Source organism: Cupressus sempervirens, chromosome 6 (genome assembly GCF_028749045.1).
Source record: "Cupressus sempervirens isolate cs-2001-9-10 chromosome 6, ASM2874904v1, whole genome shotgun sequence".
Taxonomy (NCBI): Eukaryota; Viridiplantae; Streptophyta; class Pinopsida; order Cupressales; family Cupressaceae; genus Cupressus; species Cupressus sempervirens.
The window spans coordinates 700,143,516-700,287,694 of record NC_143123.1 but is presented as its reverse complement, the minus strand read 5'-3'; the positions used below and the strand labels follow the sequence as shown (position 1 = coordinate 700,287,694).

Sequence of the window (144,179 nt, the reverse complement as noted above, 5' to 3'; positions counted from 1 at the left end):
ACAACCATGCCTGAATGGTTGAGAGAGATGTATGGTTACTTTTTTTGCCCTTTTTAGAAGAGGCTAATAAATATTAAATGAAACTATATCTTTTATTTATGTAGAACGATTGAGCTCAAGGATTGTTGGGAGATAGATCCTCCATTTTTAACATTAGTTTTCTTCCACCCACTTAGACACCTTTCATTAAAAACCATATATTGAGGGCATTTGGCAATGGGGCTGTATTTAAAGCTTTTTATGTTGACAAATCAAGAGGGATTTTGTGTGTTATTTGTTATTTTTCACATCAAGCACTAGGTTTTTAATGTGCTGGTATGATTATGCAAGAATGGTCTCTTTATTTCCAATCTTTGAGTTTTAGTGATAGGTTTGTGCCTTTCTAGAATTTAGCTTCCTAACCTAGCATTGAAATAATGAAAACATGAGGTGATTGAGTTTATAACTTATCAAATAGATATCTATTTAAACTGGACTCTTTGTTCTACCATGACACGTAATTTCCAATTAGAGTGTTCTATGTTGGATATGAATTCCCCTATTCTAGAGAAAATCATATTATAATCTAAACTTGGCTTTTGGGATCAGACCATCTTTATTGAATCACATGTAAATGTTTGTCACAATTGCAATTCTCAGGACATACAAATGATATATGCACTTCTGGAGTTTTTGGCCAACCAACTAATCTGCAGTTCCATTTTAATGTTGTTATTAAGTAGATGGAGAAAAGTTCTATTAATTCTACTCTTCCTCCATTTTTACTTATGGATCAAAATATTTCTTTGCTTGTCAAATTGTCTTTAGTTTCTATTTCTTCCCCTATAAAGATTTCTCCAAGAAGTTCATTTAAACTGATCATCGCTACTTGGATTATTAGTTTTGGCTATCATCCATCTTCTATTAAGATCTCTAGTCATAACATGCACTCATTTCTTTATCTAGATTTTGTTTCTTCCTTGTTTTCTAATCTTCATGCAGTTGCATTTTTTAAATCTCTCCCTTGATTTTCTCCCTTGGTTCTTATCACTACTACATTTAACCTCATTTTTCTACCAAAATTTTTGTCCATCAACTAAATAAATTTAGGGTGGTCGAAATGTAAGGCAAAAATTTCTTTTTTTGACATATAAGACCCGTGTTGGTCAAAATTTTGACCAACATAGGGCTTATACATCTGCAAAGCAAAAAAACATTTCTCATTTTATGTCTTTTCGATGCTCGATTTCATTTCGGTTTCCTCTAAATTTTTGCATGTCTTTTGCAGAGGTAGGGTTGGTCTTGAAAGTGAATCTGTACCTTGCTACGGCTACAAGAAGATTAGCGAAGGGATTGTCACCATTTTTTACATGGATAATTTGGTAGTGGTCGAGCTTCTTCTATAAAATATGGGCTCTCATCTTCTTTTCCCTTTCTTGTATCAAAGTCTTTTTTTTTTAAATATTCTCTGTTTTCAAACCCAAATTGGACATAGTGAAAGCACAAAATCATTGTATATTTTCCTTTCATCTTTACATCTGTGGATGTCATACATCTCCTTATAGTAGTTTAGGCTCCATCTTCTCATGACTGCGGCTTCAACTAGGTTTTAATTTGGGTACTGTATAAATTTCTTTACTTTTGTGAATCTGTCTATGTTCATTGTCCTGAATAATGCAGTCTCTTGCAATTTTCCAACCATTCGTAGAACAGATGTTTTGTAATCATGAAACTTCTTGCTTGTCCATAAATGTAGATCCAGAAGTATTCACCATAAAGATCTACTAAACTACTGTTGCAAGGATTATTCAGTTGGTACATAAATTTAGCCTATAATAGTGTAATTATTTTGGAGTGGTTTGTGTTTTGAAAAGTTAAAACTATTTCACTAGTTAGTGTGAAGATGGGAGTATTCTAGATTTGATTGTGTGCTGAATTTTTTTGTATCAATGTTTTGAATCACACAATTGAAACACTGATGTAAAAATGCTTCAGCACACAATCAAATCCAGAATACTGAATCTTAATGCTATTTCACTGGTGATCTATGTTAAAACATTTAGCATTCAACACTAATATAGTAATTTTAATTTATTATATAATTAATTTTATATCATTACCAAATAATATGTTCATATTACATTTTAACATCTTTAGAATGAAAAGAGGGGCAAAGTTTTGCTGGTGTTCCTTTCCTTCAACATTGTATCATTTACTTGTCAAAACATTCAACATTGATCATAGTAATTGTAATTTATTATATAATTAATTTTATATCATTACCAAATAATATGTCTGTATTATGTTTTAACATCTTTAGAATGAAAAGAGGGGAAAAGTTTTGTTGTTGTTCCTTTCTTTCAACATTGTATTTACTTGTTCTTTTTTATTGTGGTCAATTTGTATTCTTTTTTTTTCTGCTACTGTACAGATTTTTGCCAGATGTTTTATCATTGAAAATTAGAATGTTAATCGATATCTTTCTTTTAAAGGGGTTTAACCATGGAGGAAACTCTATAGTTAAGCGCGCTCAGGCTAGACTAGTACTAGGATGGGTGACCTCCCGGGAAGTCTCAGTGCTTCACCCTTGTGAGCATCACCTAGATCCAATGAGTGCTAAGTGTTCCATTTATTCTCATGAGAGATGGATTCACATTGAATCACTACTCATGAAACATGGGTCAATGAGTTTGACTCAAAAATCACACACTTAAATCCTAATAGCAATATCACAATCTCTACTACAGCTGCAAAAAATTGCTGATGAAGATCACAATATTTATTTCTTCCATGCATTTCCCTATGGCTGGAATTTATATTTTTTTCTGTAGATAACTAAATCCTCAACACAAAATAGTTTTTATTTTTATTTTATATATTTGGTTATATGTTCTTCTAATGGATTTAGTACACAGATCTTTGAATATGTGATCTTCTATTAGTCGTGGCTCCATTAAAGATAACAATTTTTCAATAAGATATTTTATGAGTTTTATAGCTGCTTGAACTGACTTGATACAAGACTTCATCTTCCCTTTCATTGGAACAACTTTAGGTAGCCATCGAGCTGGATCTGGGTATTTCTTATTTCACTTATTTTTCCCTTTGCTAGTTGAGGCTCCATTATGATTATTTGCCCTTTGATTATTTGATTAATTGCTCAAAGTATGCTTCCCAAGCTTTACCATTTGCTCTTGTTGAACATATGTTTGATGAGATCTTTCCTTTATTTCAAACAAGATCAATATAAGATCTGAAGCATATTCTTTTGATTGTTTTTTGTGTAGCATCTCCTCTCCAATTTTGTACATATTGCTTCTATTTCTTCTTGAACTAATCGAATTGATAGTCTCAGATGCATTCACATAGCTTTTGTTGCTCTCTTTACAAGCTGAAAATAGATATGACTTTCAATACATGGCACCAACATAATATTCATTACATTTTATAATACCTGAATAGTAATCTTTAAGATATGCACCATATGAAACCTTGTTTCTATTTATTCTCATGCCACGTGATCCCTGTACAATATAACATTGTTTAGAAATGGCCTCAGCTTTTACACACATATTTGCCTTTTCCACCTTGTGATTGCCACATCGATCTAAAATATCATTTTCATTATGATGGCTGAATTGAGAAACCAAGTATCAATAACACCTCCATCATTATTGTCTTTGATCCAAGTAGCTTCTTATTGCTGAAATTTCCATCCCAACCACTACAAGGATCCATTGTTTTCTTATTTGTCTTGGAATCTTTATTAAAATTAGTTGCGTCATTAGACTTGGCTTTAAGGTTCATTGGTATTTTGTCTGCTTCTATGATACAATGTAATGTTAATGTTATGTCTAGTTTTGTAGTACTAGTATTTTGTGTGCCTACACAATTTTGTCCATTACCAACAATGATTTGTGCTAGTCTAGTGCAATTAATCATCTAATTACTTTTATCTTTGTGTTGTCTATATTGAGCCATACAGTCTTGTTGAGGTAGAAAGGGACTTTGCATCTATCAGTAAATGTTATTCAATGCTTTATGTAGCCCCATATTTTTCAAAGGTTGGACTATTGTTTGCTATTTTTAGTGCATAATTGAATTTCAATCTTTTCTTGAGCATGCCAAGCTTCATTTTGGTTGTTTTTTTGACCTCTTGATCTCTATCTCATGTTTGTAGGTAGTTGTCAATTGGTTAAAAGAAGAGCTCAACATCTCTTATAATACGCCAATCAGGTATAATGCATTTTCATTTTTACATGCTATGAAGTTGGTAGACTTTTTTATTAGCCTTATTTCAAGTTGCAGTATTCTGATTCAATTTGCATGCACATTAAATATTTAGAGTATGGAAAGTGGGAACTAATAGATATGGTGTTGTTTTAAGTTGTTAGAAGACTAAATTCTTGGAGTGCCTTTATGTTTTGGTGAGAACCAGAGTTGGCCTAGAGGATTTGATTTTGTTTTGTATGATTTACATTTTCTTAGTTAGCATTAAAAGTGCTAGGTCTTTTTGCAGCTTGACCTTGCATATGAGCATATTTGTTTAAGCTAATTAAATGACTGAATAATAAGGACTAAGGACTTGATGTAGTCACTGTATAATAATCTGATCACTGAATCTTATTTTAGAATCTCCTTCAAATATAATCTTCTAGTCTTACTAACAGATCAGACTCTTTATAATGTGTTATGGAAAGAATCGTTCAAATATCTATGAATGGAACTATTAGTTACTGACTCTTCCTTTGATATTTACTTGTATACTTGTAATGGTAGCAGTTTATACCTGTACTATCCTTGCTCTATATATATTCTAAGAATAAGGGACTATTCACTCATGATTTGATTATAAGAGAATACTTCTAAACCAAAACTCTACTTATACCACGGTATCAATTGATATTCGATGACACTTATTGGGGAAATGTTGGTCTTGATTAATATATTATATCCACTTGTGAATGAATGTCTTGATACTCATACTCAATGTGAGATATTCATCTTTGTTTCTAATACCTTGATAAATAATATGTTACAAGTCTTTCCAATACTATGGGGTAGTTGGTCCTAATGAAACTCTCCCAGTCTTTCAAATATGAATATGGAACAAAATAAATCTTTTATATTCTTTGAAATTTATGTAGAATATGAGAGATAATCCATAGGATGCAATATGAACTATGATTTATTATTATTATTATTGATGCCCTCTTAACCTTCCCTTTTTCCTATAGGATGGGGCTCGGATTTGAAAATAAAGATATAACTTTCATTCATTTCTAGGTGATGTTGAATCTTGGAAAGTTTTGGTTATGGATTTAATTCTTCTTTTCCATTTTCATTCATAAATACCAATTGCTAGCTTTTAATTGGGATGCATTATTAGGACTTAATACATATTTTATGAGTTGTGGTTCATAAAAACCCATACTCATCAGCTTGAATTGTTTGTTTAATACCCAATGCATTGAGGTGATGCTTACAAGTTCAATTCATAACAACCATTTGTCATCAACTTAAATTGTTTGTTTAGTACCCATTGCATTGAGGTGACATTTACAAGGTTGAAGTATTGCAACTTCCTAGAAGGTCTGCTTACTCAATTATGTGATGATCCAAATTTCCTTGATCATAAACTTTTGCCCAAGATTAAGCCTTCTTAGCTTGCCATGCCATTTGCAAAACCTTCAAAAAGTTATGTGCCCTATGAACCATTGATAATAGATCTACTCAATTCCTTCATTAACAACTAGGTGGTATTTTTTGTCATGTCAAATTATGTGATGTTTAATTAGTACCGATCTTGAAACAATTGCAAGAGTAGTGGTTTACAAGAGCTCATCTCTTGTGATTACAAATAGTCCACCTAGCACTCATTGCATCCATGTGATCCTCATTCATTCGAAGCATTTGAGATTTATTTGGTGTTGTTGTTGCAAGACCAATACAAATTTTTTTGCATCTGTAGAAAAGAAAGCATGGAGAGTGTAAAGGAGAAAATATTGTAGGTCTAGGAGCTCAAAATTTTGTTAATAAAAAAATTATGGGTGTCCATTGTTTAAAATTTTATGGAAGGTTCTCCAAGGCTTAACAACCATGTTTGAATGCTTCAAGTGGGCTAGAGTTCGGTAGGATAGACCTGAAGCAGAGGAATTTGTCATGGAGTTGACAGCAATAACATTGGATGTTTTGGATAATCTACACTCCCCATTGGACAGCCAATGACATGTGTGTAATATGTGCAACCCAAAATCATGTTATATGACAAATTTATATATAAATCAGTAAATTGATTAATTAATATAATATTCTTGTAATCCTATAAAGATATATAGGAGGGATGTGAAATATACATCTTCCTATTAGTTTATTCATTATTGTATTTACATATAAATTATTATATATAAATATATATAGGAATATCAAATTATATATTATATTGTATAGCGAACCTAACCAGACTGATTTTGGGATTGTTTCACCATAGAGCAGTTGGATGTTTTGTGGCAAAAACCTAGAAAATATAGTTGCATTTATATAGGATGAAGGTTTATTAAAATTTAAAGAGGGAAATATGTAATGGATATAACAATCCAAGAGATTTGACCAGCTGGAGATGAATACAATAAAGAACTGGGGGATAGTAGATTAGATAATATAATAACATTACAACATAGTGCACATGAATAAGAAAGAAAATTAGGGTTTAGGGTTTAGGGTCCCAAGTATGTTGCTCCTACATTGATAGATCAATCACTAAGCTCTAGAACTCATACACAGTGCAGTTAATTAAAAAAGGCAATGTCTCAATAGCAAACTAGAAAGCATACCTTACCGAAGGGAGATAGTTTTTTTTTTTTTGAATTCTCCTTGTATATTTTGAGGTTTAGTTTGTTGGATAGACATGGGTATTAACAAAAGCACTACAACTCTGCCCTTTTTGGAGTTGCTTTTTCTCAGGCATTGTAGTAGTGAATATCATAGTATCTCTGGTCTTTTCCAAGTTCATCTTTTGTAGGTAGATTTTTCCAATGAACTAGTATTACAAGCCATTATGCAAGAGTAGTGATTTTTGACTTAATAGAAAGGAACTCTATGCCTTTTTACACAAAATCTTCTATTTACATTATCAGTTAAATGTTGTAAGTTTAGTTTTTACTGACACTTACACCTCAAAAACTTATGCTCCATCCTCAACTATGATGAGCAATATCTTGATAGGTGGCCTCACCCTTGATACATGAGACGCTGAACTCCAAGATGTCCTCGACAAACACAACATACTCTGCTATTACCCACCATTGTTCTAATTTGCAAGCTGCATACACAAACTCATATGATAATGGTTGTCGTAGGCTTTTTCTTCATCCTTTTTTGAGAACTTGGGTTTGCTAGGTTTTGGCATGGGACTAACAATTTGTTTGTTGTTTGAAGATGAGCTTCCCTCTTTCTATGATGTTCTAACTGGATTTGAATTTTGCATTACTCTGAAGCTACAATATTATTTTAAATAGTTTGATCATTTTATGTTGGCTCCTTGGTATTTCAATCAACTTCTAAAAAAGATCCACCCTATTTTGTTTTGTCAGACGTCTTAAACTTTTCTGCATTATTCACTGGTTGACGGGATCACAACTCTGATACCACTGTGAATGCCTTAACTAATAACTTGCAAACTATCACTTAGAGGATAATGTTATGTCAATTTACATTGTAAAATGTTATGTACATGTGTAGAGGATAATGTTTTTTAATTTAATAAGGCCATATTGTTGTCTGCATTAATCAATGGAATGCTCTAATTTTAAAGATACCCTTCCTTGTGTTTCTTTCAAAATCTAATTGTATCTTTCTTGCTGGATGCATGTGCCTTCAATGGACAAATACACAGAAACATTGTGTCAACTGTAAACTTGGATTGCAAATTGGATCTCAAGGCTATAGCTCTTCAGGCTAGGAATGTTGAGTACAATCCCAAGGTAAGTGGCTTGGATATTATTTCTATTTTCTGTAAAAGTGTTATCACTTTACTGTTCATGGTCGCTCAGAATTAAATCTCTCTCCATAGAGCAACACACAAGCAAGAGATGCATAACTATAGTAGTATATTGTATGGAGGATTTGAAAATTTAAAAATTACTAGAAAATGCTTGTGGAAGGAAATTGTAATAAAAGCATTTCTATCAACTTTGTGTTCTCTAATAAGGATAAGATTGAAAACTAAGAAAAGATGAGAACTAAAAGAATAAAGAATATTCCTAAAGTCTATCGTAACAACTTAGTTGACCATTATAAATTTATAACTAAAATTGCAATATTATTTTACTAATGGGGATGAGAATGAAAAGTCCCCTTCTCATTGTGCCTAGCTTGTAAAATGATTAGGACATCCCCAACCTGATGCCCTCAGATAGTAATATCTATAAAATCAAAGTTACACATTTCATATATGTAAAAACTGACAGCAACCACCATATTCTGAAAAAAGCTTAGTATTGAAATATAATTATTGTGGGCTTAAAAAATATGCAAGGCCCCTCTTAGACACCAATCCTTAATAAAGAAAGCTATGTGTGGTCCCATTTTCTATAAGAACAATGATGCCCTATCCCAGCAAGACTCCGCGAACTTTGAGAGAATATGGAACTTGTCCCTTGGGAGGTCTCCAAAGTACAACCAAGATGTTGTATTTAGTTCCTCCTCTCACCATTTCAGGTTCCTATTCTTCTTTATGAGCTTTAGCTCTCTGTCTCAGCCTCATCATCATAGGCAGCCTCAATATAATATGGATTTAATAACTAGGTTCCTAGAACTCCTAGATATCTAAGCACAATAGAAATCTAAACACAATAGACTTACTTCTCAATTCAACAGTGAAATTCACATACCCTTTTATTATAGCACAACTCCTAGAAATCTAAGCACAATAGACTTACTTCTCAATTCAACAGTGAAATTCACACACCCTTTTATTATAGCATTAGATTCTACACTTCTTTTTAAAATTAACATTGTCTTGCTTCAAAGGAGGTGTTGAAGAAATGAATTTGTTCCTTGGTTCTAAAGATTCCAAATCTAGGGACTTTTTGACTACATCTAAAATTACACAATTAAATCCTGATATTCATATGAACTATAGATAAGTTAAAAAGTTGAGTCTTAAATTTATCAAGTTAGTTTTAATTAGTAGGTTTTTAACCATGGAAATTTTTAAATTCAAATAGTTGTATGTATCTTTAGAAGGAAGCATAATGATTTTGATGTTACCGAACAACATTAATGGCAACTATAAGGAAAAATTTATGTTCAGTTGGGATTGTGTCAGTTACTTTAGAACTCTTACTATTACATTTTATCGGCAGATCCATACTGTAGATTGGCTTTCTCACACAAGGAAAAGCTTGAATGTAAAACATGGTCAGTGGTGTGTATTCATGATAGTGATAGCAGATGCATTGATGATTATCCTTAGCTATAATTTGAATCCTATAGTTTGAAATCCATCAAGCATCTACAACCCATTTTGCATGTTGATAGCAATTTAACTTTCCTACGTATAGTAATTATTCAAGAAACATCCTTCAAAATCTAATTTATGAAAGTCTAATCTGCTTCACTTAAGCTTTTCCTAAAACTTACATGTAAAAGTTACCCAACCATAGCCTATAGTTCTAATCTTCATTTAGTGTTTTGAAGATGTGTTCTGGAGTTGTAAGCCTATAGTTCCAATTTAAGCCAAGTGGATTTGCATATTTTATTTTTAGTTTTATATTTCACAACACTATCTCTATTCTGTAATGTGCACACCAGGTGCGATCATTCATTTCATCCTTGATCAAATATCTCCTTGAAGCAATCTAATCAGACATGGTGTTGCATGTTATATTTCATAATTGAATTGTGATGGAAGTATGATATTTGGGACTTTGTTAAATGAATTGGTATCCTTTATTTGCCTTTCATAGAGACCCACTGACACCAATGTCATGAATGCCTTCAGTCAGACAATTCATGTTCTTTGTACATGTTTTGACCATCTGGATTAAAACATTTCATAGCAAGCTGATTGCGTAGAGAAGTTGTAGGTGTATCTCATGCACTGATCCAATAGAGTCAAAGCCATTTTTGACATAAAACATTACATATCATGCTTTCCCATATGCATGTCCATCAATCAACATTCCAAGCTCTGTTTTGGGCATTCTATCAAAAAAATTGATATCTTACTAATCCCATTGCACTATGCATTTCAAGTGCCAAGCTTTGTCTTTACTAAGGCCATTGAACGATTAACAATCTCTTTGACGTTTCTTGCATTTTCTTTGTACATCCGTGCACTATCTCCATGATTCCATGTTTGGTCCTTAGCTTCTTTGCAATAACCACATGATCAATGATTGCCAAATAGTGCCAACATACTATGTGGAAAGGCCCTTTCTAGATCATATTTCAATGCAACAATTTATCAAATGGTGGCACTTTGAGGGGAAAATGGTCATCTTCAACCATGTGACTTTGGCTCATTGCTTCAAATTTCTTAGAGGATATAAAAACTTACTGACTGTAAACAACATGTATGTTCTTAAAAGAAAACCCATACTCACTGTAAACAGCAGGTATGGACTTAATGCATATTTCATGAGTTGTGGTTCATAAAAACCCATACTCATCAGTTTGAATTGTTTTTTTAATACCCAATGCATTGAGGTGACTCTTACAATTTGAATTCATAACAACCATTTCTCATCAACTTAAATTGTTTGTTCATTACCCATTGCATTGAGGTGACACTTACAAGGTTGAAGTATTGCAACTTCCTAGAAGGTTTGCCTACTCAATTCTATGACGATCCAACTTTCCTTGACCATAATTTTTTTCCCAAGATTAAGCCTTCTTAGCTTTCCATGCCATTTGCAAAACCTTCAACAAGTTATGTGCCTTATTGCAGAATCGCAGGGTTATTCTATGGGTGATGATGGTGCAGACCATGGGCATATCATGATAATAGTTGAAGGATGGAACACATGGCATAAATCTAAGATATTTATTTGCAAGTACATGAGGACAAAGAGTAGAGGGTACAATCTAGTTGCAGGGTTTGCTGATGGAGTACTTAAAGACTGGAAGAAAAGGAAGAAGACTACCAATCCAAAGGGACTTGGATTGCTTTGATCCTTGGGAGAATGATGCAAGAGCATCAAGGTCAAGGTTGAAGGCATGAGAAGACATTAAGGTCTCAAGATAACCAACATGACCATGTTAGAACATTTGATGTAATAAGACCCTGTGAAGGTCCTTTTTGATATGTTTGTAATCATTAAAGTTCAAGTTGTAAGCCATTCTTGGCATTAAAATGAAAGGACAAGGGTCATTTATGTAATGTAGTAAAATGTCATGGGCAAAGGGAGTCCTAGAATGTACTAGGTTGATAAATGGGTCATTAAATTATCTATCCTTTCATAAAGTGCTTGAAACACGTACAACAATTATTACAACAATGCTTCACCTATAGAACCTATTGTTAGACTCGTAAATACATAAAAGATTTTTTGCCATCTCATCTGGAAAAACTGCAGCCCACATCCAAATTTTGTTTCGTTGCATCCAGATGGTCTTCTAAACTTTGGCCAGTGATAATACTTTTACAAGAAAGAATTTAATTTGATCAACTTAAACTTATTGTATTAGAAGTTCCTAGGAGTCTTGGTTTCTATACCCAAATGAATAGATACCCTTTGCCTACAACATAAATGTACAAGTCAATAGAAAGTGCCCTATATGAACTCAACTTAAAGGTACTAGTCAAAAGAATATATTCCCTCCACATGGCCTGTGACTATCCAACAAACTAAACCTCAACCTCGTATAAAGATTTACTACTGAAACTCATCTAAAGACAACCTTTAAAAAACACAAAATGGCCCCTTGGTAAGGCATGTGTTTAAATTTGTTGTTTGGGCGTTTCCCTTTGCATGAGTTTCCCCTTCATAAGGCATGCATTTTAGTTTTCTCCTTAGATGTTTCCATTTACATTCACCTTAAAAGCATGTGTAGAAAAACTTGTTGCATACAATAGCTTAGTTTGTGCACCTGCAAGTTTAGACAGCTATAAATTGTTGCCACTTCAAGAGTTATAATATACTATTTCTTGGTACCAATAAACAGGTGTTAGTTGAAGGAAACAGTTCCCCTTTTGATTTCAAAAGGACACAAAATATACTCAAGTTGAACAATGTTTGGGCTTTTCAAGGATTTAAATGGCCAGAATCGAAATATAGAAAACTTGCAACAGAAACTAAATGTCACATTTCCTTCAATTCCTCTCTCACAACACAAAGGAATTTCCTAAGCAACATAAAAAGCTTACTACATCCACCATTTAACACATTACATGAATATAATTATTATTCAATATAAATGAGGAAATAAAATCATTCAGGTACCATGAGCCTAATCCCACACAAGTCACAGTTCTAATTAAAATGCTAGTGAAATATATCAAAGCTAAGTGAAACTATTTAACATCTTATAAAGATGTCAACACAATTTTTTAATAATCATTCCAGAAAACACATTTTGAGGGTCACTCGCAAAAGATTTATGCAAGATTGAAAACTATTTTGAAACCCTTGCACCCATAAAGACTTGCAGCCCCAATCAAAAACTTTTAATTTTGTACAAATGTTTTCAATTCTTGATATTGTCAACACTTGGTTGATGGTAGCAATCATGCACCAAATGCTTTTTCTAATATCATTGTTAGCCCTTGCAATGCACAAGAGTGCTACTCATCTAAATATAGTTTTGAACTCCTACCCATCTTTTAAACATCTTGAACCTTCTTTTTCTCTTTGCTTGGTTGAGTATACTTCTTGACTAGATAAGCAACCCTAATTGGCTTGTCATATAATTTCACATTATCTTTTTTCATGGCATTTTCTAGGGATTCATCATTAGCAAAGAATACATGTCCAAAACCACGGCAGCAGCGAAGCCCTATTTTATATGATGCTAAACTTACTGACTCTATTTTACAGTCCTTGAAGAATTGTCTGATATCATCTTCCTTAAAAACTCGAGGAAGGTTACCAATATATGCAATTTTGCATCCACTAATTTTAACTGGTGGACTTTTTTTCTTTGGTCTAACCTTGGACAACTCAATTTTAATGGATATGTCCCCCCTGAATACAAAAGTAGAAACAAATAAAATTTCTTTTGCATTCAATTAGTGAAAAGATTTTAAACTAGATTGAACCAATAATGGTTATACTCAACCCAAAGCAAAATGCTTACAATTTTGTTCCATCAAGGCCCAAAGCTCGTTTAGCAGCATCTTCTACCTAAAATAATGACAGAAGATCAATATCAATTACTGCACCCTTAAGTAACTACAACAGTCAAATTATTACACTATGAATTAAAACACGCCAAAAGATGAATTGTTGCCAGAAGAATGTCAAAAAAGGTTAATTACATTGGATGTGTGCATGCAGCAGCAAATAATTTTATCTATTTGTCCTTTTTAATGGTCTATTTTAGGATTGGAGGGTTGTAGTGGAAAAAATATACCAAAAAAAACTTAACCGTAGATTTGTTAATTTTCCATAAGAACAGTAAAATTAGTTATGGGTTTGTCTAATAGAATTTGGGCAGACCTCTGCAAGAATATGAAAAGGACCATATTTTTGCAAGAACCAGACCAGACTTTGGGATTGTCAGGGAAGAATTTGGTAACATAGTTGTTTTCACATGCTTCTAAATATGCTTTATTGAGTGTCAGATCTTCAAGTCAACTTATAGGAGAAATGAAAGGAATTTTGGGAGGGTGTGTTTGTAGCTAAAAAATGCATAAAATATAAAATGTAGACAATTTTTGAGGTAAATCGTGAAAATTACTACTAAAACAAATGTATATTTGACAACTTAAGTAGTTTATCCATATTTTATAAAATTTTAACATATTATTTTTTAAATTTTGTAATTCCAGAATGTAATTTTAGGAACATTTGTGAAGTTCTAACCAATTGGTGAAAAATAGCCCCCCTAAAATACATAAAGTTATTAGGTGGACTTTTGAAGATGCATTCATATTTATTGGTATTTGCGGAGCTTTTAATATATATGTAGAGTCTCACACATAGTTGTAGAAATTGAAAAGGATATGATACTTGTTCCTTGCCATTCCAAGGATTGTTCTTCCAATGATGATGTTGGGATTGGTGAAAAAAAGAGCAATGGAGAGAATGCGCAGGATATACAGGCTAATTCTAAAGATCTAACTACAACTATAGAAAATATACTAGTGCAATTACAATGCAAACAACTTGTAGCTGAAACAAATAATGAAAATGCTTCAGCATGTACTAATGAGGCGTTAGTGTCTTCTCTAAAGCAACAAATTTTCCAAAATCAACACATATCGAGAGAGCTCAAGAACAATTCAAAACAAGGTAATTTGAATGGGATTTCATAAACTAATTAAGAGTACCTAAACATATAATTCATTAAGTTTTGTTTTTTATTTTGATCAATTTTTCCAAATTCTCTTCTTTCTGCTTTTTACTTACAATTTTGATCTTCTACAAATGTTAGGAGTTCCTGCCATTCTAGTCAAATCAAATGAAGGTGTGGGGTGCTCAATCCATTCTCACTATATTGATATTGATTTGGACCATGGTGATCCTTAGATGTGTACTGCTTATGCCACAGAAATTTATGATAACTTACACATTATAGAGGTTTGCTTTGTTCACAGTGATCTTTTATTCTTGGTCCAAAAAATTTATATTGTTCAATTGAGCTGATTTGTTTCTATGCACTTTTCTAATGCTTATTAGTATAATTCTCACTATTGTTAGATGTATTATGCTTTTAACAACTTCAGCTTATTGTTGTAAATTTTTTGTTATAGGCATATAATTGTAGATCCTTGGATGGATCTACAATGTTCTATAGAGGAAGTTGTGAATTGCTTTGTTTTTATGTGGTGTGCTAGATATAGATTTAGTTGATAAATATCTTCACTAAAAATTGCATATTTTTGTTGATGTTCTAAGCTTAAATGAAGTAATATAGGTACTTGAAGCAAAAAAGTTATCGATTTTCATGTGTCAAGCTAGACTGAATTTATGACATTTTCTTGAAGCTTCTTTTGATTAATACTTACAGTCATCAATTACTTTTTTAGCTAAAACGACGAGCATTACCTTGTTACATTGAAACAATTCAATAGGAGATCAATGTAAATATGAGAAGCATGCTTGTTGATTGGCTTGTTGAGGTTTATTGCTTATTGCATTTCTTCATGCTATCTATATATTTATTTTTCCCTATTGTAGTTGTGCAATTAATTTTATATAATCAATTCAAAATTAGATTGTTGTATTGGTGAAACTTCATGGCTCGGATCCTGAGATCACTAACAGCATGGTGAATTCGTGGAATAATGGTAAGGTTAAGGTGAACGGGGTCTACTTTCAAATTACTAAGGATGTGGTTGCTGAAGTCATGGGGATTCCGATGGAGGGGCATAAATTCTTCAGAGACAAGATGTCTTCTAATGCAATCAAGGATTTTGTGAAAAACACTGAAGAGCTGAACAAGCTGGGCAAGAAAGAGACGTTTTTTCTAACGGATACTATAAAGAAGCTCTGGAGGTATGTTCTCTACGCTGTCATTGAATATATAACCCTAGACCCCAGGTTTGATAGGGTTAGGACTCACCATTTTGTGATTTTGAATCATTTTTGCCATGGTAGTAAGATCTCCTTCCCGTATTATCTTTTTAACTCGATGAACAAGGCCATTTCTAGTTTTAAAAAGAAAGCTACCGTCAACCTGGCACTGCATGAGGGTCTTCTGCTTCTGATTCATGAGCATTTCCATGCTCAAACCATTAGCAAAAACCCTATCCAGGGGGCGGATGTTGACAAGAGCAGCTCTAGTTTTTCCTCAGATTCTGACGATGTCGAGAGCATCAGCTCTGATGAGTTTTTTGAGCATTCAGGTAAGAAGACTAAAAGCCATAAGAAGGATTACCCCTCTATCAAATTACCCAGCAGAAAGAGCCCTAGAGGTCATACCCCAGCTAAAACTAGCTCTGCTGAGGTGGAGGAGGAAATGGATACTGATGATTCTGACAAGGTTTCGAAGGAGGAGCTGGATGAGGAGAAACTGAGAAAAAGATAGAAGAGGGAGGGAGAGAGCATGGAGCGCTCCAGTAGTCAGGGAAAGGATTCTCTGCCCATTCCCCTCTCCCCTATACATCCTCAGCCTCCTTTGGAGGAAAATGACAACTCTGGACAGATTGAGGGGGAAGTGCAAGTTAATAATAGAAGGAAGGCTTGGAAGAACTTCAATGTGAGAATGGCCACTATGGGAATCTACAGAGAGGCGATGAACCCCCAACTCCTGGTGGACGACCTCGAGAAGCCTAGACTCAATGAGCTAATTGACCCAGCTATGGTGGCTATTTCTGATAATGCAAGAGAAACGGGCATGAATCTGTTGAACAATGCCCGCAATAGCATGATCGACAACTTCAGATCAATTAAATGGCTTTTCCATGAGCTTGAGGATGTCAGAGATAGGGTTTCCCAAATGGAAAAAATCAAGAGCAAGACAAGTGCAGAAAGCCAAGGCGATCAGAACAGCTGGGAGACTCTGATGGAGAGGAGAGTAAAAAATATTGAGAACTACAATCACAACCTGGCAAGTCGAATGATCTCCCTCCTCGCTTCTATCAACGACAACATCCTCTCTCTCTTGGAAAATCTCAAAGACAGGAACCAGATGGAGGAAGATGATAAACAGAACAGAGACAAAGATAGGCTGGATGTGGATAAAGCCAAGGACAGCACTATGGAGCAGGATTTGATGAACGCCCAGGATCATAAGGCAGAAGAGCAACAAGAGTGCACCGAAGCTGCCCAGACCATGCTCGAGATGGAGAAGTAGTCTGCTAGGTTGGGTCTTTGTCCTTTGGTTTTTGTTTCTCCTGGCTTTGGCTTTTTGTCTGGTCTCTGTTTTTCTGGTTGGTTCTTTGGCCTTTTTAGTGGGTAGTTGTTTCGGGCTGGGCCTTTGGGCTTATTTTCAGCCGTAAGGCTTATGTTTTGGCTGGGCGTTTTTTCGCTTATTTTCAGCCTTTCTTGTTGTTAAACTTATGGGTTTCAGGACCCCTTAAAACATGTTTACCTTATCAAAAATAGGTTGCTGAGGAGTACAAGCTTGTGCTAGATACACTTTACTTAACTGTGTCCTATATTGATCAGTTTCTCTTTGCAAATATTGTGAATCGACAAAAGCTTCAGCTTCTTGGGGTTACTTGCAAGCTTGTTGCCTCATGTGTACTTCTTGTCTACTGTAACATTTTCTTTTCTTTGGTATACAGGTATAATACTTATTTCTTAGATCAACTTGTCATGCTTTCTTTGCCATGTATTATAACAAAAATTGATCTGGTTTTTATCATTTACAAGGGACCAGTAGACCAACACATTATCATGTGCTTTGGGATGAGAACAAATTTACAGCTGATGGGTTGCAATCATTAACAAACAATCTTTGTTACACGTATATCCTCTTTCATTAATTCTCTTGATTCTTTTTGTTATGCATAATGCATATCTTCTAGTGTAAATCCCCTTTCATTTAACTCTCTTGATTCATTTTTTTATGCACAGTGCATATCTATTAGTAATATTTATATAGGAGCATTGTAATTCATAATTATCCTAAAATGCTAATTGATTTTAGATTATTCATGCATCATGCATATAAGAACATCAACTATAGTGGAAATTTTCACGTATCGAATCTCATATTCTAATTTTATATTTAATTTGTAATTTTTTTGTACATCAATTTGGGATTTAATTGTCTACTGCTCTTGTATTGGTGTGTTTACAAATATGCAAGGTGCACACGTTCTGTATCTATAGGTATGGATCTGAAGTCTTCAAATAGTTTTTATGTTCATATATTTTTTTTTGCTTCTTTTGTGCAGTGCCTCTTGCATATTCTACCCATTTGGCTGCCTTCCATGCTCATTTTTATATGGAGCCTAATACATCAGATAGTGGTTCATTGTCTAGTGGCCTTCCTGGTTTATAATGTCACTACTTTCTCTTGTTTGATAGGTTAAAATATACAATAAATTTCCTCAAATATATCTAACTGAAAAAGAAGCTCAAGAGTGCTTAAAAACATGCCCAGAAAGAAGAGGAGGGTATCCTTAACAAGGTGGAGGTAGGGGTGGATATGGTGGTGGTGGCCAAGGTGGAGGCCCTCCCTAGCAAGACATAGTGAATAATTACTTCATTTAATTTCCTAAACCTAGATTATTTCCTTTACCATTTTATGCATAAAGATATCCTAAATTCCTAATCCAAAATGATTCAGTTCTTCAAGCATATTTGAGAAAATTGATTTTTACAATTTTAGGGGGAATGTTACGAGCTCTAGAATTCTTATATTTCAGTTGTTATCTCAAGATATTATGATATTACCAACATTTTGTGACTTAACTTTTTTGCACAATGTTCAGGCATCTTTGAGAACTTTTAAAAATTGATGCAGCTGATTATATGCTTTCTATTTGTGGAAATGATGCATTGCAGGAACTCTCCTCCCTAGGAAAGAGTGGCAGTGTTTCCTATTTTTATTTAGTTTTATTTTCCAAGTTTCCTTTTTAGTTTGATTTTGAGCCGGTGACACTTGAGACTGAAATGCCTACAAATGCTTCATGTAGTGTCTAGTCTCAAGCCTTGATCACTAGATTGACACAATTTCCAGATGATCATATGAAATGAAATGGGTGTGTGAGTAGAAAGAAACTAGAAAGACATTGTGTATAGATGAAGGTATGAAATGGATGGTTTTGGAGCACTCAGCACAGACACTCAACATTCAGTACATATCATCATTCGAGATCAAATGGGTGTAGGGGATTATATGCATAGTGAATAATAAAGGAGGGAATTGAACCCTCCCTGAGGCTCACAGTTGTTGAGGTCCACTTCAGCAATGGCCCTTCCTGTGAAATTTTCATCTAAAACCTTTATAATGAGATAATGTGTTATGAGCTCTTCATCAGTGGGATGGAACGTGAATCCAAGAGCTAGTTGTGCATCACCCATATAGTGAATAATAAAGGAGGGAATTGAACCCTTCCTGAGGCTCACAGTTGTTGAGGTCCACTTCAGCAATGGCCCTTCCTGTGAAATTGTCATCTAAAACCTTTCTAATGAGATAATGTGTTATGAGCTCTTCATCATTGGGATGGAACATGAATCCAGGAGGTAGTTGTGCATCACCTAGATCAGGATTTGTGCAACAGCTACGAAATTTGCGTTCAGTATAATATAGAAAAAAGATATACAAATTAGAACTAACCCCAATGAAAGAGAGGAATAAATTATATTAGTAACTAATACTACTCCTATACCTCCTAATAGAAGACTTAGTGTTAGAGGAGCCAACAAAAGAATATCAGATATAGATTCAAGTCGATTCATTATGTGTACAATAACTTTGAATATTATTTCTGCCCATTCACTAAATAAAAAGTGAGCCAATTTACCTATATGCTATACTGTATTTGTAATTTCATTTGATATGGGCACTGATTAATTAATCTATAGCTCAATAATTGATTTCGATCAATCATACATCTGACATTATTAATGGGATGTCAATAGAATTATTTATTCCTGATTTGTCAAAAATTAGAAATATTTTGTTTATTAAATATTCTTTAATCGGAGCTCAATCTGAATAATCGTAGAAATTATTTAATCATAAAATTTGTCCATAGTTTCTTTAGACATATTAAGTTAATATGCTTAGTTCAGAATTGTTTGAATTGTTAAATCTTCAACAACGGATATTGGTAAACATCCTAAAGCAATGTGGTCATAATTTAATTCATGGCGATCATAGGTCGAAAGTTCATATTCTTCAGTCATCGCTAGACAATTGGTGGGGCAATATTTGACACAATTTCCACAAAAGATACAAATTCCAAAATCAATACTATAATTTTCCAATCGTTTTTTCCCCATATCTATTTCAACTTTCCAATCCACAACAAGTAGATTGATCGGGCATACATAGACGCATACTATACAAGCAATACATTTATCAAATTCAAAGTGGATCCTCCCACGAAATCATTCTGATGGGATCCATTTTTCATAGGGATATTGAATAGTAATAGGTAAACGATTGATGTGATATAAGGTAACCATAAAACCTTGCCCAATGTATCTCGCAGCCTGTATTGCTTGTTCACTATAATTCATAAACCCAGTTACCATGGAGAACATGTGTAAAATCTCCTCGAATAATCATAGAAATTTCTTTCTCTTCGTAGATTTGATCTATCAAATTTGGATATATTGCAAAATTGATAAGACCCTCTTCACAAAGAAAAGAGAGTTAGTTATAATAAAATAAGTTGGAAAGAGGTTGTTAGTAAAAAATTACCCAAAGCAATAGGTAAAAGAAATTTCCACCCAAGATCCAATAATTGGTCCATTCTTATCCTAGGCAAGGTCCATCTTGCCATGATAGAAATAAATAAGAACAGATAGGCTTTAGCTAATATAATTAGGATCCTAATTGTTATATTAACAACCCCGCTAATTCCAGAAATAGAATCTCATTCAAAATGTTCCAGAATGGGTATGAATGGAATTGATAAGTTCCACCCGCCCAAGTAAAGAACTGCTACAAAGAATGAAGAAGCTAATAGATTTAGATAAGAAGCAACGTAAAATAAACCAAATTTGATACCTGAATATTCAGTTTGATAACCCACTACCAATTCTTCTTCCACTTCTGGTAAATTAAAGGGCAATCTTTCACATTCTGCCAGAGATGAGATGAAAAAAGCTAAAAACCCTATAGGTTGACGCCACAAATTCCATCTTTAAAAACCATATCTACACTTTGCTTCAACTATATCAATTGTACTTGAACTATTTGATAATTATAGTCAACAAAAACATCATTGTTTTCATCTCTATTCCAAAACCGTATGTGAAACTTTCACTTCATATGGCTTCTCAATGGTCATTAAGAAATAAAGAACACAATTTAAAAAAAAAAAGCACCAGATCATAAATTGAACCAATGAGATTTTGTCTGCTACATATAATAGGAGCTTTTGAACCTATATTAACCTTCAGTATTCTTTTTGCGAGAGAAAGAAAACTGTGTTAAAGGATTACTTCGTTCTGGATAGCCATTTTTTAAAGTAGATAGAAACATATTGTAGATTGGGGTTCTGGGGAAGTACTACTTGATCATCCCTACCAATGTCAAGTCCTTATTGTTATCCCATTTCTATGGAAATATCTTTGGTCTAGATAAGATATCAGTTTCTTTTTTTTCACTAATCTTTTTTATATCTTGGTGTTTCTCACCATCTACCTTTGCTTGATTTTTAGTATATAATGACGATAACTTCATACTTTTATACTTTTCCTCCCCGCTATTGGGTCCCAATGACTAATATATGAACTGGGGCACACAATTTTCACTGATTGTGCATGCTCTCACTCTTGTACATGGGGGATGGGACTTAATCATCTTACTGCAAGATTTGTAGACTGTTTGATCTCACCCATATGACTATCTAGTTTTTTTATCGAAATATTCATCCCATTAACTTTTGTTTTTCCCTCTTTTTATAACTATAACTAAAAAAGGGAAAAATGAATCTCATATTCCAATGAACCACACGTAGAGATATAGATAACACACATAAAGCTAAAGGAATTTGGTAACTAATAGCTTGAGCAGCAGCTCAGAGACCACCTAAAAAAGAATATTTATTATTGGATCCATATCCTGCTATAAGCAGTCCAAGGGGAGCAATACTTGAAATTGCAACCCAAAAAAAAATGCCTATACTAAGATCAATTAAAACAATGTGGCGACCAAAGGGAATTACTAAATAGCCTAAAAAAATAGGTATCACCACTACCGTTGGTCCAATACTAAATAACCAAATATCCCCCCTAGATGGGATAATATCCTCTTTTAGCAGTAATTTTATTCCATCCGTCAAAGCTTGAATAATTCCCAAAGGACCAGCGTATTCAGGTCCAATGCATTGTTGTATTCCCACAGATATTTTTCTTTCGAGCCATACAATAACTAATACTCCTATCGTAATTCCCAATAGAAGTATAATTGTTTCAATTAGAATCCATATAAGACTATATATTTCTTTTTAAAATCCCAATCGAGAAAATAAATTGATAGCTTGTTCTTCGAGATCTGCTATATTAATCACCATTTTAATGATCAACCTCTCCCATAATGATATCTATACTACCCAAAGTCATCATGATATCGGCTAATTTCATCCTTTTAACCAGTTGAGGAGGAATTTGCAAATTAATAAAACCAAGTGGTCAAATTTTCCATCTCCAGGGAAAAATGCTATCATCTCCTATAAAAAAAAATCCTAATTCCCCCTTGAGAGCTTCTACTCTCACGTAATGTTCTTGTTTTGATAACTCAAAAGTTGGGGAAGGTTTTTTACTGATAAATCGAGATTCAAAATCGTTCCATTTTGAATCTTTTCCCTTATTTAAACGTCAAACCTCTAAATTCTCATAGGGACCTCTTGGAATTATTTCTAGGGCCTATCTAATTATTTTTATAGATTCTTTCATTTCTCCGATTCGAAGCAAATAACGAGCTAATGAATCTCCTTCTTTTTTCCATTGGATTTCCCAATCCAATTCATCATAACATTCATAATGATCCACTTTACGAAGATCCCATTGGATTCTGGAAGCTCATAGCATGGGTCCTGATAAACTCCAATCTATTGCTTCTTCTCTACTAATAATGCCTACTCCCTCAACTCGTCTCAAAAAGATAGGATTGTGTGTAATAAGTCTTTCATATTCAGTCACTTTTGGGAAGAAATAATAGCAAAAATTGAAACATTTATCTACCCAACCGTAGGGTAAATCTACAGCTACTCCTCCAATATGGAAATAATTATGCATCATTCGCATACCCGTAGCAGCTTCAAATAAATCATATATCATTTCCCTCTCTCTTAAAATATAAAAGAAAGGAGTCTGCGCACCAATATCAACCATGAAAGGTCCAACCCATAACAAATGAGAAGCTATACGACTTAACTCTGGCATAATCATTCTAATATAGCTAGCCCTTTAGGTATTTGAATATTTTCCAACTTTTCTGGTGCATTAATCGTTACTGCCTCTGTGAACATAGTAGCTAAATAATCCCATCGTGTTACATAGGGGAGATATTGAACAATTGTTCGGTTCTCAACAATTTTTTCCATACCTCTATGTAAATAACCTAATATAGGTTCACAATCAATAACATCTTCACCATCTAGAGTAACAATAAGTCGAAGAATAACATGCATTAATGGATGATGAGGACCCATACTTACCATCATGATGTCTTTCTCCCTAGCAACCATAATCATAACTCTTTCCTAGTTAAAAAAATCAATGAGAACAAAAAAAAAGAATGACTCATTAGGATTCAGAATTTAATAAAACATAATTTTTGAAAATGAAAATTTCATTCAAATCAAAATTAACGCAGTCCACGAATATCTAATTATCGATTAAATTTTTGTAACGAAGTCTATCTTTTTTGAACAGATAAATTAAAAGTCGTTTACATTTACCCACAATTTTCCACAAACCTCTTTGGGATGAGTAGTCTCTTCCGTGCAGGTCCAAATGTTCAGTAAGTTTTTGAATTTGACTGGTTAAATAATATACTTGAGATTCAACAGATCCTCTTTGTTCTCTAGGAACCAAAGAGGAGCGAACAGATAATTTTTTTATCATAACACATGATATGGGTGATGCACAACTACCTCCTAGATTCACGTTCCATCCCACTGATGAAGAGCTCATCACACGTTATCTCATTAGAAAGGTTTTAGATGAAAATTTCACAGGAAGGGCCATTGCTGAAGTGGACCTCAACAACTGTGAGCCTCAAAAAAAATTTGACCAAGCATTGGTCAAAATTTAAACCAATGCCAATAGTTTTCTACCAAGCATTGGTCAAAATTTTGACCAATGCCCAGTAGTTTTCTACCAAGCATTGGTCAAAATTTCAACCAATTCCTCATAGTTTTCTACCAAGCATTGGTTGAAATTTTGACCAATGCCCAACAGTTTTCTACCAAGCATTGGTCAAAACCAATGCTTGGCAGAAAATGTGCTAGCAATTTCAAAAGTTTTTGACCAACGTATTGGTTGAAATTTTGACCAACCAGTAGGTTGGTCAAATTTTTGACCAATGTGTTGGTCGAATTTGGTCAAAGTTTGGTCAAAATTTGGGTCAAAATTTTGATCAATAAAGGTCAAAAAATGGACCAATAAAGGTCAAAAAATGAGCCCAAATGTACTAGTGTCTTGTTCTCAACTCCTAATAGTGTTGTATACCTCTAACAAGGTCTTGTATAGTAATAAGGATTTATGTACTAAATGCTCGGTAATGAGTCCTAATAGGGTCAAATATCCTAATAGAGATACTTTTAGATTAGTATATCATCTTGTAAGTTCAATCCCATCATGATTTTCCCCTGGTCAAGGTTTCATCAGGAACAAATAATGGTATTATGAGTAATTATTTGATATATCATTTACTTTTTTGCATTTTGGTTTATGGTTTTATATGGTTAAGTTATCAATTATTTAATTTATTTAAAGGTTTTCTAAGAATGATTCTCCCTCCTCTTAATGTTGCTCGATCCTAACAATTGGTGTCAGACCTTGGTGCCTCAAAAGAAGTCTTACATCTTAAGGAGGATCTTGATGGATGCAAGAAACTCACATAGTAACTTTGATACAACATTTTAGGATTTGGATAAAATAAATACAAATAAGAAAATGTTGAAATGGAATCTTAGAGATGCATAAGATTACATTAGAAAACTCAAAGAACAAATTGATATTTAAAGGGTTAAGAAGAATGAATTTGTCGAGAAAATTAATGAGCCTAAGAAGGATGATATAGAATCTGGTCTGACTGAGAAACTTCAAAAGGAGAAAGAAGCACTTTAACATGAATTTGAGATTACTACTCTTTCGATGGCCAAAGAGATTGAAGATAGGAAAGAGAAGAAGGAAATACATGAAGTAGATCTAGAGAGGAAATCAAATGAGTGTCATGATTGGAATACTCATCTTGGACAACTAAAATTGGAATGTAACGACTCAATATATAATTACAAGGAGCTTGAAAGGTACACTAATATTGTCAATGAAGAACTTGTTGATGTGAAGTTACATCTTGAGGAACTTTACTCAAGTAGTGACAAGCTTGACGAGCAATGTAAAAACAAGAACCTAAGGGTGATATGACTAGACTTGGTAATTGCAGTGCTAAAAGTTCTAAGGCAACTATGGAAAGACTAAGGCAATGTCCTATTTAGACACCTATTTAGATTGATAACCCTAAAGAGAAAATTAAGAAGATCAAGAGAAGATGCTATGCATGCAACAAGTATTGACGCATGAAGAAAGATTCAAAAGGTAATAGTAGTACTAAGCCTTTTATTGGTTATTGTTTCAATCATTGGCTCTATGAAAATAATTCACATGATTACAAGGCTTAATCAAATCAAAAGGAAAACAAGAGATCTAATCCTAGATCAAGTGCTAGACTTATTGGAAATAACAATTTAATATCTTCTCAAGTTGAATGTTATAAATACAACAACTTGGGACATATTGCAAGAGATTGTTGATTGAAAATGAATCATGGATGACTAATGTATATAAATTTTGTTTTTATATGTTACAAATGTAATAATCCAGGGAATACAAATAGGTCTTATAGATTTAATGGTTTCATGAACAATATAAGAGTATCTAATGTTATAAGGAATGATTGCAATGGAAGAATATATAATGGATGAAATCAAGTGAGTTATGAGAACAACAATAAAATTTTTGAGAAGGAAATATAGAATGGGAAGGGGAAGGTATGGAAAGATAATAACTAGAATGATTCATTATGGAAAGAGTAGTTCTTTAGTATAACTCTTCTAGTGTCGAGAACTAAACCTTCTACAAATTGAGTTGGCCAAGCATGATCTTAGGGGGAGTAGTTGTGCAAGAAATATTGTGCCCCCATAATCATATAATTAGGAGATGTAAGCATGATTTAAGGTGCATCAAGGTTGGGAGACATGATTTCTCTCATTTCATGTCTTGGTGAGTTGATATGAGACATCACTGTGTATTTTCATGGCTATTGTCTTTATAGAAGATCTCCTAAAATGCAACCTGGTGCCTTAATCACAAAATGAAGTTGGATATTTAATGGAAAATGAGGCATAAATAATAATTACATGCAAATATAACCAATATCATATAATAATAAATCACACAAAAGAGAACACAAGACACAAAGATTTAACGTAGTTCACCCAATCCTTGGGCTATGTCCACCAAACAACAAGTCCAATATTATTATTATCTAGTGATTACAACTTGATTACAATATGTGATCCCTTATAACTCAATACCACTACAAGAAGTTACAACCTCATCATATATTATGTAATCCTTAACCCTAAGCCAATTTATATGAGATTTTTTGCACTTACAAACTTAGAGCTAGAATAATTTGTTAAAAAGAAAAATAGAAAATGACACTTTTTAAAATAATAAAGTTAGTTGAGCTTTCAGGGGTGCTGCCCTAAAAAATCCTCGTGGGGGCATGCCCTAGGGCCCCAACCTATACTATGATAGGGAGTGCACCTGGGGCTCTGCCCCATGACCCCACAAGGGACGTTGTCCCTTAACTCCATCTTGGGGGAATTTCCCACAAACCCTATAGTAAAAATTAGGGGGAACCACACCGAATAAAGTGGGAAAAATTAATCTCTGAATCTGATTAAGCTCCACAATACATCTAGAGCTTGAGAAGATTGATGTTTACAAATGATACAAGTAAAAATAGTATAAATTATGTAACTATAAATTATAAAAGTCAAGAAGATACACATTCGAATGATATATGTCAAAATATATCAATTTAATAATATGGTACTACAAGCCCTAAAAATGTATCAACATGAAGCAGTCAAGGAAAGAGAAACCCCAAAGAGAGAATTTGTGATGTCCCCAATTTTAATGTATTAATTAATTAATTAAGTGGTCACTAGAATTAAATTAAATAATAAAGGATCTTTAATTAGTTAATGAATATGAGACCCAAATTAATAAATAAACAAAATTATTGATTTTGTCGACCTGTACTTGTAAATTTGTAGATGCTTCCATGAGGCCTTTATAAGGAGATGGATGGCATTGTTATCATCATGGAGTAGATTTTATTTTTCATTGTATTTCTAGAAGATGAAGGCTAAGGAGGTTTATTTGTAGTTCAAAGGTGGAAGATTCTCCCTATTCTACCTTTGTGGTTTGAGTGGTTCAACACTACCCTATTCTACTATTGGGAAATATCATATGGATATTTCATTTGTGCACCAAATCTGTCAATCATCTTCATTTGAAGGTTGATATATATTTGCCATGATTTTTATTTGTTCAGATCTTGTCCAAGGCTTTGTAATCTAAATTTTTATCATTATTACGTTAACATCATTGGCATTCATGGTGACTATCTTCTCTACATTTGCATTGTGTCAAATTGGAAGTTCATTGGATGTGATGGAAACTCTATAATAATAATGTTCTTTGGCAATATATTTCTATGTTTCACATTACGAAGCCCAACCTCCATTTTGTGCACTGTACTCCTCCCTCCATCCATCATACTACCTCCTTCTGTACTCCTCCCTCTATCCATCATCAACAAAGGCTCTATGAATGCATGGAGGAAACACTCAACCTCTTGGCAAGAACAAGGCCTCAATTCGAGCATCAATAATTGAAAACATTCAATTTGGCTGAGATGATGAAACAAATCAAGTAAGATTGGGTCATGGGTGAATGAGATAAGGATATATCTCTTAATGATTATATAGAATTAAGAATGAAGTATTCAACATCTTAGCATAGTAAACTCTTCAACAATGGTCTAAAGTGAGCCATTGATAAGTGGCTAAAAGAGGACATGGACAAGCAAAAGAATCTAATTTACCCTTCAGATGGAGAACAACAAAGGTCTCGAGATAATTAGAAAATTGAAGATGGGGATATTGTTAATGATTTAGGCAAGATTGGTGATAAAAAAAAATTTGTTGACTATTCAAAGAAAAAGAAAGAGGTAAAGGAATGAGACAAAATAGAAGATATGAAACATGATGACAACCAAGCCAATACAGAAGTAAACCCTTACAATGTTGTCAGTGTTGGGAATGAGAAAAAGACTAAAAATATTTAGGAGAGCATGAATAATGATCTGAAGTTCCATCAAGGGAATCAAAAACCTAAAACTGAAGATGTTAGCAACACTCATGTGCAAGAGCAATTACTACCTTTGATTGAGTATGGATTTTATCCTTCAATTGTGCCTAAGTTGAGCATGATTGCAAATTTTCCAAGTGAAGAACTTCCTCATAAAAAAAATAGGATCTACATGATCTATGAGGTTTCTAAGGAGGTTGATGATTACATGAAGTTTGTGGATTTATACATCAATATAGTTTATGATTGGCTTCATTGGGATCCTGGTGATTACGAGTACTATCTCTTGACTAGTGTGGTGGAAGTGTCAAATGGCATGGTGCTCTCTAGTATAGGTAAAATGGTAGTTTCATCTAACCTTGTGGAAATGTCATATGGTACAATGGAATTATCATCTAGCATGGTGGTAGTATCAACTGGTGTAGGTTCAATGGCAGTATCGCCCAATGTAGTAGCAATGTGGGTTCGTAAGTTGAAAATGTTAACTAGCATGGTGTTGACTAGTACATGAATGATGGAAGTGTTGACTAACATCATGGCAATATTGATTGATGTGGATATTGTGGCAGTGCCAATTGGTATGATTGTGGTGATGATTTTTACACCTACATGGGCAAAATACCTGAAACATGAAGAGGTTTCTTCCATGGATCTTGTTAAGACAACATGGAAGGATCTAGTTGTGTTCATCACAGAAGTATTATCTAAGGTTTTCTTGATTATTGAGGTTGTCATTGAGGTTGTTCCCATTATTGAGGCTCAATATGTCACAATGGTTGTGTCCATCACCAAGTTTCATGGCTATGTTCGTTGTCATGGCCATCGCTAGTATTTGTTTGTGGCAATGTCTATCATGTCCATCATTGGGGTAGTGTCTATCAAGGCCACATCCATCATCAAAGCCCTTTCCATCACCATGGTTGTCTATGTTGCCATGTCAATGTCCCTCATCGAGGCCATGTCCATCACTTCAGTTGTGTCAATCACCATAGTTATGTCTATAATCACCATCATTGCCATGTCCAAGTCAATGTTCATTATTGTTGTTATGTCTATCACCATCGTCAAGTTTGTGTCTGTCATTGTAGTTATGTCTCTCACCATCATTACCATGTATATCATCAAGTCTTTGTCCATCACTATAATTGTGTATATTTCCATCTTTGAGTCTATATATATTGTCAAGTATGTGTCTATCATCATTATTATGTCCATTATAAACATTGTGGTTATTTTCGTCATCATCAACATAGTCATAGTTGTGTCTCTCATCATCATTATGGATGGCTCTATCGTTATTGTGTATCCTTTATTGTACCCACATCCATCATAGTAGCTACATCTATACCCACATACATCACTAAGGCGTTCTTCATTATCGAGGCTCTGTCCATCATTAAAGCTTCAATCGAGGTTTTGTGTACTACCAAAGTTATATCTGCAGCTAAAATTTTATTTGTCACCGAGGTTCTATCTTGCATTGGGGTACTCTCCAAGGCTCTCTCTCCCAAGACTCCATTCATCGAGATTATCATGGTCATGGTTCCATTTGAGTTACTCTTTGTCAAGTTTCCCTTCACTGAGGTACTCTTCATTGAGGCTTTTTCTATCGAGAATATTCTATAGGGTTTATCGAAAGTATATTTTCCAATCATGACTATAATGGTGGTTGTTGTGGTCATGTCAATGGCTATGTTTTGCCAAAATTAGCATCCATGTCTATGGTCATTGTTAAGCACGATGACATGAAGGATTTATTAATTGGCAATGTTGGGATCATATTGAACAATATCACAATATCTATATCAGAGTGGTGTAGCAAAAGTTGGATGACTATGTGTTGTAGCAGAAACTTAATGTCAGCTCACATGCTATTCTTGTGCATTTGATTTGGGATCCAAGCACTGATTATGTGAATCAGATAGCGAATTGGTTGAGGACAAGCAATCTTTCTGTGTCAAGAATTTGTGGTGATGTCCACAATTTTAATGTAATAATTAATTAATTAATTGGTCCCCATAATTAAATTAAATGATAAAGGTTCTTTAATTAATTAATGAATATGAAACCCAAATTAATAAATCAATGAAATTATTGATTTTGTTGGCTTGTACTTAAAAATTTGTAGATGCTTCTATGAGGCCTTTATAAGGAGATGGATGACATAGTTATCATCATGGATTGGATTTGATTTTTTATTGTATTTCTAGAAGATGAAGGCTGAGGAAGATTGTTCATAGTTTTGAAGGTGGAAGATCCTCCCTATTCTGCCTTTGTGGTTTCAGTGGTTCAATGCTATCCTATTCTACTATTGGGAAATATCGTACAGATATTTCATTTGTGCACTAGATCTATCAATCATCTTCATTTGAAGTTTGATATATATTTGCCATGATTTTTATTTGTTCGAATCTTGTTTGAGGCCTTGTAATATAAATTGTTATCATTATTACATTAACATTGTTGGCATTCATGGTGAGTATCTTCTCTATTGGAATTAAGGTATATTTGTCATTAGTGCAAACACTTATTCAATTTTGGATGCTTACCGAGCTCATCATTCATTCTACAAGTTTATACCGAGCATTCCTTTGGAAATCGAGCATATGGGCAGTTCAACAGTGTTTTCCAAGTTCATAGTGGTTACTGAGTAGAACAGTGTTCTCCAAGCAGTTAGTGGTCACCAAGCTTCGCAGTGTTTACCGAGTGATCAAGGTAAACGAAGGACTTAGTGTTTACCGAGTGATCAAGGTAAACGAAGGACTTAGTGTTTACCGAGTGATCAAGGTAAACGAAGGACTTAGTGTTTATCGAGTGATCAAGGTAAATGAAGGACTTAGCGTTTATCGAGTAAACAAGGTAAATCAAGGAATTAGTGTTTACCAAGTGAAAAAGGTTATCAATGGATTCAGTTTTCACCGAGTGACACAATATTCACTGAGTCACCAATGGTTACCGAGTTCCAAGCTACTTATAGTGATTAGTATGGACCGTGCCTCTACTCTTACCAAGTGCATGACGATGTAGTGTATTGTAGTGGATGCCGAGTATCAGAAGGTCACCGAGTCAATTTGAGGAACCCAAGTTTTCTACTATCTGGCCGACTCAGTAATGATTTGTTCACTTGTGTTTGGCTGACCTTGCCAGTGTAAATATTGGAATGGTATATATCATTTGAAGAGAAGCAATGTTGTATGTCATTGTCGGTGTTATATTGCAATATTTTGTGAAGAAGGAAAGAAAATTAGCAACAGAACAGAGGAATACAACAAGGTCAACATAGATGCAAAAAGGTTATATCTATCACATTGGGTGATCAAATCCTAAAGGATCTTATCAGCAATCAGTTGTAACTAGATCCACTACTTCATCGTAACAGGTGAATCAATTTGTAAATCCTTTAAAAGGGTAGACTTAATAGTCTTTTGTAAATCTCCTAACAGAGTGCATACTTCATTGTATGTTTGTAAATCCTCTAACAAGGTGGATCTAGCAATCCTACTTGCTCCTAACAGGGCAGATCATCAAAAGTGATCATTGTAAGCCTTAACAGGCCAACTTTATACTACAGTATTGAAGTTTTCTAGGTATCATCCCCACCCCAGTTTTACTTTCTAATTGGAAAGTTTTTGGGTCACCAAATCAGTGTGTTCATGTGTTTATCGTTTCATGCATACAGTAGATTAGATGGATGAATGACAAATATGTTATTGTAGACACTTAAAAAATTGTCCCTAAACACTATATTAATTAATTTTAATATTTCCTGTGACATTGTAATTAATTATTAATTAATTAATTATAGTGTTCACATTCCTCTATTTATTTAATTAAACTAATTAATTAAATGAGTTCATTATCTTAAGTATTTAAATTTAATTTAACTACTCCTAGCTCTAGTGTGTTAAATTAATTTAACACATGATCCTCCATATTCTTCTTTTTAAATAAATCTTATTTATTTAAATTCCCCACATCCTATTAATTCTTCTAAACCCATGATTAAATTAAATCTCATTTAGTTTAATCTTAAGCCTAACCTAGAGCCTAGCCTATAACCATCATTTTCATCCTCTTAAGCCCACTCCTTCTCTAGTCCCACTTAATCATTCCTAATCATCTCCCTAATCCCCCTCATTAGCCTAAGAGTGTGCTCACACATGTGTGAGATGGCATGCCTACACACTCTTGTCTCTCACTCTTCTTCTCAAGTTTTCTCACACATGTGTGAGCAAACTTTGAATTCTTGACCATTTGCATGGCTTGCATGTCACCTTATGTGGCACCTACTTGGATGCCACCTCACCAAGCCCTCTCTTGAGCCTATAAATAGAGAGCTTTTCTCAAGAAGTTGGCATCTCCCATTATTGCATTGTTATCATGTTGGTTTGAGATTTGAGCTTGCATCCATAGTTTGAGCTTTCATGGTAGTTTTAGCTTGCATTTTTATCATAGTTTGCATATCTAAATAGTTCTTTTATTGCATATCATCTTCATCCTTGAATGCCTTCAAGAATGGCTCTCTCCATAGTCATTTCTTGAGGTATTCTTCATCTCATTTAGTCTAGATACATATCTTGCTTGCATACACATTTGCACTCACTCACTCAAGAGATTCATTTATTGTTGTGTTTGGGAGAGCACATCAACATCCCCCCATCTTAACACACCAACAAGGCCTCTCATGGGTGCCTTTGTTGAGTTGTAGAGGTGGTTGGAAGGTTGGATTTGTTGGTTGCTTAGGGTTGCAAAATCCAAGCAAGCATTAGTTGATATTTGTTCTTTTCATTTTGATGAATCTTTGATGCACTTAAAAGCTTTTTAAACTAGTGTTTGTTTGTTAACCCATGCTTCTTGCATGTCACATTTTCTAGCACACAGTTATTATGCAGAACTAATTTAAAATTTTAAGAGTTACTGATTCACCCCTCTCCTCTCAGTAACCTTGCTAGTCTTGATTATTTCCAACAATTGGTATCAGAGCTTTCTGGTTCTCAGGATAAAGTTTGACAGCTTGAGCAAAGATTAAGGACAATGAAGATATTCAGACTTGAAAAATCTATTAAGAATGAAAAGCTAGATCTGGAAATAGCCATGGCTCAACTTAAAGAAGAAAAGGAGCATCTTTCTCAATCTCTGAAAAGAAGGAAGGAACTTGCAAGACAAATGAATGATCATCAATATATTAAAGAAAAGAATGAAGACCTTTTACCATCAAGCAGTTTAAATGAAGCTAATGAAGCAATCAAGGAACTCCTAACAAAGAATGGTTCTTTGCAGGAAGAAGTAAGAAAGCTCAAAAGAGAACAAGAAATCCAATCCATCAGGCTATGTGAAGTTTTGGAACAAAGAAACAAGGCAAATGAAGACTTAGAGGTAAGAAATAATCAATCCCTTCAGCATGAAGATCTTGTAGGTCAACTATCTAATGCAAATGAAGAAATTATGAATCTAAGATCTGAGAATGAAAGTTTGAGGAATGATTTAATCACTGAAAGACAAATCAATGCAAGCTTACAAAGTGATCTAAGATCTGGAAGACAAATCAACGAAAGTTTGGAAAATGACTTGATCACTGAAAGGCAAGTCAATGAAAGAATGATGAAATCTCAAACAGACATGACTCAATTAAATTATCAAAGTGAGCAAAACTTTCATAAACAAAAAGGTAAAGCTGGTCTTGGATACAAGGAAGAAGGTGAAACCTCCAAGCAAGGTGCTCAAAGGAATCAAAGACCCACTTGCAATCACTATGGCAAGATAGGTCATACATCAAACAAATGTTGGAGTAAGGGAAAGGAAAAATTCAATGGCAAATGCTACAACTGCAATCAGCATGGTAACAAAGCAAATGAATGCAAAGAGAAACTAAAGTTTGAAGGCAAATGTCACAAATGCAAGAAACAAGGTCACAAGACATCTGTATGTAGATCCAAAGCATTCAATCCAACTGAACAAATTATCAAAGCATTCTCTGCATTTGCATTGTACCAAATTGGAAGCTCATTGGATGTGATGCAAACTCTATAATAATACTCTTTGGCAATATATTTATATGTTTCACATTATGAAGCCCACCCTCCATTTTATGTATCATACTCCTCCCTCCATCCACCATACTACCTCCCTCCACACTCCTCCCTCCATCCACCATACTACCTTCCTATGTAATCCTCCCTCCATCCACTGTAATAGCTTCCTCCATACTCCTCCCTCCCTCTATACTCCTCCCTCCATCTATCCTACCACCTGCTTTCATACTCCTCCCTCCATCCATTTTACTACCTTCCATCATAATTCTCCCTCCATCCATCATACTAACTCCCTTCGTACTCCTCCCTCCATTTGTCGTACTACCTCCCTTTGTACTCCTCCCTCCATATGTCATACTACTTGGTGTAGGAGTACAAGGTAAATAAGGGGTTAAATTAGTTAATTTTCATTTTTGTTTTGTAATAATATCTAAGGGCAACAAACTTGGATAGGTTGAGTCTAGAGACCTTAATAATAATGTTTGATAGGTTGGTGAACTCATTTGATGGCCAAAAGAGCACTTTGTGCTTGTTTGTTCAAGTTACTCTAGGTCGGTCAACGATGGTCAAAGACATATCAAAGGTTGAACCAATGATGAATTTGGTCATTTTTGGTCATATTTAGTCTTTAGGCATGATATGGATTCATTTCATCCATAGTTGGAGTCAAATTGCACAATAGTGCAAAAAGTTGCTCGAAAGTTGCAAAATTGCAACTTTTACATTTTCTTGCAAAATATGCCAAGAATGCATAAACAACTTGAAAGTTGGTTGGAGAAATGTCCAAATGACTTGGGGAGAGGCATAAATGTGGTAGATCACCAATTCTTGGGTTAGAGAATCAAAGAAGCAAGTTTTTGGAGCATTTTCTTGTGTTTTAGTGTGTTGATCCATACTCTCATCAAGAAAATTTTGGGTTTTTTGTGATGAACTGATTAAGACCAATCTTTTTCATACTCTTATATGTCTAAAGTATTTATTTAAATCAGTACAACTTATTTTTTTGAACATTTGCATTCATTTTCTTCATTTTGTTAGTTTTAAGCAAGCAAGGGTTTTGAAGCATTTTTATGGGTTCCTAGCCATCCACGGTCTCTACCTAATCATGGATTTGTGGATAGCTAGGAATAGGTGTAAAATTATAGGAAACAAGAGCTCCAGCCTTCACCCCATGGTTGTGAGGTCAAAATGGTGAATTAAGGGCTAAACAATTGTATTGTTGAGCCATTCCAAGAGAGAGAAATGTGCTTGGAGAAACCTTGTGAATGGAAAGACAAGGTTTGGCACCTTAAGTGAATACTAGAAACCAGGAGGAATGTTTGAACCTGTTTTTAAGTGTTTAGGAGAAGATTTTACTGTTGGACTAAGTGGATAAAGATTAAACCCTTGATTTAAGCCTAAAAAGGAGGGTTTTTCATTTGGGGCACTTCCGTGCGGAACCCAGATGAGATATTTTTTAATCTGAAATTTCTTCCAAAAGGGTATCCGAATATCAAATTTATTTGGGGCATTGTTTAGTTAAAATTAGAGGAAATTGCAAATTACTAGTTTTTGAGGCTTAATTCCACTAGTTCAGTTTGGACAAAACAAGAAGTTGAAAGGAATAGATGAAATATGGTTTGGGAAATGGAAAAAATAATTGAATGTCATTCCTTAGAAGGTTTTGGACACCTTGAATGGTAAAGATCCTGTAGTAGATGTGTGAGGGTGTTGGAAAACCACTAGGGTGTAGAGTGGATTGTGTGTGTGGGTTAAGAATTGAAGAGTTCTTGCTTCTGAGAGAAGAAGGAACTAGGTAGGAATCCTCAGAGGATCCTAACCAAAATTCAATCTTTGGAAGGTTGAGTTAACCCAAGCCGACTTCATTATTGGAGTTTGGAGAACACCCAAAACCTTATTGCATCACTACCTCCCTCCATCCACCATACTACCTCCCTCCATACTCCTTCCTCCATCCATCATACTACCTCTCTCCATATTTCTTCCTCCATTTATCTTACCACCCTGTACCACTAGTCACCATACCTCAAGTCACCCTACCACCATTCACCGTAAATCTATATTGACAAAGTTAAACCATATGATAGTTTGCCAAACTATGAACAAAGATATCTCTTCATACAATCTTTTCTCCATACTCCATCGTTCATAGACCTTTGAAATATTATAGAATTCTAGCCTTGAAATTAGAGATAACACAATAGAAAATTCAACCAAAAAATAGGAAACAACTGATATTCTCATTAATCATAGGGATAGATTACTTTTAATTGGTCTGCAACATGTACTTTAAATATTGAGAACAAATATGCCCCTTTACTAAGGATCATACTAGATGATCAGTATCCAAATCTCTCATCTATCAACCACACTTATTCTCTACCTCTAACAATGACTACTACCTCACATATATACAAAATTTGCTAGCCACAAGTTGTCTTATCTGATAAAAAATCATTAAGATAAATAAAATTTACTACAACATATAGGTTAGGAACCAAATCACTAAGAACACCCCCAAATAGATATATCATGTTGTGTGAACACACAAGAAGGTAGGCCACATGAGTAAGAACATAGAATAATGTGCCAAATAGTTTCGTCAATTGTGGAACACCATCACAAGTCAATTCATGCCAACCTGTCCATTAGAATATGAATAACAATATAGGACTATACCAATCATGAGCTAACTTCATCAGGGAACATAAGATGGAGCTATACAACTAGATATAGGACTCTATGATGTCTAGAAAACACTTTAAGGATCGCATAAGAATGAATGCTACTTAGAACACTAAAACTAAAAAAATAGTAACATGAACAAAAAGAAAATACTTTGGGTGATTCAAAATTTCCAACTACCCAAGGATACTCCTACATCAGACACAACATGTGAATAGAAGATGTTCCATAAGAGGAACTTATAAACATTTGACAAGATCAAAGACATAAACCACATACTCATTCTTAACCCTCATATCTTCTTTGTTTGTAACTGATACTCTCTACAAATGACTACTCTATCAGTGGCTACACTGACTATCCAAATTCACAAACCCATGAGTATACCATCCATCATCATGTACTACTTTGTTATTACTTCCACATACACTATTTTCATTGAAAAACTTATTTAAATTGCTTTCGCCTTTGTCACTTAACCAACTAGAAATTATTGTATGCTTCCTCTTACCTCTATTATTTCTCGACAACTTACTCGTCTCTGATAGGAGCACAAGCTCCTTCTACTCTTTTTATACCACTCTTATATTTTTCTATTGTAACCTAACCCTGTTGTTATGAACCTCCAAAGCACTAGTTTAGATGCAATCATTTGCAACTTTACAAACTCAGATGTATTTTGAGCCACATGCTAAATATCACTTTCCATCCTATGATCTATAATGATTCGATCTTCTAAGTTGTAATTCCTCATAACACTCAAGTTCATAACATTCCTTCATTCTTCCTCCTTAAAAGGAATCAACGTGAACTTCTTGATATCCTTCACAATAGATACTACATTCCTTAGACAACCATGAATAACTATGATATAGTATTGCCAATGTCTTCATACAAAAAAATGACAAGCACTCATGTAAACCACAACAAAAAAATACTTCATCATTGTAAGGTCCAATGTTGAACTTAACCCAACACTAGCCTCTAACTTCCACCATATGATTGTCTTGAAACCAACTTATCCCATTAAGACAAAGGTGTTTAAGTTTCCTCAAGCCAAGATTTTGTAGCATCTCCTTTGGAACAAGGTTATCAAGACTACCATTATCCATTATCACCTCACAACATTTGCCTCCTAACTTGCAAATAGTTCATAACATCCGCCTTCTCTTAATAGGCCCAAATTCCTTCTTACTCAACATCACTCAATAAAACATTAGATGTTGTCCCATCTTAGGTGCAACCAACACTAGCCCCTAGAAAATTTGTTGCAATCAACAATGCATTCAATGCTTAAGATTCCTACTAAAGAAATGCAACAAGTTGCAAGGTTAGATGTTGATAACATTCCAAGAAGACTTAAAGGGGATCAAATATATTCTCATTGAAGAAATAAGTTTCATAGACCCAAAGCTAATTCTCAAAATAGATAGATGACTACATGAAGCATACCCCCACAACCAATACCTATGCTTCGATGGTGACTCTATTATTTTGGTCAGAGACTTTGCACAATTATCTCCTATGATGGACAAGCCTATCTATGCATAATGTTCAATTGCTAAAATGTCATAGGAACAATGCACAATAGTAGTGACATTGCAAATAAATTTTCGTTAACAAGGAGAATCTACAATGCAAGCACAACTTTTCCATGCATTGAAAAACATATGAAATGCCAAACTAAAGCTAGAAAATTGGGAGCTCCTAATGATACACATAGATAACCAAATCACATTTAGCAAGAATGAACAATTTGACAACTCAATGCATTTATTTTCATCTAATAAGTTGGTTAAACTACACAACTATAAATGCTAATATTGTTGAGCTACCTAGTTGCATTGAGCTATGCAACAAGCACTAGAAATATAGCAGAAATGTAGGTGTTGATGAACAACTCAAAAAACAAGTGGTACTATGTAGATGACAACATGTAATGCTCACAACAAACATATGGACAAAAGCAAGACTTGTCAATGGAGCTCTTGATGAGGTAATTGAAATTGGTTATAGTCCTACTTAAAAATTACCTGATATTCCAATATATAATATGACAAAATTTGATAATTATAATGGACTTGCTTGGAACAAAGAAGACCCCAAAAATGTACCTATAGTTCATATATCTTTGGGGACTCGAAGGAAGATACCACTCACAATAATGTGGCCTATAACCATACATAAATCCCAAGGACTAACATTGCAAAAATAAACCATCGATATTGGTAAGGTGGAAAGAAAGGGCATATTATTCATGACAATGCCCAAATTCATATCTTTAAATATCTCTACATCAAAACAACTTTCAACTACAAAAGATACTCCAAAATACAAGACAATCCATATACAATTCTAAGGAAAAAAGAAGAGGCTTGCTTGCAAAAACTCTCAGTAACAAAACACAAGGAGAATTTTCTATATTATACATCTTGAACATTTTCATTACTCATTGACTCTGCAAAAATAGGCTACAAAATTACCCTTTCTTTGCCTTATAGAATTGGTTGCATTATTCGTATTTCTACTACCCCCATGCTTAACATTGGACTTCAAAGTTTTTGTTTCGTAGGAATTGGTTCCCATGGGTTCAACTTTTGTCAAAAGAAACAATCCAAAGAAAGGACACACATTTTGAAACAATTTTGGTAGGTCCTCTTGTGCAATCATCCACAACAACGAAAACACCATTTTTCTCTAGTTATTTCCATCCTCAAGATATATACGATCAATTACTAAAGAGGGAAAAAAAAACTTATTGTAACTGAAACATGTGTTGTACTAATCATCCCCTCTTTCCCAAATATTTTATGCGAAAAAGTCCTTTTTTTGACTCAACCATGACACATCGTTCAGGTATAATCTCCCAAAACTTTTGTTGATTAAAAAATAATAATGCAAACAATAGATCAAATTCAATTCAAATTAAATTTTGCTTGCTTTCTATTGTTCAAAAACATTGCAACTGTAGTCCTCATATTTTTTTTTTTAACTTATGGTTTTGTGTTTTTCCTATTTTCTCTTTCTGGAATATGTTTGCAAATAGATGTGAATAAAATGAAGCTGAAGGATAAATTTAAAGAGGAGTTTGGACCAATCTAGGTAGTGAAGAAAGTGAATCCTCAAACAAAGAAGCAAAGATTGGCCATATGCTCCTTGGAACTTTGCAACACGATTTGTTATGAAAGCACATAGATAAGATAGGAAAGTACACACTAGGTATATGAGGAAAGAGCCTAGCAATAATGAGCCCAAATAAAAAAAGAGAGAATGTGCTAATTATCTAAAAAAGAACTTCAATATGTATAGGGTGGTGTGCTAGCATATAAGGTGATAGTATGTCGTTTAAGATTTTGTAATGATGTATAGTTTCAGAAATGTCCCAAGCCAATGAAGATTGCATGTACAAGACAATGACAAGACTTATGGAAGAAACAAAGGCACACCCACCACCTAAACACCAACCAAATGTATTGTACATGATCAGTGTATCATACTAATGATTAATGTGTCTCTTATAATTCAAGTTAATTCTCTTGTTGCACTCAATTCAAATTGCTTAAAAGAAAAAAGTTCCCTATATTGTTGATGGGGAGCTTCTTTACCTAGAGCCTTTTTCTCTACCAAGGCTACTTCTTAGCCTTCTTAGAGTCCCTTATCTCACCCTAACCTAGAGGACTCTCTTTTAATCACCTTTCACCAAGAAACTCTCCAACCAATTTAGACTTCCATCCTCTGACTCCAATATCACTGACTGAGCATCTTTTGGCCTAACAAGCCAAAACTCCACCAAATGCCATCAATAGGTCAAAATCAAGTTTGAACCTCCTTTTGAGGTTCTTGACACATTTCATGTCATTCTGCATCAATTTACTAAGTTTCACACTCCCTCAACCAAGATTGCTCTATTTTCCCTTGTAGCCCAAAGAGCCCCTATTAGCCCTCCTAAAAACAAGGAACTTGCAATAACTCATAAAATCCCTTAACAGGGTCTATTGATGCCTCCTAGACTCTGTTCCCTATTGATCTAGGCTTGAAAATTTTGTAGGCCTTAGGTCTCCATGGGGTCCGTACAGTACAGTTCCAGAAAACCCTTATTTTGAGGGTTTCAGGGGCAATGTTGGAAAAACACTTTCCAGATGTTCTAAACCTTGTATCAAACCTTCTCCTCTGGTTTGTGGACACCTAACACTTTACTCCACCATTGCCCATTCAACATTGGCATGTTCCAATCCCCTGTTCATCTTAAAACTCCATTGCAAGCTTCTCTGTGCCTTGCCAAGCTACCATTTGCTTGCCTAGGGCTCACTTGCAAAAATGACCAATTGACTTCCACACTCTCCAAAATTACTATTTACATAGTTTATAAAGGCTATTGCTTGATTCCCAAAGGCCATAGTGCTTAGACCAAGGAAAATCAAGCTTTGGCCATTTTTGTGCTGATTGCTCAAAATTGGATAGCAGGAATGCAAAAACTAAATAATTTTGAAAACCTACTAAAATGAGGACTAATGATCTAAACAAACTTGCACATAATTAATACATGAACTCAAGCAACTACTACATTCAAAACAATAATCAAAACAATCAATTTTCTTGGTTCAATCCTCCAAAATTCGTTTTTTGACAACAACAACCTTCCTCACACATATGTTGTCTTTACAAATGCATAATCAACCCCTTGAAAGGAGTTATTTCATGTTTATATAGCCTCCTCTAACTACCTTGGCCCTTGTTCAAGTTAAAACTACCCATTTTGCCTTTTCTTGGAAAAGTGCAAAAATTGGCATTGCAATTTTGCAAAAATTGCAAAGTTGTCAATGAGCAATTTTGACAACTTTTGCAATTTTGCATTCTAGGTCTCCAAACTTGTCCAGTTTGGTTTTAGTCCTTATAATGCTACCTAAAACACCTAAGGAACCATTTTTCAAATACTTCTTGCCCCATTTTAGGCATTTTACCATGTTGTGCCTTATAGAGCAATTTTAAGCAATTTTATGCTTAATAGGACCTAATTGCCTAAAAACAAGAATCAACCTTTAACTCCTACTTAACCAACCTTCCTAAACACCACATGGGACTCTCTACTTAGTCCTTATTTACTAAATGGTTGGCTAGACCCTTTACAAGCCAAAATTGAGCTAGGGCGCCTTACCCTAAGGTGCTCCTGCACCAATTGCTTGGACATATCTTCCTACTGCCATAATCATTGCACTTTGTTGAGTGCAATTGCTAGTCTAAGGCCATGATCCCATAGTTCTTTAGAGTATTTGGTCTCGTAAATGTCATTAAAATTCTTCACTCATTCATTAAAAGTATGAAATTTTTGTTTACACTTTGTACACAAGTTCCCAAGTCGATTAGGTGATTTTGGGATGCATATAGCTATCCTCCCTACAAAATGTACCGTTGACCAAATTTAAAAAAATAAAAAACCACTGTAATTTTTTTTGAAAATTTCAGCATTTGATCTTCATGATTTGCATATTTTGTGATTTGAAAACAACAAAAAATTTGAGAAAAATTCACTGTATTTTCATGAATCTAAAAAAAGTTAAAAATGTTTGACTTTTTTAAAACTTTAGTGCAGTTTGTTTGGAGCTAAGCCAACACCTTTTGAGACGACATAAACATCACATAGTAAGACTTGATTTATAGATTAAAAGTATAAATTCACTTATATTTTTCCATTAGTACGTGATGTTGGGTGATTTGACCAAGGTTTCCTTATGAACTATTTTTTCTGGTCGATGGTCAACGACGTTAACAAATTAAGCGTTCACCTCGAGGAAGATACAGTTTTTCGGTATCGAAGCTGGGTGGCTACAGCCGGTGCTATATTTGGCTTCTTATGGGACAAGAATATAGCATTTTTATCTCTGAGGCATCCAAATTGTAACTATTTCGCCGTGGGGGTCTTGAATTCTATTGTGTCGGAAGCATTTTTTTGAGATTCAATGGAGTCACCCTTCAAGGATACAGTGGTGAAGGGTAAAGTGGCGCTGGTGACAGGAGGGGGTACAGGAATAGGGTTCGAAATATGCACTCAATTAGGGAAGCATGGCGCTTCCATTGCCATCATGAGTCGCAGGAAGAATGTTGTCGACGCAGCAGCTGCCGCCCTTCAAGCTCAAGGCATCCCGGTACGACAAAATGCCGAATTAAATGCCATCTTGTTTTAATGAGAATATATTAGGCACAGCTCATGGGGTCAATTCTTATGTGTATGCTGGTTTCTACATCTGAACCAGTTGCTACTGCCATTTCTGCTCTTGTGGGACTGATTGCCAAAATCAAACTATTAAATACAATGTTTTTGGAAATTAATCTGCATTTTCAATTTTTGTATCACATTTTGAGAAGTTTATCATACTTAACGACGATTCCAGGAATAGCCCAATACATAGACCTTGCGATTTAGGGGAAGGTGATCTGCGAAATTTAGAAACAAAACAAAAAAATGTTCTTGGGATACCAGGGAAGCGATTCAAGAAATACAGAAACGAAAAAATTAAGGCTTGTAAGGAAGATTGTCCAAGTTAAAAATCTGCCATTACTTTAGGTTTGAATTGAGAGGATAAAGATGCTTGACGAAATCAGTGACCACGTTGACATTATGTTAGACTCGATTTGGGATGGTAAAGATGCTTGAAGAAACAAATCATGGCATCCTCGGGAAAGGCCAGACTAACCTAAGTTTAAATATTAGAGGTCTTAGCCTCATGGTAAAACAAATTTAAAAGGAACGAAGGCTAAAATGAGTTTTGCCTAATCTTTGAACCCATTAACGTGTTGTATACCATATTTTAGCACATTTACGAGTAACTGTAATAGGTAGCTTATACAACAGCCGTCATCTCAATTGAGATTAGGTGGGTATGTATTGATTTCAATAGTCCTGTAATAATATTCTTTCTAAACTAGGACCTTGGTGGCTTGCGCTAAACGAAGTCTTTGCTAGTGCAGATTTGCCAAGACAGTTATGTTTGATGTCTGCATAACATTCCTTGATCCCAGGGCTGATAAAGTGTTGCGATATTCTGATGTTGGGGGCTCTGCATGAATAATCAAATTTTGGTGTTGGGGGCTCTGCACGAATAATCAAATTTATAGACACCAATATTATGAATCAATTTCGTCCCATCATTCGGGCAAGAATTTGAATCCAAACTTACGTAAGTTGGAAGCTTTCCTGGTGTCTTTTTCATCATGACTTGAGAAATCCTTTTAGAAATGCAAGGAATAAAAGCCATCGGAGTAGTCGTTAATATTGAGCGTTCTACACTCAGCACATCCAATGACATCTTCTGATTTGTTTAAATACTCTAACAATGTGTTTTGGGAATGGGGATGATCGAGGACTAGAGATGTGTTTGCGGTATAGGGGTTCTTTAGGGTCAATCTTTAGGGGATGGTAGGAGATGAGTATTTAAAAAATAGGGGGATTTTTATATATATAGAGAAATTTCAAATATGCATATCAACAGTGCTAGAACATTCATAATAGACATTTTAGAAGCTTAGTACATAGCATTAAACTTGAATTGAGATTTCAAATGAGAATCAATAAGCAAATTAACAAAACTCAAATGCTTCCATTGTCAATATATGTAGTGTAACCCAAGTGTGCACACCCATTGCGGGTATGTCGTGCACCCGAGTACCCCCACTACGGCATAAACGTGGCCGCACCATTGCCGCACTTAGGCGGGACGTAAGGACGCGGGTGCGTCCGGTGTGCGGGGGTGCGTGCTTGGGTGCACTCAGGGTGCGTGCGGCACCTTGACTGAAAAGTCTCAAAAAAAAGAAAGTTTTTGCAATTATTTTTTATTGTTTTTTTAGCAAGGCAACCCGAATTGGGTGTGGGTCCCATGAGGTCTATTTCAAGGCTTAATAAGGTCAATACACCTCATTTCATTTCACATTTCCATTTCATTGTTCTAGAGCAGCAAGGAGCAAAGTGAGCAAAAGAGGTTGGAGGAGTTTGTGAGATCTTAGTGGGTGATTTTGCAAGGGATTGCAAGATCAAGAGGAGGAAGAGGAGCAAGAAGATTTGATTTGGCAAGTGTCTCTTAAGTTCAAGGTAGGTTTTTTTTATTTTGCAGTATTTTTTTGTTTTAGAAATCAATTTATATTTAGTATTTACTTTCAATTTTGCTTTTAAAAATTAATTTTCGAATGTTTCATTCTTGAATCTTGTTGATAGTAGATAGTTGATAGTTCTATGATTATTATATTAATTTTTTGTTATTAAAATAGGCTGAAACATATTTAGTTTACTATTTTTTATATTTCTAAAGTTTTTAGTAGGCTGAAACTAGTTTGTTTTAATGTTTTTAAAATAATTATTAATCACTTTGGCTGAAATGTATCATGATTCATAATCATTTTTTTTGTGAAATGAAGTTTTATAAATGGCATCTAGATATAGTCAAAGTGTAGAAGACATGGAAATTAATGAGGGAAGTGCATCTAATTATGAGCTTGAGCTTGAGGGAAGTGATCATGGGCCTAATATAGATGCCCAATCTGAGGAAGAGCTTCCTTATGTTGCACCAGGGGTGCCTTCTATTGATTGCCCTTCACAGATTTTGGCAGAGTTTGCTAGGGGTCCTTATGATCCAAAGTCCCCTCTAAAACAATTTGCTATGAAAATTACACGCTCTACACCTACAGGTGGTGGCACATGGAAATGGAAGTGTAATATGTGTGGCGGAAAATGGTTTGACAGTGTTACAAGAGTTAATGCACACCTCCTTTTTTGGATTGGTTATGGTGTGACCTCATGCATATTCTTGGCAAATCTTGAGAATGTGAAATACAAAATTGAAGTGAACAAACTATGGGGCATTTTTGATGATATTAAAGTCCCAGTGCCTAGATCTCTGGCTACTAGGCAATAGGTGCAGAGTATACAACAATTACAACGGCAACATAATACATCTAAACATATCTTGCATCAGAAAGCAGGGACTATGTCACCTACACCATCCTTTTCCTTACCTACACACAGTTTAGTTTGGGATAGCAGCAGGAGGAAACAGAAAGCAACCACAAGTCGTAGTGGTAGTAACCCCATTGCTCATTTATTTAACATGCATGCAAGGGAGCGGTTAGATGATACTATTGGTGATTTCTTCTTTTCCAATGACATCCCTACACGTGGCTTGATCTCCCTATTTTGTGAGGATGATGTCCATGTTAGTGAAAGAGGGAGAGCCATCATATGTGCCACCAAGTGACCACAAGTTGAAGACCATAGTGTTGGATAGAGCCTATGACAAGGTTGAGATCTTGATGTTGCAGGTGAAGGCATGTTGGATGCATTCAGGCTGCAACATTATCATGGATGGGTGGATGAACATTAGTCATCGTCCACTCATCAACATTATGGTCACATGCACTGAGGGCAGTTGATTGTTCAAGGCATTGTAAAAATGCTGATTTTCAGTTTCATGTGCTTAGGGAAGCCATTGAGGAGTTTGGGCCACAAAATGTGGTCCAAGTTGTGATAGATGCAACACGTGTGCAAAATTGTAGGGAGGCTTATTGAGGCAGCCTATAGGCATATTTGGTGGACTCCATGTTGTGTGCATGTTATGAACAATGCACTCAAAGACATGGGGAAATTTGACTGGATTAGATAGGTGGTTAATGATGGGAGAGAGGTGTAGATGTTTATCTGCAATCACCATGCATCACATGCACTTTTTAGGAGCTTTGCAAAGAAGCAATTCTTGAAACTAGTCGAGACCAAATACGCCTCATATTATATTCTCTTGGAGAGAATGATTGAATTGCAAGAGCCATTGCAACTCATGGTTATGACACAAGAATGGAATCGATGGCCTGATTCTAGAATAGAGGAGGGGAAGAGGATAAAGGAGACAGTGAAGAGTGATTAGTTTTGGAGTGATGCAAAATACATAGTCTTCATCATTACTCTAGTGTTTCAGGTGATTAGATATAGAGATGCAGATTCACCTAGCCTTGGAGAGGTTTATGAGTGCATTGATTCCATGCTTGGGCAGATGAGGGTTGATGTGTGCGAGAGAGATCCCACTCTAGCATTCTATACGGAGCACATTGAGCCTATTTGAACACTCCTTTGCACATGGCTGCCTATGCATTGAACCCTAAGTGGTACATGCCTAGGCCTGGTAGAGTCACACCACTTTAGGCTGATGAGGTGAAGAATGGGTTCTTTCAGGTTATTGCCATGATGTATGATATTGAGACTGCTAGTGAGATTCACACCGAGTGGTCCAAATTTGCTCTAGTCTTTCAGGTAATCCTTCATCTTGATTCAATGTTCTAAACTCTTTATTATTATAAGTTCTTCTAATTGTTACTTATAAGTTATAATTTATTTTAATATTATGTTGTAAACGTGTAACTTGTAGGATACTCAGATATTGCAAAGGTGGATCTCAAAACTATGGCACAAAAGAATCCCATTTTGTGGTGGAAATGTCATGGGTCAAAGAAGTCAAAGATGACCTCACTAGCCATCTAACTGCTTTCTCAGTTTTGTAGCTCCACCCCTTTATAATCTTAACTTAAGAGTTTTACTTTAGTGATTTATGATTCATTGATTCAATGATTTATCATTTATTATTTGTCACAAATTGTATGAACGTTTGTTTGTAAGTTGTAACTTTCAACTTTGTTATCTCAAGTTTCTAGCTCCTTAGCTGTAGAGAGGAATTGGTCCACCTATAGCTTCAGCACTTTGTTAAGAGGAACAAACTTACCTCTAAGAGCGGAGAAGTTAGTTGCTGTACATGGTTTCTTGCGGCTCAAAGATCACAAGGCACGCGAGTAAAATGAGAGCCCAACAACACGATGGGATGTGGAGCTAGAGAATCCAACTCAGCTTGATGATAGTAGTTCTAGTGATGAGGACTTTGGTATAGGGGATGATTAGAGAGCACTTGGGATGATTACATTCTCATTATTGAGTCATTTTGTTGATTGTACTCACTTTGATATGGCTATGATACATTATTTCATTTCACTATTTCATGCTACTTGGCTCATTGTCATCATGAGCATCTTTATGATATATGATATTCATATTTGAACAATGAATTCTGAATCTTTTTATCTTTGTCATTTGATAAATTGATAGTCAATGGTTGACTTGCATGGTACTATGTGTGGTTTATATTTTTCATTTTTCATTTTTCATTATCATTTTTATGTTTAAAAGTTTTATTATTTTACGAAATTCAATGATCATTGGTAATGGTTATGAAGTTTTCAATTTGAACTTATGTTTCGTGACTTGCATTTTAGTTTTCTATATTCAACTATATTTGGTATGTTATATTATGTTATATTGAAGTGTCTTGTAGGTACAATGCGCTGTGAACAACCACTGACTTCTCTAATCATCTAGAGGCAACATTGTTCCTCTTTATTGATTGGATGAAGCTATATGTAGAACATTGTGCCAATTCATCTTTATCTTTGGTGCATCTCTATCATTGCATTTCCATCATTTGATAGGGTCATGTTGAGCCAATGTAGCTCTATCTATCCTCGCCTTTAGTCTACTAAAGGTTGGACCATGAAGATTGGTAAATGCAAGCCATTGAGTGCCAAATTTAGCAGAATCCTCTTCATTGTACACTTTTGTGAGGCCTTAAAGAAGCCATCCTTAACCCGAGGTAAAGACAAAAAAATGTTCTTAACGTGGAGTTTCTCTTCTATAAGACATTCATGAGAGTAAATATTTAATAATGAAGAGATAAGAGATCTACTTTTCTCTTTAAAATTTGAATTGAAAACTTGAGAATCACATCTTCATCACTAGATGGAGCCACCCTTTGAGGTCTTGTGCATACCACTTGGGATTGAAAGCATAGACTGCCATATGAAGCAGGTGTTCATAATGTTCCACCGTTGCATCACCATGGGCTTAAGATGCTCCTCCTAAAATTCCAAAGTGGGGTGCTTGCTATGAATGACTTGCTTGATTTGCCCAAGCATGCTATCAAAGCTCTCATGAATCTCTCCAAGGTTAGGAGAGTGAGTATCAACATATCTAATCACTTGCACGATAAGCTCAATAAAGGAGCAAATGTATCTGCGAATGCAAACAAGTTACAAGTTAGAAACATCTTAAATAATAAAATCAACAAAATCAGAAATAATTAAATAACATTAGCAATGCCAATTTTCTTACCTCATTGTGGACCACCATTTACTTCAAGGATTATTCACTTCACACTTCTTCTCTCTGGCGTGCTTGATTCATGGCATCTACCCCACTCCACATTCATGACCATGGACTATTGTATACCCTCCTGGACTTTAAGTATCCTCTCTAACAAAATAAATTAACTGACATATCTAGTTTCCACGGGCTTGAGGAGTTCCTTCTTCAAATATGTCCTAAACAATGCGAGAGAAGTGTGATGGTTGCAAATGAACATTTGTACATCTCTAGCCTTTAACACCATTGCCTTCACCCAATCATTATTCTCAATGTCCTTCAAGGTATTGTAACTATTGTTGACTGCATGCATGCAATATGGGGTCCAAAAAATGTGCTTATAAGTACCCTCCACCATCCACCCCCCCCAACTTACACTCACGGGTTGAGTCAATGACTACCTGCACAATATTAGAGGATCCAATCTCGTCTATAGCATCTCTCAAAATACGAAATCAGAATGATGCATCCTTCTTTTTCCCTGGATAATCTATAGCTTAAAGAAAATAAGAGCCTATTGTGCTAGTGACAATAAAATTGACGAGTGGCCGATGTTTGATATTGGTCCATCCATTCATGATTATGGAACATCTATTCCCTACCATGTATGCCCTATATCCTCCATCAAAATACTCAATTTGGACTTCTCTCTATCAAGAAGGGTGGTGCATAGCTTATTTTCTCTAGGTGGAACAAATGAGGGACCAAGAACATAGATATCTTTGCACATTTGTTTAAAATATGATGAACATGAGACATGGAATGCTATATCACGAGTATAAAGAAACTTAGCAATAGACGCTTCAGCCACCTCTTGCAGTCGCACATTAAACGAAACAGCAACTTACTTTTTCTCTTAGTCTTCTTTTCTCTATGATAAGTGGGAGTGACACCTTTCCTATGAGAACCATCTGATGGAACCCAAATTTTCACAAAATTTGATTCCTAAGCACCATGGAAAAGACACAATTTTCAGATCTCACCCATCTCATATATTCAAATAATATGCCATGGTCAGGATAATGTGGAGAAGAAAGTTGGTTTGTATGTACATTTCTTTTAAAACTATACCACTATATCAGTGGTTTATCACAAAGGAAATACATAAGAAACTGTTTTCAGAATACATGGATCATATGTTTTAATCATAGAGATATTAAACATCAGCAAAGTATGATTTCATATCACAAATTGAAGCAGATGGATATTATTATACCACATCCAACGAAACATCAAAGTGTATATATTGAAGACATTTGGAATTTATACAGGAGTGATGTATGTGTGAGCAAATATTTACTTTCTATAATACATTGGCATGAAGCGAGCAATCTATTCCAGTCAAAGGTTATTATTTTCTTATTTGAGCAAATGCCAGATTTATACTCTAGTATATACTCTTGAACTTGGTTGTGAGAGTTAATTTTTCAACCGCTGGTAGCTGGTAAGAGCTGCCTGGTGTGAAGGTTGAGGTTCTTGATATAAATTTAAAATCTAGTTTGGAATCAGAAGATACAAGGACATTGAATAAGCTTCCAAGTCCCAGCAAAAGGGAATATTCGAAGGCGAAGTTGGCAAAGAGTTATGCCAAAAAGGCTCTTCAGGCCATGGATTTGGATTGCTTTTGAGCCTGGTTTGGATTATAGGTTGATCTGAGTGTGGGTTCTAATTGAGCACACTTTTTCAATGTGGTTTTATTTCAAATGAACCATGACATACCTAAGACGAATTTGCAAGAACACAAACAAATCCAAGTTGAATCCACCAGCACAATATTAGTAGAAATGATGAATATAGGGTAGACAAGATGCGGTACCTACCCTACTTGCTTTCTTTCGTTCTGCTTGTGCTGAAGCAGATTTACCATGAACAATGCTTAGAAGAGGAAGTGGAGGCCAGAATCCAGGGAGCAACATCAAAGCTGGAAGTACCCAAGGCCGATGTCAGTATGGAGGTAGTGCTTTATTGTGATAATTGTTATGCTTCAATTGTCGATTATCACAGAAGTTGCCCAAGCTGTTTTTATGATCTCTGTGTCACATGTTGTCAAGAGCTTCGAGAAGGCTGCAAACCAGGATGTGAAGAAGCCAATATCTCCCATCAGCATCCAACAAAACAAAAAAGCTTGAAATTACTGAATGGAAGACCTAGCTAGGAGCTTCAGCCTCACTGTGCAAAGAATATTTTGGAGCCTTCACACATGCTACCTATTTGGAAAACGAATAATAATGGTAGTATTCCTTGCCCACCAAAGGAGTATGGTGGTTGTGGCAGTCAGTTATTGGCTATAAAGCGCATTAGATTGCCAAACTTAAGAAAAATGCTGCAGAAATGGCAAGTAGTTGTAAAGTTCCAGATGCTTCAAATACTTTTAAGCGATGCACTTCTTGCTTCAAATCAGACTCTTATGCAAAGAATGCCATACCTGATGGAAATTTGCGTCAAGCAACATATAGGGAGTCTGGAGATGATAATGTTTTCTACTGCCCAACAGAGCATGACATTAAGAATGAAGGTTTTGAGCATTTTCAAAAACATTGGCTCAGAGGTGAACTAGTGGTAGTTCAAAATGTGTTAGGACATTCATCAGGTCTGTGCTGGGATCCCATGACGATGGGGAAGGCTATTTAGAGGGTCTTGCTCATGATGATGGTGGGCCTCAGATGCTGAAGTTGAAGGATTGGCCTCCAATTTTCTTTGAAGAATGTTTACCACAACATGGAGTTGAAATAATTAGGATGAATCTGTTCGCGAAGGCAGGGCACACCCGTGAATACTGAAGAATGAAGACCTGCTAATCCACCATCACTATTTGCATACATAGAATGACCCAACACGAGTGATGGGATGCAAGGAAATACGCACGGAAAAGAGATCCGCATATTGCATTTTTGTGTTAGAAGTAGTGGTTTCAGTGATACGAAAACTAATCTTATTTTGTGTATTTGCAGGTTGTAGTGTGGACTTGGATTTTCCTTGGGCCTTTGGAATGCTCAGATATGGACATGAGCGTTAGAATCTAGAGATTTATGCGTGAGCCGATAGGAGTAATCAGAAGCTTCATTTGCCGATATAGAAACAAATTGAAGGAAATATTTGAACCGCCGGTTATAATGCAAACCATATTAAAAATTATACGAGTTACATTTCCTTGATCCAAATCAGTTTGACATAAGGAGCCGATAGTTTAATGGAATTTTGATTTAAGATTAGTTTTTTTAATGAAAAGGTGTGATGGTTGAGGTATGCCTCTCCGTCTATTATAAATATATGATGATAAAATCAAACAAGAGACAATATTATTATTTTCTTATTTAAAAAATAAAAATTCACCTATCCTATGCCGATAATATATTATATTCTTTTAGTTGGCGGAAAAATAGATTTTTGAACTAAGCCTGTGGATGGTGGATTTTCGATTGAACTCTTGTGCCAGTCTGGAGTCAAGTTGTATTGGATGGATCACCCGTAAGGAGTGTCTCCAGTACAATTTTATTTTTGGATTAGTAAGAAGTATTTATTTAATTTATTAGAGTTTTAATTTTTTATTAAGTTGTGTCCTTTGTAAGTGTTTTTTATTACTTTCTATAAATATTTAATATTCGGATAAGTGGACTGAATCATTATTGCATTTTAAATTTGATAAACATAAATATTGTGAAATATTTTATTGTTTTCGTATTTATGTCTAATTTGTCTCCACAGGAGTTAAAGTACATTTTAGACTGATTTAAATTGCGTTCATATAATTGATCTGTCATGTCTGAATTATTAAAATTGCTTATAGTTTAATATATTGAACTTTATAAAGCTGTATGTTTCAACTAATAATATTGACTCTATTGCCCAATTAATAAGCACTGGTCTTTACGCCTGATCCATAATCCATATGCTGGCAAATGTTTCATTTCTTTCCATTGAAGAAATAATATATTCATCTGTTGCATTAATTTATAATTATTCTTTAAAACGTTACTATATTTATACAATTATTTATAATTCGCAAGTTTGAAGTTTTCAATAGTTCTTGCCATTTTGAAAGCTTTTGTTGTATCCGCATCCTAACCGATCTACTTTAAGCATCTTGGACGTAAGGTTGTTGTCCAGGATTAGGTACACCCGCCTCGGTTTTGCAGAGCCAAAAGCGTAGGGGATTTAGATCGCATCGATTAATCCCGTCAAGTTGGCCTTAACCAGTTGGATATCCCAGCATCGAGCAGGCAAGGATCGTAGGATTCCAATTTGCGGTTTTGGGAACCAACACCATCAACCATGGATCTTGTAGTCATTGATATTTTGGTTTGCAAATTCTCTATTGAAGACCCTTTACATAGTGGCTTCCCCCCCATATGCAATCTAGTTGCCTCAAGTTCTTCCACTTGTGATATTTTCTTGCAACTTTTCACCTTGTGACTACCTATCCAAAAAAGGTGGCAATAGACTCTAGTATAGCTGCCCCTATATTGTTTGTGGCACAAGTTGCACTCCCATATCCTACTACTCCCATCTTTTTCTTCTTCTTTTTGTTATCTCTTGTAGAAAACTATAGGGGAGGGTTCTTGGGCTTGAATGGGCCTTTTGCTTAGTCTTTGAGGATTTTGGAAGCGCACTCAAATGGGTTAGAGGTTGCTGCCCTTTATATTGACATTGCTTGAAGATCCTCCAAATCGATGCCATACTTTTGTTGGCACGTGATCTATGGCATAAATGTTGTCATTGATGACAACCAAGATAAGTTGTATGATCACCTGACATTAGTTTCAATTTTGGTCAAGTTTTGATTATGAAGTTTGCCTAAATACATTACAAGACACAGTGAACAAGTACATTGTTTTTATTGGCGAGCTTAGTAGAGTAAATGTTATTGGCCACAATTTTGGATATAGATAATATAAGATCTGAATATGATACAAGTATGTTCGCCTGAGTTCGGCCGAGTTAAGATATTGGTTGGCACATGTTTTCGATGAAGAACATATTGACTGGTTATTATCGCAGAATATAGAGCAGCGGCAGTAATCGGGCAAATTGGCCTAAGGGATTGAATTTCCTTGTCAATTACTTGGCAATGTAGGGATGACATCCTAGATGTTAACCCTTGGTTAACAACTTCAAATATTTAGTTTTGGTTATTGTGCCACACGTTTTGTGAAGACAACTGAATGAGTAATTTGGAAGGATATAAAGTAAGGATAGTTTTTGCATGTGAGGTATGGAAATGATATGTGAACTTTGTGTATGATGATGCTATGGTGCTGTATTGATGATCAGATGCGAGATTTGATGTATGGTCAGAATCAGATGCAAACTATTCAAGGGACTAATCATATATTGGGATATAAGTACAGTTATTTTGGTATTGTATCTATTACCTATTGTATTGATTGTTAATCATTGTTAAGCAGTGAACTCCCATTGTAAAACAACTCCTAATAGGGTTGAGACCTCTAACAAGGACTAATGTACTAAATGTATGTAAAGACTCCTAACAGGGTCCAAACTCCTAAGAGAATATTTTTCAGATTAGTTGATAGTTGTGTGGACCGTCCCCACCTGGGTTTTCCTTTGGTCAAGGTTTCCTTGAAAATAACTCATGTTGTTATGAGTTTCTTATTACTATGTGCTTTACTTTTTAGTCTTGTTATTTGTGGATGCATATGGTTAAGTTTTGAAATATATAGTTGGTGTAAAAGTTGTTTAATACTGATTCTCCTCCTCTCTCACTACTGCGTATTTCTTACAATTGGTATCAGAGCCTAGTTCCTTAGATGAAGTTTCACAGCTTGAGGAGAATTGTGATGGATGTAGATAGTTTGCAAGGCAACTTTGAAGCAACACTTGAAGATTTGGATAGAGCTAATGAGGCAAAATAAATATAAAAAATGAAGCTTAAGGATGTGCATGATTATATCAAGAAACTCAAAGATCGATTTAATGTCTCAAGGATCAAGAGGAAAGAGCTAGCTGAATAGATCAAGGAACCTAAATTAGACAATGAATCAGATTCAGTTGCAAAGTTGGGATAGGAAAATCAGACACTTAAACATGAACTTGAAGTCACATCACTTCAGATGGCTAAGCAAATTGAAGAAAGCAAATCACTAAAGAAGAACTTGAAGCAGATCTAAAAGGTAAAACAAGTGAATGTAAAAATTTCAATCCTCAGTTTGGAAAGGTAAGATTTGAATGTGAAGATTCATAAGTTAAGTATTAGGAACTTGAGAAATACACTAATATTGTCAAGGGTGAGTTTGTGGAAACTACGTTACATCTTGAGAAGTTCTATTCAAGAACTGACAAACTTGATGAACAATTGATGCAAAAAAAGCCTAAAGGAGACATGACAACTATTGGATATCTTGAAGGTTAATGTTCTTAGGAATCATAAAACAAAGCTATTCAATATTCTAATTAGACAACAATTCAGATTAAGGAACCTAATGAGCAAAAGATACAATTTACGGAAAGATGTTATGCATGCAACAAATATGGACACATGAAGAAAAATTGCAAAAGTAGTACAAATGCTAAAGATTGGATATTGTTGGCTTTATGGACATAAATCACATGAATGCAAAAGACCTAATCAACAAACTAATGGAAGACCAAATGAAAGTTCAAATGTTTGCAAGAAGACCTTTGAAAATCATTAATGTTATATCCATTCGTGTCACATGCTACAAAATACAATAATTTTGGCCACATTGCCAAAGATTGGAGATTGTAAGTGAATTAGAATGGACCAAGGTAAGAAAACTCTATTGTTACATGTGACAAATGCAATAATTTGGGTCATACAACTAAATTTTGTAGATTCAATGGAGTTGTGAACAATATGAGAACTCCTAATGTTAGAAGAAGTGGCTATAATGTGTAATGTCCCCATTTTTGTTAGTATCAGAGTTTCAAGGATTAGCCTATTATTGTGATCCTTGTAGGCTACTTATTGTGGATAGAGGGTCTTCTGAGGTAGTGGCTTGGCTTGGGAGGGTCTTGTCTTCTCCACAATTCAGTAAGCTACAGGTTGGTCTTCGTTTGGCTCAGATTAGATTTTGTTTGGGCTTAGTTTTGTGTACTTACTATTTGTGGGAAGTTGGTTCTTGATTGAGATGGACCCTTTCTATTTTTGGAAAGTGCATTTGGTCACATGGAGAAATAATAGGTATGACTCCTATTTCAAACGACATATTTAAATGATGAGTATTTTGGGAGTTATTATATTTTTAGTGGCCAAATTATTATTAATTTATTAAATGGCTTATTATAAATTTGTAATTTAACTTTATAATTTCACTTAAGTTGAGAGTTGTGATATCATTGGAAAGAGCCATTTAGTAATTAGTTAAGCGAAGTCAAGTGAAAGAATCTAATGGAAGCTTCTAATTAATTTTGTGTGGTGAAGCTTCTCGAGTGAAGTTACATTTTGGCAACAAAAAGGGCATATGGAGGTTATAAATAGAAGCCCATTTGTTGAGGAAAGCATGTTTGGATATTTTATTTGCTTTTCATGCCTTTGTGGCTTTTTCTGAGTTTGATTTATGTGCCCTCGCTGAAGTATAAGGGTCTGAATTCTGAATTGTTCCATTGGATCTACAGCTGAAGTATTGTAGATTAGAATCTGAGAATTGTTTAAAGGGTGGCTTGCAATTTGCTGCTGTTGTATAGCATTTTGCATATCTCCTACTGTTTTATTGTAGCTGAGGAGAATAATCTTTATTATTATATACTTATTGAAGCATCTGGCTAAGGGTTTGGAGTTTTAGAATTGAGCATTGATCCTGTAGCTGAGGTATTGTGGATCGATTTCTTAAGGTTTGCATCTTCCATTTCTATCATTATTGTTGCTTGGAAGAAAATGTGTGAAATTTTGTGATGTAATTTGATTCAATGCTGATGTAAATTGAATTGAGAGATAAATATGGAGTAGTTTAGTTTTCTTTTTAGTTACATGGCATAGTAAATCAAATGCAAATTTATCATTGCCATTGAATTGAGCTTGGTCATCATCAGTGTTGTTCAAAAATTGTCTAATCTTGATGAATGTGATTTAGTCAGCCTTGGAGTTCTTTTCAGTAGTATTGGCATTGTATGCCAAATGTTTTGACGTAATGTCAAAGGTTAGGAATATTAGTATTTGTTAGAGTTATAACCGGGCAGGGTTATTTCATAATGGAAGGAGAAATAACATTGTTAATCAATTGAGTTATGATAACATAAATGAAACATTTGTGAGGGAAAACAATAATGGTAATAGTAAGGTATGGAAAGAAAAACAAGCAAAATATTGTAGATAACGAAGGAGAAACAATGCCCAATACCGAACCATCCTCACCAACCTAATTGGCTATCTTGGCCTTAGTGGGAGCACTTCATTATAAAACTATTAGACCCCAAATTTGAGGTCATAAGTTATGCGAGCTTAATATGAGGTACAATCGACCTTGTTGATCATATATCTATGTTTGCAGATGGTTATATATTTGTTTGGGTGATCGTTGTGTACTTGAGTATGTTTTGTTAAAGATATCAATTTTTCGTACTATGCAACATAACACATTTATGATAGAAGAGATTGTAAAGGATTTAATGGGTGAATTCAGTTTATTCCTCACCATTTGAGCAGCTAGAGTCTACAATGAGCATGAAGGAGGAAAAGCAGTTTGAGCAAAGAGTTCAAGATGATATGTGCAAACTCTACGTTGTTGTCAAAAAAGTACTTATGTGAACAACGAGCTTTAATTTTGAAGTATTACCAGTTGTTTTTGAGCTTAGAGAATATGGAGAAACCGCAAATTTATTATGTGAAAGAGACACCTAGATACCAATTCAAGAAACACTTGTTTAAGTATATGGAAGATGATCTTGAGGGTGCGTTTTTGCAAAACCCTGACAAAGTATTATACATGTAAGACATTAGTGCATACATTGAATCAATTGGAAATGATGATATTTCAGAAGATCTGAGCAAGATATACGATGATGAAAAAACCCATAAGGATGAGTTACTTGCAAAACCTAAACATCCTACAATACATGGATTATGAAGAATTTGATGACCTAAAGTGGATGAGGATAGTTCTTAGTAGGATTCATGACATTCTTTTGGATTGGAGGTGAATCTGTGATGATTACAAAGAAACTAACTCACTTAGTAACAGGTTCAGACAATGTTGGCATTATACTAGTTACGACCAAAATGGTGAAAAAGGAAGTTGAGAAAAATACTGGAATAAAGTGGGATAAATGAGCAATGACACTTTTTGATATAAGGAAAACATATTTAAGGATTATTGCTAAGATTTTAGGGTATAAGATGCATTATAGCAGTAGGTACAACTTAGTTTCAGCAGTAGTTATACAAATACCATATAAGATGGTGGTTGAAAAGGAATACTTGATGTTTGTGAGATTCTTAGGCAACAACTATTGGAGAATTTGAGAAGGATAAAGCATGACAAGGCACAACCATTTAGATTTGGAACACTTTCTGATATAAGGCAAACATATGTAAGGATTATTGCTAAGATTTTAGGGTATAAGATGCATTATAGCACTAGGTACAACTTAGTTTCAGCAGTAGTTATACAAACACCATATAAGATGGTGGTTGAAAAGGAACACTTGGTATTAGAATAATCTTTAATGCTCACTATTGTAGCTTATTGTAAATATTAGAATGTTTCTAATATTTAGGTGTGGTCTAGAATATAATGTTTCTATTCTATTCAACTCACCTTTTGTATATATAGATCATTTTGATCTCTATTTAATCAATCAAGTATTCTGCCATTTACGTTTGTAACATGGTATCAGAGCCTTTATAAGGATTTTTTTCAAAAAACTTATAATTTCTTTCGAAATTATCTGCTAAATTTTTTGAAATTATTTCTAAGGATTTCTCTATAGCCCGTCCAGAATTTCTACTTCTTTGAGAAATTCATCTGTGCACATCTGAGTTTCGGCTAGGGTTTAAACCCTCTGTGCAAATCATGTCTTTAGCGACTGGCGTTCTTGGAAAATCGTGGATTTGTTTTCTGCCCTTTTTTTCTTGGAAACCCGTGGCTCAGTCTGTAAATCACAAATTTGGAGGTCGTTTCTTCAAATCTGGAGGTCATTTTTTCAAATCTGTAAAAACGCGTACGTTTTCTCTGCAACACGAGATTTTGGGGGCCGAACTCTACAAATCGCGGCTTAATCTTGGTCGGCCTGCATCTGCACTTAGAAGCTGACATCTAATCTTGCAAATCTGACTGCAAACACTGCAATTTTTTACCAAATTTGCCATTTCTCTACTTATTCGACCTCCCTGGTTGTCGACTGTTATTCTGCTTGAAACCCTAGTTTTTGACCTTAGAATTTTTTTTTGTTTTTAGATTCTTGGTGGGTTTTTCGAGATCTCAAATGGGTCTTCATCAGATTTTTGTGGGTGCCTCTATTTTCGAGCCAGTAGATCCGGATTTCGATAGCGTATTATTTTTGGGTTTTTCGAGCTCTCGTCTGTGTACTCTGATTTTTCTGGGTCTTTTATTTTATCACCTCGAAGTTTGTGCCATTTGAGATATTTGCATATTAGTGAGCATTTGTATCAGCAACATTAGAAGTCAGAGTCAATTAAAAGACAAGCGAATGCTGCTCAACACTCAGAGCAGGAAGAATCTATCTATCATGCCTTTATGGCCAGCATACCTGCAGATCATGTGAAATCTTCTGCTTGTTACATAGATTCCGGTGCCTCCCGACATTTCACTCATAGGCGTGATTGGTTTGTTGAATTCACTCCCTGTTTTGACTCAGTAATCTTTGGAGGCGGCGAAGAATACAATATTGTCGGCAAGGGCAATGTTCAGTTTCAGTTCGGAGGAAAAAGACTCATGTTCATTAATGTATGTTATGTTCCTAGCATGAAACATAATCTTCTGACTGTTAGTCGGATTATAAAGCACTCCCCTCAGTTGGATGTTGTTTTCAGTGGAAATAAGTGTTCAATTATTGATCGTGCTTCTCGCACTACACTTGCTGTCGGTCTTGAGGATCATGGTATTTATAGGCTTGTAGATTCAAGCAATTCCCTTGAGCATGCCTTCATCGCCAAATCATCCGCTCTCAGCAGCCTCTGGCATCAGCTATATGGTCACCTGAACATTCAATATCTAGCACAATTGGCTCGGGATAATTTAGTCCATGGCCTACCTGATATCCAAACCTAGAACCATCGCGTTTGCGGAGCTTGCCAAGCAGTGAAGCAACATAGGACACCATTTAAGGATGGTGAATCATGGTGGGCATCTAAAGTACTCTAGCTGGTCCACACTAATGTATGTGGTCCTATGAATACTCCTTCTGTTATTGGGAACAAGTACTTCTTACTCTTTGTGGATGATTTTAGTCGCAAAATGTGGGTATATTTTCTTAAGCAAAAATCATATGCTTTTCCTGTATTTCAGCAATTTAAAGCTCTAGTAGAAAAAGAGTCTGGTTCCTCCATCCGTACTCTTAGGACCGATAATGGGGGGGAATTCTGTTCTTCTGCCTTCTGTACTACTCATGGCATTAGACGTCAGTTCACCACACATCACACCCCTCAGCAAAACAGTGTTGTAGAGCGTTGAAACCGTACCATCATAGAAATGGCTAGGGCTATGCTAGAACATAGAAATGTTCCCAGAAAATATTGGGCAGAAGCAGTATCCACAGCTGTCTATCTTCTTAATCGGTCACCCACCCTTGTAGTTAACCATAAGACTCCCGAGGAAGCCTGGTCTGGTCGCAAACCTAGGATCAACCATTTGAAAGTTTTTGGCTCTCTAGCATATGTATGGATTCCTGATGCCAAACGCACTAAGTTGGATTCCAAAAGCCAGAAACTCATGTTTATAGGATACAGTCACACACATAAGGCCTACAGACTGATTGATGTAAATACTGATCGTTTAATCTTCAGTCGTGATGTTGTGTTTGATGAGGAACTTGGACCATTTCCGCTCTCTGCCTCCCCACCACATTCCAAGATTCAGTCTTCAACAATCTTTGACTTGGGATCTTCTATTTTATCTGAGTCATCTGATGTTACTGATAATACAACTCCTTAGCCACTTCCAGATAATACAGCTCCTGCTACTGCTCCTCATCCAACTGTTCTGACAACATCTAATATTGGCTCCTCAACCCTTCGGCCAAAATGGTGGGCTCAAACGATTAGTGATCTTCATCCTGATGAACTCATTGAGGGTAGAACCTCCAGAAATAAGAGCATTCAGCACAACACAGCACAACACAGTTAATGTTGCGCTTATGGCTAACATCCACAATATCCCTGAGCCCCAGACATATGCAGAGGCCAAAGGAATTCCAGAATGGGAACAAGCAATGGATGTTGAGCTTCAGAGTCTTCAAAAGAATCACACCTGGGTTCTTTCAAATATTCCTCTAGGGAAGAAACCCATTAGCTATAAATGGGTCTATAAGGTCATGTACCATGCAGATGGTCCCTTGGACAAATACAAAGCCAGACTTGTTGCTCGAGGATTCACCCAGTGCGAAGGCATTGACTATGAGGAGACCTTTGCTCCGACAGCCAAGACGAACACTATTCACATTCTTCTTGCTATTGCAACTCAGTTTGGTTGGAAAGTTCATCAGATGGATGTAAAGAGTGCTTTTCTCAATGGTGAATTACAGGAAGAAGTCTACATGACGCAGCCCCCAAGTTTCAAGGTTGCCAGTTCAGAACCAAAAGTATGTAGACTCGAGAAGGCCATCTATGGTCTTAAACAAGCCCCTTGGGCTTGGTACATAAAGATTGATCAGTACTTGGTTAATCAGGGATTTTAGCACAGCCCGTCAAACAGTAATCTGTATATTAAACACTCTGGTAATGATATTCTTTTTCTTGTTGTCTATGTGGATGATTTGATCATTACTGGGAGTTCCGAACATTTGATTTCAGATATCAAACAGGATCTATGCTACTAAACTTTTTATATGACCGATCTTGGACTGCTTCATTATTGTTTAGGTATTGAGGTTTGGCAGACTGACACCAGTATTTTTTTGTCTCAGTCCAAGTATGCTAGAAATTTGCTTGACAGGTTTCGAATGTAGGATTGCAAACCTGCCTCCACTCCTATGGAGACTGGTCTGAAATTGTTCGCACAATTTGATTCTCCTCTTGTAGATGAAACACTCTTCAGGCAGCTAGTAGGTAGTCTCATCTATCTTACTACTACTAGACCTGATCTCAGTTTTGTAGTCAGCTACATCTCATGGTTCATGACGAACCCCAAGACTGATCATTGGATTACAGCGAAATGTGTGTTACGCTATGTACATGGTACTTCAGATTATGGTCTTCTTTACACAAGGAGTACTACTCCTCAGCTCAATGGATTCACCGATTCCGATTAGGCTGGCTCAGTTGATGACATGAAATCTACTTCTGGCTATGCGTTCAGTATCGGATCTGCAATAGTTACCTGGACTGGTAAGAAGCAACAGGCACATGCACTCTCCTCTACAGAAGCAAAATATAGAGCTGTCAAGGTGGCTTGTGAAGCAGTTTGGCTTCGTCAGATGCTTGCAGATATGAATATTCCTCAAGCAGGTCCAACTTCTTTGTTTTCAGACAATTAGGCAGTACTCAAACTTGCCAAAAACCCAGTGTTTCATGAACGAACCAAGCACATAGAGCTTCATCGCCATTATATTTGACAATTAGTAGAAGATAGATCTATTCAATTACTCTATGTCCCTACCTTAGAGCAACCAACAGATATTTTCACAAAACCCCTTGGTTCTAACAAGTTTGTTAAATTCAGGGGATCTATTGGTGTAGTAAATAGATTGAGCATTAAGGGGGGGTATTAGAATAATCTTTAATGCTCACTATTGTAGCTTATTGTAAATATTAGAATGTTTCTAATATTTAGGTGTAGTCTAGAATAGAATGTTTCTATTCTATTCGACTCTCCTTTTGTATATATAGATTATTTTGATCTCTGTTTAATCAATCAAGTATTCTGCCATTTATGTTTGTAACATAAGATGCATTATAGCAGTAGGTACAACTTAGTTTCAGCAGTAGTTATACAAACACCATATAAGATGGTGGTTGAAAAGGAACACTTGATGTTTGTGAGATTCTTAGGCAACAACTATTGGAGAATTTGAGAAGGATAAAGCATGACAAGGCACAACCATTTAGATTTGGAGCACTAATACTTCACATGTTCTTTCATATAATTCATAAATTTCCCAACATGCATGGACAAATGATGTATTAACAACCACATTGATCATAGAACACTACTACATGCAATACATAGGCAACATAACTAGTGACTTATTTGGCTTATTCAAGTGATTTCAAAAGGAAGTGAAACAGAGAATTAGGATACCCTAACAATTTGTTGATAAGTATGCAGAGACAATACATTTCATGGTTGAGACCAAGTTTACATGCATGGAAGTAGTTGAACCAAGAGAAATTTGGATACACCAACTGGGTTATGAGGTCAGTCATGAAATGCTTGAATAAAATGCTGAAGTTATGTTAGCTTCACCAAAAGACACTAGTGATTTAGCCAAGTAAGAGAAGAACTTTACAAAGGTTCTAGGAAAAGGATGGTAGAAAAGATAGCAGAAAAGGAAGGAATCGCCAAACAGCAGTGAACAACACTAAAGAAGGGCAGCAAAGTCACTGCGAAGGTACAAATTGGCAGTACAAGTGTAGAAGTTGTGAAGGACAGTGTTGCAGAGGGTATGGAAGCTCATGAGGTGCAAGATACACCTATTGTTGAGATGGCAGAGACAAAGGTTTTACCACAACCTCGCCAAGGTACAAGGAAGTCCACAAGGACAACCCCTCCTGTTAAGACTGAAAAACCAGTACAATCTACAAGGACAACTAGACAGAATCCATTCAAAATAGACAAAGAACTTAGGCACCTCAAAGAGCGTTTACATTTTGTTGAGATCAAGCAATCATGCTTAAAGCAGGGAGCTTCACCTGGTCAGCTCTTAGAAATTAAATCCTCACAAGCGATAGGTTATACAAGCTCAATATAGTTGATAGATTCAACTTTGTTCCTTGTGACTTGAAGCTGGAAACAGTTGTTCATCTTCTTCTTCAATGACTGTTTACCTCATCTTGTTGGAATTATGTTATGCTCAAACTAAATTTTAGTGCTCCCTTCACCAAAAGACTTTGGGATTGATTTCAAGCGTGGCCTATCATCTTCAAAAATTTCCTTTTTGCATGTATTTGGAGGATTACTCTGGTAATGGTCATGTGGACAATTTGGTGGGAGATAAATAAGTGTAATTTTAGAAAGGAAATCATGGTTGTTGAGAAAGTTAGTGAAATAATTGAGAAATCCATTTCTGAAGTTGTCAACTCCTTTGTCCTTAAACATCACTCTTGTTCTTTTGCCTTCACCTCATAGGACAACTTCATTCTGAATCATTGGAAATCAATTGTGATACCTTCTAATGGCAGCATACAAAATCAGGGTAGAAGAAGATCAATAGAAGCAATATCAAGTGGATTCTACCTTCAAAATAATTTGTGAAAATTAACTTTGATGGTGTTTCTCATGGCAATCCCGAGTCTCTGTGGCAGGTATTTGCATAAGGGATCATCTTGGACAGCTTCTTGCAGATGAAGCTTTCTTTCTCCCAAGTGGAACAAATAACACAGCGGAAGACTTTGCTTTACTACAAGGTTTAATCATGGCCAAAGATTTGAATTTTGGAAAAGTTCACATTGAAGGAGACTCATTGCTCATTATCAATACTTGTAAACAAAGACAAGTTCACAATTGGCACATCAAGTATATCCTTAGACAAGTCTGGGATCTTCTAGAAACATTTGAAGAGATCATTTTGACTCTCACATATAGAGAAGGGAACAAAATCACAGACCTTTTGGCAAATATTGGGACAAACAATAATTTTTTTGACACCACGAAGGACAATTGCAACATGGATGACTATCCTAATCTAGTTCTCCTTTTGCGAGAAGAAGGGTAAGGTGTTCATTAAACCAATGATTTTCTTTTGATCACACAGCATTAGATTCAAGACAGAAATCATGTGCTGAGTGTTTTCTCAATTTGATAAAATTGTCCAATGTGTAATTCGAGGAAGATTTGGGGATCATTATTTGATGGAAAGATATATTCCCACAGGTTGGATTAATGATCTCCTAGTTATAATTGCCAAGATAGCTAACTTGTGATGATCAAGCGTCACATGAAGAATCTTCATAAAAGAATTTTGGCCTCATGAAGAGACAATCTCTCATCGTCTGTATTTCATCTTTGGTTCTCGCATGTGTAACAAGGGCAACAATTACATTTATGATTGCACACTGGCATATCAGGTATTTCAAGTTATTCATTTGCACACGTCCTATGTCCCATAAAGCATACAATCCGCCCCTCAATTCACAAATGTGAGGAATTAAATATTCTCATACGTGTGTTTCATTTTGTGATAATTACTTGTTGATATCAGCATATCTTCATCTACTCTAGCAATTCCACGAGGGATTTCAATTAAAGATTTCATCAACAAGGCTGAGTTGGGATCTGTTGTGGTTCTCTTTGCTAAATTATATATATATTTTTGTTCAAGGTGCTATCAATATTTAGAGACCTTCCTCTACGTCAGATTCTGGGGAATTGCAGGGTGTACCTCACTTCCAACCATGGGCCTGCTCAACAAAGAGGCATATGTAGCAATTATGACAATATCAAGCAATTGCTGGAACAATAGAATTTGAGGTCTCTCAGCTGGTTCTGTGTAATTATGGCAGGTCTCTGGATTTTGAGATGCAAAATAAAATCGTCTCAAAGGTGAATGCTCTCCTGACCATTTTGGGACATGATCATGAATTACCACACATCTCCTCAGTACAATCTTCTTTGTTGAGCCTTTGGTTACAAGAAAATATCACCTTGCCTCGTTCCCTGATGGTGGACAATATTCCAAGCTCTCCTCAGGTTTTCCTTTAAACAGTAAATGAGGCTAATTTGGAAAATCACGATGAAAACAAATTGGGTCTGCAACCAGTGGAAGAGTTGTTCGATATGACCCAATTTTGCAATTCTGTGAACATCTTTGAGGCTCGCAATTTTTCCCTCTTGCAGGTTGACTACTATGTTCATTTTGGATTCATGGCACCTGACTTAATGCTCTTCTATTGGTGGCCTTTGATTGATATCTACAGAAGCAGACCTCTATATGAATGAAGACAACCATTGTTTAGTATGTCATCTCGGGTAACTTTGGCATTGTTATATTTATGAAGTTTCAGGTCTGCTGGTATTGGTTCCACGTCGAATGAAATATATATACATCAAAATATAGAAATGATGTTCTGGTGAGTCTGTTTGTGTAGATTACTGTAGAGAATCTTTGAATATGTGCCTCTATAGCTTTTAGAAGTTTGTAAAGTCTTCATTTTTTGTCTATTGTACATACGCTAAATGTAATTGAGAAATGTATGTCTGATTGTAAGAAGTCAGTTCTAGTTGAGTCCGTCTGTCTACACTTTATGTATTTGAGCAATTAATGTAGGTTTTCTTTACTGGTTCTTTCCTCCAAGAGCTCTTGAACCAGTTTATTATAAATAAATATATTAAGTGGCTCGTGCCAGGTTTTTTTTTTTTTAAAGAGATAATACAAAATTCCTGTCGAAGCATATTTTGTGAGGAGAGAATTACAACCAGCTAGTTGAATTTGCCATCCAAGCTAAAATCTATTGAAATCAAAGATACATATCCAAAGAAGAAAAATAGGAATTCACAGCTAGTTTGAAACTAGCATAGGCCAAGATATAATAAAAAGCTAGGGCAGACTCAAGAAGAAGCAAGAACAATCACATATTCTTGGTTGTTGTTGCTGACCCTGTTGCAGATTGAAAAAACCCAGCAGAATGAGGAAACAAATGTAAGTCAATATAACAAAAAATGAAAATATTTCTAAGATCTCAGAACAAACTGAGAATTTTTTAGGAATGCACCATGACTGTAGGAAATTTCTCTGTCAAAATTTTGTTGACTGGTATTTCCAGAATACCACTATTTTTTGTGAATTTATCATAAGCCTAGCCAGTAATCTATATATTACAAAATTAAAGAGATATTCTCCAGTAACATAAACTAAAATTTGCTGCTTTACTAAACAAGGAAGCTATTCACAATGTAATTAAAAGTGCCTGATCTGTGTACTAAATTAATTTTCTTGTCATGGATAATAAGATAATTACATATACTCTCCATGCTTCTTGACACAGGCAATTGGAGTTCAAGGAGATGTTCGAAATAAAGAGGATGCTGCACGTGTTGTTGAACTAACAGTAAAGCATCTTGGACGGCTTGACATTCTTGTAAATAATGCTGCTGGCAACTTTCTTGTGCCTGCAGAAGATTTGTCTCCAAATGGACTCCGAACAGGTGGTTACCTATATTTTACTTTAGAAAGTTAATTCTGTGAAACATCGCCCTCTAGGAACCTGAGTGAAAGACAGAAAGAGAGCTATAAATAATTCTGAAATAGTAACAATCACTTGCACCTATAGGAGGTTGAAGGGATATACTGATAGGATATTAAAACTAAAGGCCAAATTTATTTTTACATTGCATGAATAGTTACGTAATTGTTAAAATCTATATATCTTTTGACTTATAGTTGCAGCATGATTGTTTGTATGAGAGATAGCTTTAGAGTTATTAGATGTTATTATAGTAACATGTTATAGCAGATGGAGCAAAACTTTGTTGATGACTTATAGCCTTGGGGTACATTCATTGTAGGTATAATTTAAATTGTGTTAATTTTTTTGTAGCTGTATTGTTGTTATAGACATGACACATCATTTAAAGAAACCATTCAACAAGGAAATCGATCTAATTTAAAGAAACCAATTGATCACTCTCTAATAATTAATATTTTCCTTCAGTTTGCATCATGTTGTGTTGATTGGGAATAAAATTAAAGATGCAAGGAAGCTCTGTGCTGCCAATAAAAGCATTATTTTATATTTCAATGTTCCTCCCAAGTTTTTGTGGACAGTCATTTGCGAGGATATATAAATTGAAAATCAAATATAATTGTGTTCAACAGTTAGTATACGGTTTCTATGCTGCACTGCTTGACATGAATGGGAAATGTGGAAGCATACAGAAGGCACATGAACTGTTGAATAAAATACCTCAAATGAATTTGGTTCACTGGAATACCATGATTGCAGGATATGCACTCAGTGGTGTTCCAGTCTGCTGAAATGGGAGCCTTGGAACAAGATATCTATATGAATCAGAGCATAATTAAACATGGGTTTTCTTCCAATGTTGTAGATGCAAGTAGCTTGATAGACTCACCTGCAAAATGGGGAAGGGTTCGAAAGACATGAGAGTTTTTTGACCAAATGCCTCATAGTAAAGTAGTTTCCTGGTTTTCATTGATTTTAGAATATGCAAAAAATGGTGTCATTCATGAGGCCTTAGCTCTATTCAAAGATGCCCAAAATTCATAGGGAAAAAGAAAGGAGGATGGAACATACCTACTGTGCTGCTCAAATCATTAGAAGAACCACAAGCGGAGCACTACAGAAGGCTGCTCTTGCCCACCCCTGAATCTCAGTACAGCTGCTGCTTCACCAAAAAATGAAAAGTGGATCTAAAAATATCGAGTTCTTAGGGCATGTTAAGCAGTGAAAATATCTCAGTTATCTAAAACACTTCATCATCACTTCATCATCTTACTGCATTCAGGCAAAATATTAGCAAGACTGACAGACACCTAAAAAACTGCTTTTCCATATAAAAGTTTATGACTGTAGCTTTGCCTTTGTAGGGTGGTTTTTACCTATTTTATTTTGATTCACAGACTCTATAATATTCGACGTGGCAATTGTTTCATTCAATTTCATTCAACCTATCTCTCGTAATTTCAAATCTCATTGGGTACAGAGTATTCTGGATTCACAGATATAGGATCATGAATTTTAAACTTACGGCAGTCAAGGAGAAATTGGAGTGTGAGCATAGGGAGAACATGGAAAAGGCGAGGATCAAAGTTGAACAATGGTGAAAATCCCTGGAGGAAACACAACTTCTATAACACCCCGCTCGAGAACCCAAAAGAAACAAACCTAATAAGTAACAAAGTTCATTGACCTATTTTTTTAGAAGTTCAAACAACATCAAAGTAATAATGTGGAAGCAATATACACATACACACCAATTACACATAAGCAATTACAATACAAATTTCATTCCTCAAGGGTTGCTTCACGTTGAGTCACATTAAAAATGTTCTATTAATAACTTTTAATCCTAAGTACAATGTCCATAATCATAAAATGAATAATTGATACATAATCTCATGAGAACATACATAAGAACAACTGATATGCTAGAGTACATTCAGCTAACAACATGCATTGCACACGTCATAGGGTATGCAATAAGAAATACAAGTACCTCAATATGCAATACAACATTCTGTAGGATCTCAAGATAAATGTTACATAGATACATCAAATGTATAGAAGTCTACAAGACAAGAACAAAAATGATAAGGATACAATTGCATCAAACAAACATCCAACAATTGCCAATCTGTGGGGGAACCCAATGGTAAGAAGTCACTACCTCCCGACCTCGTGGTAACCTAATCAGGCATCACTCCCACTGTGCAAGGAAGGTAATGAATGATTTATACTAATATAATCAAATCATAAATCATTCCTAGGCAAGGAATCCTAATAGCCAAATCTACGTCAAGGGTACACGAACTATTGATAAAGAAAAGATAACCAAAGTTGAAAAGACAATCAACCAATCCAAACATCACATACCCAAGTCAATATCAAACACGAAGGATACATCCAGTATCAAAATAAAGAGATACAATTACTAAAAGCATACCAACTTCTAAGTCAAAAGTCAAATGTCAAAAGCACAATGACCAACAGATAAATAACTATCATCAATGAGAGTAAATCACTAGTCAATAGCTCTGATAATAAATGCACCACTAGAGGCAAATACAAAATCTATAAAGGAGACTTAGGCTACATACTAGGGAGTGTCATCACATGAGCCAACTCTAAGTTTACCCTGGCAATCTCTCTAGACTCCGGTCCCATAGTGACTCTATGCGGAACCAGAATACCCTCTCACGAAGACGAGGAAACTAGCTATACCTCTTACTAGGTATCATCCCATTCCCATCCTTGGCCTATACAAGCACTCAAGGCTTGGGCGAGACAATATCTCTAACTTATCTATGTAATGTGAATCTAAAGGTTTTAATTAGTATGTTATCACTTATTACACAACTTAAAATGAGTTATCCTAGCAACCACTTTGGGCCATGGACCCCCTTGCAAGCCACTCCCCTAGAATGCACCTAGACTACCCTCCCAAAAACTCACAAACCACAATTGTGTCCCATACCACAAAAGTAATATTGATTGAATTCGGTCCCTTAACAGGTAACTCGAAAATAACATTGGTTCTCAAAACCCAAGCCAACATAATACTCATCAAAATAATTTTCAAAGATATAAATCTGAATTTGGATCATAAAATACACCATGACAATTAGTCAAATAAATATCCTAAAAGAACTTCTACAGACGCCTCTGGTGCACATCCTAGTTGGTCAACTAACATTCACATAAGACCAATACGAAATGAAGACCACAAAACTTTGAATAAAACACCAAGAAACACATGGTTACAATCATATGTTTTAGTTAAATTGTTTCCAACAATCTCGTTCAACCACATATATGTAATAACCCCAACTGGTTATAACTTCATCAACCACAAATTCTTCTCTAATTCACATGTTTGACATTTCGTCAAACACTTTGCAAGCAGGCTCTTATACCACTGTAATATCGTGTGCAATTCTAATTTTTATTTCTTGATTGCTAACTTGAGAATTTCATTAAACACTTTGCACACAAGGGATATATATATATATATTGCAGATCTAAAGTTTGGTTTCTTTCTAAATGCCAAACTTTAATTGATATGTTTGCAAAACTCCAAACAACCAATAATAGATGTTTTTGTATTTTTTTTGAAACAGAGCATTGACTATAAATGAGAAAATATGCATCTACATCAATAAGACATTAGGGCAACAATTCTGATGTAAAATTCTGATATAAATCAGATTACAAATGATCTCTAAATTCTTCACATGCCCTAAATATTCAAATCTATTCAAATGAAATAGATAGGAAACTGAAAAACTGCTCAAGGAAATCTGGATTTTTCCTGTAGCAAGCTCCTGTAGCAGCAATGACACTGTAGCGAATTACTGTAGCGATGACACTATAGCAGGGTCACTGTAGCTAGTTACGGTAGCAACGTCACTATAGCAGAGTTCCTGTAGCAATATCCAACTTATTCCTTGACAAATCTAGCCCTAGGCCACAAATTCGACACAATGAAAAGATTGATATGTCTTCTCCACAACCACAACCCTTTGGAAGATATTTCATCAACTCAGTTATGCAAATCAATGGGAGTGTTCGTTCCAAATGATCAATGTAGCAACTACAGAAACCCTTGACTCCACAAGTTATTTGGTAGAGTAGATGGCAACACATTCGATGCTCAACAATGAGGCTGCCCTCCCTATTTATTCTTTTCCTCCAATAGATGGATCCCTTTCTAGAAGAAATAAAATAATATTTAATTACTCCTAGAAGATTCTTTTAATTAATTTATATAAACTTTAGTCACTTTTAATTAAATTAATTAAATATAAAGTCACCTTTTAATTTAAATTTATTTAATAACTATACAAGAAATTAATTTAATCAATTTCTCCTTATTTCTCCACTTAGCCTTCGGAGAATGTAAAGGCTAAGAACTCCACTAAGAGGCTAAAAAGATGGGGAACATTACAATCCACCCTCATTGAAATTGCTTGTCCTCAAGCAATCTGGCAACACAATGAACTCCAACCTCCACCTGGATCCCAAATGAAGTAGTATGTCACACTCCTGTCAACATTGAATTAACTGCATACCACTAACATCATCAAGACCAACAACATAACCTGCAATATAGCACTTGAAACCTGTGCTAATGATGTAGGAGTTAGAATATCACCAAAAGAAAATCGCACAAGAAATCTGTTCATCTTGGTCCCCACCCACATAATATATGCTGGACTGGAATCCTGAAGAGACATAGCTACAGGAGAACCATATGCACTCACACCAACTGTATCAACAATAGGTGTACCCACATCAAAATTTGTGGACACAGGATCATTACCAATTGTTGCAACGAAAAACTGAATCTTTACAAATGGTGAAAACTGAGCCCAATTCCACTTAGGTGAGTGATCAACATCAACCTCAAACAACGGATTGTCATAAGAGAATGTTGCATCAATGTCGAACATAGGATTGTCCATGAAGTGACATCAACACTTTGTTGATCGATAGTATAACATGACTTTGTCACTATATCACTCACCTCATCAACAGTAACAAGTGTACTATCATTAGACACACATCTATAACCGCATGCATACTGCTAAACTCCTTGTTGGATGGCTCAACTGACAGTAAAGTGGCTGCTGAAAACTAAGTCCTCTACCTGTGGGTCAACAGAAAAGCGATGAGCACTCCTCATAGTGTAATACCAATAAAAACTCCCAATCTCATCATCATCAAGCTGGGAATCAGAAGATGGCTTCACTCTCTGAATCTGAATTATTGGTCAGGTAGGATCCTGGGCAACCCTTTTAACAAACCCAACCACCAAATCCCTATTGGAAAGCATTGTAGCCAAGGTCTCTACAATCTTCCTCACCAATCGTCGTATAGCATGAGAGCTCCAAATGAGAGTACCCTTAGATATACTATAGGAAACCTCCCACAAATTCGAGCTCTCAAGCAAATACCCCTTGAGTGACTCAGTACAATAGAAATTATGTGGAACCATCAATTTGCTCTCCCTTAATCCACAGCGGATCCCTCTGAAAATGTGACAATGCCAACTGTCCAATGCTACCAGCTATATGAAAAGAAGAAATAGATACACTTCCAATAGAAGGAAGCAAATCACCATGAGAGCTTGTCTCCACTGATGCTCTCACCTCCTTTGTACATACTACACTCATATCTTGGACGAATGTGTTCGCCACATCATCATGTCCCTCATCCTTAACCGTAGAAGAAAACTCACCACCAACCACAATATGTAACTGAACAGGGTCTAGGGTTGGTGTCGACTATACCCTTTCTAACTCCATGGTAACCTTATCCAACTGTGACTGTGAGTCCTGAAGAGCCAACTGAGTATATTGAAGAGAGTCCACAATCACCCCAACCTCTCGGGTGAGCTCAACCACCTCCTCCTCTTTCCCTAACAATATCTCATAGCAGGTGCTACCCCATTCCAAAAGGTAATCCCTGTCAGCAACTAACTGAGAGTAACTATGCTTCAAGATCCTAACAGCCACTTGAAGCGCATGAACCTCTACTAGAGAAAGAGTACTATCACCATGCTCATTAAACATAGGAACACCCCAACCAGATGTAGCTAACATCATGATGCTCAAGAGCTAAAAAAATGTTACTATCATTCATCTTTAGTTGACAAGTCACATGATGCCTCTGTAATCCCTGATTCCTATGCAAGCTCTTTGTCCCACTAACTGCATTGAGATAGGAAACTAAATCAAAACTCTTCACCACAAGATCGCTCATACGTGTGCTATCTTCCTCACACAATTCTGCATCCGACGTACAACTGCCATGTACCTCAACCAACTCCTCATCTGAAGAAATGGAAGCCCTTGCTGTATCAATCTCCTCACATGTCTCAGCTTCCACCTCAATAGTAAGATCATGTAAGCATCAATCTTGGGACCCATCCAAAACCTTCTCGGAGTCATCGCCCAATATCTGACAAGGGGTGTCATACCCAGTACATCTCATAGCATCATCAAATGGATCATCAGATGTGTCCATACTATCTACATCAACATCTCTTGACAAAGCCTCAATTGCAGACTCCTGACTCTGCACACGACTCAATGCTAGGCTGCAAATTAGTAATACTAGAGTATAAACCCACATCTACTGACTCCGCTGAAACACCCACATCACCAGCATCATAGCTGGGTGACTCTCTACGTGTCTCGGTCCCACCTGAGGAAGCAACTGCCTCCTGCACTGTAGCAACACCATGAGATCTCACATACAAATCTCCAATAATAATCCTGTCCTTCAGAGAGCCGAAAGTATCAGTGGTAACAACTGCATCAATTGTCTTGGCACTAACTGCATCAACTGTCTCTGCACTAATTGTAGCCACTGACAAAACCACATGTCCCTGTGAAATAAGTCCATTGTGAACACTATAGATAGGACTAGCAGGTGTCGTACTAAATATACGTACATCTACATCAGGGACTCCTGTTGGGGAAAGCTCAAGCTTTCTTCCTTGCAACCTTGATGTCGGCCTTTTAAAGGCGGAAACCATATACCTTGCTGCCCTTTCAATTGTTTCTGGATCCGACAAGCTCTCTGTCAATCTTTGTTGATGAAGCTTTAGTTTCTCTATGCTCTCCTGCAAAGCATTCATCTTCGTGCTAACTTCCTTATTACTCCACCGTCTTCTAGAACTGTCAGTCTTCCTATGTCTGTCCATGGCTAAAAATGCTAGAGTGCTGGTCACTCCAAATGGAAGAACAAATCAGACCATAATTAATATTTTCCTACCCCACAGGATGACAGGAATCCGCTCTGATACCAACGTAATAACCTCAACAGGTCATAACTTCGTCAACCACAAATTCTTCTCTAATTCACTTGTTTGACATTTTGTCAACACTTTGCAAGCAAGCTCTTATACCACTGTAATATCCTGTGCAATTCTGATTTTTATTTCTTGATTGCTAACTTGAGAATTTCATCAAACACTTTGCACAAGGGATATATATATATATATATATATATATTTCAGATCTAAAGTTTGATTTCTTTCTAAATGCCAAACTTTAATTGATACGCTTGCAAAACTCCAAACAACCAACAACAAATGTTTTTGTATTTTTTTTTGAGACATAGAGCATTGACTATAAATGAGAAAATATGCATTTACAACAATTCTGATGTAAAGCTCTAATATAAATCAGATTACAAATGATCTCTAAATTCTTCACATGCCCTAAATATTCAAATCTATTCAAATGAAATAGATAGGAACCTGGAAAATTTCTCAAGGGAATCTGGATTTTTCTTGTAGCAATAATGACACTGCAGTGAATTACTGTAGCCATGGCACTATAGCAACATCACTGTAGCAAGTTACGATAGTGGCATCACTGTAGCAAGTTACTATAGCAGCAGTACTGTAGCAACAGAGTTCCTGTAGCAATATCCAACTTATTCCTTACTCCACAAATCTGGCCCTAGGTCACAAATTTGGCACAATGAAAAGACTGATTTGTCTTCTCCAACAAACACAACCCTTCGAAAGATATTTCACCGCCTCAGTTATGCAAATCGATGGGAGTGTTCGTTCTCAACGATCAATGTAGCAACTACAGAAACCTTGGCTCCACAAGTTATCTGGTAGAGTAGATGGCAACACATTCGATGCTCAACAATGAGGTTGCCCTCCCTATTTATTCTTTTCCTCCAATAGATGAACCTTCTTCTAGAAGAAATAAAATAATATTTAATTCCTCCTTCTAGAAGGTTCTTTTAATTAATTTATTTAACTTTAGTCACTTTTAATTAAATTAATTAAATATAAAGTCACCTTTTAATTTTAATTTATTTAATAACTTTATAAGAAATTAATTTAATCAATTTCTCCTTATTTCTCCACTTAGCCTTCAGAGAATGTAAAGGCTAAGAACTCCACTAAGAGGCTAAAAAGATGGGGGACATTACAATATATTTCACAATGAAAAATAAAATAAAAATAATATAGACACGTTATAAATTAATTAAACAAATTGCAACTAAATAAAACCTTAATTATTAATTTTTAAACAACATAAATTTATAATTAATAAAAATTAAATTAATTAAATTTAAATTTATAAAAACTAAATTATTACATTTAGTTAAAAAGAATATTTAATAAAATAAAACAGTTCTTTCTTTTTATAAAGAAAACACAATAGATATTCTCAGGGAACCATACTAACCTCCCTACCTAAATTATATTTTGAAAGAAGAAGAGCAAAAAGGTAGGGAACTCACGTGGGCTCACTACCTACCATTCCTCATGCCAAGTAATATGGAAATGAGTGGTATGAATCACCTCTATTGAGTCAGTTTTATTTCAAAACACAATTAAATATATTCCATCCATACCATTTCTCAATGCATGTCCAATCACATCGTACAATTCTGATGCATGGAAATGAATGTGAGCCCAATACTTTTTAAATTTATTTTTCTTTCTAAAATAAGTATAACTTATTTATTTACTTAATATATGCATTCTAAAGCAAATAATATCTAAGAAAGGAACTGGCCCACCTCCCACTCTTCCCCATTTGGGTGAGTACAAATTTATTTATTGATGAGTATAGATTTATTTATTGTTTTCTATATATTTACTTTTAATGAACATTTTTTTAATTGTAAATATATAAAAATCTTATATTCTTTTCTTTTTAATTTATTTGTTTCTTTAATGTCTATAAGCTTTTTCTCTCTCATTATATATTCTCAAATGTTTCTTCTCTTTGATTACATGTGTATATATATATATTTGTTTGACTGTTAGCAACATGCAAATTTTCCAAAGTTGCTCCCTAAAACTTGTGTTTGAAAAATGAACTACAAACCCTCTAATAAAGAACCATAACCCTAACTAGGGTTTCTACTCCAATTTTCTAAAAGCCATTTGCTTTATTATAATATAAATATTTTAATTGTTTAATTCTTTCATATGCACTTAAGCCCCTTTTTAAAATTAAAATATTCTTCTATTTTATTTTCTCCACTTAATTTAATTATGCAAGCACTATTAAAAGCATACTTTATTATTTTAATCAATAATAATTATTAAAGTCCATTATTTAAATGCAATTTTAATTTAATCATTATTAATTAAATAATTATAATTGCAATAAAACAATATTACATCTTTACCATTTTAATACTTTCTATCCAATTTTCTAAATTAGGCTTTTTAAATCAAATCTTTTAAATTAAAGCATATATTTAATTAATTTAAAATTAATTAAATATCCTCCTATTTTAATATTTTTCCCTTTTAAAACAAATAATATCTAATAATTCAAATATCAAAGATTAATCTAAGTATCAAAGTTAAACCATTTTCCAATAAATCACATAGCAAAATCATATAGAAACAAAATGAGAAAACCGACTAGAAACCAAAATCAAATCACATTCGCAAAGACTACTAATCGGTTTCAAAAAGGTAGACAGTTAAATACAAGTCCTTCTCATGACAATTAATTAGGCTATGGTTGGGATTAGATCTGAACATTATTTTCCCATTCTTGCCACTAAGTTCTTGCAATAGGGCATACTCATCTTGGCAATTCAAGGAAGTTGATGTCTGGTACCCGCAACCTGCATAAAAGACGGGCATGTGTATATGCACATGTATATCTAAACTAAACATGCAATGGTAGAGAGTGGTACATCGTGTACATCTTGACTAGCAGGTGACTACGATTTCCTCCCTTAACTATATTAAACACATCAAAGAGAAAAGAGAAATGCAAAATAGACACACACCATACACATGCAAGTGTGGGGTAAGTACCATAAATAATCACAAGTACAAATAACATTAGGTTCCAATATAAATAACTCTTATTCATGAATGCACAATAATCATCATTTAAAGACACATCGTAAGACATCATCATGAAAGCAATTGCATTTACTATTTAGGAGTCATTAAAGCATCATTATTATGAAAGTAATCAATCTGGATATAAAATCAAGTCATGAAATAATGTCATATAGCTGTAAATCAAGTATCTTTAAAACTAACAAATGCATGGAGTAGGCCTAAAAGAGTTTGGCAATCAAAACAAAAAAGCAAATTACGGGTGGGCATTACAACTTTGATAGGAGAGCCTGGAAGCTATTTAGTGTGCTTGCAGAATTGAAGCTGCTCTTGCAGCTCTAGCTTTATATACCTATGCCTCAATCAACAGGGAAAAAGAAAACAAGTGACGAGAATTACAGTTTTAGTGGCGTGAGACAAGTTTATCAGAAAGTCTGTATACAAGCTTTCTTGAGCGAACTTGCCTATTGGCAAATTGAATATCCCAATCTTGCTTGAAATTCTTTTTTCTGTTGTACCTACTTCTAGTCTTTAGAAACCCATGCATAGTGCACAATTTTTTGAGCCCTGGTTTTATTAATATGTGTCTATGAGAAACTTGTCAAATTGTAAATCGTTGCTTATTTTATGCTTTAAAAATCTTCTCAGACTATCCTACTTTATGATCCTGATGGTGTTCAATCGTGATAGATTATTTGTGATTTGCATGTCCAACAATCACTATTGCCTATGCATTGGTGATTGCAAGGCTTTTACCGTTGTTTTGAACTAGTGTAACATGTGACAACCATGCATCATAAACCATTTCTATTAGAAAATTAAATCTCTCTTTTTGTTTCTCTCTCTTCCATAGATTTATTTCTATTTCTAATGATCACTCCACTTCTACGTTTCCATATTCTCTCTTTGTTCAATATGGAAACTTTCTCTTCCTCTTTTTAGAATGTTTCTCTTCTCTCTCTTTGTTCATTATAGAAACAATCTTGTGTATATTTGCATATAGAGACCATTTATGATCTTTGTTTAATAACACATTCATTATTTTACCACAATATGGTATCAGAGCTATTTTAAAAGAAAAATAATAATTTCATTATTGAAATTTCTTGAGTTATTTTTCGAAATAGGTTTTGAAAATCTGTAATTTCTTCATGAAAGTTTTAGCATCATAAGATATTAAAAATTCTTTGCCTGGGTGTGTTCAATTTTGTAGGGTTGTGAATCTTTTAAAAAACTTGATTAGGGTTTCTTAGTAGCGTTTTTCATTCAACAAATTCTGTCTATATCTCAAGGTTGGAGGTAGTTTTTTAGGCAGTGGTTTTCACACACAAAGTTCCCAAAGACATTATTGATTACTCTTATGGATTGTGGAAACTAATATTCTTAGTTGTAATGGTGTTGCGCGAGTTGGGGATAAAAGATGCCGCACGAGTTGTAGGCCGTTTTACATGAAAGAAAAAAAATCTCCAGTTGTTATAGAAAAGCCGTCTAGAAGTGGCCATGATGTGAGTTATAGAAAAGCAACGATGAAAATAGAAGTCATCCAAAAATATGAACAACGTGGGATTCACATAGTTCCCAAACTCGGACTCGGCAAGGCCGACTCGACTATGACTTGGCAAAATGAAAAATCCCTTGAAATTTAGAGTTTATTAATGATATAAAGCTTATCAATTGATAAGTAGGAGGTATTTTCCCATAGCAAGTCAAATTGTGATATTGTTATCAGGATTCAATTGTGTAGTTTTTGAGTCAATCTCATTGACCCATATTTCATGAATAGGTGATATACGTGAATCCATCTCTCATGAGAATAAATGGAACACTTAGCACTCATTAGATCTAGGTTATGCTCCTAGAGGTGAAGTACTGAGACTTCCTGGGAGGTCACCCATCCTAGTACTACTCCAGCTTGAGTGCGCTTGACTACGGAGATCCCTCCATGGTTAAACCCACTCTGCTTCACCTCTGGGAGCATCACCTAGATCCAATGAGTGCTAAGTGTTCCATTTATTCCCATGAGAGATGCATTCGTGTGTATATCACTACTCATGAAATATGGGTCAATGAGATTGACTTGAAAACTACACAATTGAATCTTGATAGCAATATCACAATTTGACTTGCTATGGAAAAATACCTCCTACTTATCAATTGAGAAGCTTTATATCATTAAAAATCTCTAAATTTCAAAGGTTTTTTCATTTTGCCAAGTCATAGTTGGGTCGGCCTTGCTGAATTCGAGTTTGGGAACTATGTGAATCTCACATTCTTCATATTTCTGGATGACTTCTCTGATTCTCATTGTTGCTTTTCTATAACTCACATCATGGCCACTTCTAGATGGCTTTTTTGTAACAACTAGGGATTTTTTTATTTTATGTAAAATGATCCCTAACTCGTGCGACATCTGTCTTTCCCTAGCTTGTGCGACACCATCAAAACTGAGAATATTAGTTTTCCACAATCCATAAGAGTGATCAATACTGTAATCAATATTGTTTTTGGTATCGATTGTGTAAAATTTTCTAATCAACGTTTCCGATCACACTATATGATCCATCATCAAGAAGATGTAAGATGGGAATTGCAGATCAAACTAGTTAAATAGAGCAGGAAAGGAGGAAAAGAGGGGGAGGGGTACGAGGACCAAGGAGAAGATAGGGTATAGACGACCAAACAACAAACAGGGGAAGAAAAGGAAGACAAGGGGAGAAACAAAATAAAATAAAATAACATAAAACAAAAATAAACCAAGGGGGATAGTGGAAAGAACTACATAGATATATATATATATATATATATATATATATATATATATATATATATATATATATATAATAAAATACTTTTAAATAACTAATAAATATGTATATATTTATTTAATATAAATATATATGGTGAATAAATGTTGAACTCATATATTTATATATAGTATATATATTATATAGATGTATATGTATAAAAAATCTATTTATAGATATAAATCTATTTAATATAACCACATAAATATAAGAAAAAAGAAGGCAATGAAACAAAATAAAACATGACAAAAACACTATAAGAAATAAGACTAAAAATGAAATGATTAACAAGCACAACTGAATATATATATATATATATATATATACATATATATATATATATATATACATATATATATATATATATATATATATATATATATATATATACATATATATATATATATATATATAAATGAAGAAAATGCTCCAAAAATTAAAAGGATAACAAAAGAAGAAGACCAAAAAGGCTAAAATAGAAAAAGTTAATAATAGCAAATGGGTAAGAGAATATGTCTATATGTATAAAGAACAAATTAAAAATAAGCACTAACTTAACAACATAGTAAATAAGGAGGGAAAATAAAAATGCCAAATTAACTAGTCACGAAAAAGTCAAAATTAAAGCTTGAGCAATGGAAGAAGAGAAACTAAAATTAAAAACTCCGAGAAGAACAAGGACCAACATGATGAAGGTACGCTCTAATACCACTTGATGAAGGGCCACACTACCCTACCAACTCATAACCAAAAATGCCACAATATGAAGACAAGAGATGACAAAATGCTTCAAACAATTTTATTATACCTGAAAATCCAATATTAATTACAATAACATTTCTACAAGATCCCTCAAGATCCAATCCAAGCCCAAACCAGTCCAGATCCACACTCTAGTAGAAACCTCCGAGATCTCAACTTGTGCCTCAAGGGCCACACCACCCTACCAACTCATAACCAAAAATGCCACAATATGAAAACAAGAGATGACAAAATGCTTCAAACAATTTTATTATACCTGAAAATCCAATATTAATTACAATAACATTTCTACAAGATCCCTCAAGATCCAATCCAAGCCCAAGCTAGTCCAGATCCACACTCTAGTAGAAACCTCTGAGATCTCAACTTGTGCTAGCAAGCCACCAAGCAACCTCTTTGTTTCTAAACCGCAGTCACTAGCTCTTCTCCAACTTTATCCAACATCCAAATGTAAATTGCCTCACATTCGGCACTCTGTCCACAAACTCAGGAAAACTCACTCTTGACTTCCTCCTTCTCTTTCACACCTTGAAGCCTTCACACCTTGAAGCTTTTCCTTCCAAAGCTTTACCTTCCCAAGCTTCACCTTCCACAGCTTTCACACCTTGAAGCTTTCACCTTCTGAAGCTTTACCTTCCCAAGCTTCACCTTCCACAGCTTTCACATCTTGAAGCTTTCACCTTCCAAAGCTTTCACCTTTCCAAGCTTGATTAGAAATGCTCATATGCCTTGCTTAAATAGACACTTACCACCCAATGCATGACTTATCCACAACCTTCTAGAATTCCACCTACACAATATCCACAACCTTCTACAACTTCCATAACCTTCTACAATATCCACAACTTTCTACAATATCCTTTACTTTCTAGAATTCCACCAACACACCTTGATAAATGGAATGACAACCATTTTTTAAAATTAATTTTTTTTTTTTAACTTTTCTATTTTATGCCACCTATGCACCTCGAAAATAGAAATTCTTCCTTTTTTTCTTTCTTTTCTCCTTTTTCCCTTTAAATTTTTAAAAAAAATTATTTCTTCTCTAATTTCGTCACATTCTCTCTCCTCCACAATTTTTTTTTTCCTTTTTCTTTTTATAAATAAATTTTCTCGTGCAAGATGCTCCTATATCAGACTCCTCGGGTAGCTAGAAAAGTGTGTCCCATACTTTGACGCTAAAAAGAAAGATCTACAACCATCTTCATCTTCACCAAAGGCTTCCACCTCAACAAGGACAAGAAAACCACCATACAAATCCTCCACATCTACATTACTCTATCAAACACTAGAATCTCAATCATCCAATCAACATGCTCACTCCCAGGAACAAATTGAACATAATTCTTCATCAACAAACCCTCATCCACACCAACAACTAGTGAATTCACACACAAAGCAACAAACCCCACATCAACAGCCACATGTAGATCTCCATCAACACATGCCAAATTCTCAACACTAGCAACCTCATTGCTCACAACAAGATGCTCTGCAAGATACAAGTCACCACCAACAACAACTGGATCATCCACGACTGAGTGCTCCACAATATCCATGTCAGACTCAACCAACTGATCATGAAAACCAATCTCCATCCTAGCATCAACAAGGTTATGAATATCTTCAGCAACAACCTCTAGTTGCTTTACAGGTGCTGCATCAAGCTCCACAAACTGATCAGCAAAACCAACGTCTTCCACCTTGACCTTCTTAGCTTGATCAGCCAATCTAGCATCCAACCGAGAAAACATCTTAGAAAAATTCCTCTCCACCATATCATGGATTTTCACAATCATCTTAGGGTCCAATCCTCTTTGGGCCATCTCCCAAGATCTTCATAAACCCTCTGCAACAAATCCTTCCCACGCTCCTTGTGACAACCTCAAATTGTTTGCAAGTCAGATCGCAACCTGCCACCTTGCATGAACAATCAGGAACCACATCACAAGTCTAGGACAACGGATCTGTAATCCACAAGCTCTCTACAATCATGCCTCGACAAGTTCAATCTTCCATCGATCAATTTGCATGCCCTCCCAAGGTCCTGGTGCAAATTGCCTTAGCTTCGGTGATCTATCTACACGCCTAGGAACTCCTGCTCTGATAAACTTCACCCAACCAAGGTCTTGGTACAAACTGCCTCACACTTCGGCGATCTGCTTGTACACTCAGGAACTCTTGCTTTGATAAACTTCACCCAACCAAGGTCCTAGTACAAACTGCCTCACACTTCGGCGATCTACTTGTACACTCGGGAACTCTTGCTCTGATATCACTTGATGAAGGTACGCTCTGATACCACTTGATGAAGGGCCACACCACCCTACCAACTCATAACCAAAAATGCCACAATATGAAGACAAGAGATGACAAAATGCTTCAAACAATTTTATTATACCTGAAAATCAATATTAATTACAATAACATTTCTACAAGATCCCTCAAGATCCAATCCAAGCCCAAGCTAGTCCAGATCCACACTCTAGTAGAAACCTCCGAGATCTCAACTTGTGCTCGCAAGCCACCAAGCAACCTCCTTGTTTCTAAACCACAGTCACTAGCTCTTCTCCAACTTTATCCAAGATCCAAGTGTAAACTGCCTCACATTTGGCGCTCTGTCTACACACTCACAACTCCATCACAATTTTGCTGTAAATTGCTTCACATTCGACGCTTTGTCCACAAATTCAGGAAAACTCACTCTTCACTTCCTCCTTCTCTTTCACACCTTGAAGCCTTCACACCTTCCAACTTTCACACCTTGAAGCTTTTCCTTCCAAAGCTTTACCTTTCCAAGCTTCACCTTCCACAACTTTCACACCTTGAGGCTTTCACCTTCCAAAGCTTTACCTTCCCAAGCTTCACCTTCCACAGCTTTCACACCTTGAAGCTTTCACCTTCCAAAGCTTTCACCTTTCCAAGTTTGATTAGAAATGCTCATATGCCTTGTTTAAATAGGCACTTACCACCCAATGCATGACTTATCCACAACCTTCTAGAATTCCACCTACACAATATCCACAACTTTCTACAACTTTGTCATGTCCCCTTTTCAAATAATTAAAAAATAATAATCTTTGCTAAGACAGGCAGGCCCAAGAAAGTGAAGTTTCGGAAAAAGGGAGTTAATCTTTGGAAACCGTTGGACTAATAAATGATAATTATTATTAAAATATGTTTCATTAACCTCTCTTGGACGTGAGTTACAGTTATGCCCTTTTTAAAGAGGTTTGGAGGCATTTTGGGGGGGATTCCAGAACTTGATTTTTGCTCATTCTTTGTTATTCTTCAGAGGCTGCCAAACCTGTGGAGAAGGAGACCCAAGAACGGGAGTTTGCAGGTTTCCAGGGAGACCCAAGAACGGGAGTTTGCAGGTTTCCAGGAAGGCTAAGGACGGTAGTTTGAAGCCATTCCATGTGCATGCTCATACAGAGTTTGCCTTTGTGCTGAACAGTGCAGATTTGTGAGTTTCTGGGTGTATTTTTGTAAGAGTTTGGTGTTTCCGGTTGAGTATTTCATATCAGTTTTGGTTGCTGCTGTATTTTATACTTTAAGCTGTTAAAATAGAGCTGAATATATATATTGGGACGTGATTAAACTTTTGAGATAGATTATTAGTGTTCTTGTGGTGTTTCCGGGCATATTTTGTGCTATTTCAAGAGCCCGATGAGCATAGTTTTGGTCCTACATTTTCGAGCTGTTGTGTAAAGGCTATACGGATCTGGAAATGTCAATTTTTAAGCTGTTATGCTGCTGAAAGTTCTGTAAAAATTTCCAATTTCATATTTATTAATAATTGGTGAAGCTGTGAAGCTTTTGGCACAATTTCTGGCATACCCGATTTGGGGTTTCATGAGAAATTTGGAGGATCTTTGTGATATTAGTTGTTTGATTTTAAAGATCTGATTAGAGGTTGGAAATATCATGAAAAATCAGAAAAGGGACATTTCAGTGGTATCAGAGCCATGATCTTGCCAGCCTGAGGGTTTGTAGAAGTTTGCAGGTCAGTTTTGACAACTACCCAGATGTTGCATTTCAATTTTGAGAACTACCCAAATCTTGCATGTCATAATTTATGATTGCATGTTGCTTCTAATCAGCTGCATGTCAAAATTTATGGTTGCATGCTACTTCTAATCATTCTCATGTTAGTTCTTGGTGAATTTGGTGGTTGTAGAAGTTTGCATTTCAGTTTTGACAAGTACCCAGATCTTGCATGTCAGTTTTGACAACTACCCAGATCTTGCATGTCATAATTTGGTGGTTGCATGTTGCTTCTAATCAGTTGCATGTCCAAATCTATGGTTTCATGCTACTTCTAATCATTTGCATGTTAGTTCTTGGTGAATTTGGTGGTTGTAGAAGTTTGCATGTCAGTTTTGACAACTACCCAGATTTTGCATGTCAGTTTTGACAACTACCCAGATCTTGCATGTCATAATTTGGTGGTTACATGTTGCTTCTAATCAGTTGCATGTCCAAATCTATTCTTGCATGCTACTTCTAATCATTTGCATGTTAGTTCTTGGTGTTTGAAGAAGTTATATCCTATTGGGGTTACACTCTACTTTATCCAGAATGGACAGGTATAGTACAGAGTCTCAGAGGGAACGATCTTGGACAATTGATAGCCAGAGTCAAAATAGTAGAAAGGATGGTTATTTAGACATTCGAGATAAACTTATGAAAATAAGCCATGACATGTCTAAACAGTTGGTTGAGCACCACCGTATAAATGACATATTATCTGACCCAACTAAGGTGGATAAGTTGACTGGATTTCTATTTGGCAGATTTTCTCACAGGACAGATGACACAATTCCCAAGAACTTGCATGAGGAGTTTGAGAAACTAACTGATAGCCAGGTAGAGGTCTCAGATTCTACTCTGCCACAGGAGGTGGTGGGAAAGGATATCACACAGATTGATAGTAATAGTCAACTTGATACTCAAATTGAGACTATTGTTTACAGGTCGTCAAAGGGTGATGCCACAGGTATTCAAGATGGTATAGTTACGACAGGCAGTGACTACAGTGTAGTGGGTTCAGATGATGATTATGAGGATGTTGTTGTGCAGGATGGTGAGATACCTGGTAGAGATGAGCAGACATTGAGCATTCATGACTTTGCTGAGAAAGAGTACCAGGCACAGTTAGATGCTTCATCACATGAGGTTGAGGCTGGTAGTACTTCACATGATTTGTCCAGCCAGCTGAAGGTGAACCAAGATAGTATTGTGACTTCATTATCTCATCATGACAGGTATGTGGAGTTAGTTGGTATTGGTCATATTACTCAGGTGAGGAGTTTGCTGGAGTTACCAGTTGATTCTAGTTTACGGATATGGACTCGAGATTGTTATATTGGCATTTGGGATTCAGTTGACTGGAGATCTTTAACACTTTTTGGTAGCAGTGTTTTTTTGGGTGCTATCATGGATTTGATTAGCAGATTACATGGTGTTGTCTTTTCTTGTGCCAGTATCTTGTTTGATGTTGGTATTAGTTTTTATACACCAATGTGGGGCTTTGTTCATATATCCAGTCGACCATACTTGCTGGAATGTGTTGATGATATTTCATATTTGGTAGTGTGTATAGATGAGTCCCAGGATCATATTGGCATTGATGACATCCAGGAGGATGCAGTGGGCAGTTTTGAAGACTTAGTTTCCTTGGGTACAGAGGAGTTGGACAGCAATGCTAATGTTTTTGATACTCCGTATGTTGATATGAGCTTTAGATTTGATTCACAGGATATGGATGGTAATACTCTAGAGACTAGTAACTTTGAGGACACTCCTTCAGACAGTGCATCAGAGGAGGTTTGTAGGAGACAGTCAAGCCAGTGCCATCATGTGTCTAATCAGTTGAGAGTTAGTGACCAAGACATTGCTATCACTTGCCAACATTTCGATGCTGCTCGTCAGTTGTTAGCAGTTTATGGATGGGGCTCTCCTACTAGTGATGAGCAGGGAGGAAGTTATCTTTCCTTGACAGAGATCCACTCTTTATGGGAGGCTATTCGGATTTTGAGACAAAATTATATGCAGTTGGTAGCCGACAGAGATTATCTTATGGAGTGGGGCAGTACAGCATATGATGCATTGTTGGCCAAGGAAGATGAGGTGAGTGAGCTTACTGAGCAGCTTGAGGTGACTTCTGAGATTCTTGAGAGTACACAGTTGGCTTTCAAGGAGTCACAGTTTCATTTGGCTAAGGTGACCATGGAGTTAGAGCGACTACAGTCTTTATCTGATTCTATACAGTCACAAGCTATGGTGTTTGGTGATTCAAGGATGTCCATGGCTGAGATTGTTAGAGATAGTGGAGATGGGGATGCATCCATCCTTGATACTAACATTGGCATATCAGGTTCATTCCCACTAGAGTCAGGTTTAGTTGAGTTGGGTATTGTAGCAGATTATTGTATGCCTGACAGGGTGGTGGCCTCTAGTACTGAAGGCACAGAGACTAGAGATGTATCAAAGGTCATGTGTGATGTTGGTGAGTCGACAGTTGGCATGGTTCCTGCTAGTAATACTACTCCCTTGGTGATATCTTTGGAGGTAGTAGTCAGTTCCAACATGGTTGATGATCAATTGCAGTTAGTTTCATCTGGATTACAGTCTGAGCCACTGACTGAGATTGGCGCATTCTATCGGCATTACACTGTGAGGTACGCTCATCAATTTACCTTTGATGACCATGTTGATGAGATTATGATACAGAGATGTACTTTGGTTCCTAGTGCTTATCATCAGTTATGGAATAGTTTGATGCCTCGAGATGAGAGTTGTGATGGGCACGACATGGCAACAGGTTTTGTAGTTGATAGCTTGATAATACATGACTTAGAGCAGGAGTTTTGGAGTGATGCTTCAGCAAGTGTTGTTATTGATTCTACTCCTTTGGCTATGACATCTCCTGACTTAGCTAGTGATCAATCACAGTGGGTTGTATCACTTGTTCATGGTGAGCTGTTGACTGAGGTTGGTTTTTTTAATCAACATTATATTGCAGGGTATGTACATCAGTTAACAATTGATCCTTATGCTGAGGAGTTGATGGCAGGAAAATTTGGTTTGGGTTCCATTTCTTGTTGTTTATCTTGTGATGGCTTTTCACCATCAGGGGTGCATGGGAGTTATGGTTATGAGACAGTGGCCAATGATCTACAGAGTTGTGTTGACTGCAGGAGTTGTACAGTGTGTGGATTCTCCATACTTGGTATAGTTTCATTTGAGAGCATTCACCATTGTTGCAGAGTTGGATTGTACATTCCATATAGGCCAGTGGAATGCATTGATGGTATTTACTATGTTGGTAGTCCACTTTACTTGGGTTTTGATATTCTAAGAGTTTGTGTCTCATGGCTTTTTGACTGTGGTAATGGTGATTTTGGAGTTTGGTTGAGCTATAATTGCCAGTTTGATTATGGATTCCTCTTGGTCATATTGCAGAGGATCTTGCAAGAGTCTGTGTTAATTGGTAGTAGTATAGTTCATGACTACATTTGGGATCCAGGAGGATTGATTGGTTTATTGTTCAGCCATTGCTTGAGGACAAGCAATGTTTGGGAGGGGAGGACTTGTCATGTCCCCTTTTCAAATAATTAAAAAATAATAATCTTTGCTAAGACAGGCAGGCCCAAGAAAGTGAAGTTTCGGAAAAAGGGAGTTAATCTTTGGAAACCGTTGGACTAATAAATGATAATTATTATTAAAATATGTTTCATTAACCTCTCTTGGACGTGAGTTACAGTTATGCCCTTTTTAAAGAGGTTTGGAGGCATTTTGGGGGGGATTCCAGAACTTGATTTTTGCTCATTCTTTGTTATTCTTCAGAGGCTGCCAAACCTGTGGAGAAGGAGACCCAAGAACGGGAGTTTGCAGGTTTCCAGGGAGACCCAAGAACGGGAGTTTGCAGGTTTCCAGGAAGGCTAAGGACGGTAGTTTGAAGCCATTCCATGTGCATGCTCATACAGAGTTTGCCTTTGTGCTGAACAGTGCAGATTTGTGAGTTTCTGGGTGTATTTTTGTAAGAGTTTGGTGTTTCCGGTTGAGTATTTCATATCAGTTTTGGTTGCTGCTGTATTTTATACTTTAAGCTGTTAAAATAGAGCTGAATATATATATTGGGACGTGATTAAACTTTTGAGATAGATTATTAGTGTTCTTGTGGTGTTTCCGGGCATATTTTGTGCTATTTCAAGAGCCCGATGAGCATAGTTTTGGTCCTACATTTTCGAGCTGTTGTGTAAAGGCTATACGGATCTGGAAATGTCAATTTTTAGGCTGTTATGCTGCTGAAAGTTCTGTAAAAATTTCCAATTTCATATTTATTAATAATTGGTGAAGCTGTGAAGCTTTTGGCACAATTTCTGGCATACCCGATTTGGGGTTTCATGAGAAATTTGGAGGATCTTTGTGATATTAGTTGTTTGATTTTAAAGATCTGATTAGAGGTTGGAAATATCATGAAAAATCAGAAAAGGGACATTTCAAACTTCCATAACCTTCTACAATATCCACAACTTTTTACAATATTCATAACTTTCTAGAATTCCACCAACACACCTCGATAAATGGAATGACAACCATTTAAAAAAAAATTAATTTTTTTTTTTACTTTTCTATTTTATGCCACCTATGCACCTTGAAAATAGAAATTCCCTCTTTTTTTCTTTCTTTTCTCCTTTTTCCCGTTTTAAAATTTTTAAAAATTATTTCTCCTCTAATTTCGTCACTTTCTCTCTCCTCCACAATTTTTTTTTCCTTTTTTTTTTATAAATAAATTTTCTCGTGCAAGATGCTCCTGTATCAGACTCCCCGGGTAGCTAGAAAAGTGTGTCCCACACTTTGACGCTAAAAAAAAAGATCTACAACCATCTTCATCTTCACCAAAGGCTTCCACCTCAACAAGGACAAGAAAACCACCATACAAATCCTCCACATGTGCATTACTCTATCAAACACTAGAATCTCAATCATCCAATCAACATGCTCATTCCTAGGAACAAACTGAACATAATTCTTCATCAACAAACCCTCACCCACGCCAACAACTAGTGAATTCACACCAATAGCAACAAACCCCACATCAACAGCCACATGTAGATCTCCATCAACACATGCCAAACTCTCAACACTAGCAACCTCATTGCTCACAACAAGATGCTCTGCAAGATACAAGTCACCACCAACAACAACTGGATCATCCACGACCGAGTGCTCCACAATATCCATGTTAGACTCAACCAACTGATCATGAAAACCAATCTCCATCCTAGCATCAACAAGGTTATGAATATCTTTAGCAACAACCTCTAGTTGCTCTACAGGTTCTACATCAAGCTCCACAAACTGATCAGCAAAACCAACCTCTTCCACCTTGAGCTTTTTAGCTTGATCAGCCAATCTAGCATCCGACCGAGAAAACATCTTAGAAAAATTCCTCTCCACTATATCATGGATTTTCGCAATCATCTTAGGGTCCAATCCTCTTTCGGACATCTCCCAAGATCTTTGTAAACCCTCTGCAACAAATCCTTCCCACGCTCCTTTTGACAACCTCAAATTGTTTGCAAGTCAGATCGCAACTTGCCACCTCGCATGAACAATTAGGAACCATATCACAAGTCTAGGACAATAGATCTGTAATCCACAAGCTCTCTACAATCATGCCTCAACAAGTTCAATCTTCCATCTTCGCATCCATCGATCAATTTGCATGTCCTCCCAAGGTCCTGGTGCAAACTGCCTTAGCTTCGGCGATCTATCTACACGCTTAGGAACTCTCGCTCTGATAAACTTCACCCAACCAAGATCCTGATACAAACTGGCTCACACTTCGGCGATCTGCTTGTACACTCAAGAACTCCTGCTTTGATAAACTTCACCCAACCAAGGTCCTATTACAAACTGCCTCACACTTCGGCGATCTAGTTGTACACTATGGAACTCCTGCTCTGATACCACTTGATGAAGGTACGCTCTGATACCACTTGATGAAGGGCCACACCACCCTACCACCCTACCAACTCATAACCAAAAATGCCACAATATGAAGACAAGAGATGACAAAATGCTTCAAACAATTTTATTATACCTGAAAATCCAATATTAATTACAATAACATTTCTACAAGATCCCTTAAGATCCAATCCAAGCCCAAGCTAGTCCAGATCCACACTCTAGTAGAAATCACCGAGATCTCAACTTGTGCTCGCAAGCCACCAAGCAACCTCTTTTTTTCTAAACCGCAGTCACTAGCTCTTCTCCAAGTTTATCCAAGATCCAAGTGTAAACTGCCTCACATACGGCGCTCTGTCTACACACTCACAACTCCATCACAATTTTGTTGTAAACTGCCTCACATTCGGCGCTCTATCCACAAACTCAGGAAAACTCACTCTTGACTTCCTCCTTCTCTTTCACACCTTGAAGCCTTCACACCTTGAAGCTTTTCCTTCCAAAGCTTTACCTTCCCAAGCTTCACCTTGCACAGCTTTCACACCTTGAAGCTTTTCCTTCCAAAGCTTTACCTTCCCAAGCTTCACCTTGCACAACTTTCACACCTTGAAGCTTTCACCTTCCAAAGCTTTAACTTCCCAAGCTTCACCTTCCACAGCTTTCACACCTTGAAGCTTTCACCTTCCAAAGCTTTCACCTTTCCAAGCTTGATTAGAAATGCTCATATGCCTTGCTTAAATAGGCACTTACCACCCAATGCATGACTTCTCCACAACTTTCCAGAATTCCATCTACACAATATCCACAACCTTCTACAACTTTCATAACCTTCTACAATATCCACAACTTTCTAGAATTCCACCAACACACTTCGATAAATGGAATGACAACCATTTTTTAAAATTAAAATTTTTTTTTTTACTTTTCTATTTTATGCCACCTATGCACCTCGAAATAGAAATTCCCTTTTTTTTCTTTCTTTTCTCCTTTTTCCTTTTTAAAATTTTTTAAAAATGATTTCTCCTCTAATTTCGTCACTTTCTCTCTCCACAATTTTTTTTTCCCTTTTTTTTTATAAATAAATTTTCTTGTGCAAGATGCTCCGGTATCAGACTTCCCAGGTAGCTAGAAAAGTGTGTCCCACACTTTGACGCTAAAAAGAAAGATCTACAACCATCTTCATCTTCACAAAAGGCTTCCACCTCAACAAGGACAAGAAAACCACCATACAAATCCTCCACATCTGCATTACTCTATCAAACACTAGAATCTCAATCATCCAATCAACATGCTCACTCCCAGGAACAAACTAGACATAATTCTTCATCAACAAACTCTTATCCACACCAACAACTAGTGAATTCACACCCATAGCAGCAAACCCCACATCAACAACCACATGTAGATCTCCATCAACACGTGCCAAACTCTCAACACTAGCAACCTCATTGCTCACAACAAGATGCTCTGCAAGATACAAGTCAACACCAATAACAACCGGATCATCCACGACCGAGTGCTCCACAATATCCATGTCAGACTCAACCAACTGATCATGAAAACCAATCTTCATTCTAGCATCAACAAGGTTATGAATATCTTCAGCAACAACCTCTAGTTGCTCTACAGGTTCTGTATCAAGCTCCACAAACTGATCAGCAAAACCAACCTCTTCCACCTTGACCTTCTTAGCTTGATCAGCCAATCTAGCATCCGACCGAGAAAACATCTTAGAAAAATTCCTCTCCACTATATCATGAATTTTCGCAATCATCTTAGGGTCCAATCCTCTTTGGGCCATCTCCCAAGATCTTCGGAAACTTTCTACAACAAATCCTTCCCACACTCCTTGTGACAACCTCAAATTGTTTGCAAGTCAGATCGCAACCTGCCACCTCACATGAACAATTAGGAACCACATCACAAGTCTAGGACAACGGATCTGTAATCCACAAGCTCTCTACAATCATGCCTCAACAAGTTCAATCTTCCATCTTTGCATCCATCGATCAATTTGCATGTCCTCCCAAGGCCCTGGTGCAAACTGCCTCAGCTTCGGCGATCTATCTACACGCTTAGGAACTCGTGCTCTGATAAACTTCACCCAACCAAGGTCCTGGTACAAACTGCCTCACGCTTTGGTGATCTGCTTGTACACTCAGGAACTCCTGCTCTGATAAACTTCACCCAACCAAGGTCCTGGTACAAACTGCCTCACACTTAGGCGATCTGCTTGTACACTCAGGAACTCCTGCTCTGATACCACTTGATGAAGGTATGCTCTGATACCACTTGATGAAGGGCCACACCACCCTACCAACTCATAATAAAAAATGCCACAATATGAAGACAAGAGATGAAAAAATGCTTCAAACAATTTTATTATACTTGAAAATCCAATATTAATTACAATAACATTTCTACAAGATCCCTCAAGATCCAATCCAAGCCCAAGCTAGTCCAGATCCATACTCTAGTAGAAACCTCCGAGATCTCAACTTGTGCTCGCAAGCCACCAAGCAACCTCCTTGTTTCTAAACCATAGCCACTAGCTCTTCTCCAACTTTATCCAAGATCCAAGTGTAAACTGCCTCACATTTGGCGCTATGTCTACACACTCACAACTCCATCACAATCTTGCTGTAAACTGCTTCATATTCGGCACTTTGTCCTTAAACTCAGGAAAACTCACTCTTGACTTCCTCCTTCTCTTTCACACCTTGAAGCCTTCACACCTTCCAGTTTTCACACCTTGAAGCTTTTCCTTCCAAAGCTTTATCTTCCCAAGCTTCACCTTCCATAGCTTTCACACGTTGAAGCTTTCACCTTCCAAAGCTTTACCTTCCCAAGCTTCACCTTCCACAACTTTCACACCTTGAAGCTTTCACCTTTCCAAGCTTGATTAGAAATGCTCATATGCCTTGCTTAAATAGGCACTTACCACCCAATGCATGACTTATCCACAACCTTCTAGAATTCCACCTACACAATACCCATAATCTTCTACAACTTCCATAACTTTCTACAATATCCACAACTTTCTACAATATCCATATCTTTCTAGAATTCCACCAACACACCTCGATAAATGGAATGACAACCATTTTAAAAAAAATTTAAAATTTTTTTTTTACTTTTCTATTTTATGCCACCTATGCACCTCGAAAATGGAAATTGCCCTTTTTTTTCTTTCTTTTCTCTTTTTTCCCTTTTTAATTTTTTAAAAAATGATTTCTCCTCTAATTTCGTCACTTTCTCTCTCCTCCACAATTTTTTTTTCTTTTTCTTTTTCCGTTTTTTTTTATAAATAAATTTTCTTGTGCAAGATGCTCTTGCATCACAATAGTACATCGCCATTCGACATTAGCAATGAAGGTTTTCTTTATGCCCCTGCATTACCTTTGCTCCAAATGTCGTCCCAGTGATTTTCTATCAAATCCTATCCGCATATCAGTTCTACCAATTGTTTCTGTTCACTTACAGTTATTTTGGAAGAGGGTTTGGTAGCTTGATACTCTCTATTCAATAACCCAAATACTTTTGTAAAATCCTTTGGTGAAAAGGAGACCACCACATTTTGCTTGCAAATACTTAATGGTGGACTTGTGGTTTTTTCTAATCATAACCATGCACTATAGTTCTGAGTACTGGTTCAAATTCCCTCAAATAAAAAATGGGCATGAAGATAGTTTTATCTACCTCAGCTTTTCTTAGGGCTTATTTCAATGGATGCTAATCATCTGTTCCTCGCCACCAATTCTTGCATTCTGTGGCTGCCACTCCTTCAAATGTGATGCTGGCTGCTGAAACCTCTTCTACATTGCCCTTGCTTTTCTTTCTTTTACATGTGGTGACCATTTTTCCTTGTGGTATTGTCTACTTTCCCACTCATGAATTTTTATATCCCACTTCAAATGCCCCCTTACTAGGGTTTCCACAATTGCCCTTTACCATCTTTTATATCTTATATATTCCCTTCAACTTGTACCAATTTGTTAATGTAGTATATATTCTAGACAAGAACCGTCTGTATGCTCCTCGATTCAATACGCCTTTATGTGAGACTTCTTGCCGTACATCCGTACAACTTGTCTTGCCCTTCTCTGCTTGTACTCGTCTCCTCGATGTATCTGATCGTAGGTTTGTATGACTGGTCTTATCCTCCTTGCCTTTCGTACAACGTGTCTTGTCTTCCTTGCCTTTTGTACAATGTGTGAGTTGTTGATTTCCCTTGCCTTGTGTACAACTTGTAGATTTCTATAAAGGGTCTATGAGCAATGTTTGTATAGTGAGCCTTGTGCATGGATTTTGTGCCATACGATAGGTTTTGTACCATACAATATGGGCGGCTCCCTTTCCACTTGGCTTAGTACTTCCCAAGGATGTCCTTCCTCCTGGACGTCCTCCTCCTTCCTTGCTATGTGCATGCATATTTTTAGTATGCTTTGCCTTGAGGTTCCTTTCTTCTACCCGTGGGTCATTATGTTCCTCAATCCTTTGCTACAAATTTATTACTTGCCTATTCTAGGGTTAGATTTCTTTTCATGCTTTTCTTTTTATTCCTTATATTCTCTTTTTCTTCCTATCTTTTCCCTTTGTTTTTTTTCACCCTCCCATTTATTAATCTTCTTAATGAAATTTGCACCCTATGCTTTGTATTTTTTATTTTTCTTAAGTGTCATACCTCTTCTTGCTTTTTTCTTTTTGTTTCTTTCCTCAATTTCTTTTGAAGTCCTTCCTCGTGGGTAGGCATTCTTTTCCTTCCTCTTTCCTCTGTCCCTAACTTTCACTTCCGATGCATATTGCCACATACAGGTACTTATATATGTTTGATAGCATTTGTTTTCGCAACATGTTCTGAGCTAGGTCAAAAAATTTATCCACCAAGGGAGCAGGCCCCATGCCCTTATAGCTCTCATCTACATACCTTCCTCCGTATTTTTGGTACCATATGACCTCTCTTTTTACTATTGGTGGTTCTGTCGGGTTAGGAATTACCTACCATAATGCATTAGGTTTCTTTTTATAGGGTGCTTCTTCCCCTTTCTTTTGGCACTTTTCAATCACTTCGTTCACGTACCCATCTCCTTTACAGATGAATAGGTCATCTGCCTTTATTACTGTCTTGAGGGGTGGTCCTAGCATTGCACCATACTCCTTCAAGTCAATTTCCTCCTCTGTGTCTTCCTCAAGTTCATTCCTTGTTGGTTGCTGCTTTGTTTGTTCCTTTTCTGCCTCATCATCAATGTTGTAAGTTACAAATCCTTCTCTTCTTCCTTTGTAGGGTGCTTTTAGTTTCCAATAGTTATTGATCCTCACCCAGAGTGTTGGAGGGCCAAACATAGCATTTGTAAGATGTTTGTGAATTCTTTGGATTGCTATTCCTTCTACCTGTTTCTTGATGAGTCGTTCTTCTGGATCCATCATAGGTTTGTTCTAGTCCTTGTCCCATCTATAGGGTTCTCCAATGATTATTGGGTCTTCCTCCAATTCTCCATCATGGTGAATAATCCAGTCCCCCTTAGAAGCATATCCAAACATGTTAATCCCCTCTGTGTTAGCCATCCTTTCTTGATAGGCCTTTAATTTAGCTCCATTTTATTGGTTCTTTAATGGGTCTATTGTCAAATGTTGCTAACTTAACCACTCCATTGTTCCCAACCTTTCTAATCTTATAGGCCTCGACCAACGAACTTTGAATTTTCTTGGCTTGGTTTTATTGCAACCGTTATATTTTAGAACTAAATGTCCTGGTCGAAAGTTCATTTCCAAAGGTGGTTGTCATGCGAGAATTTTCTACGACACTGTGCTACTTCAGTTGCCCATTGGGCTGTCATCCATTTTTCTTTTAGTTTTATTAGGTCATTTAGTCTTCCTTTTAAACATTCCTCCTCCCTTGTCTATTCTTCACCACCACTTTGAGGCTTGGTACTATGTATTCTTTTGGTACTACTACCTCTTGGACATACATCATCTTGAAAGATGTATGTCATGTTGTTGCCTTGTAAGTGGTTTGATATGCCCAAAGTATTGCCAACCACCTTTCCTCCCAACCACCTTCCTCCACACCATAAGTTTTGTAGAGTACTAACACCAGTATTTATTGGCGTCTTCAGCTTGCCCATTAGCACGTGGGAAGTACGGGCTAGACAAATTGTGGAATATGCGGAATTCATTGGTCATCTCTAGTACCACTTGGTTTACAAAATTTACACCTTTATCCCTAGTTATTGAAATTGGGATCCCAAACTTGGTAACAATCTGTTCATACAAGAATTAGGCAATAGTCAATGCCGTGTTATTTGGAAGTACTCTTGCCTCTGCCCATTTGGTGAGGTATTCTGTGGCTGCCATAATGTACTTGCAATGTGGCCATACTCGTCCTTAGAGGGCCAACAAAATCTATTCCGTATCTTTTAAACTATTCTTGGGCTTGTGAAGGAAATAAGGGCATGAAATCTCTTTTAAGAGGATTTCTTGATCTTTGGCATGTGTCACAACCCATTACCCACTCCTTTGCATCTGTATGTACTATGTAGTGTTGGCTGCCATAATCCAACTAGGAGCACCATCTGGGCTTTGGCGTCTGGACCCATGTGTCCTCCTGCCAAGTCTTCTTGGGACTCACGTAGTACGTTGGGGAGCTCCTCCATTATGTGGCTGAGGAATACATGGTCCAGTCCCATTTTATAGAACAATCCTTGGATTAGTTGAAAGATTCTACTTTTTAAGGCCAACTTCCTTCTTTTACTAGATGGCATCTTTGGAGGAAATGAGGCCATATATAGATATCTCCCAATGCATTCATACCACGTAGGTAGGATTGCGATCCGGAAAAGGTGGGTATTGGGTAAATCCTCGTTCACTTTGTCTGTCGGTTCACCAAATTTTATTCTTGACAAATGGTCCACCATAATATAGCTCTTGCTAGGTCGCACAATGATATTAAATGTGAACTCCTGCAGTAGGAGGAGCCATCTGCTAGCCCTTCCTTGTATTTTTGGTTTATTAACAAGGTACGGTAATGGTTGGTGGTCCACATAGAAGGTGAAGGGTGTGGCAAGGAGATAGTAGCGAAACTTCTGGACCGCGTGCACCATGCCTAGTGCTTCTCTCTCTGTTGTGCTTTAGTTCCTTTCTGCTCTTGACAATAACCGATTGCGAAGTATATTGGGTGGTCTAATCCTTTCATATGTGCTTGCGCCATACTGGCTCCGATGGCATAGTTGGACGTGTCTACATGTACGTGGGACTCTTTTCTCCAATCTGGGTAGACAAGGATTGGTGCTTCCACCAACCTTGCTTTCAACTCTTTGAATGTAGTGGTTTGCTCTATTCCCCATATGAATGGTTCTCCCTTCCTCATGAGTTTGCTGAGGGGCAATAATATTTCTACAAACCCTTTGATGAACCGTAGGTAGTAACTCACGTGGTCAAGAAAAGATTTTACCCCTGTTCCATCATTTGGGTCTTCCATTTCTATAATCCCCTTGATTATATCTGGGACAATCTTCAATCCTTCCTTGCACACAATATGCCCCAACAACTTTTTTTGAGGCACCATGAACCAACATTTTTTTGTATTTAATGCTAGGCGTGCTCTTCGGCACTGCTCCATACATTCTTGTAATATCGAGAGACAAGTTTCCTACCGTTGGATACTGAAAAAATAATCAAAGAATGCCTTGAAATTCCCTGTTGCCATCTTGTTGAAGATGTGAAGGGTGATCCTTTGGAATGGTAGGGGTGTTGCACAAGGCAAACGACATCCTATTGTATGCGTATACTCCATCTTCTATTGTAAAAGTGGTTTTCAATTAATTTTTGCAATACTAATCTGATTATAACCAGAGAATTTGTCCATGAATGAATATTTCTCACACCTTGCCACCTCCTCAAGTATAGTGTCTATGAAGTGAATTGGAAACAGATCTTTAATTATTACTGCATTTAGGCAGCAAAAGTCTACACAGATTCTAATCCGGTTTGCTTCCTTCTTTAGTGAAATAACGATTGGAGACACCCTCACTTGTTTGTACTTTAAAAATGATTCTAGCCTTAAGCATCTTTGTGATCTCTTCATGTACTTTTGCTGCATAGTTCTTATTCATGCGGTATGGTCTTTTTCACACTAGTCTTGCACTGGCCACTAAGGGTATCTTGTGTACGCATAATTTTGGCGGTACTCCCTTTAGATCCTTGTATATCTATGCAATATGTCCTTGTATTGTAGGAATATTTTAAATGCAACTCCTTTCAACATTGGGTCCAAATCATCTCCTACTAATATCACTCCGAGTTCCTCTTGGCCGCCCAAGTTTATTTTTGTTATATTTGGTTCTTTGTACATTACCTCCTTGTCTTTTTCAAATTGGTGGGCCGGTGTGTCATGTATCCTGGCTGTCACCTTCTTATATTCCTTGTACTCAGTTGGGTACATGTTCTCGTTTTCCTCCATTTTGCCAACTTCCAACATGTAACAACTTGGTTGGAACATCTCGTACTCCTCCATCTGTCAATGAAATAATCCTTTAAGAGAGCTAGTTTTGTCTTTGGAGCAACTGGCAAGCCTGAAGACCCCTTCCTTGTCAGGTTCCATCTCTCCGTTTTCGCCATACCCCCTCCTTCGAATTTTGAGTTTGATGCCAACTCTTTGCTCACTGTTTGGCTCCGCAAATCAATGGTGTGCCTCTTCTCTGCACTTTCTCTTGTTAACGTATTCTTTTTCCAGTTACGCTTGGGTTTTGCTTTCACCAACCATTATCTGCCAAGTAGTGCATCATACCTTTCTTCTCCAAGGTGACGACCACAAAGTCTAGGAAGAACTGTTGTGTTCCCCTAGTCACTTCCTGGGCCATGAGCATGCCAAGTGGTTTTTTTTCATGTTGGTCTACCTCCACAAGATGGAAGGTGGGCAGCCACAACATTGGTTTGCCAAGTGCTTTCCATGTCTCATGGAGTACGTCGAATCATGACCCTCCATCCACAATAGTGTTGGGGATTTTATGACCCATAATTTCCTATTCCCACCGTGAATAACATTGGATTTGAGGTTGGTGGTTCCCTTCTAGGAGTGTTTTTTCCGACATCTTCTTCCCCAAGCTTATCTTCTCCATGGCTTTTATTATTTCCCCTTTGTCCCTAAAATTGCTACCCTTAGTTGGGGCAGTGTATCTAGTAAATTGACAACTTTTACTAGTATAGTAGCCTACAACATCTGTTCTATTATAGCGGCTTCCGATGCTGAGTGTATCGGGTTACTTGTTTCCTGTTTGCATCTTTTTTCCTCCTTGAAGACCATCTGTGCCTCCTTCAATTTGTTGAGACTCAAAATTGCATCCCTGATTTGAGTACCATTTTAAACTTCAATTTGAGCCCCTATAAGTACATTTAATGCATGTGTTCCTTTTGAGGCCTTCGAAGTGTTTAATGTTTCTAACACCTTGCATTCAGTGTATTCATGCGTCTCATAATGATAAATTGCCATTCCGAGTCATTCTGTGAAGTTACGTTTTGAGCAATGTTCAGATCTACATTTTTGCTCATGTCAAACAGCAACTGGTAGCCTAGTTTGCAATTGAATATCTTGCACCCAGTAATGTTTCATGATTCGCCACTTTGGGAGTATTTAGTATGCATATTAGAGAACCTATGTTTCAATTTTCAAGTCGTTTCGATATGTTTTGACTGGGTTTTGAATCCCTTAAAGTCGGTTGTTTACTATTGCCATGCTGATCCGTATTTCTTTAAATTCTGGGAGGCCCTGTTTGACCAGTTATAACTTTGACCCAGTTGACCGAAATGAGAAAATTTCTTTTGCATTGCATTCTAGAGGTCAGACACTTGCTATGTTTCAGATTTGAGCCTATGACGAATTTGTTTGACTAGTTTTCAAATGTGATTCCAAATGCAATTTGTAAAGTTTTACTGGTGTACTAAAGTGCAGATTGATTAGTGCCCTTGTTTGGGATGGCATAACTCTAAATCCATGATTGTTTGAACCAAACAGATTGTACCATTGTGTTCTACTCTGAAAATTCTTTAAGTGTGCCAGTTTTCAAATCTTGACGAATCCGTCTGCACACTTTCCTAGGTCCATGCCGTTTGCAAAAATCAATATCCTGCCAATGCTCCCAGTTCTGCTAATCCAAGTACCCCACTTTGACCACTTGCCAGATGTGCCCTGTTATTTGTCATGAGCCCTAATCACAGATTTTTGCTCTCCTCGTGACAATGAACTAATTCCCCTATTTTTGTGCTTCCAAGTGTCTGTTTGACCTGTTTCCAAAGCCAAAACCAAACGCATTTTATTGTTTTCTTACATGTTTGCTTGCAGGCAATTTCACAAAGGCAACTTTGACGGTCAATATCTTTTGACCTAGAGGTCGTCATGACACGAGATCTGAGAGGGTAAGAGAATGTGGAATAGAGAATCAACATGTTAGTTTTTAGAGCCCGGTTGTTGGTTTTAGTCAACTTTTAAGGCCAGTCAGAGGACCTCTTGGCACGAAATTGGTAGTTTGCAGGAAAGGTTAAAAGTGACTTTTAAAGGTTGAATTAATGATGCAAATTGATTTCAATCAGTGCTAAATGATTACTTGATCAGTTTGAAGAGTTAGTTGTTTTAGTTCGGAATTTTTTTTAGTCGGACCCGTTTTGGGATTTGACTAATTTTATCAGATTGACAAGATGTTGAGGTAGAAAATTTTACGAAGCCCAAGGTTGATAGTGATTAGATAAGCTTATCATGTATGCAAAATCTTTTAAAATCAAATGGGTATGGGGTATTAAATATAAAAGTCAAAGAGGAACTTAGAACTTCAGAAAGAAAATTGAGAATCTTGAAGATTCAATACCTCCATATTGATAATATAGTCACGAATGCTTTCATTACTGCAATATAAAAGCTTCATTCCTTCCAATGAACATTTTCTAGTATCTGGTATCTTCTCCAGCTTTGGAAGATCAGATGATCCTGTCATAGTTTTCAGGTGCTAGCAATTATAATATTTAATTATTTCTAGCCACTTGTGTTGAGCAAATTTTAACTCCTCGAGCCCGCTATATTGATCAATGTTCAATAATACAAAGCTATGAGCTTGAACCAGGCAATGAACTACTGTCTAAGAGTAAAGGATGGAGGCTTTTCTCAGATGTATATGCAAAATAAGCATGAATGCAAAGAATGATAGGAATTAAGGCGAGCACAGATCTTTAATATGCAGTGGATAGAAACTGACTTTCCTTTTAAATACCAAGTGATAAATATTCAAAATCTTCATTTTTTACCTCAATATTTGGAAATCCTTCGCTTCTTTATTATTAATTCATGAGTGACTTTTCTACCTAGACGGAATTTCTCACAACAATACTCATGTGTCCTTTGAAGAAGTTCGAACTTGCCAGTCTTGGATCTGTGGGTCAGCCTAATTTATTTGGGGATCTTCTTCTAAGATCAAAGTTTAGTTACCTCCCTCAACACTCGGCAAGAAAAAGGCCGTCCCTCAACACAAAGTGCTTAAACAAGAAAGAGACCGTCCCATTTGATTATCCACGAGAACAGAGGAGGTGTGGCTCAAAGTGATGCAGTGCTAAGTCGTTGGACATGGGATAATTTACTAGCGGCTTTAGCACTTCATAACGTTCTGGATCATATGGTGATGCCCAAATTAATAGCAGCAGTAGATATTTGGATCCTCGTAGGGAGACTGTGTCAATACACTAAGAATGTGAAGCAGCTGGTTCTCAAGATGAAGCTCAAAATTGATGTCTTGCGGCTTAATAAAAAGGAGGTGAAAATACACTTGCACATTGCGTAGAATGGAGGCAACTAGAGCACAAACAAAAAAGGGGTAGAGGTTTTGAGATAGTTTTGGTAGCGTCACGTGCATGGTGAGAGTGGTGGAGAGGGCTAATGAAGATTTGTGGAAACTATAAGATCCTCTACATAGTAAGGAGAGTGGGAATCGTTGAAGACATCGATCAAAAGATGAAACACTGGTTTTGGTAGCATCAAACCTTCTGCTTGATGTTTGAATGCTCACATGGAGGTAAATGTGAGGGAAGCACTCTGTGATGGGAGGATTAATCTAAGTTTGTGATTGTTATGCCGTGAGTATTGTGATTGGAAGAAATATTGGTGTGGCAATTGAAATTTTGAAGTGGCCCAAGAGTCAAACAGGGTGCAGCACGTGGCAAAGGCAGGGGAATGTTTTATCAAATGGAAGGCAAGGAACCACATGCATTCAAATGGAACCGGAGTTTTAGTCGGCAAAACCCATGGCAAAGGAAGGTTTTGAATCTTTTGAAACCACATAGGAGATCATCACGTGAAGACAAGTTGCTCGGCGATGTTTATTGTTCGTAGGGGACTCATAAGTGCTTAGTCCTACATTTGTTGCGTGGAGGCCCCTTTTAATTTTTAAATACCATAATACACAGTAATGAATGTCTTAAAGGCACAAGCCTTTTGAAGAAAAAAGGTTTGCGTGAGGGCCTCACCATGGACGATAGCTGTTAGTGTTATGACGTAATGATGACGTTGACCAAATCTTGAACAAAACCGTAGTTGAAGGGATGAAGCGATGATGACGTCACCATGGGGACACGTGGTGGCCAATCGCACGTTCCCAACACAAACCGCATAGTCAGAGGTTAACCGGTCGATGGCGCAAAAATGGTTAGCCGCTAGAAGTAGGGTTGCAACATGAAATGTTAGGTCCAAAAGGATGCTCCGACCACGCGAAAAAGCTTCTTTCACTTGGTCACATGGGTTAACTGCAGTTAAGGAGATGGAGCCGCAATGTCGCGAAATGAGGCTAGTCATCCGGTCGCCAAGGTTAAGGTGAGGTTAATGGTTAAGCCTTCGATGGTGCGAAATCACAACATGTAGCAGAGCCTGCTGACAGGGCAGTGGTGATTGTGCATAGGCCGATTAATCAGGAACTGACACATGGCGCCTACGTGGCAGTCAACTGGGGTTTGACCCGAATTTAGAGATAAAGGGAAAAATATGAAATGACAAAAAACACATTTTTATTATTTTCCTTCATTTTTTAAAGTGCAATCCATAAGTTGAAAAATTTGAAATTGATTTTAAAGTTTCTATGTGGAGCCGCGAAGCTGCAAAATGAGGCTAGTCGTTCGGTCGTCGAGGTTAAGGTGAGGTTAATGGTTAAGCCTCCGAAGGTGTGAAATTGTGACATGTGGCGGAGCTTGCTGACAGGGCAGTGGTGATTGTGTAGAGGCCGACCATTCAGGAGCTGACACATGGTGCCTATGTGGCAGTCAACTGGGGTTTGACTAGAATTCAGAGATAAAGGGAAAAAAATAAAATGATAAAAAATATATTTTTATTGTTTTCCTTCATTTTTGAACATGCAATCCATAAGTTGAAAAATTTGAAATTGATTTTAAAGTTTCTATAGTCAAAACTATAGGTTATCTTAAATTTTTCATTTTAATGTTTGAACAATGAGTTGGGGCCTGGAACTTCAAATGTATGCCAGAGGGGCATTTTTATTCAAAATGCATAGTGCAGTATACCGTTGGAATCGGCTGAAGAGAAGCTATCTAGATATGGAATTAGAAAATGCACAGGTATTCAGTGGTAAGAGCTACAAGTAGATTTGTAAAATGGGGGGCGTTCTCAGCAGAATGAGAAATTTTCATGATTGGGCATCAAATTCATTTAGAAGAGCAAACATAAAGTTTGTTGACTCCAGATTTGGAGGAAAATGTTTATGAAAGTTACATTTTGCCTCTAAGAGTCATTTTGTTGGGTGTTTTTGCCCTTGCTTTGATATCAAATCTAGCATCTTTTTCAGTTACATGTTCCATCATTCTGAAGATATTTTCAAGCATTCTTCAGCAGCAAGTAAAATATCTGATTTAGAGAAGTTCTGCATCAACAAATGGAAGCTTTTCAAGTGGCAGCATCTGATTTGATCAGGGATTGCTTCTTGTCTTTATATTCTCTTCTCTTCTCTTTCTTTAGGGTTGATTCCCAAGTTCTTTGAGCAAGTTCTTAGCTGGGTTTCCACCATTCTTTCGCATTTATCTATAAAGAACAAGTAATGAGAATACACATAGTTCTAGTCTATTTAGCAGTTTTATGAGTCAATTTCATGCATCCTTTATGTATTTGTTTCAAGGAAATGAATAAAAATGTGACAGCAAGTTTATCTTCAGTCTGGTTCTTGTCTCCTGTTTGTGATGTTTGTAACCTTTTGTGATTTGTGAACAAGGAGCACAAATCTCAGTTGCAATCTGTTTTGGGTTGTATGTGTGATATAGTTTGCTTGTGATTCAAGGAGTCATGTAAATGCTTAGTTTATCATCACAGGGTTGCAGATTTCATGAAGGGATAGGTTGAGTATGAGATTCAGAAAGATGTAGATGTTTGATTCACAAGGTGAATGGATAGATCTGGAAGTCCTGATATATGAAATGTATGAATGATTTCCAAGGATGTATCCCAGTGATTTGTGGAATTGCCTAATAGATAAGGTACTGATCAGCTATAGGATTGATATGTTGTGTTGTTCATGTTTTGGTTATGCTGAAATCAAATTATAATCAAATTCCTTCTCCCTTTCTGTTTAGGATCTAAAAAGAGTTGCCCTCACTTAGCTTATCTAGTTCATATGTCATGATTCTAGCTATTTCATGTCTATGTTGTTTGCATAAGCTTAGAAGATTTAGGGGTATTATCTGCTTTATAAGGTTCAGTTGTATGCTTTGATATTGGTACCGTATGAAGAATTTGAGGTTCACCCGCCTAGGTCTTGCAGAGCTTGAAGTAGAAGGAGGAGTATAGCCTTATAGTTGGCCCCGGTGTCTAAATAGTTATGTTGTAGATGGGAAGTAGCTGCCCTTAGATGTATTCTGTTCTCATCATTGGGTTTTTGAAACTTAATGTCTTGAAACACCAATACAATCTTTCCTTTTCAGTTCGGGGGTCCGGGTATGAAGCCTTTTTTGCTTGCAGCCTAGTAATAGCCATTATTTCTTCTTTGGACTTTGTCACTTCCAACATGTTCATTGCTTTCCACTTGGTATAGTCGACATTTTTGTGATTTCCCAGTCTACACCACCGACACATGTTTCTGCCACTTCGCTGGTTTTGACATCCACGCGTGAAGTGTCCGGATTCATTGCACCTTCTACATTGTCATTGGGCAGCCGTTCGCATTGTACTGGATGTGGCTTCACGACGTATTGTTACCTCCACGTCTATTACTTTAATAGCCTTTTAGGGAGGCATTGGAAGTCGTGTTTCTTGGTGGCGTGGTGGGTGGGGTGGCCTACTTTGTGGTTAGAAGTACTTGAATACTTCTTACCTTTAAGTTGTATGGGCACTCTCTGAGGGAGTGTCCCGCAACCTGACAAATGTCATAGAATGATTTTTTGAGATAGCTCTCGTATGTCCTTCATTCTGGTACTTTGTACACCATAGTTCTTGCCTTCCTTGGTTTCTTTTTCTCCCTTCATCTCCTTCATCATGCACATCATGTCCTTGCGGAGTACTTGAATTGTCCTTGACTCCCCTTTGTTTTTGCCATCGCTCATTCCCTTTTTGTTGCTTGACGTTTTGTTTTCACTTTCAATATCCATTGCTCGATCACATGTCTCCTTGTATGTGGATGGAGGTGCCACTTTCATTTTTCTTCGATGGAGGGAGTTAGTCTTTTTATGAAACATCTATGCTTTAATTCATCTACTGGTTTGTTTTCTAGCTTCCCTATTAGTTCCTTCAATCTCCAGTGGTAAACTTGAACATTTTCATCCTTACCCTGAAGTGTATTGTATATTTCTATCACTACATCATCATCTCTTAGTAACCTAAATTCCGTCTCAAAGGCCTTTCTGAGGTTGATCCATGTTGCCTTGTGTGACTAGAAAGTTGGTGTACTAGTCGATTGCTATGCCTCATAGACTGGCTGGGAAAGCTTTTAGCCAGTAGTCCTCATTTTCCTATCCAACGACCTCCCAAATGGTTACCCATGTTTTACAATGTTGTGTTGGGTCTTGTGACCCTTCCCTCATAAATTTTGGGAGTTTTTGTTTATTTGATGTGTTTGACATTTTTCTTCCCTAGCCTCTTGTGTCCTGAAGGTCTGCTCCTCCTAGTATGAGTATTTGTCTTGTGCCGCTCAATTGCAAGACCTCTACTCCTCTACCTTCTTCTAGTATATTTTGGTGGTATCGATATTCCTACCTTCCTAGGGTTTTTGACTCTATCTACCCTATTGTTACTTCGTCACAGATGGCAAACCCTTTTATTCTACATACTATGTTTTCAATTAAATAGACTACTTCTCCATCTAAACTTCTTTCTTCGTCGCTAGTTTCCGAATGCCTGGAGCACTCTGTTTCCCTTGTTTTGCTTTCTCAATTATCGTGTCCTCCCCATTAATTGTTTGTTCCTCCTCAATGGTACTGCTCCATGGTGGTTCTCCCTTTTGAGACTCATTGTTGGTAATGTACGTACTCTGACTTTGTTGGGCTTGTTGTTTAAGGTTTCGCAATCTTCGCTGCCTTTCCACTTGTTGCTGTATCAGTAAGGAGTGTCTTACTTAAACCTCGTTGTCCTTCAAATGTGTCTCCTAATGTCTTTTATCCATATTAGGAAGGAGGTGCATTAATTGTTGGGTTTTCGGGTTCGTTCAATGGTTACTTGTGTCCCTAGGTTCCTCCTCTCTTTGGCTTCTTTCGTAAAATTATGCAGTATTTTTTGCCTTCTCTGCTCCCTTTGGATAGCCTCTCTTTGTTCCTCCACTTTTACAAGCCTTCATGCTAGAAACCTTGGAAGAATCCCCAGGAGATCGTACTCTGTTTCATTCACTGTGAGTTGGGGCCATACTGTGCAAGGGGGGAGAGCCCTCTACTCTGCCTCCTGTCGTACGTACTGGTCTACTGCCACGCCCCACTCTTGAATGAGGTTCAACTGATCCTCCCTCATAACTTCCTCCTCAATGTTGTCTATTATCATGACTTGCTGGTCAAGAGTTTGGCCTATAATGCTTCCATCTTCCCACTTGCCCAATTAGTTGTCAGGTTTGTACTAGGCAATGATGCCAGAAATATTATCTACCAAATGCGGCAGAGTATCATGCCCGGTATGGAAGTTGTTATATGCCAGACGTGGAGAGGTTCTTATGCCAAGTATGGCAGGTTTACACAAATAACTATATACCAATGCAACCATAATACTATACTAATAACCACAACATACAAATTACACAGAGATGGCAAAATATCACTTTATTGAGTGCACCAAGGGATTGCATTACCAGTATTTTGCCAATGTTCCCAATATTACCATACCATTCAATTCCCATAATCCCTACATATAGCGCTCCTGTTGGTTAGGAGAACCAACCATCACAACTCTTCAGTACATGTGTTTTCATAATGACTATTATATACCTTAACTACTTTATTACTAGCCTACAGTATCCCTCCTCTCCCAATTGCCCCTCTTCCTGATTTCTCATCATTAGAGGTGTACGGTAAATTGCACAGAGACTTTAGAATGGAGGCATGCAATGAGTTTTTAAATGATGAAAGCTTCATCAAGTCATCTTCTTTTCAGCAATTTTTATGTTAGAAACATGTTGATGGATATCAAAAGAAGTTGGAAGATAAGAGAGCTAAGAAGCCAGAGTCTTCTGAGCATGAAATAATCCAGGAGGTACAGTTAGAAATACAAACTATGTTTCAGGCTATTACACCAGAATAGGGGAGAAAAAAAAGTACATGAAGCCGGTGTGTTAATCTTGCTGATTGGGACATTGCAGAGGTATTGACTTTTGATGTTGTAAGGAGAAACATGAGGTTGCATGGCCCTGATTCTGAGGAAGTGAATGCAACACTAAAGGGTGCATATTTTAGCAGGGTTTATGTTACTTTGACAATTTGGTCCCTTACCCGTGCAAACAGAAGGAACGACATTTCTGACAGTGTTACTGGTTTGAGAGGAAATGTAATATTGCAGAGGGTTGGTGACACAATTGGTGTACCGATTGCAGGACAAAATGTTCAATCCTCTAATTGTGTGTAGTTGCACAAAAAAAGGAGCAAATTGAGGAGTTGAGTTTAACAAATCAGCATCTATTTAAAGAATATGATACCAAATCTAAGTTGTGCACCAACTTAGAGACTCAAGTCGCTTTGTTGAGGCAGAGGGTAAGTGAATTGGAAGCAGTGTTGCTGCATGGTACCATAGTGGGCCATTTACATCAATAGGGAAATCAAAGCAATTGACAATCAGGCCAGTCCTTGACATATAGGCCACCTCCCCACCTCCATTTGCCAAGGATATGTTAGATGATACTGATGATTCAATTGGAGCATCAAGGGCCTTACTGTATCACAAAATTGATGAATTAGAGAGGAGTGCAATTAAAGATATAGAAGGATTTGAAAGGGTCAAGAGAGGCTTCGTGCAGTTTGTCCTTTGTCACTGTTACATCCCAAATTTTGCCCTAATTTTTTTTTATCATAACTGCTGGTTTAACGAATTATTTCTTCATGATCCTGGGAAATGAGTTAGTTATTTATATACGTTGTACTAACTATTGATGATATGGTTGGTAACAAATTATTTCTTTAAATGATCATGTGAAATGAGTTAGTTATTTATATACGTTGTACTAATTGTTGATTAGCAGTTGTTTGATTTAAAATAGCGATTAATATGTTTTATTTTGAATTACTATGGAATTATTATTATGGCAAAAGTATTTTCATGGTTGATTGCAGAAGAAGATTGAAGAGAGGGGAAGCATTGCTAAATGGGATCATCGGAATGGGATGTTTGTTTGGTTCAATCATCAGGATCGGCAGGTATGACCTTAGATTTCCTTGGAAGGGATACAATGACTTGTCCACAAGTTACATTATGGAACCCGCATGAGCTACTAAGGAAACAATATAGGAAAAACATAAAATAAACTAAAACTAAAATATAATACATACCTCAAGAGATTTGTTTAATAATTTTTATCATATCGTTATAATAAATACTTACATACGAACACATAAATATAAAATGAAATGGCACCAATAAATTAAAGTAACATAATCTAATGATGTCACCTCATCGATATATTTATGTGAACGTATATAAGAATGTAATATAATAATAATAAAATGAAATTATAACTCTTCAACTCCGCCTTTTTCTTTATTTCTTTTCCCTCTTCATTTTCTTCATTTTCCAAATCGAATTATATTCGGGAATTCAATTCAACTTCTTGAAAACCGATAGAAGCTGAGAAGCCATGGCTAGCTTTTAAAAGAAGCCGTGAGCCAACCCATACGGCATCACTCTCTCCTTTGTCTGATACGTCTTCCTTTTAAGCCATGGGTAATCATTCAAGCCGGTGAGTATTCATTCACAGCTGAGCCATTCATTCCGTCTGCTCAATCAGCAATATAGTGTTCTTCCCTTAATCCGCTAGCATTGCAATCCACAAACCAAGTCTCAGAGCTAGCAAGCGGAACAAATAGCCAATAGGAGTTCCAACCGAGGACGGGAGGAGCCACGTCCAGACCAACCTCAAGCACAACCCCAGGTCATGAATATATATGCATTCATATTTCTTAATTCCTTCTTTTCTGAAGTATAAGTCCGACTGCAACTGGGCACACTTTGCTAGGACAGAGGTTAATACAATACATGCCTTCGTAATTCTCTTTTTAATGAGTATATATCATTTTACTGGAGAAGCTGCAACTTGGTGGGGAAACGCCAAAGTTGAGTAGAACATTAAAACCACTGAGATCACTTGGGAAAAGTTTGTGACCATTTTTAGGAACCGCTGGCTGCCCCAAACCTTTTATGATAAAAAACTTTTAGACTTTGAAAACTTGAAGCAAGGAGATATGTCAGGACATAAGTACTGAGAGAAATTCGCCCAACAGTTAAAGCATGCACCACAGTATCAATAGGATACCCATCAGAAAGTGAGGAAATTCATTATGGGTTTGAACAACAAAATAGCTGGAGCAGTTGATGTTCTCGCTCCTCGAACCATGGAGGAAGCTCTAGAGAAGGCTGTTCGGCAATAGCACAAAATCAAGAAGGATGATTCCATCCGAGAGAATAAAAGGAAAACAACCTGGAATTCAAAGGGTGCTAATTTTGGACCTCAGAAAAGACAATTTAAGGATTTCAACTACAACAAACCAGAGTCAAAGGGAAATGGGGTTAAGGATGTTAAAAGTAATTTCAATGTAAATAAGAATAATAAGAACGATGAGAGGAAGGGACCACTTGATGGATGCTTCACTTGTGGAGGAGATCATTACGCTATTAAATACCCCAACAAACCTAACGTCAATCAGCCACAACGACCACCTCTTCCACAACAACAACAAGTTTTTCAGTAGAGGATTCATGTAGCCCTGGATAATAGGCAAGCATAACAACAGATAGACCCTATTGAAACTCTGGGTAAGATTTATGAAAACCTTGTCTCCATTTTAATTGATACTGGAGCTTTTGAATGTTTTATATCACCTAGACTGTTAAGTAGGTTTCCAAAAAAATCTAACTTTATGGCAAAACCGTGGATAGTCGAATATGCAAACCAGTCAAGGGCTAAGGTAGAGCAGTGCCTGTTTGAAGCTCAGGTTGACTTTCCAAAATTTTCAACAAAATTGAACTTGTATGTAGCACCTCTTGGGTCTTACAACATTATCATCGGCATCAATTGGCTCAGTGGGCATAAGGCCAAGGAGGATTGTCTTGCCAAAATCGTAAATTGTTTGGATGATTAAGGTAGGCCGACAAGCATTATAGGGATTAAATATGAAATTAAAGCGAAATAGATATCTGCCATGCAACTTAAGAAATATGGAAGGAAGGGCTGTGAGATCTTTGCAGTTAGGGTTGAGGACATGAGAGAATCTAAAAACACCACCTATGGAGATGATTATATCTATGAGGATGGGGAAATCAGAGAGAAGTTAAAGGAATAATTTGAGAAAAAATACCCCTATCTAAAGAATTATCAAGGTGTGTTTCCTGAAGAACTCCTTGGGTTACACCCTTCCTGAGCCTTTGATTTCACCATAGATTTGATACTAGGAGCAGAACCCATATCTCGGGCACCATATAGGATGACTACCATGGAATTAATGGAGCTACAGATCCAACTGCAGGACATGTTAGATAAGAAACTGATCCGACCCAATGTCTCACCATGGGGGGCACCAGTTTTGTTTGTTAGGAAGAAGGATGGAACCGTGAGATTATGCATAGATTATAGAATGCTCAATAAAGTTACCATCAAAAACTAGTACCCACTTCCTAGAATAGATGATCTCTTTGATCAAATGAAGGGTGTGACATCGTGTTTTCAAAAATTGATTTGAGGTTAGGTTACCACTAACTTCGTATAAAAGACACAGATGTACACAAAACTGCATTCAAAATTAGGTATGGACATTACGAATTTACAGTATTGCCATTCGGATTAACTAATGCCCTAGCAGCTTTTATGAACTTAATGAACAACATATTTCAAGACCGCCCAGATAAGTTTGTGTTGGTCTTTATAGATGATATTCTAATCTATTCTAAGAGTGAGGAAGAACATCAAAGGCATTTAGAAATAGTTTTGCAAAGATTAAGAGAACATAAACTATATGGAAAATTATCTAAGTGCGCCTTTTATCAAAAGGAAATTTAGTATTTAGGTCACATTATATCAGCTCAAAGCATAGCCATAGATCCATAAAAAATAAAAGCAATTAAGGAATGGCCTATACCTAGAAATGTGTTAGAAGTTAGAAGCTTTATGGGATTAGCAAGATTTTATGGAAAATTTGTTAGAAATTTCTCAAGGATAGCTTATCCGATCACATTGCTTCAGAGGAAAGGAAAGAAATTCATCTGGACAGAGAAATGTCAATCAACCTTTGAGCATTTGAAAGAAAAACTAACTACAACACCCATATCAAGAGTGCCTGATCCACAAAAACAGTTCGTAGTTATAACAGATGCATTCGGAGAAGGATTAGGAGGTGTGTTAATGCAAGATGAACAAGTTATTGCTTATGAATCTAGGAAACTGAAAATCTACGAACATAATTACGCACCCCATGATCTTGAATTAGCATCTATTGTGCATGCCTTGCAAATGTGGAGACATTATTTAATCAGAAAACCTTTTGAACTTAGATCCGATCGTCACAATTTGAAATATATTTTCACCCAACCAAATCTAAATGCTAGACAAAGAAGGTGGTTGGAAATTTTTACCAGACTACGAGTTCGACATAAGTTATATTAAAGGCAAGGAAAACAAAGTGGCAGATGCTCTAAGTAGGAGAAGGCATATCTCTACAATGGTTACTATAAACTTCAAATTAAAAGACCAGATTTTACAATACTTAGAACATGATGAGGTTTATACAGAAATCAACCTAGCTCTTATCAGGGACCCACAGGATTCTAAGTATTTAGAGTTTAGTTTAGATGAGGATGGAGTATTAAGATATCATTGCAAGATCTATGTACCTAACAACCCTAAACTCCGAAGACTAATTTTGGGAGAATTCCATTTAGCCCCATATTCAGGACACCCGGGAGTAACAAAAATGCTATCTAATATAAAACCCCTATATTTTTGGAAAGGGATGAAAAGGGAGATAATAGAGTTTGTCGTAAGTTGTTTAGAATGCCAGAGAGTAAAGGCAAAACATCGATACCCAGTAGGTCTTTTGCACCCTAATGAGGTACCCAAATGGAAATGGCAGATAATTTTCATGGACTTTGTTCAAGGATTACCTATGACATGGAATTGACACAATACCATTTTGGTCGTAGTTGATAGATTGACAAAGGTTGCTCATTTTATACTCGGGAATTTAACAAATGGGGCACCAAAGATTGCTCATAAATTCATAAAAGAAATCTTCAGATTGCATGGAATTCCAAAGAAGATTATTTCAGATAGGGATGCTAGGATAACTTCTAGATTCTGGCAGACATTATTTTCAGCACTAGGCACTAAATTAAACATCAATTCAACCTATCATCTTGAGATAGATGATCAAACAGAAAGAGTGAATCAAGTATTAGATCTTCTGAGAGTATACTATATGGATCGACAATACCAGTGGGAAACATACTTACCCTTTGTAGAATTTGCATATAACAATTCCTATCAGTTCACCATTAAAATGGCTCCCTTTGAGGCCTTGTATGGCCGTAAATGTAGAACTCCTATGAGTTGGAATCGGTTGGAAGACAAAATCATTGTTGGATCCGAAATGCTTAAGGAAATGGAAGAACATACAATCCAGATTCGTCAAAGATTGAAGGAAGCTAATGATAGACAGAAAAGTTATGCAGATGCAAGAAGAACACCTAGAGAATTCTTAGTAGGAGAAAAGGTATTACTAAGAGTTAAACCTTAGAAGAGTACCGTCAAGTTTGGTAAGAATGCCAAGTTAGCCTCGAGGTATGTGGGACCCTTTGAAATACTAGAAGTTGTGAACCCAGTAGGTTACAGAATTGCTTTACCACCAACCCTTGCTAGGACGCATGACGTCTTCAATGTGTTGTATCTTAAAAAGTACATTACCCATATGATTGATTGGAAATTATTACAGGTGCGAGAACCAGGGGTGGTAGAGGTAGGACCACTCAAAATACTCGAGGTGCATAAGCTATGGTTACAAAATCGGGAGGTGACTCAATGTAAGGTCTAGTGGGACCAATATGCAGAGGATAATGCCACTTGGGATGATTATCATGAAATTTCCCAAAAATACCCTCACCTTTTCTTTGGAACTGGAAACTGAACATTTCTTTTCTTCTTGTATAAACTAATTAAGTATTGTTTAAAGTTTTGTTGTTATGTTCATCGAGGACGATGAAAAATCTTGGGGGGGGGGGGGGTATGTTACATCCCAAATTTTGCCCTAATTTTTTTTATCATAACTGTTGGCTGAATGAATTATTTCTTCATGATCCTGTGAAATGAGTTAGTTATATACATTGTACTGACTGTTGATGATATGGTCGGTAACGAATTATTTCTTTTCACGATCATGTGAAATGAGTTATTTATATACGTTGTACTAATTGTTGATTAGCAATTGTTTGATTTAAATTAGCGATTAATATGTTTTATTTTGAATTACTATGGAATTATTATTATGGAAAAAGTATTTTCATGGGTGATTGCAGGAGAATATTGAAGAGAGGGGAAGCATTGCTAAATGGGATCATTGGAATGGGATGTTCGTTTGGTTTAGTCACCAGGATCGGCAGGTATGACCTTAGACTTCCTTGGAAGGGATACGATGACTTGTCCACAGGTTACATTATGGGACCTGCATGAGCTACTAAGGAAACAATATAGGAAAAACATAAAATAAACTAAATTAAAATATAATACATACCTTAAGCGATTTGTTTAATAATTTTTATCATATCATTATAATAAATACTTACATACGAACACAAATATAAAAATGAAATGGCACCAATAAATTAAAGTAACATAATCTAATGATGTCACCTCATCGATATACTTATGTGAACGTATATAATAATGTATTATAATAATAATAAAATGAAATTATAACTCTTCAACTCCTCCTTTTTCTTTATTTCTTTTCCCTCTTCATTTTTCAAATCGAATTAATGTTTGGGAATTCGATTGAACTTCCTGAAAACTGACAGAAGCCAAGAAGCCACAACTAGCTTTTAAAAGAAGCCGTGAACCAACCCATACGGCATCACTCTCTCCTTTGTCTGATACGTCTTCCCTTTAAGCCATGGGTAATCATTCAAGCCGGTGAGTATTCATTCACAGCCAAGCCATTCATTCCGTCTGCTCAACCAGCAATATACCATTCTTCCCTTCATCCGCTAGCGTTGCAATCCACAAACCAAGTCTCAAAGCTAGCAGGCGAAACAAATAGCCAATAGGAGTTCCGACTGAGAACAGGAGGAGCCATGTCTAGACCAACCTCAAGCACAACCCCAGGTCATGAATATATATGCATTCGTATTTCTTAATTCCTTCTTTTCTGAAGTATAAGTTCAACTGCAGCTGGCCACACTTTGCTGGGATAGAGGTTAATACAATACATGCCTTTGTAATTCTCGTTTTTTAAGTAGAAGTCCGATTGCAGCTAAGATTGAGTTTAATATACAATACATTGTTGTTAGTTCTTGCATTACTTAGAGTTCATTGAAGATCTTCATAGTAAAATCTTTGAGAATAAACATCTTTTATGAAATCGAATGGTAGATGTAGAAACTTAAATGATTATTTGAACCAACATCAATAACCATGCTATCATAATTTCCGAAACAAAGATTAGAGTACTCTTAGATTCTTTAACACCTAGGATTCACCAGCGATGAAGCCATCGAAATGGTGAAGAGGTGTAAATAAAACAAAATGATCATAATCTTTCAGGCACCTAGGATTCACCGGCAAAGAAGCCATTGAAATGGTGAAGAGGTGGAGTTAACTTGCAAGAACCAAGAATGAAATCAGATATGAATAACTATGTAATGAAACACTTAATAGCTCATGCTGTCCCTATAATAGAATTTGTTGTCAAGTCAAGTGGTGGTGATCGGGTCATTGAACCCAAACGGAAATCCTTGGCCAAGGTAGTTTATAGGCATATGTGCCATTCTATGATCACTTGATGTCCGTAGACGTTGATTGGGCACTCAAAACCGCCTAGTAACTCAGATGGCTGGACTGAAGAACATCCCAAACCTGATCTCGAGATAGGGAGGGCCATTTTAATATGTTAGGATGTGTAAGGATAAGTATGGTCCGAGGTTGGGAGGTTAAGCCTATGTCAATGCTTCTCCTTTCACCAATGCCAAAGCTTGCACAACCAGATAAAGGATCCTCCGTTATTATTATTTGTTTTCCACTCTTTTACTTGTTAATCATTTAGCATGAATATTAGATAGTCTTTTTAATTCAACTAGGGTAGTTAATTGCCATCTAAATTTGAATAAGAATATGTATACTTTCAGTTAAGCATGATTTCGGTTAAGGAAGATAGTCATTGCTTTATTTTTTTCAGCTGAATATGTTATCAGTTAGGATTGGTTAAATTGTTTACAATGAATATGTTTCTCATTATATCAGCTGAACATGAAAATACAGTTGGATTAGTAATAGTTGTTTAACCGAATATTAATACAGTTATTTCATGTTATTGTTAAAAGAAGTCTTTGTAATGTGAAATGGAATCAGTTATTTTTTAATCGTTAGAAGATATAGATCTTAAGATGTCTTTGAATTGGTTATGAAAATTCGTTTGTTACAGTGACTCACATGAGAAAATAAATGTGAGATTAGTAAGCACACATGCTTGCTATGCTCTTCTTTTTGAAGCTATTAGTAAATTTGATAAAGATAAGGAAGTGGCAATGCCACTTTATGACAAATGGATACAGAGGGTTGAAAAAATGTGGTTGACCTATCTAGGATCAAAGTTTCATAAACAAAGATCTTTGAAAATTTAGCATCCTGCTCCTTTTGTAAAAACACTATTGGACTTTCAGTTGCTACGAGATCACTTAGAAGCAGTGATTAGGGAGTTGCAGAGAGGTTTCAATGAGATAAAGGAGACTCATCTTCCCCCAATTCTGGATAGTAACAAGAATGTGAAACCTTTTCAACAGTAGAAGGATAAAGCCATGTCTAGTTTGGAAGCTACTATTGATGAAATCTGTCAAGGCATGAATAAGGACTTGTTACAAAGGAGTATGGACAAAATCATTGCCACATGGCTGTATTTTGACAATTTTGAGAGAGAAGTAAATCAGTGTGCTGTCAAGTATATTCCTTTCAGAAAGAAGTTTGATCAAGTGATGGATTTTGATTGGTCTACAGTGGAAGAATACAATGAATGGGTACATATGTATGTTAGTGAATAAAACACAACAATAAAATGTCACTGTTACTGAGATTACATAATTTTGGGGAAATTTACCATTCTCCTTTACAAACCAGGAAGTCACGGGCCCACCAACAAGTCTTCATCAGAGTGAACATGACTATGCGAGTAGAAGAAATATCTGCAATATGGTTGTAACTTCTTCCATGTCGTTTTTCTATTGTAGGTCCTCAATTTAGGTTATGGCGTATCCATCACTGGGTCCTTAGCTTGTTGCTGCCCTTATTCCTAAAAAAGGGGTAATCAAGATCAGACATGAGGGTCCAGAAATTCATGAATTGAAGTCATTTATCTAATTCTTGTTGGTCCTTTGTTTATGTTAATATCGTTTGGGATAAAGTAATACAATATACCAGAATGCAGGTTTCTATATAAAATGTCAGTGTCCTTTTTGCAAGTCTTATGAGTCTTATTATCAGTCACATTTTTGTACTCTCAATTTGAATATAAATGAAAATTGCAGAGAAGGTTTCTGGTTCAATGTCTCTCCAATTATGTACTTCTGTGTTTTGAAGAAATTGGAACAAGTTCTTTCCATTATTTTCAGTAGATCATTATGATGTATGTACCTGTTCATTGCTTTAATTCATGGAATTAATTAAAATGGATGAAACCAGCATGCAGATGCATAAAATACATTGTTGAATTTGATAAGCAGGATAGAACTTAGAGATTAATGATAAATCTGTTGCAAGGCAATATGGTTTTAGATCATGGAATTGTTGTGGCATAATGTGGGTGATATGAGTGACTCTTTTTCCAATTGGAAAGGCACTGGTCTAATTAGGTAGTGTTGTTATCAGATTTGTCAATATTTATGCAAAACTTTTATAAATAACCAGATCCAATGTACTTTGTAGTTGTTAAGAAAAATGGTGTTGTAATTTCTTACTGCACTCTTGATCTGTGTTAAATAGATAGTTAGCTGCTGTCTGACCTTTTCATTATGTTTAGAGGGTTTAAATGAGAGAATCTGCTATGAATGGCCTGACTGATAGGGGTGAAATTATATTAAATTCGATGTCATTAGGTATACCCACCTTGGTGTTGCAGAGCCAGAAGTGAAGAAGGATCTACATCTGAGTGCCTTGTCAGCTGTCCCAAATCTATTTAAATTGTTTAGCATAGAAGTTAGGTACTTCTTAGGCTTTTTAGCAGGTAACTTGGTAACATCTTTACATATGTAAACCCTGTCAAGTCAGGAGCCAATAGGGTTCACAAGCCAAATCCCCAAAGCACAAATAATTTTTTTTTTGACTTTTTAGTGTGCAAAAGATTGGGGACGGATGACTTTTCCCAATACAGTCAAGGGACATATCAAGCCATCCCCTTTTATTTGGGTGATGTCCCCAAGTCTTCAGGATGCCTTCATTAAATTTTTGAAAATCCGGGATGTGTGGAGACATCCTCTGGCCGTTCCGAAGTCTCTGAAACATCCTCAGTACTGGGATAGGGGAAATTAGGCCGGGGATGCTTCCTGGGCAACAATGATAATCTATCATTACGGAGATAATTTGTAGCTTTCAAAAAATGATTGTTAATCTAAAATATGTATTCTATGGCAAAGTATCTTTTGTTTCTTATGCTTTGATGCTATTAGAATCAGGTGGAAAATAGAAACAAATTGAAGATCTCATGGTTCATTCATTTGGTTGAAATTCCAAAAGAGTTGAATGGTGGAAACAACCCTGCATATTAAAAAATGTTCTTGGCATTTGACAAAGAAAAATGGATAACTAATGTATTGAAACATATCCTGAATGAAAAATTTCATTAAAAAGTAGATATTGTGGTGATGTTGAATAAGCAAAACATATTAGTTGATGGAGATGGCATTGTAACAAATACAAGAATTGACGGTAACAAATGGGAAAGGAACTCTTGAAATGGACTATGTCAATGAGGTAAAGGAAATCTATAAAAGATTGAAATGCAGATCCACATTGTTCTCAGTCGAATACAATTATCTCAAGGTCTGTTTGCAATATGAATCACTGTATGGCATGTTCACTTTTCAAGACATTACACAAACCAAACTCAGTATGTATCAAAGCATATTTCATTCTGGTTTGCAGAAGCTCAAGGTTTGACATATTTGGTATGGACATCTAGGGATACTGCAAACAGTACTGACATATGTTGCTCTCTCGCATGGATCATGTTTAAGTGGATATTTATTATTAAATTTAAAACTAAGTTGCCGGTTCGGGTTTAGTTCCAACTTCGAAGTTTGAGAACTGGTTCGCAAGTTCGTCAAAATTTCGGAAAGGGGTTTGGGTTCGTTAGTACAAAAACATGTAATATATATATATATATATATATATATATATATATATATATATATATATATATATATATATATATATATATATATATATATATATATATATATATATATGAAGCATGAGTTAAAATTAAAATGTAGCATAGTAGCATAAACACATTTAAACAACAAAAACTTTAAAACACCATAAATAGTTAAACTTGTAATCATAGTGATCATACCATCATATAGTAACATAGTTCAATCAACTTCAACATCAAAGATTCAAAATATTTAAAATATCAAGTTCAAGTATCATTGTTTCACGTTCATTGTTTAACTAATGGAATGAAAATCTTTTAATATTCTTAATTCTAAGTTCTTCCATCTTCATCTTCCTCTTCATATTCATCTTCTTCTTCTTCATGTTCTTCTTCTTTAATATTACTTGCACTAAGGCCAATGGGATCAGTAGTAGAAGCAACAATGATATTGAAATCAAAGTCATCAAAATCATCAATTGTAAGCCGAGCAGTGGAAGCATCGAAGTCCGCAATCTCTGCACCTACATCCCACTTCTTTGTCTCCCTTTCTTTTTATTCTTGATTCTTGTCAAAAGAATGCGCAAGTTGTTATACATAAATACCAGGGTCTGCTTTTTTTGATTGCAACCTATTGCGCTTCACAGAGTAGATGAAAGAATAGGTGCTCCAATTTATTTTTGATGCAGAAGAACTAGCAACCTATGAAGACAACATATGGTAAGCAATAAAAAAAAAATCAATTCAATATTATAAAAATCTAAAATCACTTTCTAGTCATGATTCTTTTGAAGATAAAGTGAGCTAATTTTTTTAAATAAAACATACTTGTGATATAACTTTGATTGCAAGGGGCTGCAATGTTTGGACTTTTTGGTCATGGAGGTACCACCAACCACAAGCATCCGTCTTGAACCGATGACGAAGAGCATCATTACTTAGACCTCTAGCATTGACAAACTCAATGAACTCATCCATGATTACATCTCTCATATCATCATTAGGAAATATTCTAACAAATGTTGCCTGGTACACATCAGACACTTCCATATCTCTATATGGTGGTGACCTTCCTGGTAGACTACAATATTGTGAGCTATAGTATTTGGGGGTCAAGGCATAGGCAAGCACATGTAATGGAGTGGTCATTTTGTTCCATCTGTCAAAATTAATTTTTTGCTCTTGTTTGAAAAAGGTCTTTTGTGGATCTTGCTCCTCATTTATAACTTGCTTGATCTTCTCAAGTATTGAGTCTATGCCATCGTAGATCTGTCCAAGGCAAGGCCTATCCATGTCAGTGTACCTAAGCATGCTCATAATGGGCTTGGTGATCTTAAGGAGATATTCCACACGTTCCCACCATGACTCAGTCAATAGCCTATCCTTTATTTTGTTTGCCCTTTTAGTGTTCTTTTGTTCCATACACCCCAGTTGTGGCTGATTACCATACCTTGAAGTGCATCTTTCGCTTGCACAAGTCGTCTTAAGACGATTATATGTGATACAAAACGGGTCTCAACAACCTGTGACATAAATTAGAGCAAAAATCCACAACTATTAGCTACATATTTTAGAAAAGTATAGACATTGCACAAGTAAATTATGATAAATCAGAAATTGTCAAATATTAAAAATTAATTACTAACTTGAGTTTAAGTTCATTTACCTTCAATAGCTCCAATTTTGAGTGGTTTTTGAGAAGAGATTGAGTCATGTGATGGTTTGTGACAAACATTTTGGATGTCCTCAACCTCTTCATACACTGTTTTGATCTACTCAATTTGGTTCCCAAACTTTTGTAGCGTAAGATTGAGTGAATGGACTGCACAAGGTGTCCAAAAGATATGTTGATATCACGATTCAACCAACAAACCAGCTGCTCTACAATTCTTTGCATTGTCTGTTATGACTTGGACAATGTTTCTTGCACCTACTTGTTCAATGGCCTCAATTAGGATATTAACAATTAATGGCCCATCTTTTACTTTGCCCTCACAATCCATCGCTTTCAGAAACATTGCCCCTTTAGGGGACACCGCAAGGACATTGATCAAGGGATGGTTCCTAGATTCCTTCCACCCATTTGAAACAATTGTCACCCCTGTCTCAACCCATACGTCCCTTATGTGCTTCAATTGATTGTCAATCCGTTGGACCTCTTCATCCAACAAGGTGGTGTGCACTTTCTCATACCCGAGGCCACAATATCCTCTTGGAGCTTCATTGGCAACCCTCAATATGTCCTTCCAAAATGGAGAGCAGACAACATTAAAGAACAACCCATTTGCATCTAGGCATCTTCCCACCTTAATGGCAGCGATTTTCTAGCTTTTATTTTGAAAAGCAATTTCTAGTGGTCCCTTTGTTTTGTGTACAAGGGGGATAGATTCAGTGTCAGTGTCCATTGCGGTACGAAAGAAGGGGTGGTCTTGTACTATAACATCTGGGGGGATTGCATTCCCTTGCTCTTTTACTTTTACTTTTATTGCTATTGAGTTCTGTTGCCCTGCGTCCTTCTCTCTCTTCTGTTGCCTCATGCTCTTCAATAAATTTTAACACAGTTTCATTTGGTACAGGGGCACCTTTTTTGCCAGGGCATTTCTTGACTCTTCTTCAAGTGTAACCACATAAATAACCTACCACACGATAATAAGAATTATTTCTTTCTACACCACAACCTCGACATCTCCAACGGAATGCACCACCTCCTGGAAGGGGTTTTAGAATGTCTACATACTTCCATAGAGGAGAATTAGAGTTGGGTTCCATTCTTTGTTCGGTATTGCCTATTGATGAAGAGGTAGATGCCATTCCTTTCCCTATGGCAATAAATTATATACATGTTCATAATTTATATGCAAGAAAATGACAAATTGTGGAAAAATAGAAAAAGAACATATGAAGATTGAAAGAGAAATGGAAAAATGAAGAAACTAGAACAAAAACAATAGCAAATGGAATAAGATCTTACTTTTTCCAGCCATTGTAAGCATGCAAATGTGTATGAATGATGCACAAACACTTGAAGAACATCAACAAATCAATCTTCAAACTCCTTGCACAACCGGATGCTTGCTCAAAAACTTAATTGCTCTTCCTTAAGACAAAATAACTTGTTTGGAAACATAAAATGACAATGAGAGGCCACAAAAAGCAATTCGTAACAACTTTTAGGGTTGTGGACACCAAAAAACAATTAATTTTTGCCCAAAAAACACTTTTCTAGTCGTCCGTGGGGCCCAATTTGCTGTAGGTTCGAACTAGGTTCAAAATTTTGGAGTTCATTCACTTGGGTTCAATCCCAGTTTGAACCCAATCGAACCAGCAATGCCAAAACAGCACCTTGGTTGAACCAAGTTTGAACCGGACCCGAACTTCGAACTGGTTTGAACTTTTTTGGGTGCCGAGTGGGGGGGGGGAGGAGGTACCTGTGCAACTTAGATTTAAAATTTAAAAATATTCTAATAGGTTGTTGCTTTTTCAAAGGATGTTACCCTAAAGGGCCTTTTGTTTGTTAAATTATTTGAGAAGGCAAGGTCATCTAATTCGGTACCATTTTTTTTATCTTCTGTCTGTGAATGATGATATATCTATTCACAAAGATAATCATTAAGTGAAGAATATTTACTACATCTGTTAAAGAATTGAAGAGTTATTATTCCAAGTCTTTAACTTTTGATTTAATTGAATTGGCAGTTATTCTCTTTTTAAATATTAGCATTTTCTACTAATTCAAGCTATTATTTGTGGTGCTAATTAGTGCACCATCTATTATTAAAGTAGGGGAAGTATGACAGTTCAACATTATTTTTATCTTCAATTCTAATCTGAGTGATCAATCAGGACCTCTTTTTTAATTACAATAAATGAACAATTATTGATAACGTCCCCAAGTTAGTTGAGTCATATACCTAATCTCTTTTCTTGTGGTTAATCATTAAATATTCAGTTCTTTGTTTGCACAAAAGTCCATTTTTCTTTCCTCACAACCCTCCACAGCTGCATTAATTACATTCTCACATCCACAAGATAATCTTAGGAGGTTTGGACCTGTGCTAGCATATGTTTTCTCTTCTTAATGTTTTAACTTTTCCCCCTTACTGTGGCTTGAAGTTAGCTAACGTACATGTGGTTGCAGTACTGGATATTGATGCTGTTGGCACATTTACAATGAGTCAGGCAGCATTGAAGTATTTGAGGAAAGGTGGGGTTGGAAAGCCTCCTTCAGAGGCTGGTGTTATTTTAAACATAAGTGCTACATTACATTACTCAGCTGCCTGGTATCAAATTCATGTCTCTGCTGCAAAGGTTTGTCCTTAATCATTATACTGTTCTTGAATTAAGATTTGAATTAACTATTTAATAAATTTAAATGTTTCGGCATAAACACAAGAGTCATTTTACTTGCATAATAATATAAACAAGAAGTTATCTAGCAGACATTTGTTTTGTTTACAGGCAGCTGTTGATAGTCTTACAAGGTCTTTGGCTTTAGAGTGGGGGACAGATTATGGAATACGTGTAAATGGTATTGCACCTGGTCCAATTGAAGGTACTCCTGGAATGGACAAACTTTCACCCAAGGAAATCCTAGGTGATCTTCGGACAAAACAACCTCTTTATAAAGAAGGCGAAAAATGGGATATTGCTATGGCAATCATCTATTTGGCATCTGATACTGGTTAGTATTCTCGAACCTACTTAATAATTTTTGAGGGCTAGAGATTGTAACATTTTTCAATTACATCATCTTTTTTTCTCTCTTGTTAAGTAGATGCTGAACATGTAATGCAAAAATTTGGTAACAATATGCATGTAAAATTTTCTATATTTTCCTAGAATTACCAAATTGTTCAGTTATTTTGGAGTTTCTCTACCTTCGTATTATTCAAATTAACTGAGTCAGCAATGTTATAGCACCCTTGAGAGTTCCATGAAACTAGTAAGAAAATGAGAGCCATATATTTTGAAGTGATAGGAGTTTTTAAAATTGCACCTCTTGGGATTTTAGCATTTGCTCATTATGAAAAATATTAGATTCTTTGTATGTAGGAAAAAATAATAATATGGAACAAATGTTTTTGTATGTTTATATCTACTCTTAGGCAAAAACTTATACGTTATTGTCACCTAAAGCAAATATTTTCCAAAGCTCAAGTTGTACGAAACTTTTGGAAATCGGAAGTAGGATAGAACTATAGAAGATTTTATCATTGAAAGCAATGGATTTTGTCTTTCTCCACAATGAAATGTTGTGGACTGATGTCGCGCATATTATTACTACAAGAGGTCAATTGCATCAAGTTGTCTTTTTCTTCAAAAGCATGTTGTATTTAAATCTACAAAATTTGTCTTTTTGCAATAAATACTTTTCTATTCTCACTTTTTCTACATTTTCAGTTTATAGGAAATGCATTAATCATAGCTACTAGAAATTCCATTATAAGCATAAGTGCTTCGATACCTATACAAAATTTATGGTGATTGTCGATGCATGAGCATCCTTCGGTTCTTGGCAATCTTGCATCAACCAAAAAATATATTTGTTTTTAGTTTGTTCATTATTAGTCAATTTTTGTGTTTGTTGTGGCACTCCTCTGAGTTGGCTCATTATATTTTGTGGACCTTTTGGCATGTTCTTGGCATCGTGGTTTATCTTCATTTGGTTTCGCATCTCAATCCATTTCTTCTTGGTGGATATCTCTTTGATTTTGGCTCAGGCCTATTTGTTCTTCATGTTTTTCGTTTTAGCTTTCTGATCTTGCGAACCATTTCCTTGGTTTGCGAATCTATTTGGCTGATCATTCGATGTTCCTAAACTCTTAGCCAACCTTACTATGGGTGCACGCTTCATTTCAAATGTTTTTGGAGTTCTTCATGATTTGGGTTGCAACCTATATTTGGTATCATGTTTTTTCACCTTGGAGATTGTGATCTCTCTTAGCTGACTGGATGCATGCGACGTCTTATATATTGATGAATTTATTCCTTTAGTTGGCAGAGCGCTTATGAAGGATAATTAGTCTAGATTCACATTGAGGAAAGTTTGGATTTCAATATGTAATTAGTTTTGTATGCCTATTATGTAAGCTTGCATGTTGCCAACCAATTGTATTTGATTTCATGAATCTATGATAATGCAAACATATGATCTTGCATTCTCTTTGTTCCTTTTTGTTGTTTCTGCTGTGTCTCTTGTCACATGACATGGACAATTCTTATCGAGGAACCTCCTGTTGTGGTTGCATTAAGTGGTACCAGAGAAGGTTTTTATTCCTATTTGAGAAAATCTTAATTTCTGAGGTTGCAAAGTCTTGTTGATATTTGCTATGAGGTGGTAGATTGAAGATTTGAGCCACAATTGCAAAGAGTTTGGGCAAGATGGATCAAAGAGAAAATCCTAGAGGGGAGTGAGGAGAGATGCACATGTGTTGGATATGTTGAGACATATTGCAACACGATTGGAAGCTATTGAGATGACCACAGTGATGAAGAAATAAAAGAAATCATGGCAGAAGAGCAACCGAAGCTTGGTTAGGGAGATGGAAGACATGCATGAGCTCTAACTAGGATAAATATCAGACCACATTTTAGTTCACCAGACTATGATGGTATGTTGGATTTAAATGAATTGCTTGATTGGATTGTAGAGGTGGAAAGAATTTTGATTTTGAAGGTATTAGGGAGGACAAGAAGGTGAAGTGCGCTTCCACAAAGTTGAAGGGACATGCATCACTGTGGTGGGAAAATTTGCAAATTGATAGACAAAGGAGTGGCAAATAGAAAACCAAATCTTGGGATAGGATGGTAAATAAGTTTTTACCTGTGGATTACCAAGTGAATTTGTCAAGGAAGTTGCAAAACCTAAAGCAAAACAAATCTAATGTGAAGAAGTATACTGAGCAATTCTAGAAGTTAGAAATCAAATCTGGTCATATTGAGGATTATGTTGAACGATGTGCAGGGTATCTCAATAGCTTCAATATCTATACAAGATGAGATAAGGTTAATTGAGTTTCAAAGTGTGGAAGAGAGTTACAAATATGTCTTGAAGGCTGAAGAAAAGTTGAATAAAAGACATGAGCAAAGACAAAGAGGAAGTGGAGGAAGATTTCAGAGGGGAAGAACATTTATTGAAGGTGGAAGATCTTATGTGGAGCAAAACAAGGGCAAGGTAGATGGAAAAGAAGATAGTTCACACCAAAGGGAGGATAGAAACTTTTATAGGAATGGTGGACAAAATAATTATAGGAGAGATGATAAAATGGTGTTTAGAGGAACTAGTTTTAAGTGTGGAGGGTAAGGAGACTGAGGATATTTGTTCAAAGTTGTAGGATTTGTCAAGTTGCAAAAGGGAGTAGTCAGAACTTAGGATTGTATATACTACAAACCTTTGACATTACCAAATAGACCTTGGGAAGACATAAGCAAGGATTTCATACTTGGTTTGCCTAAGACACAGAAAGGGAATGATTCTATGTTTGTGGTAGCAGATAGATTTTCTAAGATAACACAGTTCATTAAGCAAGGATTTCATACTTGGTTTGCCTAAGACACAGAGAGGGAATGATTCCATGTTTGTAGTAGCAGATAAATTTTCTAAGATGACACATTTCATACCTTGTAAGAAAACAACAAATTTAGTGCATATAGAAAACCTATTTTTCAAGGAGGTTGTGAGATTGCATGCGTTACCCAAAAATTATTGTTTCAAACAAGGATACTAAGTTGGTTATTTCTGGAGGACGCTTTGGAAGAAAATGAAGACAAAACTGAATTTTAGTCTTACATTTCATCCACAAACAGATGGACAAACAACGGTAGTGAACAAAAGTTTGGAAAATTTACTAAGATGTTTGGTTGGAGAGAAAGTTGAAAGTTGGGATTTAGTTGTTGCTCAAGTAAAGTTTGCAAACAACAATTCAGTAAACAAGAGTATGGGGAAGACACCGTTTGAGATTGTTACAAGTCACAACATTATGCGAATACCAACCAAGATGTTCGGATTTTACCGATTTTTATTTTTATTTAAAAGTTTGATCATGTTCGCCATATGTTCGTTCGGAAAAACCAACTTTTTTTTCCATTAACTAAACATTTAAATCTGCTATTTTTAATTTATAAAAAGTTGTTTCCGACCCATTAAACGTACAATAACTATGTGCTTATTTCGCTAGTTTGAGTGTTGTGTGTCGGATTGAGAGAGTTTCTAAACAAATTGCAGACAAATCTCTGAGTTGAGGAAAGTGGAGACAAATCACTCTACGTTTTATTCTCAGACTCCAGTGTCCTACCTTGACTTGACTTTTCTTTTGTAGAGTTGTAAGAAGAAAATCAATATAGTTCAAAACTTAGTTCATTAATATTTTTAATAAAAAATTAATCAATAAATCAAATTAAATCAAATTTGATATATTAATTTTTGAATAATATAAATTTTAAAATGTTATATTTAATTAGTATAGACAGTTAGAATAAAAAAGTCATATTTGTTAAGTTTAGATAGAGTGTCATTGTTGTATTTGAATACACTTTAAATATGCAACTAGAATTGCCGAACTTCTAAGGAAAGAATATTAATTGATTTCTATATCCTGTCTTGGTCTGATCGATTTGATATTAATATTACCTCAAAGAGGCATGATTACAAAAGGCATGTCATGAGTGGACATATCTCATGTTCGTTCATGAAATGACTTTACATTTAACAACTTAGTTAATGTAATCATTAGTTTCTTTAGCTAATACATTGCCTAATATAGCTCTAGGCAAATCGTTAATCTGCTATAGCCTTATAGATCATTTTCTCGATCACAAAGAGGCTCATACGATCATGTTTAGGAGAGGACAGATATACTTGGAATCTATAAGTGCAATTAGAGTTTCGATCCTCCAATGAGGTGATAGAATTATAGTCATATAATTCATTACCCGAATATTTGACCGAAGCTACAATGCCTTAACAATATTAAATTAAATTAAATATAATAAAATTATGTTATATTATAATTTTATTAAATTAAATTTTATAAACATATATAATATACATTTTATAATAGATGTTTATAAAATTATTGTTTAAAAATTACTTAATTTTTAAAGATAAATGTTTATAATTTTTTATTTACAAATGGCATTTTTGGATGTATTATTTATATTTAAAAATAAATAAAATTATATAGACGAAATTGATTCTGTTGTCGGTAGAAACTGTGTCAGCCGACGAGGTGATTGTCGTCGGTGTTTTTGTATTCTGTAGCTGACGGGTAAATAGTTTGTAGCAGACATAATGTTTGTGGCCGACGGACTCCTTCGGGAAGGTTTGGCGGATAGTATTTATATCCTGTCTGGGATCATTGTAAATCATCTTCTATCATTCATCTTATCTTATCAAGCATAATGTAAGGTTTTGGCATATGCGAATAATCTAAGGAATTCTGCTGTTCGTGTTCCATTGTTTGTATGCATTCATTTTACCTATACGGTAAACATTTGGCGCCTTTGCCTTATGAATCTGGAAGGTGGGAGGAATGAAGATTAATGCCAAATCAGCTTAACAAGGATCGAAATAAGGCCAAGGGAAAAGATGGAATCCATACTGCACAAGAACATTTAATTCTGGCATAGCAGGCAGACCGCCAAAGGAGATTCCAGAAGATTGCCGACGGAAACCGAAGCACGGAAGACTTGTTGGAGGAAACGCGACAGCGGGTGGAATTGGTGGAAGAAGCACAGGAGGAGTTTTTGAATTTGTGTTCGCCGAGGGAAGAGAATCTAGACGGAAGAGCATCGACTCGCACAGCTCGAAGTGCTGACGGAGCAAGAGCGTGGAGTGAACTCTTCGTCTAGGATATACTTCCGCAGGGGACAACTTCAGAACACCCTTCTTCACCAAGGTTCGCAGCTGTTGAGTTTGATGGTGTGGGAGTGCAGACCGCTAGTGTGGGAGTGCAGTCTGCCGATGTGGGAATGCAAACCGCTGGTGTGGGAGACCAGTCCGCCGGTGTGGGAGTACAGGCTGTCGGTGTAGGAGTGCAGACAGCCGATGTGGGAGTAAAGAGCGGCAGTGTTGCAGGACCGAGCAACGCCTGTTTACAAAAACCAATTGTGATGGCGGGACCAAAAGAAAAATTGTCGAAGTTTAATGGCGATGGTACAGCCGATCCCATTCGACATTGCAAAACATGTGAAACAATCTGGAAGGCAAATGGGATAATTGATGAAGACGATTGGATGAGGCGATTTTTGGCCACCCTATGGGGCATAGCAATTGATTGGTTTACTGATACAGATCCACAAAAGCTAAACAGTTGGGATAACATTAAAAAGGAGTTTCTGGCAGAATTTAAACTGTTGCGGGATGATAATGAAATTGTACCAGAGATCTTCAATACTAAGTAGGGGAAGAACGAAACCATCCGCGTTTACGCCAGGAAAGTAAAAGACTTGATAAACAAAATGGAAATTAAGCTGGCGGACAAACTTTAGAAAAGATGGTTCGTGGAAGGCCTACACTCGAAGTTGCAGAGGAAAATGAAAATTGTGCCACCGTCATCATATACGGAAGCTTATAACAGAGCATTGGACCTCGAAAGTGAGCTGAAGACAAAGAAGAAGACGAAGACTAGCTCATCTGATTCGGATGACGACGAGCCTGCCGGAGGTGATAGCAGCGACGAGGAAGGCAATAGTAAGAAGGTTCGTGCCCTCCAGAAGGACATGATCCGCATGATGGAGTTTAAAAACATGCAGAAGGAGCCAAAAAGTAGTGATTTGTGGTGCACGGAGTGTAAGACTGACGGTCATACTAAAGGATCGTGTCCAACAAACCAATTTTGTGACATTTGTCAGATCATGGGCCATTCGACAAAAGATTGCCCCTTTAACATGAAGACAAGAGGATCTCCGTAGGTGCTTTTTACACAGGAGGCTTCCCTGTCGGGCAGTACCGGAAATACGAATAGCGCAAGTGCCACATCCTGAGGGTACAGGAAAAATAACAGAGGGCAAAACAACAACAACAATGCGAACAATAACAATAATAATGGGAGCCGAAGTCGAACCCAGTATGATGCAAACGGATGACCGATTGTTCAATGCTGAGCATGTGATTTGTGGGGTCATTTTGTGCGGGATTGTACAATGGCAAACACACCGAAATTATTATGCAGATGGTGCGGACCCCGTGACCATGAAGATGCCAAGTGCCCAAAGTCTGGAGTAAACGTGATCACTGTCGGCACGGATGAAGAGGAGGTTCTGGCAATTACGTGGAGGCAAGCAAAACTGCCGGCGGAGGAAAAAAGAAAATTGGGGGAAGCGCAGGCAGAAATTGGAAAGGCATCATCGGCAGGGACATCTAAGTTGAAGGACATCATCGACACCTTGGCAAGGAACTTCGCAGAACAAAACATTGTACGACAGATCTTACAAACGGAGATACTGATAAAGTGATCTTCTCACAATGCCCCAGTTACGGACGACCATTCTGAATCGTACACCATTTCCGAAAGCAACAGAGGACACAAGAAGGGACAGTAGTCCAACGACGGCAACAGACTCAATGTTGCTGGCACTCACATTCGGACGGCATTCGGCTATCATCAAGATGGGGATGTTGAGAAATGTTCTGATAGACAAAATTGTCGACGGAGGGTCCGGCGTGAATGTGTTGCCGGAGGACACTTGGAAGAAGTTAGGAAAGCCGACGCTGTGGCCACCTACATTCCAGTTGCTCACGGCGGACCACCACGGGATCAAACTGTTGGGAACCTTGAGGGCACAACTGGTAACTATTGGTACGCAACCATTTTTATTGGATTTTGTGGTCATTCCATTGAAAAGAAAAGGATATGATGCTATTCTCAGACGGACTTGGTTGGTGCAAGCAAAAGTAAAACATGATTGGAAACGAAATACCCTACAATGGAGCGCGAAGGCAAAAGATTCATAATTGACCTGCACACACAAATGGTAGGTGAGGAGGCAGCATCGTCAGACTCAAAAGGTGAAGGCGATAGTGACGACGAAAGAAATGACGACGAAAAAAAGAGGAGAATGGAACCGAACGACGGAGGAGTATTGACACTAGGAGGATCAAATGATGACGACCTAGACTCGGTGAATGGCCTTTACCACTGGCAGATAGAAGACTACGAATTGTTTCTGAGTTGTAATATGCTAAGGGTCAACGAAGGTGAGAAAAAAGAGGAAAATGAGTGTTTGAAGGAATACAGAGCAGCGGAAGAAGGAAAGGCGGTTACACCTGAAGGTGAGGGGAAGAACATACAGTCCAAACCTAGAAAAAAGAAAGATCCCACCATTCAGTATACGGTGAACGAACCGCACAGGAAGAAAAGAATGCATTGCACCATAAAATTACTTGAAGGGTACCGACAGCAAGGAAATAAGCTAGATGCGCGACGACCGCAAGCACAGTGGGTGACAGAGGTGACACAGAACAGGCATAAGGCGTGGCATGACAAACTCAACAGGTTTCAGCCGAGGCAGTTGGTACTCAAGTATGATGGTCGGAATGAAAGCAAACAGGAAAGGTTTAAGGCAAGATGGGTTGGACCATACCAGATCCGAGAAGTTGGCGACAATGGAGCAATTAAATTGTCAACCTTGGACAGGGAAGAGATCCCTTAGGCGGTGAACAGGTCCAAATTGAAAACATACCGCACCCGGAAGATTTCATCACCGTCGCTGTCGCCGTCGAAGAAGTCGTTGCAGAGTGATCCGACGCTGTTGCCGTCGCTGAAGAAGTTGTTGCCGAATGATCTGAGGGCTCCGTCGTCGTCGTTGCAGAATGGCGACGGTTGGAGGCAAAATTGAGGTGTTCTTTTTTTTTTGAATTAAAAAAAAATTTAAAAAAAAAATTGAAAAAATATATATATAAAAAAGAAAAGTGAAAAAAATAAATAAAAAAATTAAAAAAAAAAGTGAAAAAAAAATGTTGGCGGACTGTGCCTCGGGCAAGCTGTCCGTGGGAGTTGCTCTGCGGGCCTGGGAGTGGAGATTCGAAGTGTCGGGAGTGAGAAAGGTGCGTGGAGGACTGAAAATTTTTAGTTGGAGGCGTAGGAGGATGGGAATACAGGAAGAGTAAAGAGGTGCGTGTGTAAAGCCTAGTAGCTGAGAAGTGGAGGAGCAAAAAAAAAAAAAAAAAAACCACGACGGATTGGGGCGGTAGTTGCCAGGAAGAGTGAAGAATCGGCAAAAAATGATAGAAACAGTGTGTTCCATGCAGTTTTGTGTGGGTTTCAGAGTGCTAATTTCGTCTTGGCGGCGAGGGGCACTGCCCCTTGACCCCGCCCTGTACTGCGACAAGGAGCGCATCTGGGGCGTTGCCCCAAGACCCCGCGGGGCTGCCCCTCGACCCTACCTGGGGCGTTGCCCCCTAAACCCCCAGTCGTTGTGGATATTAGTCGTGAAGTGTGACTAGTTGAGAAGACTTGAAGTTGTTGCAGGCATGGAGTGTCTATGTACCAGAGGCACTGGGAGTAGGTGTTGGCTGAGAGGCTGTCTTGGTGGATGCGTAGAGAGCTCGGGAGGAGCTGATCATCCAGTTGGAGGTAGTATAGCAACACTTAGCTCAGTGGACCCAATGTTGGAAGCAGAGAAAGCAGCACGGGTGGCTATCAAGGTCAGCTTGAGGAGACAGTATTGTGTTAGCAGAGGCTACAGATGTAACGGGATGAATGTGGAAGTGATGTGACGGAAGCAGATTTTTTGTTGTAGTCACTTTGTTAATGTATTTTGGTTGTTAATTCATCTCGAATATTTTGTAATTGTCATCCGAAGACGACTTTTTCTTTTTGGGGGGATGATGTCGTCGGTAGAAACTATGTCAGCCGACGGAGTGATTGTCGTCGATGTTTCTGTAGCTGACGGGGTGATTTTCGTCGGTGTTTCTGTATTCTGTAGCCGACGGGTAAATAGTTTGTAGTAGACATAATGTTTGTGGCCGACGGACTCCTTCGGGAAGGTTCGGCGGATAGTATTTATATCCCGTCTGGGATCATTGTAAATCATCTTCTATCATTCATCTTATCTTATCAAGCATAATGTAATGTTTTGGCATATGCGAATAATCTAAGGAATTCTGCTGTTCGTGTTCCATTGTCTGTATGCATTCATTTTACCTGTACAGTAAAATAAATGAACGCATACAGACAATGGAACATGAACAACAGAATTCTTTAGATTATTCGCATATGTCAGAACATTACATTATGCTTAATAAGATGAAATAGTAGAAGATGATTTACAATGATCCCAGACGGGATATAAATACTATCTGCCGAACCTTCCCGAAGGAGTCCGTCGGCCACAAACATTATGTCTGCTACAAACTATTTACCCGTTGGCTACAGAATATAGAAACACCGACGACAATCACCCCGTTGGCTACAGAAACACCGACGACAATCACTCCGTCGGCTGACACAGTTTCTACTGACGACATTCGAATTTTTCTCCTAATTTTTACCCTTTTTAAACTTCATCCTAATTTTATGGATACCGAACTCGGATTCGAACTTTGTGACTTAGGTTACAAGCATGAAAATTAAAGGAGTATTAGAATTCAGGAGCATCAGCCTTGAGGATAATAGAAGTGCAGAAGCAGAGGACTTTTCAGAACACATGAAGTCATTACATGATCAGGTGAAACAACATTTGGAAGACGTGAACCAAAAGTATATGGGGAAGGCATATGAGAAGAAGAGACAAGGAATTTCAAGCTAGAGATGAGGTAATGGTATGTTTGAGAAAAGGAAGATTCCAGTTGGAACATACAATAAGTTGAAGTTGAGGAAGTTTGGACCTTGTAGGATCTTAGGAACATTTGATTCAGGTGATGCATATGAAATTGAGATGCCAAATAATACCTCACTATGAGTTCGCACTTCATTTTAGATCTTTCTGGACGAGTTCTTCATGATTTGGGTCTTGACCTATATTTGTTATTACGTTTTCTCACCTTGGAGATTGTTATCTTTCTTGGTCGATTGGATGCATGCAAATGTCCTATATATTGATGCATTTCTTCCTTTAGTTGGCAGATCTCTTATGGAAGATAATTCTTCTAGATCCACATTGTGGATAGTTTGGATTTCAATCTGTAATTAGGCATGTATCCTATTCTATAAGCCTGCATGTTGCTGATGAATTGTATTGATTTCATGAATCTATGATAATGCAAACATCTGATTTTGCAATTCTCTCCATTCCTTATTGTTGTTTCCGTTGTGTGACTCTTGCTGCACGGCTTGGACAGTTCTCATTGAGGACCCTCTTACTGTGGCTGCATCATATGTTCATATTAAATAATTAATATAGCCCTTACCATATTCGTTTATTCATGTACTCAAATTTGATTGACAAACCCATCTCCATATCAGCAACTGTACCCCCATGTTTCTGGGTAAGTATGCCATTAATGCACAATTGAGTTTTAGTAAATTAGAACTAAATAAGTGTCCCTAATAACTTAAGTTTCAAAATATATATGATCCAATTGACTTTTAATGTAGTGGACAGTCTTGTATCTAATTGCGGATGATGTTTGATATAACTGAACAGGCCTGTAAGTTGATAACTTAGATTGAGGCTAAGCTCATCTTATATACAACTGTACATGCTTGTAACTTGATAACTTAGATTGGGGATAAACTCATCTTATTGTCCACTCTATTAATTGTGGTTGTTACTCTTATAAAATTGCAGTATCAGAACCATCGCCATTGATTGACTGGAATGGATAAGCCATCTGCCTAAAGCACTGTAAAACTATCCTTAAATGATGTTTGGGGGGCTTTAAGATTAAGTAACAACAAGTCTCTAAACAGTTGCAACACTAACTTTTATGTAAGACATAAGCTAGCTGCTATGTACTGCCTCTGAACTTATGAAGAAGGGCATAGATTCCATAGAACATTAAAAAACCATTTCTTCCCTCAAATAGAAAGCTAGAACTTAGAAGGAAAGGCAACTTTAAAGAAACCCAAATTTAAAAACAATATTTAATAACATGCCAACATGTAGAAATAGTTTTATGTAACTTCGAAATTCCAACAGTGAAACATCTAGAACATTTTGGCTATGAGTCAACCATAATATTGAAGGCTCTTCATAAAAGCTTTGCATTGGAAAGGAGTTCATCCAGTTTGATTATTGGATGATTAGAGAAATTGGAGCAGACATTTGGAAAATAATGTAATATCATGTATTTCTTTTGTTTTGACAATTTGTAAGTATACTCAGGAGTCACGCCTTCTTTGTAGTTGGGACATTTTGACTGTTTTAGGTAGGTGTAGTTGAAAACATGTTCTCTATATTAGCACTTCGAAGAAAGATGTAGACTCTTAGCTTGTTGGTTTGAAAGAAGAGAGGCTCTTGTCACTGTTGTCTGTAGAGGGCCTTTCAAATGTACGACCCTCTGTACCCGCTTTTACTTCTTGAAATGATATAAGGTGTCTAATTTTAAGAAATATGGTGATCTTTTGGAGCATATTTATGAAGACTTGTTACCATGCACTTGCTACATCTTTCTATTGGCTGTTCTGCATGCTAAGTATGCAAGTGTCAAAATTATTGTGAAAAAGTAGTTATGATTCCTTGAAGTCTGAACTTGTAAGCTAAAATGGATAATGCTGATTTACGGAAGGGTCTCGAGGATCAGGGATTGACATGACATAACATGAATTTCTGATAATGATGCACCAGTAAATGTTAAAATAAATCCAGGCGCCCTCTAGAGCTGTTTTCCAAATCAAACTTATCCTCCAATTCAGTGTGAAAGAATTCCCAATATTTATTCTTGAAGTGGTAGTTTGATTTCACAACATGTTTTAAGATTATAGCAACTTTTGCTTCTGCATTTCCCGAGATTCCAACTCGAACACATTCTATATCCCTGTTTAATGTTATTGTTAGGAATTTAAAGACATAAATATTACAGTTCCATGCAAATATAACAAATAAACCAGAGGAATAAGAACACAAACAAAATGAAGAATACCCAAAGATTTAACATGATTCACCCAATCCTAGGCTACATCCACCTAATAAAGAGTTCAATCTTATTATCCAGTGAATCAACCTGATTACAATTTGCAATCCCTTGCAACTCAATACTGATGTAAGAAGCTACTAAATTATCATATGAAAATTTCTAACCCTAAGCCATTTAACAAGACTTATGTCGGTTACAAAAATTAGGACTAGAACATGTTGGCCAATAGAAAGAATAACTCCCGACCCCACCCTACATCTCCAGGGGCTTCGCCCCTAGACTCCGCAAGGGGCACTTCCCCGAAACTTTCATAGAGAAAACTGGGGGGAAACCGCATCGATAAAAGTGGGGAAAATAGCCTCTGAGCCTGATGAGGCTCCATATAAAAATAGTTATCATATGAAAACTGATGTAGGTGTCTAATGTTTCTTTACCTTGAATTCAGCAACTGGAGAACCCTGCTAATTTATGATTTGGTCTATTCTTAACACTCGTAGCTGCCATTTCAAAGCAGGTTTCTTTTGTTGAAGCTTGCATTCTTTTAATTTGGAAGTTTCCTAATTGTCAAGGAGTCTCAATTCAAGTAGAGTATGCTCTTTGTTGCTCAATGGATAGCCCTATTTTCTGTTATGTTTTCTTTTCCCAATCCCTTATCTCTGTTGCTTCATTTTTGCCAACTAAACTCCTTGGCGCCTCCATTTCTTCTTGACTATCCTTGTGAAGCATGTCCTATGTGACATGGTCAGTTCCACTGCCACTGTAAAATGGGCCAATTCCAATTGAATTTTATAAATTCTAGATCGTGAATGCTTCTATTTGATAACTAAATTCATTTGCTATATCAGGAATATATCCATATCCATGGTTATTTTGAACAACTCATTTTATTGTGTATCTTGGTGGTGTGGTGGATGTTGTATTATGGTTTGTGGTTGTACTTAAATCTATTGTTTTTTTGGGCTAGCGTCTCACATTTCTAATGAGGGTGGATTTGCATAACTCATCTATGGTACAAGTACCTGGTCTAAACATAAGTCATTGATAAAATGGTTTATTTTCATGTTATATGTTAAGTGAATAAATTGAATTTCTCAATCTATTGACATTCTAAAAAATGTTGTCATTTTTCAGGCAAGTTTGTGAATGGAACTGTACTCGTTGTTGATGGAGGACTGTGGCTTAGTCACCCACGATTTATGCCAAGAGAAACTATCAAATCCATCTCCAGAGTTGTTGAGACCAAGTCTAGAGCCACAGACTATACCGCTAAAAGCAAGTTATAAAACATCAAGGATTTGTTTACTCTCTAAAAGTTTAAAAATACCAAGCTTTATCTCCCTCTTTTAAAGGGATCTGCTACCATTATTATTGTGATTTTTTAACTTCAACTGATCTTATAACATTTGCTAGGAAACTAAAAGGGAACAACTATGTTGATCTATATAATTCATTAACTCATAAAAAGGTCAAGTTGAAATCTTCTTTCGCATCATGGTTAAAAGCTTTACAAATGAAATCTGCTTAGGTTCCAGAGATAGTGATAAGGTCAATTACTTAATTTTTGGTTAAGTACCATAGTTTTCTTTATTCATTTCATGACAAGGTTCCCTTTCTGTTCTAATAGCATGCTATAATGATTTCCACACTATTTATTTCTGGCAAACAAGGATAGATAACAATGATCTGTCATTATAGTGTTGGACCTGGATGTTATCAGGCTGTAGCTATTTTTTAGTATATCATATTTATTACATTTTTGGTTGGTAATGCTTAGTACCAGGAGAAGCTTTCAGAATGATTTTGTACACCATGTTTTGTAGAAATTAAGACTTCAAATCAACCATTTTGGTTTGACAATAATTATGGGCGCCCAAATCTGGTTTCTAATTAATCTTCCTGATGATGAACTGCTATCTACAGTTCAAAATGAAATTCTCCAAAATCTGGCGGATTCAATAAATCCATGAGCATTTCTGTCAACATTATGGATTGTGAACACTTTAACACTTAAATGTGCTAATGTCCATCCATCTCTTGTCTTTATGGATACTAGAATATTTGATAAACTTGTTAATTATTCTTGCCTTCCAAATTTTGGATTGAGTCACTTTTAGGCTCAAATACGGAAACCATTCAATCTCATTCAGTCCCAAATTAGGTTTCCTACAGTTGATATGTAACACCAAAATGGAAAATGTTTGATTTTAATTTTTACAGCATAGTTACTTGTGAGTCATAACCTAAACCCTGTTACTCATCTACTTCTTGGAGTGCAAGTCTCTCTCCCCCAACCCCCCACCTCCCTCTCTCTCTTCCTTCTGCTCCTGTCTATAAATTAACAAAGAAGGATACTGCTGTGAAGAGAAACAGAAGACAGCTGAAAGGAGAAGAGTAATCCTTTCAATTTTTGTGCAAGAAAATTCTATGGACCTCTGCAAATACCTGGCTGAGTTATAATAAAAATGAAAAAACATTTGAAATATGTGATAGAGGCGTGAGGCATCCTGCAAATAGAATAGAATCACAAAGGTACACTGTTTCCTTATTTGTGGAACTGTGTCTGTTGTCTTAATGATTGGTGAAATGTTAACTGCAAAAGACACGTCGATAGAGGTGTATCCTTTTTGAAACTTTAACTGGAAAAGACATAGATAGATGGAATGGTGTAGCAAAATAGAAAACGTACTAATTTTTTTGAGTTCTGTTGCTATTTCTGATCAAAATGTGCAACTTGTAACATCTGTTACTATAAAAAGTAAAGGGAGTGGAAAAATTCAAAAGCGTTAGCTTTGATAAAGGGCTTCCTCAATGGAGACACCTTTAGACCATAGATCCAAAACTCGGACTTGGCAAGGCCAACTCAACACATGACTCAGCTATGACTCAGCAAAATGATAAAATCCTTGAAATTTAGAGTTTTTAATGATTTACAATGTGTTTCATGCACCCTTTATTGAATAAAATTTAAAGACACTATAATATCATCAAATAGAAGCTAATTTGTCATCAGTCTGTCAGGAATACGGAAAGGGAGTTTGGATGAAATGAGTTGAAACTTAAAACCTTTAGACAATCCGTGTTCTAACTTCAGTCTGACCTTAGAATAGGATAGGTTATGGGGGGTTAGAGTGTTGATAGCATGCTGAATCTTGAAATTCGGCTAAGTTTGATTTTTTTTTGGAAAACCCTAAAATCTAAATTTTGCATCTTAACTCTTATGAAGCTCAGACCTATCTCAAAAACCTTGACAATATTTATAGAAATATAACTTTAAAGCATAAATGCAATTTGTACTAAAATGTTATATTTGTATATTTATGCTTTAAAGTTATATTTGTGCATTTATGCTTTAAAGTAATATTTCTATAAATCCTCCCGCCCCCCAAGCCAAGTGTTGAACTATAAAGCAAACTTGCATGCATATGCTTAGACCTGACGGAGTTATGCATGCTCGGACTCGACGAGTTGGGCGAGCTATGCCAATTCAACATGTTGGGTGAATCATGCTCCAAATCTCAGTGAGTTGCCGAGTTGACATACCTCAATTGGGCTAACCCAGCGCACCAACTGCCCAGACTCGCTCGACTCATGACGAGTTTGGGGACTCCAGTTTAGACATATGCAAGGGTGCAAAATTGCCTACGATGCCATATAAGCATTGTGAGATTTATATGAGTTCTTCTTTGAATTAGAGTTCATTAAATTATAGTTGATATTATTTATTTAATCTTGAATTGAAAGCATGGCCTTGTCATGAGTTTGACTTCTAAAATTAGAGCTTTTAAACAAGACGTAGATGTTGGCAAAATCGTTTGGAGAAGGGAATTTGTAAACTTAAAGGATTAATGAAATCTCGAAGAGCGAATCGATCCCTGTGCCACCTAACTAAAACAATGCCCTGATGAGCTAAGGTGTTTAATTGATTAACCAAGATTTAACTTAAGAGAATACAAGATAAAGCAAAAATAGAAAATATGCTACCAAATGAAAAAATATAGATGCAAATATTGCCGACTTGTTCGTGAGAGTTCAACTTATCACGATAAGTTTTGGTAGCGGATAATTGCAACACTTTATTGCTGATAAGTTGGCAAAAAAATTGTGCAATTTTTTGCTAACTTTTAGTTGATTTATCGATGAGTGTGTTAAAAATCGAGTGCATATACATAGATATCATGTCAAAACAAAATCCCATTTTGCATTTTATGATTTGTATTGTCTGAATTAATTTTTTTTAAAACACTTTAAAGGTTTTGAAAGGTGCTTTGCAAGGATTAAGATTGAATTTTAGTGGATTTGAAGTAAGATCAAATTCACCAGTAAATTTGTAAATTTCTTTTTCTATATTTTTACAATTATTTAATCTTCTCTTTGTTGCATATAGGTTTTTTTTCAAGTTTCAATTATGTTTAAAATTATTCAAATTAATTTAGGTTGTTTACTATTTTTTCTTAATCTATAATATATTAATTTGTGTTTTAATTTGTATGTGTTGGTTGAAATTTGATTGAAATGACAAATAGAGATCCTTTCATAATTGGGCTATCTTTAGGGTTTGTGAGTGTTTCATTAGATGCATGTCCATCTCGATATGTATGCACGTCCTAAATTTGTGGAGGCATATACCACTTGAAATACCACCTTGTAGACATCATGAAACATGATACAAAAGTTTGTGAGAAGACCACAAGAAATAAAAAGAGAAATAAATGTTTTGGTCACAATTAGGAAGAAAAAAAATGCAAAGGGAAAAGACAAAATTAGTTATGAAGGTAGCCATTGCTTAATCTTTGGGTGTTTCACTCAACCTTAATGAAGGAGAAGTAACACTTGAGGGTGAAGTGGGCTCTCTTCATGGCCCATGAATCCATAGATTCAACACTCTGTCAACCACCATTTCTGCTACTTGCAATAGAGCACCACCGTCAGTACCACATTCATCTTCTATAGATAGATTATTTGTGCACAAAATACACCTAAAAGCACAACCATTGTTGGAGGAAACTAGGTGGAATAAGGATGTGCATTGATAATTAGATATTGCTTGTGTCGCTCTTAGGTACTTCAACATCCCTTCCAATGTAGCAAACACAATTATATTAGCTAGATTTGGTTAGTGAAATGATTGTGGTGGGAAAAGGCTACAAGGAATCTTCTCGTGCATATTTGAGTGGGAGGTTAGTTCACTTCTTTTATTTTCTTAAATGGTTTTAAGTTAGTTTTGAATTTTGATAACATATGCTGAATATTGATTTTGAGTGTAGGCTAAATTTATGTTCTTTTTATATATATGACAATTACTTATTTTTGTTGAATGTAAGTTATTTTTTTAATAAAAACTTGTGTACTTAATGTTAATTTTATTTCATACTTGGGTTGCTCATAAATGCAGTCTCTAGAGAAAAATAAGTGGAAAAACAAAAAACTACAATGGAAACAATTTGGCTACATCATTCTTTCAGATGAATGGATGGATGACGAAAATCACACCATCATTAATTTTTTGGTATCTTGCAAAAGTGACGTGTTTTTGAAATCCATGGATGCCTCTAACAAGGTGAAGAATACTGAAATTTTGGTTCTAATCTTAGAGGAAGTTGTAATAGAGGTGAGAATTGGTAATGTAATATAAATCATAATCCATAATATGATGACATGTGTGGCAGTGAGCAGGATTCTCAAAGACTATTATAGTACACAATTTTCATCCGTTGTGCAACACATCCTTAACCTTCTTTTGGAGGACGTAGGAGAACAACATTGGATGAGAGCTTTTGTAGAGGACGCAACAAAGATCACCAAATACATCTACAAACACCTTTGGATTCTTTGCTTGATGAGAGAACACACCTAAGCGAAGGAGTTTGTAAGAGTAGGAGTCACAAGGTTTGCAACAATTTTCTTAATGGTATAAAGTATTCTTACTTCTTCGAATTCTTTGAAGCGAATGTTTGTGAGTCAAGGATGGCTAGAATCAAGCTATTCGAAGAATTCTAATGGAGAAAGTGTCACATCTATGGTCTTAGACAACCAATTCTCACAAAGAAATCTAAAGATTGTGAAGGTAACTTGGAAACTTAAACTTGAATATTTAGTTTTTTGTATTCAAGTTTTTTCATTATTAATTTGTAACTTTAATGATTAATCTTTTTGTACTTCTCAATTGTAGGTGTTAGAATGCTTGGTTAGA

General features: G+C 36.4%; 1 protein-coding gene across 1 annotated transcript; it reads left to right on the top strand.

Annotated features, from left to right (window-relative positions):
* Nucleotides 1–42,826: 42,826 nt before the first annotated feature.
* On the top strand, nt 42,827–139,478 carry LOC149554198 (peroxisomal 2,4-dienoyl-CoA reductase [(3E)-enoyl-CoA-producing]-like). Its single transcript, XM_089789437.1, has 5 exons — nt 42,827–43,248; nt 67,621–67,780; nt 125,111–125,280; nt 125,431–125,653; nt 139,121–139,478. Exons 1-5 carry the CDS (start codon nt 43,063–43,065, stop codon nt 139,270–139,272), a joined length of 891 nt encoding a protein of 296 aa, XP_089645563.1. The 5' UTR covers nt 42,827–43,062; the 3' UTR covers nt 139,273–139,478.
* The last annotated feature ends 4,701 nt before the right edge of the window (nt 139,479–144,179 follow it).

Bases quoted from the DNA above. Each gene is read 5' to 3' on its own strand.
- LOC149554198 (XM_089789437.1), top strand. From the start codon at position 43,063: ATGGAGTCACCCTTCAAGGATACAGTGGTGAAGGGTAAAGTGGCGCTG. The intron at 67,781-125,110 runs GTGGTTACCTAT...ATGTGGTTGCAG, and splicing joins TCCAAATGGACTCCGAACAG to TACTGGATATTGATGCTGTT. The intron at 125,281-125,430 runs GTTTGTCCTTAA...TTTTGTTTACAG, and splicing joins TTCATGTCTCTGCTGCAAAG to GCAGCTGTTGATAGTCTTAC.